The sequence below is a fragment of the Quercus lobata genome, chromosome 10 (assembly GCF_001633185.2).
Source record: "Quercus lobata isolate SW786 chromosome 10, ValleyOak3.0 Primary Assembly, whole genome shotgun sequence".
NCBI lineage: Eukaryota > Viridiplantae > Streptophyta > Magnoliopsida > Fagales > Fagaceae > Quercus > Quercus lobata.
The window spans coordinates 7,969,557-8,113,735 of record NC_044913.1 but is presented as its reverse complement, the minus strand read 5'-3'; the positions used below and the strand labels follow the sequence as shown (position 1 = coordinate 8,113,735).

The 144,179-nt window shown below is 35.0% G+C and overlaps 5 protein-coding genes and 1 long non-coding RNA gene across 9 annotated transcripts; all 6 read right to left on the bottom strand.

Annotated features, from left to right (window-relative positions):
* Positions 1-54,594: 54,594 nt before the first annotated feature.
* LOC115965718 (AP-1 complex subunit mu-2-like) lies at positions 54,595-59,995 on the bottom strand. Its single transcript, XM_031085016.1, has 11 exons — positions 59,716-59,995; positions 59,499-59,645; positions 59,307-59,369; positions 58,405-58,581; positions 58,215-58,318; positions 57,867-57,974; positions 57,637-57,733; positions 57,345-57,442; positions 56,146-56,287; positions 55,902-56,024; positions 54,595-54,974 (listed from the first exon to the last, which is right to left on the bottom strand). The coding sequence occupies exons 1-11, from the start codon at positions 59,842-59,844 to the stop codon at positions 54,876-54,878; spliced, it is 1,287 nt and encodes a 428-aa protein (XP_030940876.1). The 5' UTR covers positions 59,845-59,995; the 3' UTR covers positions 54,595-54,875.
* A 2,799-nt stretch (positions 59,996-62,794) lies between these two features.
* On the bottom strand, positions 62,795-63,669 carry LOC115965984 (oleosin 16.4 kDa-like). The gene has a single exon (XM_031085320.1). The coding sequence runs from the start codon at positions 63,608-63,610 to the stop codon at positions 63,089-63,091; it is 522 nt and encodes a 173-aa protein (XP_030941180.1). The 5' UTR covers positions 63,611-63,669; the 3' UTR covers positions 62,795-63,088.
* A 12,555-nt stretch (positions 63,670-76,224) lies between these two features.
* LOC115965554 (protein LATERAL ORGAN BOUNDARIES) lies at positions 76,225-78,430 on the bottom strand. 2 transcript variants are annotated; one of them, XM_031084800.1, is made up of 2 exons: positions 78,093-78,430; positions 76,225-77,156 (listed from the first exon to the last, which is right to left on the bottom strand). In XM_031084800.1, the coding sequence occupies exon 2, from the start codon at positions 77,148-77,150 to the stop codon at positions 76,575-76,577; it is 576 nt and encodes a 191-aa protein (XP_030940660.1). In that variant the 5' UTR covers positions 77,151-77,156; positions 78,093-78,430; the 3' UTR covers positions 76,225-76,574. The 2 variants fall into 2 exon arrangements, with proteins under 2 accessions (XP_030940660.1, XP_030940659.1); XM_031084799.1 differs by having other exon boundaries at positions 78,144-78,389.
* A 10,700-nt stretch (positions 78,431-89,130) lies between these two features.
* LOC115963982 (putative pentatricopeptide repeat-containing protein At1g64310) lies at positions 89,131-99,890 on the bottom strand. 3 transcript variants are annotated; one of them, XR_004085972.1, is made up of 6 exons: positions 99,667-99,869; positions 96,229-98,847; positions 95,611-95,683; positions 91,446-91,625; positions 91,043-91,067; positions 89,304-89,568 (listed from the first exon to the last, which is right to left on the bottom strand). XR_004085972.1 is itself a non-coding variant. In XM_031083261.1 (2 exons), the coding sequence occupies exon 2, from the start codon at positions 98,420-98,422 to the stop codon at positions 96,734-96,736; it is 1,689 nt and encodes a 562-aa protein (XP_030939121.1). In that variant the 5' UTR covers positions 98,423-98,847; positions 99,667-99,869; the 3' UTR covers positions 96,136-96,733. The 3 variants fall into 3 exon arrangements, 1 of the variants encoding a protein (XP_030939121.1); XR_004085973.1 differs by lacking the exon at positions 96,229-98,847 and having other exon boundaries at positions 89,131-89,568; positions 90,015-91,067; positions 99,667-99,890; XM_031083261.1 differs by lacking the exons at positions 89,304-89,568; positions 91,043-91,067; positions 91,446-91,625; positions 95,611-95,683 and having other exon boundaries at positions 96,136-98,847.
* A 3,665-nt stretch (positions 99,891-103,555) lies between these two features.
* LOC115962649 lies at positions 103,556-107,311 on the bottom strand. The gene is made up of 3 exons (XR_004085507.1): positions 106,928-107,311; positions 105,839-105,925; positions 103,556-104,028 (listed from the first exon to the last, which is right to left on the bottom strand). It is a non-coding gene; the product is annotated as an uncharacterized LOC115962649 (long non-coding RNA).
* Positions 107,312-114,215: 6,904 nt separating this feature from the next.
* Positions 114,216-116,594, bottom strand: LOC115963117. Its single transcript, XM_031082011.1, has 2 exons — positions 116,459-116,594; positions 114,216-114,751 (listed from the first exon to the last, which is right to left on the bottom strand). Exons 1-2 carry the CDS (start codon positions 116,550-116,552, stop codon positions 114,414-114,416), a joined length of 432 nt encoding a protein of 143 aa, XP_030937871.1. The 5' UTR covers positions 116,553-116,594; the 3' UTR covers positions 114,216-114,413.
* Between the last annotated feature and the right edge of the window lie 27,585 nt (positions 116,595-144,179).

The following is a 144,179-nucleotide window of genomic DNA, read 5'->3' as shown; positions in this document are numbered from 1 at the left end:
AGTTATTCTCGTTTGAATATGTCCTACCGAGTTACCCGAAATACAGATTCCAATTATGTGCCGATGGAGGGGCATAAAAAAGGAAGTCTAACGAGTCGCTCACGAATTTGGCTTGGAAATATTTTTCTTAGATCGCGAGATCAATGATCTTGAAATCAAATTTTGGGTAAAAATGACGTTGATAGCTGGTTATTCATAAGCTGTAATCAGTTTGAAAATGTGTTTAATAGTGACCTGTAGTCACCGTTCTGACAATAACTTTTGAACGGTAAGGAATTTTTGGACACGGCCTGAATGTTTTGGAAAGTACACATTCGGAGCTTGAATTTGAAAAAAAAATTTCTATATTTTTCACGGAAATCAAGAGAGTTATTAACGTTTGAATGTGTCCAACCTTGTTACCCGAAATACGGATTCCAATTATTTGCTGATGGTCGGCCATAAAAATGGAAGTCTAACGATTCGCTCACAAGTTTAGCTTGGAAATATTTTTCCTATATCACGAGATCAATAATCTCGAAATCAAATTTTGGGTAGATAATACGTTAGTGGGTAGTTATTCAAGTGTCGTAATCGCTTAGAAAATATGTTCAAAAGTGACCTCTGGTCACTGTTTTGCCAATAACTTTTGAATGGTAAGGAATTTTTGGACGTGTCTTAAGTGTTTTAGAAAGTACACATACGAAGCTTGAATCTGAACACAAATTTTTTCTTTTTTCGACGAAAATCAAGAGAGTTATACTCGTTTGAATATGGCCTACCTTGTTACCCGAAATACGGATTCCAATTATTTGCCGATGGAGGGGCATAAAAAAGGAAGTCTAACAATTCGCACACAAATTTGGCTTGGGAATATTTTTCCTATATCGCGAGATCAATAAACTCGAAATCAAATTTTGGGTAGAAAATACGTTAGTGGCTAGTTATTCAAGAGCCGTAATCGCTTAGAAAATGTGTTCAAAAGTGACCACTGGTCACCGTTTTGACAATAACTTTTGAATGGTAAGGAATTTTTGGACGCGGCCTAAGTGTTTTAGAAAGTACACATTCGGAGCTTGAATTTTAACACAAATTTTCTATTTTTTTCAAGGAAATCAAGAGAGTTATTCTCGTTTGAATATGGCCTACCTAGTTACCTGAAATGCGGATTCCAATTATTTGCCGATGGAGGGGCATAAAAAAGGAAGTCTAACGATTCGCTCACCAATTTGGCTTGGAAATATTTTTCCTATATCGCGTGATCAATAATCTCGAAATCAAATTTTGTGTAGAAAATACGTTAGTGGCTAGTTATTCACGAGCTGTAATCGCTTAGAAATTTTGTTCAGAAGTGACCTTAGGTCTCCGTTTTGACAATAACTTTTGAATGGTAAGGAATTTGTGGACGTGGCCTATGTGCTTTAGAAAGTACGCATTCGGAGATTGAATTTGAACACAAATTTTCTATTTTTTTGAAGGAAATCAAGAGAGTTATTATCGTTTGAATATGTCCTGCCTTGTTACCCGAAATACGGATTCAAATTATTTTCCAATGGAGGGGCATAAAAGAGGATGTCTAAAGATTCGCTCACAAATTTGGCTTGGAAATATTTTTCCTATATCGCGAGATCAATAATATCAAAATCAAATTTTGGGCAGAATATACGTTAGTGGCTAGTTATTCACAAGCTGTAATCGCTTTGAAAATGTGCTCAAAAGTGACATTTAGACACCGTTTTGAAAATAACTTTTGAACGGTAAGGAATTTTTGGACCCGGCCTGAATGTTTTGGAAAGTACACATTCAGAGAACACAAATTTTGAATTTTTTTCGACGAAAATCCAGAGACTTATTCCCGTTTGAATATGTCCTACCGAGTTACCCGAAATACGAATTCCGATTATGTGCCGATGGAGGGGCATAAAAAAGGAAGTCAAATGATTTGCTCACGAATTTGGCTTGGAAATATTTTTCCTACATCGCGAGATCAATGATCTCGAAATCAGATTTTGGGTACATATGACGTCTATAGCCAATTATTCAGGAGCCGTAATCGCTTAGAAAATGTGCTCCTTGGTCACCGTTTTCACAACGACTTTTGAATGGTAAGGAATTTTTGGACGCGGCCTAAGTGTTTTAGAAAGTACACATTCGGAGCTTGAATTTCAACACAAATTTTCTATTTTTTTGTTGGAAATCAAGAGAGTTATTATCGTTTGAATATATCCTACCTTGTTACCCGAAATACGGATTCCAATTATTTGCCGATGGTGGGCCATAAAAAAGGAAGTCTAACGATTCGCTCACAAATTTAGATTGGAAATATTTTTCCTATCTCACGAGATCAATAATATTGAAACCAAATTCTGGGTAGAATATACGTTAGTGGCTAGTTATTCACAAGCTGTAATCGGTTTGAAAATGTGTTTAAAAGTGACCTGTAGTCACCGTTTTGACAATAACTTTTGAACGGTAAGGAATTTTTGGACACGGCCTGAATGTTTTGGAAAGTACACATTCGGAGCTTGAATTTGAACACAAATTTTCTATTTTTTTCACGAAAATCAAGAGAGTTATTATCGTTTGAATATGTCCAACCTTGTTACCCGAAATACGGATTCCAATTATTTGCCGATGGTGGGCCATAAAAAAGGAAGTCTAACGATTCGCTCACAAGTTTAGCTTGGAAATATTTTTCCTACATCACAAGATCAATAATCTCGAAATCAAATTTTGGGTAGAAAATACGTTAGTGGGAAGTTATTCAAGTGCCGTAATCGCTTAGAAAATGTGTTCAAAAGTGACCTCTGGTCACCGTTTTGACAATAACTTTTGAATGGTAAGGAATTTGTGGACATGGCCTATGTGCTTTAGAAAGTACGCATTCGGAGCTTGAATTTGAACACAAATTTTCTATTTTTTTGAAGGAAATCAAGAGAGTTATTATCGTTTGAATATGTCCTGCCTTGTTACCCGAAATACGGATTCAAATTATTTTCCAATGGAGGCGCAGAAAAGAGGATGTCTAAAGATTCGCTCACAAATTTGGCTTGGAAATATTTTTCCTATATCGCGAGATCAATAATATCAAAATCAAATTTTGGGTAGAATATACGTTAGTGGCTAGTTATTCACAAGCTGTAATCGCTTTGAAAATGTGTTTAAAAGTGACCTGTAGTCACCGTTTTGACAATAACTTTTGAACGGTAAGGAATTTTTGGACACGGCCTGAATGTTTTGGACAGTACACATTCGGAGCTTGAATTTGAACAGAAATTTTATATTTTTTCAAAGGAAATCGAGAGAGTTATTTTCGTTTGAATATGGCCTACCTTGTTACCCGAAATACGGATTCCAATTATGTGCCGATAATGGGCCATAAAAAAGGAAGTCTAACGATTCGCTCACGAATTTGGCTTGGAAATATTTTTCCTATATCGCGAGATCAATGATCTCGAAATCCGATTTTGGGTAAAAATGACGTTGGTAGCCAGTTATTCAGGAGCTGTAATCGCTTAGAAAATGTGTTGAAAAGTGAACTTAGGTCACCGTTTTGACAACAACTTTTGAATGGTAAGGAATTTTTGGACGTGGCCTAAGTGTTTAAGAAAGTACACATTCGGAGCTTGAATTTTAACACAAATTTTCTGTTTTTTTGAAGGAAATCAAGAGAGTTATTATCACTTGAATATGTCCTACCTTGTTACATGAAATACAGATTCCAATTATTTTCTGATGGAGGGGTAAAAAAAAGGAAGTCTAACGATTTGCTCACAAATTTGGCTTGGAAATATTTTTCCTATATCGTAAGATCAATAATATCGAAATCAAATTTTGGGTAGAATATACTTTCGTGGCCTGTTATTCACAAGCTATAATCGCTATGAGAATGTGTTCAAAAGTGACCTTTAGTCACCGTTTTGACAATAACTTTTGAACTGTAAGGAATTTTTGGACACGGCCTGAATTTTTTGGAAAGTACACATTTGCAGATTGAATTTGAACAACAATTTTATATTCTTTCGAAGGAAATCGAAAGAGTTATCTTCGTTTGAATATGTCCTTCCTCATTACCCGAAATACGGATTCCAATTATTTGCCGATGGAGGGGCATAAAAAAGGAAGTCCAACGATTCGCTCACAAATTTGGCTTGGAGCTATTTTTCCTATATCGCGAGATCAATAAACTCAAAATCAAATTTTGGGTAGAAAATACGTTAGTCGCTAGTTATTCACGACCGTAATTGCTTAGAAAATGTGTTCAAAAGTGACCTTAGGTCACCGTTTTGACAATAAATTTTGAATGGTAAGGAATTTTTGTATGCAGCCTAAGCGGTTTTGAAACTACACATTCAGAGCTTGAATTTGAACAAAAATTTTGTATTTTTTCGACGGAAATCAAGAGAGTTATTCTAGTTTGAATATGTCCTACCGAGTTACCTGAAATACAGATTCCAATTATGTGTCGATGGAGGGGCATAAAAAAGGAAGTCTAACGATTCGCTCACGAATTTGGCTTGGAAATATTTTTCTTATATCGCGAGATCAATGATCTTGAAATCAGATTTTGGGTAAAAATGACGTCGATAGCCAGTTATTCATAAGCTGTAATCGGTTTGAAAATGTGTTTAAAAGTGACCTGTAGTCACCGTTTTGACAATAACTTTTGAACGGTAAGGAATTTTTGGACACGGCCTGACTGTTTTGGAAAGTACACACTCGGAGCTTGAATTTGAACACAAATTTTCTATTTTTTCACGGAAATCAAGAGAGTTATTATCGTTTGAATATGTCCAACCTTGTTACCCGAAATACGGATTCCAATTATTTGCCGATGGTGGGCCATAAAAAAGGAAGTCTAACGATTCGCTCACAAGTTTAGCTTGGATATATTTTTCCTATATCACGAGATCAATAATCTCGAAATAAAATTTTGGGTAGAAAATACGTTAGTGGGTAGTTATTCAAGTGCCGTAACCGCTTAGAAAATGTGTTCAAAAGTGACCTCTGGTCACTGTTTTGACAATAACTTTTGAATGGTAAGGAATTTTTGGACGTGTCTTAAGTGTTTTAGAAATTACACATACGAAGCTTGAATTTGAACAAAAATTTTGTATTTTTTCGATGGAAATCAACAGAGTTATTGTCGTTTCAATATGGCCTACCTTGTTACCCGAAATACGGATTACAATTATTTGCCGTTGGAGGGGCATAAAAAAGGAAGTCTAACAATTCGCACACAAATATGGCTTCGAAATATTTTTCCTATGTCACGAGATCAATAAACTCGAAATCAAATTTTGGGTAGAAAATACGTTAGTGGCTAGTTATTCAAGAGCCGTAATCGCTTAGAAAATGTGTTCAAAAGCGACCTCTGGTCACCGTTTTGACAATAACTTTTGAATGGTAAGGAATTTTTGGACGCGGCCTAAGTGTTTTAGAAAGTACACATTCGGAGCTTGAATTTTACAACAAATTTTCTATATTTTTCAAGGAAATCAAGAGAGTTATTCTCGTTTGAATATGGCCTACCTCGTTACCTGAAATGCGGATTCCAATTATTTGCCGATGGAGGGACATAAAAAAGGAAGTCTAATGATTCGCTCACCAATTTGGCTTGGAAATATTTTTCCTATATCGCGTGATCAATAATCTCGAAATCAAATTTTGGGTAGAAAATACGTTAGTGGCTAGTTATTCACGAGCTGTAATCGCTTAGAAAATTTGTTCAGAAGTGACCTTAGGTCACCGTTTTGACAATAACTTTTGAATGGTAAGGAATTTGTGGACGTGGCCTGTGTGCTTTAGAAAGTACGCATTCGGAGCTTGAATTTGAACACAAATTTTCTATTTTTTTGAAGGAAATCAAGAGAGTTATTTTCATTTGAATATGTCCTGCCTTGTTACCCGAAATACGGATTCCAATTATTTTCCAATGGAGGGGCATATAAGAGGATTTCTAAAGATTCGCTCACAAATTTGGCTTGGAAATATTTTTCCTATATCGCGCGATCAATAATATCAAAATCAAATTTTGGGTAGAATATACGTTAGTGGCTAGTTATTCACAAGCTGTAATCGCTTTGAAAATGTGCTCAAAAGTGACCTTTAGACACCGTTTTGACAATAAATTTTGAACGGTAAGAAATTTTTGGACCCGGCCTGAATGTTTTGGAAAGTACACATTCGGAGAACACAAATTTTGTATTTTTTTCGACGGAAATCCAGAGAGTTATTCTCGTTTGAATATGTCCTACCGAGTTACCCGAAATACGAATTCCGATTATGTGCCGATGGAGGGGCATAAAAAAGGATGTCTAATGATTCGCTCACAAATTTGGCTTGGAAATGTTTTTCCTACATCGCGAGATCAATGATCTCCAAATCAGATTTTTGGTACATATGACGTCTGTAGCCAATTATTCAGGAGCTGTAATCGCTTAGAAAATGTGCTGAAAAGTGACCTTGGTCACCGTTTTCACAACGACTTTTGAATGGTAAGGAATTTTTGGACGCGGCCTAAGTGTTTTAGAAAGTACACATTCGGAGCTTGAATTTCAACACAAATTTTCTATTTTTTTGTTGGAAATCAAGAGAGTTATTATCGTTTGAATATGTCCTACCTTGTTACCCGAAATACGGATTCCAATTATTTGCCAATGGTGGGCCATAAAAAAGGAAGTCTAACGATTCGCTCACAAATTTGGATTGGAAATATTTTTCCTACCTCACGAGATCAATAATATTGAAAGCAAATTCTGGGTAGAATATACGTTAGTGGCTAGTTATTCACAAGCTGTAATCGGTTTGAAAATGTGTTTAAAAGTGACCTGTAGTCACCGTTTTGACAATAACTTTTGAACGGTAAGGAATTTTTGGACACGGCCTGAATGTTTTGGAAAGTACACATTCGGAGCCTGAATTTGAACACAAATTTTCTATTTATTTCACGGAAATCAAGAGAGTTATTATCGTTTGAATATGTCCAACCTTGTTACCCGAAATACGGATTCCAATTATTTGCCGATGGTGGGCCATAAAAAAGGAAGTCTAACGATTCGCTCACAAGTTTAGCTTGGAAATATTTTTCCTATATCATGAGATCAATAATCTTGAAATCAAATTTTGGGTAGAAAATACGTTAGTGGGTAGTTATTCAAGTGCCGTAATCGCTTAGAAAATGTGTTCAAAAGTGACCTCTGGTCACTGTTTTGACAATAACTTTTGAATGGTAAGGAATTTTTGGACACGGCCTGAATGTTTTGGAAAGTACACATTCGGAGCTTGAATTTGAACCAGAAATTTTATATTTTTTCAAAGGAAATCGAGAGAGTTATTTTCGTTTGAATATGGCCTACCTTGTTACCCGAAATACGGATTCCAATTATGTGCCGATAGTGGGGCATAAAAAAGGAAGTCTAACGATTCGCTCACGAATTTGGCTTGGAAATATTTTTCCTATATCGCGAGATCAATGATCTCGAAATCGGATTTTGGGTAAAAATGACGTTGGTAGCCAGTTATTCAGGAGCTGTAATCGCTTAGAAAATGTGTTGAAAAGTGACCTTAGGTCACCGTTTTGACAACAACTTTTGAATGGTAAGGAATTTTTGGACGTGACCTAAGTGTTTAAGAAAGTACACATTCGGAGCTTGAATTTTAACACAAATTTTCTATTTTTTTGAAGGAAATCAAGAGAGTTATTATCATTTGAATATGTCATACCTTGTTACACGAAATACAGATTCCAATTATTTTCTGATGGAGTGGCAAAAAAAAGGAAGTCTAACGATTTGCTCACAAATTTGGCTTGGAAATATTTTTCCTATATCTTGATATCAATAATATCGAAATCAAATTTTGGGTAGAATATACGTTAGTGGCCTGTTATTCACAAGCTATAATCGCTATGAGAATTTGTTCGAAAGTGACCTTTAGTCACCGTTTTGACAATAACTTTTGAACTGTTAGGAATTTTTGGACATGGCCTGAATGTTTTGGGAAGTACACATTTGGAGCTTGAATTTTAAAACAAATTTTATATTCTTTCGAAGGAAATCGAGAGAGTTATCTTCGTTTGAATATGTCCTTCCTCATTACCCGAAATACGGATTCCAATTATTTGCCGATGGAGGGGCATAAAAAAGGAAGTCCAACGATTCGCTCACAAATTTGGCTTGGAGCTATTTTTCCTATATCGCGAGATCAATAAACTCGAAATCAAATTTTGGGTAGAAAATACGTTAGTCGCTAGTTATTCACGACCGTGATCGCTTAGAAAATGTGTTCAAAAGTGACCTTAGGTCACCGTTTTGACAATAACTTTTGAATGGTAAGGAATTTTTGGATGCGGCCTAAGTGTTTTTGAAACTACACATTCAGAGCTTGAATTTGAACACAAATTTTGTATTTTTTCGAAGGAAATCAAGAGAGTTATTCTCGTTTGAATATGTCCTACCGAGTTACCCGAAATACAGATTCCAATTTTGTGCCGATGGAGGGGCATAAAAAAGGAAGTCTAACGAGTCGCTCACGAATTTGGCTTGGAAATATTTTTCTTAGATCGCGAGATCAATGATCTTGAAATCAGATTTTGGGTAAAAATGACGTTGATAGCCGGTTATTCATAAGTTGTAATCAGTTTGAAAATGTGTTTAATAGTGACCTGTAGTCACCGTTTTGACAATAACTTTTGAACGGTAAGGAATTTTTGGACACGGCCTGAATGTTTTGGAATGTACACATTCGGAGCTTGAATTTGAAAACAAATTTTCTATATTTTTCACGGAAATCAAGAGAGTTATTAACGTTTGAATATGTCCAACCTTGTTACCCGAAATACGGATTCCAATTATTTGCCGATGGTCGGCCATAAAAATGGAAGTTTAACGATTCGCTCACAAGTTTAGCTTGGAAATATTTTTCCTATATCACGAGATCAATAATCTCGAAATCAAATTTTGGGTAGAAAATACGTTAGTGGGTAGTTATTCAAGTGCCGTAATCGCTTAGAAAATGTGTTCAAAAGTGACCTCTGGTCACTGTTTTGACAATAACTTTTGAATGGTAAGGAATTTTTGGACGTGTCTTAAGTGTTTTAGAAAGTACACATACGAAGCTTGAATCTGAACACAAATTTTTTATTTTTTCGACGGAAATCAAGAGAGTTATACTCGTTTGAATATGGCCTACCTTGTTACCCGAAATACAGATTCCAATTATTTGCCGATGGAGGGGCTTAAAAAAGGAAGTCTAACAATTCGCACACAAATTTGGCTTGGGAATATTTTTCCTATATCGCGAGATCAATAAACTCGAAATCAAATTTTGGGTAGAAAATACGTTAGTGGCTAGTTATTCAAGAGCCGTAATCGCTTAGAAAATGTGTTCAAAAGTGACCTCTGGTCAACGTTTTGACAATAACTTTTGAATGGTAAGGAATTTTTGGACGCGGCCTAAGTGTTTTAGAAAGTACACATTCGGAGCTTGAATTTTAACACAAATTTTCTATTTTTTTTACGGAAATCAAGAGAGTTATTCTCATTTGAATATGGCCTACCTTGTTACCTGAAATGCTGATTCCAATTATTTGCCGATGGAGGGGCATAAAAAAGGAAGTCTAACGATTCGCTCACCAATTTGGCTTGGAAATATTTTTCCTATATCGCGTGATCAATAATCTCGAAATCAAATTTTGGGTAGAAAATACCTTTGTGGCTAGTTATTCACGAGCTGTAATCGCTTAGAAAATTTGTTCAGAAGTGACCTTAGGTCACCGTTTTGACAATAGCTTTTGAATGGTAAGGAATTTGTGGACGTGGCCTATGTGCTTTAGAAAGTACGCATTCGGAGCTTGAATTTGAACACAAATTTTCTATTTTTTTGAAGTAAATCAAGAGAGTTATTATCGTTTGAATATGTCCTGCCTTGTTAACCGAAATACGGATTCCAATTATTTTCCAATGGAGGGGCATAAAAGAGGATGTCTAAAGATTCGCTCACAAATTTGGCTTGGAAATATTTTTCCTATATCGCGAGATCAATAATATCAAAATCAAATTTTGGGTAGAATATACGTTAGTGGCTAGTTATTCACAAGCTGTAATCGCTTTGAAAATGTGCTCAAAAGTGACCTTTAGACATCGTTTTGACAATAACTTTTGAACTGTTAGGAATTTTTGGACACGGCCTGAATGTTTTGGAAAGTACACATTTGGAGCTTGAATTTGAACACAAATTTTATATTCTTTCGAAGGAAATCGAGAGAGTTATTTTCGTTTGAATATGGCCTTCCTCGTTACCCGAAATACGGATTCCAATTATTTTCCGATGGAGGGGCATAAAAATGGAAGTCCAACGATTCGCTCACAAATTTGGCTTGGAAATATTTTTCCTATATCGCAAGATCAATAATCTCGAAATCGAATTTTGGGTAGAAAATACGTTAGTGGCTTGTTATTCAAGAGCCGTAATCGCTTAGAAAATGTGTTCAAAAGTGACCTTAGGTCACCGTTTTGACAATAACTTTTGAATGGTAAGGAATTTTTGGACGTGGCCTATGTGTTTTAGAAAGTACACATTGAGAGCTTGAATTTCAACACAAATTTTGTATTTTTTCGAAACGAATCAAGAGAGTTATTCTCGTTTGAATATGCCCTACCGAGTTACTAGGGCTGTCCACGGGTCGGTCCGGGTCGGGTTTGTTCCCAACCTGGAAACGACCCGCCGGAATCGGGTGGGGGAAAAATCCACCCGCCGCCGACCCGCTGAGTAATCGGGTCGGGCGGTTCAGATTATGAACGGATGGCGGGCGGGTCGGTCGGAGTCGTAGATCTGAGAAGACGGCGAGAAAACGGTGAAAAAAACACAGATCCGGCGAAGAAACCCAGATTCCGGCGATATATCTCTTAGATCCGGCGAAAATCTAACTAAATTTGATGAGATTTCGCAAGATCCGGTCGAAATCTCACTGGATCTAAGGGAAATGTCGCCGGAATCTGGGTTTTTTCGCCGGATTCTGGAAAATTCTCACCGGAAACTGGAAATTCTTGCCGGGATCTGGAAATTTTGGCCGGAATCTGGAAATCTTTCGGTCGGTTCAGGTTTTTCGGGTTTTAGGGAAGGAAAACCGAAATCGATCCGCCGGAATCGGTTTCTGCTGGTGAAGATCCGCCGCCGACCCGCCGGAGCAGTCGGGTCGGCCGGATTCGGGTCGGTTCCGGTCGGTTTTTCGGGTGGATCGGGTTACCGGATGAATCTGGACAGCCCTACGAGTTACCCAAAATTCGGATTCCAATTATGTGCCGATGGAGGGGCATAAAAAAGGAAGTCTAACGATTCGCTCACGAATTTGGCTTGGAAATATTTTTCCTATATCGCGAGATGAATGATCTCGAAATCAGATTTTGGATAAAAATGACGTTGGTAGCCAGTTATTCGTGAGCTATAATCGCTTAGAAAATGTGTTGAAAAGTGACCTTAGGTCACCGTTTTGACAACAACTTTAGAATAGTAAGGAATTTTTCGACGCGGCCTAAGTGTTTTAGAATGTACACATTCGGAGCTTGAATTTGAACACAAATTTTCTATTTTTTTAAGGAAATCAAGGGAGTTATTGTCTTTTGAATATGTTCTACCTTGTTACCCAAATTACAGATTCCAATTATTTGCCGATGGAGGGGCATAAAAAAGGAAGTCTAACGATTCGCTCACAAATTTGGCTTGGAAATATTTTTCCTATATCGCGAGATCAATAATCTTGAAAGCAAATTTTGGGTAGAAAATACGTTAGTGGCTAGTTATTCACGAGCTGTAATCGCTTAGAAAATGTGTTGAAAGGTGACCTTTGGTCACTATTTTGATAATAACTTCTAAACGGTAAGGAATTTTTGGACGCGACCTAATTGTTTTAGAAAGTACACATTTGGAGCTTGAATTTGAACACAAATTTTGTATTTTTTCAATAGAAATCAAGAGATTTATTGTCCTTTTAATATGTCCTACACAGTTACCTGAAATACGGGTTCCAGTTCTGTGCAGTTGGAGGGGCTTAAAAATGGAAGTCTAACGTTGTGCTCTTGAATTTGGCATGGAAATATTTTTCCAATATCACAAGATCAATCATCTTGAAATCAAATTTTGGCTATAAAAGTCGTTTGTGCCAAGTTATTCATGAGCCGTTATCACTTAGAAAATATGTTGAAAAGTTACCTACAGTCAACATTTCGACAATAACTTTTGAACGGCACGGAATTTTTATACGCAGCCTGAACATTTTAGAAATTACACATTTGGAGTTTGAATTTGAAAAAAAAAATTTGTATTTTTTCCGTGGAATTCAAGAGAGTTATATTCGTTTGAATATGTCCCACCGAGTTACCCGAAATACGGATTCAAATTATGTGCCAATGGAGGGGCGTAAAAATGGAAGTCTAACGATTCACACACGAATTTGGCTTGGAAATATTTTTCCTATATTGCGAGATCAATAATCTCAAAATCAAATTTTGGGTAAAAAATAAGTTAGTGGCTAGTTATTCACGAGCCATAATCTCTTTGAAAATGTGTTCAAAAGTGACCTTCGTTCACCTTTTTGACAATAACTTTTGGACGATTAGGAATTTTTGGGCAGGGCCTGAATGTTTTAGAAAATACACTTTCGGTGTTTGAATTTGAACTCAAATTTTGTATTTTTTTGTAGGAAATCGAGAGAGTTATTGTCATTTGAATATGTCCTTCCGAGTTACCCAAAATACGGATTCCAATTATGTGCCGATAGAGGGGCATAAAAAAGGAAGTCTAACTGTTAGGACATATGTGTTTCACATGTTAAAATCATATTTCATGATTTTATGTAATTGGCTTATCCTTTGACAAAACGCACTTTACTTGTATTTGGGTAGATTTAGGATGTTTTAAATACTTCAAGAAACCTTGTTTCAAGATCAAGTATTGATGCTTTCAAGTCTGTTCAAGAAAACATGTTCAGAGTGCAAAATCGTTAAAGCTCAATAGCTAGCTCACAACTGTATCTATCAAGCTTAAGGAAGCTGTTCTTCATTCGATGTGCTCGACACCTACTCGTCAGCTGCTCGACACCTGCTATCTGTCAAGATTTAAGATTGTCAAAATTCCAAACTGATTTTCTTGGGATCCGTGAATATGTCTTTGGGCTTTCTTTTCTCTTAACCCTAGACATATAAAATGATCAATTTAAGAGCCGTCAAAGTGTTCACAAGTTGCACAAGCTTTGAGCAAACTCTGTTCAAGCAAATTGTGACTGGAGACGAAGTTCTTGCCCTAGTTCATCTCTTTCTCTTGAAGAAGTTGCTGTGTATGTGCACCGTAGGGTTTTTTGACCAAGCATCTTCTTGATCTTCATCGTATGGATGAACTGAAGAACTTTGCAACCAACAACCTTCTTAGTTGGTGATTGAAGTCACGTACTGGGATCCGCGCAATTGGTTAGTCACGTACTGGGAGTCGTGCATCTAAAAAGGGAACTGTCACTACAGAACAAGTCCAATTGGGTGTTGGGGTAAGGGTTCAACTATAGGTTGGTAAGGTACTTGGATTCCTATACTTATAACCACTTGTTATGATAATAGTGGAGTTTCGGAAGTGGTGACCTGAAAATCACCCAGTGGGGTTTTTGCCATTAGGTTTTCCCCATTCGTGAACAAATTACCATGTTATTTATTTTTCCGCTGCATATTTAGTTTATTGGTGATTTGTTTGTGCTGCCACACGTTTGTATGATAAATTGATTAATTAATAACTTGGTTAATTAATTAATTAATTTCTATCACAAAGGGTCATTCAATTTGCGGCCTATCAAGTGGTATCAGAGCAGGTACACTCTGATTAGGGTTTAATCTTTGCTGTGTTGATCCATTGACCCCTGTTTGTCATGGATAGAGGACAATCATTAATCATACTTCCTTTATTTGATGGCACTAACTATGCATATTGGAAAGTACGCACGAGAGCTTTCTTGCAGTCTTTAGATGAGAAAGTGTGGCAAGCTGTGGAGATAGGTTGGACTAAGCCTATAGAAGCGCCAGCTAACTGGGATGATGCCAAGACTAAGGCGGTAAACTTCCACAGCAGAGCATTGAATGCATTATTCAATGCTGTCATCAATGAGGAGTTCAAGAAGATATCCTCAACTGAAACTGCCAAAGAGGCTTGGACCATTCCCCAGACAACCTATGAGGGTACTAAGGCTGTCAAGGACTCAAAGCTTCAGAGGCTCACTACAAGCTTTAAAGAGATGAAGATGGAGGAGGATGAGTCTTTCGATGAGTTCTATGTCAAGCTAAAGGACATAGTGAACTCAGCCTTCAATCTTGGGGAAACCATTCCTGAACCCAAGATTGTGAGGAAAGTGCTCAGATCTCCGCCTAAGAGATTTCATGCCAAGATTACGGCAATAAAGGAATCAAATGATATTGACAAGATTCCTCTGACTAAGCTGGTTGGAAACTTGCAGTCCTACAAGCTAGGGTTGACAAGAATAGGCAAGTCGGGTAAAAGCAAGAGTATGGCACTGAAGGCCAAGAGCAGTGAAACAGATGAATCTTCTGATGATGAAGATTCCAAGATGAAGTCCTACATTACCAGGCAGTTCAAGAAGTTTATGAAGAATGCCAATGGAAAGGGTTTCGACAAGGACCGCAGGCAATCCAGTTCTGCTCAGTTTAAAGGCCAAGACAAAGGGAAGAAGGATGTGAAGGAAGGTGGTCAGTACATTGTTCCCTCAAGACCTAAGTGTTTTGGGTGTCAAGGCTTCGGTCACATGAAGCACGAGTGTCCTACATACCTCAAGAGCATTGGGAAGAGCAAGGCACTTGCTGTTACCTTGAGCGACACTGAGCCTGAGGATGATTCTAACAATGAGGATCACGGAATCTTAAATGCCTTCACGGCCACGGTCAATCCTACTGATGGGATTGTTGAAGATGTGGTTGAAGAAGAAGAACTGGTGGAATCCAAATTTGAGAAAATGGATGATCATGATGACATCCATACAGCCTATGAGAAACTGTACAAGCTTGCAAAGAAGCATGAGAAACTGTATAGGCTAACCACCAAGAAGCTCAGCGATGTTGAACTTGACTGTGAGGAGCTTTCCACAAAGTTTGATGAGGCTAATCAAACTATTGGGGCGCTGAGGTTTGAGAAAAATTTCTTGGCTGAGAAGACCAAGAAGCTTGAAGTAGAGCTATGTCAAGTCAGAGCTCAACTGGAAAAGACTTCAAGCGCAAAGCTGGATGAGATGCTAAGCATTCAGAAATCTGCTTCAGATCGAACAGGCTTAGGGTATGGTCTTTCTTCCTCTAATACTGCTTCTTCTAGTACTACTGTTTTATTCCTCCTGCTAATAATGTTAAAACTGAGAACAATGAGATTAAAACTGAATTAGCTAGTGAAAACTTAGACAAGGGTAAATCTATCTTAGGAGCACCCCCTAAGTATGAGAAAAAAGATGTTAAAAACCCTAGGGCTAAGAAGGCTAACTCTCAAAAGCCTAAACAAAAGAAGCAACATCTCTGTCATCATTGTGGAGCTGCCGGTCATACTCGACCAAATTGCTACAAGTGGCTTGCCACTCAACAGAGCAACTGCATGATAGCATCTGAGGACCAGAATCAGCTTCAATCCTCTCTTGCTCCCTTTGGTGATCTTCTCAAAGCTCTCATGTTCCTTTCGAACCTGAACGGTTTTAATTCTTCCCCTTCACCACCGGTTCAAGGGTTTGCTTGACGGAAAGGTTCTTCCAAGGTGTGGAAGGAAAAGGGCTCCAAGTGATTCTGTCACTTTTCTCTCTCTCTCTTCTTGTTTTTGTGTGTGTATTACTTATGTGTTTTGCTTTCATGTTTTAAGTTAGTCTAGTTTCTATACTTTGTTTGTTTAACATGTTTTTGTTTTGTTATTTTTAAGTTTTTGCTTTTTTTTTTGTTTTTCTTTATAAAAATTAAAAAAAAATTGAAAAATCAAAAAAATACAAAAACAGTGTGTGTTTTGTGTACTTTAGTACTTGTGTACCTTGGATGGCCATTGAAACAAAATCTTCTAAACTTTGTATCATTTGTAGCTTAGATGAGCATCTCTATGCACAACTAAGCAAATGAGCTTTGTGGCTCGTGTTTGTGATGAGTACGATTAAGTTGTCTCTTAAACTTAACACTCATATCACTCTTTTTGATGGGAAGGATTAAAAAATCCTGAGAGAAAGGCATAAATAACCATCTCACCACTGTTGCCCGCCAATCATAATATGACACATGTATGCTTCGGCATAGCAAAAGTGCAGTGTCAATGACATTTATGTGCTTAGGCATAGCAAAATTGGAATGTCAAATATCTTTGGGTATTTCTTTTCTCTCTTTTATAAGCCCATGCATGATATGCTTAAAATAAAAATATGCAAAGAAAAATCAAAAGCAAAAAGATCAAAAATGCTTTAAAAAAGATTGCAAGCGTGTATTCTAGGAGATGTGGGAGTTATAGGATGTACCTCAAAAGTGATAGTCTCCATCAAGAAATTATGATTGTGTGTGAGTTAAAGTGATTTTCTCATATCTCAAATCGTTATAACATGCATATACTTATGTAATCTTGCGATGTTTTTCACACACAACATGCAATATTCTTTGCTATTCTTGATACATGTGCAGGTACAATGTGATTGGTCATCACAAGGTTTTACATGTATTAATGTATGCTCACTAAACTGTCTAGACTTGTTTTTGAAATATAAAATTGGTTAGACTTGTTTAGTGCGTGTGTGTGTTTTTGAAGATCTATGTGCTTAAATTTTCATTTAAGAGATGATTTTAAGAGCTTAATATGTTGATTGGATCGTTGGTTGAGTTGCAGGTTGAATTGCATTCATGTCTGTGTTTTTCACATCTCGAAAAACTGTTTCTAAAAGTTGGCTCGACACCTCCTCGATACCACCTCGATAGCTGGCTATCTGTCAAGCTTCCTAAAACTTTTTCTTATCGCAATCTTGCCTGCATCTCGATACCTGGTGGATCGATCGAGATTGGGTATGTATGCTCGATAACTTCTCGACACCTGGTGGATCGATCAAGCTTCAATTCTTGATTCTGATGAGTTGATCCTCGATACCTTCTCGACACCTCAGCTGTCGACAAGCATTTCCTCGACACCTCCTCGACAAATCACTCGATACCTCTCGATACCTGCATCTGTCGAGATTTACTAGTTTTCCTATATAAAGCCTCTGCGCGATCCGGTTCTCATTTCTATTGATCTCTCTCTCGATACTTCTCTGTTTCTCTCCCAAAAACACTCCAATCTTGGTTCTCAAGTATTTTTCAAGGTTTTCAAGTTTTTCTTCACTTGGTAAGCTTCTAATCCTTTCTCATTCATGCATTTCATGTTTTGAAACCTAGGATTTCGAGTTTTTGAAAATTTTTGGGGTTTTTCAAAATTGATGAGTTTTCATTGAAATTTTGGGTTGGGATTTCACTTAAATGTGTTTAAAACCTCATACATTGCATCACATTAGCATTATAATGGTATTGTCATGCATTTAGATGTGTGCTATATGTTTGTGTGCTGATAGGTTTGGATTGGGCTGAGCCCATGATGCAATTTCCTTTGCATGTCACATGTTCATGCATTTCTCATGCATACGTACTTCTTTTCAATATATTTGATATATTTGAAACTGTTTGGGACTTTTCTGATTGTCATTCCTTTTCTCCCTCTCTATTAGTTTACGTTAGTCGTGTCTATGGCACCTAAGCGTAAATCCACTCCAGCCCGGAACCCTCTTCATTCCGGTGCTTCTTCGTCATCTAATCCTACTCTATCTCATATCCGGTTCTATGATGATGATGCCTTTAAGGCATTTTCGGAGAACTTTTCTAGACAAGGCATTCATTCGGAACGCCAAGTCATCTTAACGGATTTTGCAGACACCGACCTTCCCTTTGTCATTCATAGTAAGGGATGGGAGTCACTGTGTGACGTCCCAGTCACCTATCCTCTCGTGCTTATTCAGGAGTTCTACTCCAACATGCACGGGATTGATCGGTCAGTACCTTTTTTCTTCACTCGCGTTCGAGGTACAAGCATTCCTATCACACCGCAGTTGGTTGCGGATGTGCTTCGGGACCCTAGGATAGAGTTTCCTGACTATCCTAGTTGTGAGCGTCTGAGGACTGTGTCCAGGGATGAGCTTATGTCTGCTTTTTATGAGCGCCCTTCTTCTTGGGGTGAGCGTCTATTTACACCATGTCGACCTTTTGCTAAAGGTCCTAGATTCATGAACATGGTGATGACTTTTGTTTTGCATCCCCTCTCTCACTATAACTCCATCACAGAGCCTCGTGCTCAATTTTTGTTGTCTCTTCTTAAGCATCTTAACATAGAATTCCCTTCTCATTTCATTTTGTCTATTATAGATGTTCATCTAGATTCGGCGTCCCGTGATAAGCTCATCTTTCCTTCCGCTATCACAAGGATTCTACGCCATTTTTCCGTTCCTTTTCCCTTTTCCGACCATTTTACCGTCATGTGTGCCATAGATTACTCTACCGTTAAACATAGCGAGACCCAGCTTTAGTCGCGGCAGTCGGATTCAGCAACTCCTTCCTCCCCATTCTGCTCCATCCCGTTCAGCTCCATCCATATCGACTCCTCCTTCTTCTTCAGGTGATATGTCTTTAGGAGATATTATAGCCCAGCTACGGTGCATGGATGCTCGCCTCGATACACTCTCTATGGAGTTGTATCAGGTGAACGTTCGTGTCGGTCGTATTGCACGACGACAGGCGTCCACGAGTGATTTTGCTCTTGAGGCTACTCCTTCACCACCTTCTCCGATGGCTTCTGCTTCTGAGGATGAGGATGATGATGATGGTGATGACGATGATGCTTCAGATGATGCTGATGGAGATGCTAGCTCTACCAATGAGATGTCTACTTGACACTCTTACACATTGTCATTCGTGACAAAAAGGGGGAGTAGTTTTGGTATGAGAGTAGTCCATCTTAGGGGGAGAGTTAGTATAAGACCATTTTGTTAGGGGGAGTGTTGATACTTTTTGAGGGATGTAGTGAGGATAGTATGTATCTTTTCTTTTCTTTCTTTTTAGATACATTACTTTTATACATGAGGTCTTGTGACCATTTATAGACAAACATTGTACTTATCTCTTTCTTTATATTGATGTATGTTTTTTCTTTCACCTACCCCTTCATGTGTTGTTTCTTTTCTCCCTTTATACATATGTTTCTTATATTTGTATGCAATCTATTAATTCTGTTTCACACAAAGATACCTTGATGAGTTTTGTTTAAAGTGTTTCAGAAATACAGGTTGTCAAAGTCTACTTGCCATAAACTCTCTTCTTGCAAAGTTTTTCAAGAGTTTGTGTTAGGATAGATTTTATTGTATTCAAAAAGTGAATATGAGTTGAGTGATTTATGACTTCTCTCATATCTTCATTTGTTTGTTGTGATTTCGTCACAGATTGCCAAAGGGGGAGATTGTTAGGACATATGCGTTTCACATGTTAAGAACATATGTCATGATTTTATGTAATTGGCTTATCCTTTGACAAAACGCATTTTATTTGTATTTGGGTAGATTTAAGGTATTTTAAATACTTCAAGAAACCATGTTTCAAGATCAAGTATTGAAACTTTCAAGTCTGCTCAAGAAAACAAGTTCAGAGTGCAAAATCATTAAAGCTCGACAGCTGCATCTATCGAGCTTAAGGAAGCTATTCTTCATTCAGTCTGCTCGACACCTGCTCGACAACTGCTCGACACCTGCTATCTGTTGAGATTTAAGATTGTTAGAATTCTAATCTGATTTTCTTGGGATCCGTGAATGTGTCTTTGGGCTTTCTTTTCTCCTAACCCTAGACACATAAAAGGATCAGTTTAAGGGCAGTTAAAGTGTTCACAAGTTGCACAAGTTTTGAGCAAACTCTGTTCAAGCAAATTGTGACTGGAGACGAAGTTCTTGCCCTAGTTCATCTCTTTCTCTTGAAGAAGTTGCTGTGTATGTGCACCATAAGGTTTTGTGACCAAACATCTTCTTGATCTTCATCGTGTGGATAAACTGAAGAACTTTGCAACCAACAACCTTCTTAGTTGGTGATTGAAATTGCGTACTGGGATCCGCGCAAATGGTTAGTCACGTAATGGGAGTCGTGCATCTCAAAGGGGAACTGTCACTACAGAATAAGTCCAATTAGGTATTGGGGTAAGGGTTCAACTGTAGGTTGGTAAGGTACTTGGATTCTTTACTTGTAACCGCTTGTTGTGAAAATAGTGAAGTTTCGGGAGTGCTGACCTGAAAATCACCCGGTGGGGTTCTTGCCGTTAGGTTTTCCCCATTCATAAACAAATCACCGTGTTATTTATTTTTTCGCTACATATTTAGTTTATTAGTAATTTGTTTGTGCTACCACACGTTTGCATGATAAATTGATTAATTAATAACTTGGCAAATTAATTAATTAATTTCTATCACAAGGGGTCATTCAGTTTGTGGCCTATCACTAACGATTCGCTCACAAATTTGGCTTGGAAATATTTTTCCTATATCGCGAGATCAATAATCCCGAAATCAAATTTTGGGTAAAAATGACGTTGGTGGCCAGTTATTCATGAGCTGTAATCGCTTAAAAAATGTGTTGAAAAGTGACCATCGGTCACCGTTTTGACAATAACTTCTGAATGGCAAGGTATTTTTGGACGTGGCCTAAATGTTTTAGAAAGTACACATTCGGAGATTGAATTTGAACGCAAATTTTGTATATTTTCAAAGGAAATCAAGAGAGTTATTATCGTTTGATTATGTCCTACCGTGTTACCCGAAATACGGATTCCAATTATGTGCCAATGGAGGGGCATAAAAAAGGAAGTCCAACGATTCGTTCACGAATTTGGCTTGGAAATATTTTTCCTATATCGTGAGATCAATAATCCCGAAATCAAATTTTGGGTAGGAAACACATTCGTAGCTAGTTATTCACAAGCCGTAATCGCTTAGAAAATGTGTTGAAAAGTGACCTTTGATCACTGTTTTGACAATAACTTCTGAACGGTAAGGAATTTTTTGACGTGACCAAAATGTTTTAGAAAGTACACATTTGGAGCTTGAATTTGAACAAAAAATTTTTATTTTCTCAATAGAAATCAAGAGAGTTATTGTCCTTTGAATATGTCCCACAGAGTTACCCGAAATACGGATTCCAGTTATGTGTCGATGGAGGGGCTTAAAAATGGAAGTCTAACATTTTGCTCATGAATTTGGCATGGAAATATTTTTCCAATATCACGAGATCAATCATCTTGAAATCAAATTTCGGGTAAAAAAGACGTTTGTGGCAAGTTATTCATGAGCAGTAATCGCTTAGAAAATGTGTTGAAAAGTTACCTACAGTCACCGTTTCGACAATAACTTTTGAACGGTATGGAATTTTTAGACTTGGCCTGAACATTTTAAAAATTACACATTTGGAGCTTGAATATGAAAAAAAAAAATTGTATTTTTTCCAAGGAAATCAAGAGAGTTATTGTTCTTTGAGTATGTCCCACCGAGTTACCCGAAATAGGGATTCAAATTATGCGCCGATGGAGGGGCGTAAAAATGGAAGTTTAACGATTCGCACACGAATTTGGCTTGGAACTATTTTTCCTATATCGCGAGATCAATAATCTCGAAATCAAATTTTGGGTAAAAAATAAGTTTGTGGCTAGTTATTCACTAGCCGCAATCTCTTAGAAAATGTGTTGAAAAGTGACCTACGGTCACCACTTCGACAATAACTTTTGAACGGTATGGAATTTTTAGACGCGGCCTGAACATTTTGGAAAGTACACATTTGGAGCATGAATTTGAACAAAAATTTTGTTTTTTTTCAAAGGAAATCAAGAGAGTAATTTTCATTTGAATATGTCCTACCGAGTTACCCGAAATACAAATTCCAATTATGTGCCGATGGAGGGGCATAAAAATGGAAGTCTAACGATTCACTCACAAATTTTGCTTGGAAATATTTTTCCTATATCGCTAGATCAATAATCTCGAAATAAAATTTTAGGTAGAAAATACATTAGTGGCTAGTTATTCACGAGCCGTAATCACTTTCAAAAATGTGTTCAAAAGTGACCTTCGGTCACCATTTTGACAATAACTTTTGAAAGGTAAGGAATTTTTTGACACGGCCTAAATGTTTTGGAAATTACACATTCGGAGCTTGAATTTGAACACAAATTTTGTATTTTTTTGAAGGAAATCAAGAGAATTATTGTCATTTGAATATGTCCCACTGAGTTACCCAAAATACGGATTCCAATTATGTGCCGATGGAGGGGCGTAAAAATGGAAGTCTAACGATTCGTAAACGAATTTGGCTTGAAAATATTTTTCCTATATCGCTAGATCAATAATCTCGAAATCGAATTTTGCGTAAAAAATACGTTAATGGCTAGTTATTCATGAGCCCTAATCTCTTAGAAAATGTGTTGAAAAGCGACCTACAGTCACCGTTTTGACTATAACTTTTGAACGGTATGGAATTTTTAGACATGGCCTTAACATTTTAGAAAGTACACATTCGAAGCCTGAAGTTGAACAAAATTTTTATATCTTTTTTTGAAGGAAATCGGGAGAGTTATTGTCAATTGAATTTGTCCCACCGAGTTACCCGAAATATGGATTCCAATTATGTGCCGATGGAGGGGCGCTAAAATGGAAGTCTAACGATTTGCACATGAATTTGGCTTGGAAATATTTTTCCTATATCGCGAGATCAATAATCATGAAATAAAATTTGGTGTAAAAAATACGTTAGTGGCTAGTTATACATGAGCCGTAATTGCTTAGAAAATGTGTTGAGAAGTGACCTTCGGTCACCGTTTTCACAATAACTTCTGAACGGTAAGGAATTTTTGGACGCGGCCTGAATGTTTTAGAAAGTACACATTCGGAGCTTGAATTTGAACACAAATTTTGTATTTTTTTGGCAGAAATTTTGAGAGTTATTTTCCTTTGAATATGTCCCACCGAGTTACCCGAAATACGGAATCCAATTATGTGCCAATGGAGGGGCGTAAAAATGGAAGTCTATCGTTTTGCACATGAATTTGGCCTGGAAATATTTTTCCAATATCGCGAGATCAATCATCTCAAAATCAAATTTTGGGTAAAAAAGACGTTGGTGGCTAGCTATTCTTGATCCGTAATCGCTTGGAAAATGTGTTGAAAAGTGACCTTCAGTCACTGTTTCGACAATAACTTTTGAACGGTGTGGAATTTTTTGTGAATTTTAACACAAAATTTGTATTTTTTCGATGGAAATCAAGAGAGTTATTGTTGTTTAAGTATGTCCTGATAAGTGTAATTTTTACATGATTTTTATTATCCTCTTATTTATTAAAATTGTTAGTTTTCCTTTATTTATTTTGATTTGATTTGATTTTTATTTATATTTGTCTATTCATTTGTGCTTTGATGGAATGAGAAGATTTCAGATTAATCTACAAGGGCTTTACATGCAAAGTGGGGCTAGGCCAATTGAATCAAGTCAACTTACATCCAGCCAAGCATGAATTCAAAGGAAGACCAATCCAATTAAATTTAAGTCCAACTGGAGCAAGAAATCAAAGGAAATTTGCACCAAATCCAAGTCCAATTTGGATTAGGATTCAAGCCTGCACATCAGTTAGTATTTTCAGCATAACTTTGGGCTCAGATGTCCAATTGAGATTATTAAAGTTGGGCTAGAAAGATAATTTAAACGGCTACAACTTTGTAGTTTACCAAAAGCCCGAATTCTGATGTTAAATGGGCCAAAATAGTCAGTTAAGTGAAGCCTAAAAATCTGGGATTTTCTCCAAATGGGAATTCAACTTGTAATAGGATTCCTTTACCTATTTAAAGGCTCTTTAGGGCAAAATTCAGTGTGCCGCATTGAAGTGTTTTTTTTTTTGGGAGTCTTTCTAAAGAGGAGGATCTGAGGACAAAGGCGAGAGCTTCATGTTGATCAACCAATTCAGATGAAAGACATAAGTTTTATTTGTTTTCTTTTCAATTTTATTATGAACTAAATTTTATTTTCTAGAGCGTTGATGTAGTCTAGCAATGAACACACAATTTATATTCTGAGTTATTTTATTTTTAATATTTCCATGATTGAGTGTTTAATTCTTATTCTTAATGCTTAATATTTCTTTTTACGAATTATTAATTGATCAAATGAATTACAATGAGACCAAGAGGTGATTTGTTATTTTAGTTCTAGAATTAAACACCATTAGTTGAGCTAAAGTAGAGATGCTTTACCATGATTAGTGTGATTTTTCAGAAAATTCAAAGTACATAATGAGTCTCCAATTAATTAAATTCGCATAGAGATATGGAATTGTTAATTGAAGATATTTTTGATATTATTCAAGAGAAGATATTGAATAGTTGAGGAAAGAGATTATTAGAATTTAATAATTAGGAAGAATAAATTGTGCGGGATTTGTTAGGTGAAATCAACCACTCTAGATCCATTCTTATCATTTTTTTTTTTACACTTATAGATTTTTACGCCCTGTTAATTTTTTTTTTATTCGTAGATTTATTTTTATTAAATAGTTTAATTTAATTCAGAGAGTAGAACATTGCATTTATTTTCAATTTTCCAAATAGTAATTAATTTAGTGAATTTTGGTATTCAATAACATAGTTAATCCCAGTGGGTTCGACATTTGTTTTCTAAAAGCACTTTACTACTTGTTACGATTACGTGCACTTGTAGATTATTTTTTGCGAACATGTCCCACCGAGTTACCCGAAATACATATTCCAATTATGTGCCAATGGAGGGGCATAAAAATGGAAGTCTAACGATTCGCACACGAATTTGGCCTGGAAATATTTGTCCTATATCGCGAGATCAATCATCACGAAATCAAATTTTGGGTAAAAAAAACCTTGGTGGCCAATTATTCATGAGCCATAATCGCTTAGAAAATGTGTTGAAAAGTGACCTTCGATCACCGTTTTGACAATAACTTTTGAACAGTAAGGAATTTTTAGAGGCGGCCTTAACATTTTAGAAAGTACACATTCGGAGCATGAATTTGAACAAAAATTTTGTTCTTTTTTGAAGGAAATCAAGAGAGTAATTTTCGTTTGAATATGTCGTACCGAGTTACCCAAAATACGGATTCCAATTATGTGCCGATGGATGGGCATAAAAATTGAAGTCTAACGATTCGCACACGAATTTGGCTTGGAAATATTTTTCCTATATCGCGAGATCAATAATCTCGAAATCAAATTTTGGGTAAAAAATAAGTTAGTGGCTAGTTATTCATGAGCTATAATCTCTTAGAAAATGTGTTGAAAAGTGACCTACAATCACCATTTCGACAATAACTTTTGAACGGTATGGAATTTTTAGACCCGACCTTAACATTTTACAAAGTACACATTCGTAGCATGAATTTGAAGAAAAATTTTGCTTTTTTTCGAAGGAAATCGAGGGAGTAATTGTCGTTTGAATATGTCCTACCGAGTTACTCAAAATACGAATTCCAATTATGTGCCAATAGAAGGGCATAAAAATGGAAGTCTAACGATTCGCTCACGAATTTGGCTTGGAAATATTTTTCCAATATCACAAGATCAATCATCTTTAAATCAAATTTTGGGTAAAAATGACGTTGGTGGCCAGTTATTCATGAGCTGTAATCGCTTAGAAAATGTGTTGAGAAGTGACCTACGGTCACTGTTTTGACAATAACTTTTGAACGGTTAGGAATTTTTGGACACGGCCTGAATGTTTTAGAAAGTACACATTCGGAGCTTGAATTTGAACACAAATTTTGTATTTCTTCAAAGGAAATCAAGAGATTTATTGTCGCTTGAATACGTCCCACTGAGTTACCCAAAATAAGGATTCCAATTATGTGTCGATGGAGGGGCGTAAAAATGGAAGTCCAACGATTCGCACACGAATTTGGCTTGGTAATATTTTTCCTATATCGCGAGATCAATAATCTCAAAATCAAATTTTGGGTAAAAAATACATTAGTTGCTAGTTATTCACAAGCCGTAATCTCTTAGAAAATGTGTTGAAAAGTGACCTACGGTCACCGTTTCAACAATAACTTTTGAACGGTATGGAATTTTTAAACGCGGCCTGAACATTTTAGAAATACTCATTCAGAGCATGAATTTGAACAAGAGTTTTGTATTTTTTCAAAGGAAATCGAGTGAGTTATTGTCGATTGAATATGTCCCACTGAGTTACCCGAAATACGGATTCCAATTATGTGCCGATGGAGGGGCGTTAAAATGGAAGTCTAACGATTCACACACGAATTTGGCTTGGAAATATTTTTCCTATATTCCGATATCAATAATCACAAAATCAAATTTGGAGTAAAAAATATGTTAGTGGCTAGTTATTCACAAGCCGTAATCGTTTAGAAAATGTGATGAAAAGTCACCTTCGGTCACCGTTTTGACAATAACTTTTGAACGGTAAGGAATTTTTGGATGTGGCTAGAATGTTTTGTAAAGTACACATTCTGAGCTTGAATTTGAACATGAATTTTGTATTTTTTCGATAGAAATATTGAGAGTTATTGTCCTTTGAATATGTCTCATCGAGTTACCCGAAATACGGACTCCAATTATGTGCCAATGAAGGGCCGTAAAAATGGAAGTCTAACGTTTTGCTCATGAATTTGGCATGGAAATATTTTTCCAATATCGCGAGATCAATTATCTCAGAATCAAATTTTGGGTAAAAAAGACGTTGGTGGCCAGTTATTCTTGAGCCGTAATCGCTTAGAAAATGTGTTGAAAAGTGACCTTCAGTCACCGTTTTGACAATAACTATTGAATGGTAAGGAATTTTTTGACACGGCTTGAATGTTTTAGAAAGTACACATTCGGAACTTGAATTTGAACACAAATTTTGTATTTTTTCCAAGGAAATCAAGAGAGTTATTGTCATTTGAATATGTCCTACCGAGTTACCTGAAATATGGATTCCAATTATCTGCCGATGGAGTGGCATAAAAATGGATGTCTAACGATTCGATCACGAATTTGGTATTTAAATATTTTTCCTATATCACGAGATCAATAATCTCGAAATCAAATTTTGGGTAAAGAATATGTTAGTGGCTAGTTATTCACAAGCCGTAATCACTTAGAAAATGTGATGAAACGTCACCTTCGGTCACCATTTTCACAATAACTTCAGAACGGTAAGGAATTTTTGGACATGGCCTGAATGCTTTAGAAAGTACACATTCGGAGCTTGAATTTAAACACAAATTTTTTATTTTTTCGGTAGAAATCAAGAGAGTTATTGTCCTTTGAATATGGCCCACCGAGTTACCCGAAATACGGATTCCGATTATGTGCCAATGGGGGGGTGTAAAAATGGAAGTCTAACGTTTTGCTCATGAATTTGGCATGGAAAGTTTTTCCCAATATCATCAGATCAATCATCCCGAAATCAAATTCTAGGTAAAAAAGACGTTGGTGGCTAGTTATTCATGAGCCGCAATCTCTTAGAAAATGTGTTGAAAATGTTACCTTCAGTAACCCTTTCGACAATAACTTTTGATTGGTATGGAAATTCAAACGCGGCCTGAACATTTTAGAAAGTACACATTTGGAGCTTGAACTTCAAAAAAAAAAAAAAAACATTTATTTTTTCCATTGACATCAAGAGAGTTATTGTCGTTTGAATATGTCCCACCGAATTAACTGAAATATGGATTCAAATTATGTGCCGATTGAGGGGCGTAAAAATGGAAGTCTAACGATTCGCACACAAATTTGGCTTGGAAATATTCTTCCTATATCGCGAGATCAATAATCTCGAAATCAAATTTTGTGTAAAAAATAAGTTAGTGGCTAGTTATTCACGAGCCGTAATCTCTTAGAAAATGTGTTGAAAACTGACATACGGTCACGGTTTCGACAATAACTTTTGAACGGTATGGAATTTTTTTTCATGGCCTGAATATTTTAGAAAGTACACATTCGGAGCATGAATTTGAACAAAAATTTTGAATTTTTTCGTAGGAAATCAAGAGAGTAATTGTCGTTTGAATATGTCCTACCGAGTTACCTAAAATACGGATTCCAATTATGTGCCGATCGAGGGGCATAAAAATGGAAGTCTAACGATTCGCTCACGATTTTGGCTTGGAAATATTTTTCCTATATCACAAGATCAATAATCTCGAAATCAAATTTTGGGTAAAAAATACGTTAGTGGCTAGTTATTCACGAGTCGTAATCACTTAGAAAATGAGTTGAAACTTGACCTTCGGTCACCATTCTCACAATAACTTCTAAACGGTAAGGAATTTTTGTAGGTGGCCAAAATGCTTTAGAAAGTACACATTCAGAGCTTGAATTTAAACACAAATTTTGTATTTTTTCGGTAGAAGTCAAAAGATTTATTGTCCTTTGAATCTGGCCCACCGAGTTACCCGAAATACGGATTCCAATTATGTGCCAATGGAGGGGCGTAAAAATGGAAGTCTAACGTTTTGCTCATGAATTTGGCATTGGAATATTTTCCCAATATCGTGAGATCAATCATCACGAAATCAAATTCTGGGTAAAAAAGACGTTGGTGGCCAGTTATTCATGAGCCGTAACCGCTTAGAAAATGTGTTGAAAAGTTTACCTTCTGTAACCCTTTCGACAATAACTTTTGAACGCTATGAAATTTTCAAACGTGGCCTGAACATTTTAAAATTACACATTTGGAACTTGAATTTGAAAAAAAAAATTTCTTTTTTCCATGGACATCAAGTGAGTTATTGTCGTTTGAATATGTCCCACCGAGTTACCCGAAATATGGATTCTAATTATGTGTCCATGGAGGGGCGTAAAAATGGAAGCCTAATGTTTTGCTCATGAATTTGGCATGGAAATATTTTCCCAATATTGTGAGATCAATCATATCGAAATCAAATTCTGGGTAAAAAAGACGTTGGTGGCTAGTTATTCATGAGCCGTAATCACTTAGAAAATGTGTTGAAAAGGTTACCTTCGGTAACCCTTTCGACAATAACTTTTGAACAGTATGGAATTTTCAAACGTGGCCTGAACATTTTAGAAAGTACACATTTGGAGCTTGAATTTAGAAAAAAAGAAAAAAGAAAATTATTTTTTCCATGGACATCAAGAGAGTTATTGTCGTTTGCATATGTCCCACCGAGTTACCTGAAATACGAATTCAAGTTATGTGCCGATGGAAGGGTGTAAAAATGGAAGTCTACAATTCACACACAAATATGGCTTGGAAATATTCTTCCAATATCACGAGATCAATAATCTCGAAATCAAATTTTGTGTAAAAAATAAGTTAGTGGCCAAATTATTCACGAACCGTAATCTCTTAGAAAATGTGTTGCAAAGTGAACTACGGTCACCGTTTCGACAATAACTTTTGAACGATATGGAACTTTTAGAAGCGGCCTAAATATTTTAGAAAGTACACATTCGGAGCATTAATTTGAACAAAAATTTTGTATTTTTTTGTAGGAAATCAAGAGAGTAATTGTCGTTTGAATATGTCCTGCCGAGTTACCAGAAATACAGATTCCAATTATGTGCCGATGGAAGGGCATAAAAATGGAAGTCTAACGATTCGCTCAAGAATTTGGCTTGGAAATATTTTTCCTAGATTGCGAGATCAATAATCTCGAAATTAAATTTTGGGTAAAAAATGCGTTAGTGGCTAGTTATACACAAGCAGTAATCACTTAGAAAAAGTGTTGAAACGTGACCTTTGGTCACTATTTTCACAATAACTTTTGAACGGTAAGAAATTTTCGAACGTGGCCTGAATGCTTTAGAAAGTACACATTCGGAGCTTGAATTTAAACACAAATTTTTTATTTTCTCGGTAGAAGTCAAGAGATTTATTGTCCTTTGAATCTGGCCCACCGAGTTACGCGAAATATGGAATCCAATTATGCGCCGATGGAGGGGCGTAAAAATGGAAGTCTAACGTTTTGCTCATGAATTTGGCATAGGAATATTTTCCCAATATCGTCAGATCAATCATCTCGAAATCAAATTCTAGGTAAAAAAGACGTTGGTGGCCAGTTATTCCTGAGCCGTAATCGCTTAGAAAATGTGCTGAAATGGTTACCTTCGGAAACCCTTTCACAATAACTTTTGAACGGTATGGAATTTTCAGACGCGGCCTGAACATTTTAAAAATACACATTTGGAACTTGAATTTGAAAAAAAACATTTATTTCTTCCATGGACATCAAGTGAGTTATTGTCGTTTCAATATGTCCCTCCGAGTTACCCGAAATACGGATTCCAATTATGTGCCGATAGAGGGGCGTAAAAATGTAAGCCTAACGTTTTTCTCATGAATTTGGCAAGGAAATATTTTCCCAATATCGTGAGATCAATCATATCGAAATCAAATTCTAGGTAAAAAAGACGCTGGTGGCTAGTTATTCTTGAGCCGTAATCGCTTCGGAAATGTGTTGAAAAGGTTACCAAAGGTAACCCTTTCGACAATAACTTTTGAATGGTATGGAATTTTCAAACGCGGCCTGAACATTTTAGAAAGTACACATTTGGAGCTCGAATTTGAAAAAAAAAATTTATTTTTTCCATGGACATCAAGAGAGTTATTGTCGTTTGAATATGTCCCACTGAGTTACCTGAAACACAGATTCAAATTATGTGCCAATGGAGGGGCGTAAAAATTGAAGTCTAACAATTCACACACAAATATGGCTTGGAAATATTCTTCCTATATCGCGAGATCAATAATCTCGAAATCAAATTTTGTGTAAAAAATAAGTTAGTGGCCAGTTATTCATGAGCCGTAATCTCTTAGAAAATGTGTTGAAAAGTGAACTATGGTCACCGTTTCGATAATAACTTTTGAACGATATGGAACTTTTAGAAGCGGCCTGAATATTTTAGAAAGTACACATTCGGAGCATTAATTTAAACAAAAATTTTGTATTTTTTCATAGGAAATCAAGAGAGTTATTGTCATTTGAATATGTCCCACCGAGTTACCCGAAATGCGGATTCCAAATATGTGCCGATGGAGGGGCGTTGAAATGGTAGTTTAACGATTCGCACACGAATTTGGATTGGAAATATTTTTCGTATATCACGAGATTGATAATCTCGAAATCAAATTTTGGGTAAAAAATAATTTAGCGGCTAGTAATTCACGAGCTGTAATCTCTTATTGACAGTGTTGAAAAGTGAACTACAGTCACCGTTTCAACAATAACTTTTGAACGGTATTGAACTTTTAGACGCCACCTGAATATTTTAGAAAGTACACATTCGGAGCACTAATTTGAACAAAAATTTTGTATTTTTTCGTAGGAAATCAAGAGAGTTATTGTCGTTTGAATATGTCCCACCGAGTTACCCGAAATGCGGATTCCAATTATGTGCCGATGGAGGGCCGTTGAAATGGTAGTTTAACGATTCGTACACGAATTAGGCTTGGAAATATTTTTCCTATATCGCGAGATCAATAATCTCGAAATCAAATTTTTGGCAAAAAATACGTTAGTGGCTAGTTATTCACGAGCCGTTATCGCTTAGAAAATGTGTTCAAAAGTGACATTCGGTCACCATTTTTATAATAACTTTTGAACGGTAAGGAATTTTTGGACCCAGCCAGAATGTTTTAGAAAGTACATATTCGGAGCTTCAATTTGAACACAAATTTTGTATTTTTTTGATAGAAATCAATAGAGTTATTGTCCTTTGAATATGTCCCACCGAGTTACCCAAAATTCGGATTCCAATTATGTGCCGAAGGAGGGGCGTAAAAATGGATGTCTAATGTTTTTCTCACGAATTTGGCATGGAAATATTTTTCCAATATTGCAAGATCAATCATCTTGAATTAAAATTTTGGGTAAAAAAGACGATGGAGGCTAGTTATTCATGAGCCGTAATTGCATAGAAAATGTGTTGAAAAGTGACCTACGGTCACCGTTTCGACAATAACTTTTGAATGGTATTGAATTTTTAGACGCTTGCTGAACATTTTAGAAGGTACACATTTGGAGCTTGAATTCAAAAAAAAAAATTTGTATTTTTTCTAAGGAAATCAAGAGAGTTATTGTCGTTTGAATATGTCCCACCGAGTTGGATTCCAATTATGTGCCGATGGAAGGGCATGAAAATGGAAGTCTAATGATACGCACACAAATTTGGTTTCGAAATATTTTTCCTATATCGCGAGATCAATAATCTTCAAATCAAATTTTTGGTAAAAAATACGTTTGTGCCTAGTTATTCACAAGCCGTAATCTCTTAGAGAATGTGTTGAACAGTGAACTACGGTCACCGTTTCGACAATAACTTTTGAACGGTATGGAACTTTTAGAAGCGGCCTAAATATTTTAGAAAATACACATTCGGAGCATTAATTTGAACAAAAATTTTGTATTTTTTCGTAGGAAATCAAGAGAGTAATTGTCGTTTGAATACAACCTACCGAGTTACCAGAAATACGGATTCAATTATGTGCCGATGGAGGAGCGTAAAAATGGAAGTCTAACAATTCGCACACGAATTTGGATTGGAAATATTTTTCGTATATCGCGAGATCGATAATCTCGAAATCAAATTTTGGGTAAAAAATAAGTTAGCGGCTAGTAATTCACGAGCTGTAATCTCTTATTGACAGTGTTGAAAAGTGAACTACAGTCACCGTTTCGACAATAACTTTTGAACGGTATTGAACTTTTAGACGCCACCTGAATATTTTAGAAAGTACACATTCGGAGCACTAATTTGAACAAAAATTTTTTATTTTTTCGTAGGAAATCAAGAGAGTTATTGTCGTTTGAATATGTCCCACCGAGTTACCCGAAATGCGGATTCCAATTATGTGCCGATGGAGGGCCGTTGAAATGGTAGTTTAACGATTCGTACACGAATTAGGCTTGGAAATATTTTTCCTATATCGCGAGATCAATAATCTCGAAATCAAATTTTTGGTAAAAAATACGTTAGTGGCTAGTTATTCACAAGCCGTTATCGCTTAGAAAATGTGTTCAAAAGTGACATTCGGTCACCATTTTTATAATAACTTTTGAACGGTAAGGAATTTTTGGACCCGGCCAGAATGTTTTAGAAAGTACATATTCGGAGCTTCAATTTGAACACAGATTTTGTATTTTTTTGATAGAAATCAATAGAGTTATTGTCCTTTGAATATGTCCCACCGAGTTACCCAAAATTCGGATTCCAATTATGTGCCGATGGAGGGGCGTAAAAATGGATGTCTAATGTTTTTCTCACGAATTTGGCATGGAAATATTTTTTCAATATTGCAAGATCAATCATCTTGAATTCAAATTTTGGGTAAAAAAGACGATGGAGGCTAGTTATTCATGAGCCGTAATTGCTTAGAAAATGTGTTGAAAAGTGACCTATGGTCACCGTTTCGACAATAACTTTTGAACGGTATTGAATTTTTAGACGCTTGCTGAACATTTTAGAAGGTACACATTTGGAGGTTGAATTCAAAAAAAAAAAATTTGTATTTTTTCTAAGGAAATCAAGAGAGTTATTGTCGTTTGAATATGTCCCACCAAGTTGGATTCCAATTATGTGCCGATGGAAGGGCATAAAAATGGAAGTCTAATGATACGCACACAAATTTGGTTTCGAAATATTTTTCCTATATCGCGAGATCAATAATCTTGAAATCAAATTTTTGGTAAAAAATACGTTTGTGCCTAGTTATTCACAAGCCGTAATCTCTTAGAGAATGTGTTGAAAAGTGAACTACGGTCACCGTTTCGACAATAACTTTTGAACAGTATGGAACTTTTAGAAGCGGCCTGAATATTTTAGAAAGTACACATTCGGAGCATTAATTTGAACAAAAATTTTGTATTTTTTCGTAGGAAATCAAGAGAGTAATTGTCGTTTGAATACGACCTACCAAGTTACCAGAAATACGGATTCCAATTATGTGCCGATGGAGGAGCGTAAAAATGGAAGTCTAACAATTCGCACACGAATTTGGATTGGAAATATTTTTCGTATATCGCGAGATCGATAATCTCGAAATCAAATTTTGGGTAAAAAATAAGTTAGCGGCTAGTAATTCACGAGCTGTAATCTCTTATTGACAGTGTTGAAAAGTGAACTACGATCACCGTTTCGGCAATAACTTTTGAACGGTATTGAACTTTTAGATGCCACCTGAATATTTTAGAAAGAACACATTCGGAGCACTAATTTGAACAAAAAATTTATATTTTTTCATAGGAAATCAAGAGAGTTATTGTCGTTTGAATATGTCCCACCGAGTTACCCGAAATGCGGATTCCAATTATGTGCCGATGGAGGGGCGTTGAAATGGTAGTTTTACGATTCGCACACAAATTAGGCTTGGAAATATTTTTCCTATATCGCGAGATCAATAATCTCGAAATCAAATTTATGGTAAAAAATACGTTAGTGGCTAGTTATTCACGAGCCGTTATCGCTTAGAAAATGTGTTCAAAAGTGACATTCGGTCACCATTTTTATAATAACTTTTGAACGGTAAGGAATTTTTGGACCCAGCCAGAATGGTTTAGAAAGTACATATTCGGAGCTTCAATTTGAACACAAATTTTGTATTTTTTTTATAGAAATCAATAGAGTTATTGTCCTTTGAATATGTCCCACCGAGTTACCCAAAATTCGGATTCCAATTATGTGCCGAAGGAGGGGCGTAAAAATGGATGTCTAATGTTTTTCTCACGAATTTAGCATGGAAATATTTTTCCAATATCGTGAGATCATTCGTCTCAAAATCAAAGTTTGGGTAAAAAAGACGTTGGTGGCCAGTTATTCATAAGCCATAATCGCTTAGAAAATGTGTTGAAAAGTAACATTTGGTCACCGTTTCGACAACAACTTTTGAACGCTATGGAATTTTTAGATGCGGCCTGAACGTTTTAGAAAGTGCACATTCGGAGCTTGAATTTGAAATCAAATTTGGTATTTTTTCGATGGAAATCAAGAGATTTATTTTCGTTTGAATATGTCCCACCGAGTTTCCCGAAATACGGATTCCAATTATGTGCCAATGGAGGAGCATAAAAATGGAAGTGTAATGATTCGCACACCAATTTAGCCATGAAATATTTTTCCTATATCCCAAGATCAATAATCTCGTAATCAAATTTTGCGTGGAAAAAACGTTAGAGGCTAGTTATTCACGAGCCGTAATCGCTTTGAAAATGTGTTGAAAAGTGACCCTCGGTCACCGTTTTGACAATAACTTTTGAATGGTAAGGAATTTTAGGATGTAGCCTGAATGTTTTAGAAAGTACACATTCGGAGCTTGAATTTGAACACAAATTTTGTATTTTTTTGTTGGAAATCAAGAGAGTTATTGTCCTTTGAATATGTCCCACCGAGTTACCCGAAATATGGATTCCAATTATGTGCCATTGGAGAGGCGTAAAAATGGATGTCTAATGTTTTTCTCACAAATTTGGCATGGAAATATTTTTCCAATATTGCAAGATCAATCATCTTGAATTCAAATTTTAGGTAAAAAAGACGATGGAGGCTAGTTATTCATGAGCCGTAATTGCTTAGAAAATGTGTTGAAAAGTGACCTATGGTCACCGTTTCGACAATAACTTTTGAACGGTATTGAATTTTTAGATGCTTGCTGAACATTTTAGAAGGTACACATTTGGAGCTTGAATTCAAAAAAAAAAATTGTATTTTTTTGAAGGAAATCAAGAGATTTATTGTCGTTTGAATATGTCTCACCGAGTTACCCGAAATATGGATTCCAATTATGTGCCGATGGAAGGGCATAAAAATGGAAGTCTAATGATACGCACACAAATTTGGTTTCGAAATATTTTTCCTATATCGCGAGATCAATAGTCTTAAAATCAAACATTTGGTAAAAAATACGTTTGTGGCTAGTTATTCACAAGCCGTAATCTCTTAGAAAATGTGTTGAAAAGTGACCTTTGGTCACTGTTTCGACAATAACTTTTGAACGGTATGGAATTTTTAGACATGGCTTGAACATTTTAAAAAGTACACATTCGGAGCATTAATTTGAACAAAAAAATTGTATTTGTCGGAGGAAATCAAGCGAGTTATTGTCGTGTGAATATGTCCCACAAAGTTACCTGAAATACAGATTCCAATTATGTGCTAATGGAGGGGCTTTAAAATGGATGTCTAACGATTCGCACACGAATTTGGCTTGGAAATATTTTTCCTGTATCACAAGATCAATAATCTTGAATCAATTTTTGGGTAGAAAACATGTTAGTGGCTAGTTATTCATGAGCCGTAATCACTTTGAAAATGTGTTCAAAAGTGACCTTCGGTCACCGTTTTGACAATAACTTTTGAACTATAAGGAATTTTTGGACATGGCCTGAACGTTTTAGAAATTACACATTAAGAGCTTGAATTTGAGCACAAATATTGTATTTTTTTGAAGGAAATCAAGAGAGTTATTGTTGTTTGTATATCTCCAACCGAGTTACCCGAAATATGAATTCCAATTATGTGCCGATGGAGGGGCATAAAACAAGAAGTCTAACGATTCGCTCACGAATTTGACTAGGAAATATTTTTCCTATATCGCGAGACCAATAATCTCAAAATCAAATATTGGGTAGAAAATACGTTAGTGGCTAGTTATTCACGAGCCATAATCGCTTAGAAAATGTGTTGAAAACGGACCTTCAGTCACCGTTTTGATAATAACTTCTGAACGGTAAGGAATTTTTTTAAGCGGCCTGAATGTCTTAGAAAGTACACACTTAGAGCTTGAATTTCAAATCAAATTTTGTATTTTTTCAATAGAAATCAAAAGATTTATTGTCGGTTGAATATGTCCCACCGAGTTACCCGAAATACGGATTCCAATTATGTGCCGATGGAGGGACGGAAAAATGGAAGTCTAACGTTTTGCTCAGGAATTTGTCACGAAAATATTTTTCCAATATCGCGAGATCAATCAGCTCGAAATCAAATTTTGGGTAAAAAAGACATTTGTGGCCAGTTATTCAAGAGTTGTAATCGCTTAGAAAATGTGTTCAAAAGTTACCTACAGTCACCGTTTCGACAATAACTTTTGACGGTATGGAATTTTTACACACGGCCTGAACATCTTAGAATGTACACATTTGGAGCTTGAATTTGAAAAAAAAAAAAATCTTTAATTTTTCCAAGGAAATCAAGGGAGTTTTTGTCATTTGAATATGTCCCACCGAGTTACCCGAAATACGAATTCAAATAATGTGCCGATGGAGGAGTGTAAAAATGAAAGTCTAACGATTCGCACACGAATTTGGCTTGGAAATATATTTCCTATATCACGAGATCAATAATCTCGAAATCAAATTTCGTGTAAAAAATAAGTTAGTGGCTAGTTATTCACGAGCCATAATCGCTTAGAAAATGTGTTGAAAACTTACCTTCAGTCACCGTTTTAACAATAACTTCTGAACGGTAAGGAATTTTTTTAAGCGGCCTAAATGTTTTAGAAAGTACACACTTAGAGCTTGAATTTGAACTCAAATTTGTATTTTTTCGATAGAAATCAAGAGATTTATTGTCGTTTGAATATGTCCCACTGAGTTACCCAAAATACGGATTCCAATTATGTGCCGATGAAGGGGCGGAAAAAAGGAGGTCTAACGTTTTGCTCATGAATTAGTCATGGAAATATTTTTCCAATATCACGAGATCAATCAGCTCGAAATCAAATTTTCGGTAAAAATGACGTTTGTGGCCAGTTATTCGAGAGTCGTAATCGTTTAGAAAATGTGTTGAAAAGTTACCTACAGTCACTGTTTCGACAATAACTTTTGAAAGGTACGGAATTTTTAGACGCGGCTTGAACATTTTAGAATGTCCACATTTGGAACTTGAATTTGAAAAAAAAAATTATTTTTTCGAAGGAAATCAAGAGAGTTATTGTCGTTTGAATATGTCCTACCGAGTTACCCGAATTACGGATTCAAATTATGTGCTGATCGAGGAGCGTAAAAATGGAAGTCTAACGATTCGCACACGAATTTGGCGTGGAAATATATTTCCTATATCACGAGATCAATAATCTTGAAATCAAATTTTGTGTAAAAAATAAGTTAGTGGCTAGTTATTCACGAGCCGTAATCTCTTAGAAAATGTGTTGAAAAGTGACCTAAGCTCACCGTTTCGACAATAAGTTTTGAACGGTATGGAATTTTTAGATGTGGTTTGAACATTTTAGAAAGTACACATTCGAAGCATTAATTTAAAAAATAATTTTGTATTTTTTCATAGGAAATCAAGAGAGTAATTGTCGTTTGAATATGTCCTACTAAGTTACCCGAAATACAGATTCCAATTAAGTGTCAATGGAGGGGCATAAAAATGGAAGTCTAACGATTCGCACACAAATTTGGCTTGGAAATATTTTTACTATATCTTGAGATCAATAATCTCGAAATCAAATTTTGGGTAAGAAATAAGTTAGTGGTAGTTATTCACGAGCCGTAATCTCTTCGAAAATGTGTTGAAAAGTGACGTACGGTCACCGTTTCGACAATAAGTTCTGAATGGTATGGAATTTTTAGATGCGGTTTCAAAATTTTAGGAAGTACACATTCAAAGCGTAAATTTGAACAAAAATTTTGTATTTTTTCAAAGGAAATTAAGAGAGTTATTGTCGTTTGAATATGATCCACTGAGTTACCCAAAATGCGGATTCCAATTATGTGCCGATGGAAGTGCATTAAAATGGAAGTTTAATGATTCGCACAAGAATTTGGCTTGGAAATATTTTTCCTATATCGCGAGATCAATAATCTCGAAATCAAACTTTTGGTAAAAAATACGTAAGTGGCTAGTTATTCACGTGCCATAATCGCTTAGAAAATGTGTTCAAAAGTAACCTTCGGTCACCGTTTTGATAATAACTTTTGAAAGGTAAGCAATTTTTGGATGCGGCCTGAATGTTTAAGAAAGACACATTCGGAGCTTCAATTTGAACACAATATTTTTAAGTTTTTGATAGAAATCAAGAGAGTTATTGCCCTTTGAATATGTCCCACCGAGTTACCCGAAATACGGATTCCAATTATATGCCGATGGAGGGGTGTAAAAATGGATGTCTAATGTTTTTCTCATGAATTTGGCATGGAAAAATTTTTCCAATATCCCGAGACCAATCATCTCGAAATCAAATTTTGGGTAAAAAAGACTTTGGTGGCCAGTTATTCATGAGCCATAATCGCTTAGAAAATGTGTTGAAAAGTGACCTTCGATCACCGTTTCGACAATAACTTTTGAACGGTACGGAATTTTTAGATGCGGCCTAAACGTTTTAGAAAGTGCACATTCGGAGTTTGAATTTGAAAACAAATTTTGTATTTTTTCGATGGGAAGCATGAGATTTATTTTCATTTGAATATGTCCCACCGAGTTTCCTAAAATATGGATTCCAATCATGTGCCAACGGAGGGGCATAAAATTGTAAGTGTAATGATTCGCACACCAATTTAGCTAGGAAATATTTTTCCAATATCCCGAGATCAATAATCTCGTAATCAAATTTTGCGTAGAAAAAATGCTAGAGGCTAGTTATTCAAGAGCCGTAATCGCTTTGAAAATGTGTTGAAAAGTGACCCTCGGTCACCATTTTGACAAAACCTTTTGAACAGTAGGGAATTTTTGGACGTGGCCTGAATGTTTTAGAAAGTACACATTCGGAGCATGAATTTAAACAAAAATTTTGTATTTTTTCAATGGAAATCAAGAGAGTTATTGTCCTTTGAATATGTCCCACCGAGTTACCCGAAATACGGATTCCAATTATGTGCCGATGGAGGGAAGTAAAAATGGATGTCTAATGTTTTTCTCATGAATTTGGCAAGTAAATATTTTTCCAATATTGCAAGATCAATCATCTCGAATTCAAATTTTGGGTAAAAAAGACGTTGGGGGCTAGTTATTCATGAGCCGTAATTGCTTAGAAAATGTGTTGAAAAGTGACCTACATTCACCGTTTCGACAATAACTTTTGAACGGTATTGAATTTTTAGACGCTTGCTAAACATTTTAGAAAGTACACATTCGTAGCTTGAATTTGAAAAAAAAAATTGTATTTTTTCAAAGTAAATCAAGAGAGTTATTGTCATTTGAATATGTCCCACCGAGTTACCCGATATACGGATTCCAATTATGTGCCGATGGAAGGGCATAAAAATAGAAGTCTAACTATACGCACACAAATTTGGCTTGGAAATATTTTTCCTATATCGCAAGATCAATAATCTTGAAATCAAATTTTTGGTAAAAAAATACGTTTGTGGCTAGTTATTCACGAGCCGTAATCTCTTAGAAAATGTGTTGAAAAGTGACCTTCGTTCACCGTTTCGACAATAACTTTTCAACGGTATGGAATTTTTAAACGCGGCTTGAAGATTTTAGAAAGTACACATTAGGAGCATGAATTTGAACAAAAATTTTGTATTTTTCGAAGGAAATCAAGCGAGTTATTATCGTTTGAATATATCCCACCAAGTTACCCAAAATACGGATTCCAATTATGTGCCGATGGAGGGACGTAAAATGGATGTCTAACGATTCGCACATGAATTTGGCCTGGAAATATTTTTCCTATATCGTGGGAGCAATAATCTCAAAATCAAATTTTGGGAAAAAAATACATTAGTGGCTAGTTATTCACGAGCCGTAGTCGCTTGGAAAATGTGTTGAAAAGTGACCTTCGGTCAATGTTTTAACAATAACTTTTGAACGGTATGGAACTTTTGGACGCAGCCTGAATGTTTTAGAATGTACACATTTGGAGCTTGAATTTGAACATTAATTTTGTATTTCTTTGATAGAAATCACGAGAGTTATTGTCCTTCGAATATGTCCCACCGAGATACCCGAAATATGAATTCCAATTATGTGCCGATAGAGGGGGGTAAAAATGGAAGTCTAACGCTTTGCTCTTGAATTTGGCATGCAAATATTTTTCCAATATCACAAGATCAATCATCTTGAAATAAAATTTTGGATAAAAAAGATGTTGGTGGCTAGTTATTCATGAGCCGTAATCGCTTAGAAAATGTGTTGAAAAGTTTCCTTCGGTCACCGTTTCGACAATAACTTTTGAACGGTATGGAATTTTTAAACGCGGCCTGAACATTTTAGAAAGTATACATTCGGACCATTAATTTGAACAAAAATTTTGTATTTTTCGAAGGAAATAAAGTGAGTTATTGTTGTTTCAATATATCCCACCAAGTTACCCAAAATACGGATTCCAATTATGTGCCGATGGAGGGGCGTTAAAATGGATGTCTAACGATTCGCACATGAATTTGGCTTGGAAATATTTTTCCTATATCGCGAGATCAATAATCTTGAAATAAAATTTTTGGTAAAAAATACGTTAGTGGCTAGTTATTCACAAGCCATAATTTCTTAGAAAATCTGTTGAAAAGTGACCTTCGTTCACCGTTTCGACAATAACTTTTGAACGGTATGGAATTTTTAAATGCAGCCTGAACATTTTAGAAAGTACACATTCGGACCATGAATTTGAACAAAAAATTTGTATTTTTCCAAGGAAATCAAGCGAGTTATTGTCGTTTGAATATATCCCACCAAATTACCCGAAATATGGATTCCAATTTTGTGCCAATGGAGGGGCGTTAAAATGGATGTCTAACTATTCACCCATGAATTTGGCTTGGAAATATTTTTCCTATATCGTGAGAGCAATAATCTCGAAATCGAATTTTGGGTAAAAAATACGTTAGTGGCTAGTTATTCACGAGCCGTAGACGCTTGGAAAATGTGTGGAAAAGTGACCTTCGGTCAATGTTTTGACAATAACTTTTGAACGGTATGGAACTTTTGGACACAACCTGAATGTTTTAGAAAGTTCACATTCGGAGCTTGAATTTGAACATTAATTTTGTATTTTTTTGATAGAAATCAAGAGAGTTATTGTCCTTTGAATATGTCCCACTGAGTTACCCAAAATACGGATTCCAATTATGTGCCGATGGAGAGGTGTAAAAATAGATGTCTAATGTTTTTCTCATGACTTTGGCATGGAAATTTTCCAATATTGTAAGATCAATCATCTCGAATTCAAATTTTGGGTAAAAAAGATGTTGGTGGCTAGTTATTCATGAGCCATAATTGCTTAGAAAATGTGTTGAAAAGAGACCTACGGTCACCATTTCGACAATAACTTTTGAACGGTATTGAATTTTTAGACGCTTCCTGAACATTTTAGAAAGTACACAATCAGAGCTTGAATTTAAAAAAAAAAAAATTGTATTTTTTCAAAGGAAATCAACAGAGTTATTGTCGTTTGAATATGTTCCACCGAGTTACCCGAAATACGGATTCCAATTATGTGCCGATGGAGAGGTGTAAAAATAGATGTCTAATGTTTTTCTCATGACTTTGGCATGGAAATTTTCCAATATTGTAAGATCAATCATCTCGAATTCAAATTTTGGGTAAAAAAGACGTTGGTGGCTAGTTATTCATGAGCCATAATTGCTTAGAAAATGTGTTGAAAAGAGACCTACGGTCACCATTTCGACAATAACTTTTGAACAGTATTGAATTTTTAGACGCTTCCTGAACATTTTAGAAAGTACACAATCAGAGCTTGAATTTAAAAAAAAAATTGTATTTTTTCAAAGGAAATCAACAGAGTTATTGTCGTTTGAATATGTTCCACCGAGTTACCCGAAATACGGATTCCAATTATGTGCTGATGGAAGGGCATAAAAATGGAAGTCTAACGATTCACTCACGAATTTGGCTTGGAAATATTTTTCCTATATCGTGAGATCAATAATCTTGAAATCAAATTTTTGGTAAAAAAATACGTTAGGGGCTAGTTATTCGCGAGCCGTAATCTCTTAGAAAATGTATTGAAAAGTGACCTTCGTTCACCATTTAGACAATAACTTTTGAACGGTGTGGAATTTTTAAATGCGGCCTGAACATTTTAGAAAGTACACATTCGGAGCATGAATTTGAACAAAAATTCTGTATTTTTCGAAGGAAATCAAGCGAGTTATTGTCGTTTGAATATGTCCCACCAAGTTACCCGAAATACGGATTCCAATTATGTGCCGATGAAGGGCCGTTAAAATGGATGTCTAACGATTCGCACATGAATTTGGCTTGGAAATATTTTTCCTATATTGCGAGATCAATAACCCCGAAATCAAATTTTGGGTAAAAAATACGTTAGTGGCTAGTTATTCACAAGCTATAGTAGCTTGGAAAATGTGTTGAAAAGTGACCTTTGGTCAATGTTTTGACAATAACTTTTGAACGGTATGGAACTTTTGGACGCAGCATGAATGTTTTAGAAAGTACACATTCGGAGCTTGAATTTGAAAATAATTTTGTATTTTTTCGATAGAAATCAAGAGAGTTGTTGTCCTTTGAATATGTTCCACCGAGTTACCCAAAATACGGATTCCAATTATGTGCCGATGGAAGGGGGTAAAAATGGAAGTCTAACGTTTTGCTCTTGAATTTGGCATGCAAATATTTTTCCAATATCATGAGATAAATCATCTCGAAATAAAATTTGGGTAAAAAAGATGTTGGTGGCCAGTTATTCATGAGCCGTAATCGCATAGAAAATGTGTTCAAAAGTGACATTCGGTCACCGTTTCAACTATAACTTTTGAATGGTATGGAATTTTTAGACGCGGCCTGAACATTTTAGAAATTACATATTCAAAGCTTGAATTTGAACACAAATTTTCTATTTTTTTGATGGAAATCAAGAGAGTTAATGTTGTTTAAATTTGTCCCACCGAGTTACCCGAAATACGGATTCCAATTTTTTGCCGATTGAAGGGCATAAAAATGGAAGTCTAACGATTCGCACACGAATTTGGCTTGAAAATATTTTTCCTATATCAGGAGATCAATAATCTTGAAATCAAATTTTGGGTAGAAAATACGTTAGTGGCTAGTTATTCACGAGCCACAATCGCTTTGAAATTGTGTTGAAAAGTGACCTTCGGTCACCGTTTTGACAATAACTTTTGAACGGTAAGGAATTTTTGGATGCGTCTTGAATATTTTAGAAAGTACATATTCGAAGTTGAACACAAATTTTGTATTTTTTTTATAGAAATCAATAGAGTTATTGTCCTTTGAATATGTCCCACCGAGTTACCCGAAATACGAATTCCAATTATGTGCCGATGGAAGGGCGTAAAAATAGATGTCTAATGTTTTTCTCATGAATTTGGCATGGAAATAGTTTTCCAATATTGCAAGATCAATCATCTCTAATTCAAATTTTGGGTAAAAAAGACATTGGTGGCTAGTTATTCATGAGCCGTAATTGCTTAGAAAATGTGTTGAAAAGTGACCTACGGTAACCGTTTCGACAATAACTTTTGAACGGTGTTGAATTTTTAGACGCTTGCTGAACATTTTAGAAAGTACACATTCGGAGCTTGAATTTTTAAAAAAAAAATTGTATTTTTTCAATGGAAATCAAGAGAGTTATCGTCGTTTGAATATGTTCCACTGAGTTACCCAAAATACAGATTCCAATTATGTGCCAATGGAAGGGCATAAAAATGGAAGGCTAATGATTCGCACACGAATTTGGCTTGGAAATATTTTTCCTATATCGCGAGATCAATAATCTTGAAATAAAATTTTTGGTAAAAAATACGTTAGTGGCTAGTTATTCACGAGCCATAATTTCTTAGAAAATCTGTTGAAAAGTGACCTTCGTTCACCGTTTCGACAATAACTTTTGAACGGTATGGAATTTTTAAACACAGCCTGAACATTTTAGAACGTAAACATTCGAAGCTTGAATTTGAACAAAAATTTTGTATTTTTCGAAGGAAATCAAGTTAGTTATTGTCGTTTGAATATGTCCCACCAAGTTACCCGAAACACGGATTCCAATTATGTGCCGATGGAGGGGCGTTAAAATGGATGTCTAACGATTCACACATAAATTTGGCTTGGAAATATTTTTCCTATATCGTGAGATCAATAATCTCGAAATCAAATTTTGGGTAAAAAATACGTTAGTGGCTAGTTATTCACGAGCCGTAGTCGCTTGGAAAATGTGTTGAAAAGTGACCTTCGGTCAATGTTTTGACAATAACTTTTGAACGGTACGGAACTTTTGGATGCAGCCTGAATGTTTTAGAAAGTACACATTCGGAGCTTGAATTTGAATATTAATTTTGTATTTTTTCGATAGAAATGAAGAGAGTTATTGTCCTTTGAATATGTCCCACCGAGTTACCCGAAATACGGATTCTAATTATGTGCCGATGGAGGGGGGTAAAAATGGATGTCTAACGTTTTGCTCTTGAATTTGGCATGCAAATATTTTTCCAATATCACGAGATCAATCATCTCAAAATAAAATTTTGAGTAAAAAAGACGTTAGTGGCCAGTTATTCATGAGCCGTAATCGCTTAGAAATTGTGATGATAAGTGACCTTCGGTCACCGTTTCGACAATAACTTTTGAACGGTATTGAATTTTTAGACGCGGCCTGAACATTTTAGAAATTAAACATTCGGAGCTTGAATTTGAACACAAATTTTGTATTTTTTCGATGGAAATCAAGAGAGTTATTGTTGTTTGAATTTGTCCCACCGAGTTACCCGAAATTTGGATTCCAATTTTGTGCCGATTGAGGGGCATAAAAATGGAAGTCTAGCGATTCGCACATGAATTTGGCTTGGAAATATTTTTCCTGTATCGTGAGATCAATAATCTTGAAATCAAATTTTGGGTAGAAAATACGTTAGTGGCTAGTTATTCACAAGCCGTAATCGCTTTGAAATTGTGTTGAAAAGTGACCTTCAGTCACCGTTTTGACAATAACTTTTGAACGGTAACGAATTTTTAGACGCGGCTTGAATGTTTTAGAAAGTACACATTCGGAGCTTGAATTTGAACACAAATTTTGTATTTTTTCGATAGAAATCAATAGAGTTATTGTCCTTTGAATATGTCCCACCAAGTTACCTGAAATACGGATTCCAATTATGTGCCGACGGAGGAGCGTAAAAATGGGTGTCTAACGTTTTGCTCACTAATTTGGCATGGAAATATTTTTCCAATATCATGAGATCGATCATCTCGAAATCAAATTTTGGGTAAAAAAGACGTTGGTGGCTAGTTATTCATGAGTCGTAATCGCTTAGAAATTTTTTTGAAAAGTGACCTTTGAGAAATTTGATTCTTATTGGCCTAATGTTAGTGTTGTTATGGCTGTTGCTGCTATCTTAGATCCAAGATATAAGATGAAGTTATTGGAGTTTTATTATCCTAACATTTATGGTGATAATTCTGATTTGGTGATTGAAAAATTTTAGAATCTTTGTTATGATTTGCTTGATGAGTATGGAGATTTAGATGAGTCTCCTGTATATAATGAAGGAAGTTCTCATATGCCTGCAAGTACTTGAAATCAAGTGGCACAAATGAAATTTAGGTTGAGTAGGGCAATGTCATGTTTTGATTTGTTTGTGAACAATAGTTCAAGTAGTTCAAAGAAACATGGGAGTGCTAGAATGGAATTTGATCATTTCATTGATAAGGGAGTGTTGAAGAGGAGTGAAGACTTTTGATATTTTGGCATGGTGAAAAAGTAATGGTCTCAAGTATCCTACTTTACAAAGAATTGCAAAAGATATTTTAGACATTCCTATTACAACTATTGCTTCAGAATCTACCTTTAACAATAGTGGGAGACTTTTAAGTCCACACCGTAGTAGGCTACATCCCAAGACTATAGAGGCAATGATGTGTGCTCAAAATTGGTTATGGAGTGAAATCGCCGGTTAGCAATTGTCTAATTTCTATTTATAAAATCAAAATTGTGTTTTTATATTTGCTAGTTACAGTTTGATGAAGTTTATTCCATTTTTTAATTCATTGTTGTTGTAGGTTCTTCAACTATATCTAGAGATTGTACATTTCTATCAATTCTTGATGATGGGGGGCCAAATGAAGATGATGAGAGTTGTGTCACAATTGATGGGAGTTGTGTCACAATTGTGGAAGATTAAACATTTTGTATTAATTTAGTAGTTTTTTTAATTTCTTAGCCTTGTTGGATTAATTTGTTGGTTTGTAATTATTCTAAACTTGTGGGATTTATTTTGTAGCTTTTTAATTTCTTGGACTTGTTGGATTTATTTTAGTTTTATGTTTAGCTGGTGATTTTAGTTATGATTTTGTTGATTAATGATTAAATGTTTATCTTAGCTAGGTGATTTATTGATTTAAAATCTTAGTTATGATTTATTGAATTATGATTATGATATTAGTTATGGTTTATTGATTTATAGATTTATAAGTAACAAGTGATTTATTGATTTATGATTAGTAGCTTATGATTTGGACTGATTTGGCATTTGGGCCACGTTATCTAGGCTTGAATTAGAATATGCAGGCTTGAATGTAGGCAAAAATAAATTTGGGCTTCAATTCTTTTTTTTTGGGCTTGGCATTTGGGCCACATTATCTAGGCTTGAATTAGAATATGTAGGCTTGAATGTAGGCAAAAATAAATTTGGGTTTCAATTCTTTTTTTTTTTTTTTTTTGGTTGGGCCCCGAATTGGGCCCAATCCCTTAATGGGGCCCGCGTAGGAATGGCAACGGGTCGGGTTCGGGCCGGGTTTTTCCATACCTGGACCCGACCCGCGGGCCAAGACCCACGACCCGAACCCGGTCCGTTTACTAAACGGGTTTTTTTCCCGGGGCCCGGACCCGCCCCATCGGGCTCCACGGGCCCCACGGGCCCCGTCTAGCTAGGCCAAATTTGGGCCTAATTCTCGGACCAAATCATGGCCCAATCACAATCAATTTTTTTTTTAACGCCCAGATGCCAAAAATAGGCCCAACCAGCTTAAAATGTGAATGGAAAAAAAAAATCTCACACCAAATTAGCTTGTGTAAAGATCTTGAGTATAAGCATATGCATTATGCCATAGTGTAAGATTTTTTTTCCTTTTTTTTTTTTTTGTAAAAAAAAGAGGAAACAAATCAGTTCTTTTTTTTTTCTTTTTTTTTTTTTTTCTCTTCTTTGTTAATGCAAATTTTTCACCATTAAAAAAAAAAAAAAATACAAATCACATCCCAAACATGAACAGAAACACAAATCAGCTTGATTTTTTGCTCTTCTCTGTTAATACATAATTTTTACTAAAAGAAAAAAAACACAAATCACAAATAGAAAAAAAATAAATAAATCCCTATTTTGATTCTTTCGTATCTGATACCGTCGTCGTCTCGTCGATGTCGCCGAGCGACACACGCGCCACGGCGGCGTGCGCAGCTGAGGCTAGGTTGTATAGATCGTCGGAGGAAGACATCACTGTTTTGATTGACACAGATGACTAGATGAGTCTTAAAATCAGCCAACAAGGAAAAACATCCGCTGGGCTTTGAAGGATCTGGTGCGATCGGCTGTGCCTGGAGAGTGAGAGTGAGGCCGTGAGGGTGGGTGAGAGTGAGTCCGTGAGGGGGGCGACGACCATGCGTGAGACGGAGCGTGAGACGGAGCGTGAGGTGTAAGGCCGTGAGACGGAGCGTGGCTACATGAGGTGTGAGGCCGTGTGCTGTGTAAGGCAGTGAGGGACGAGGGTGAGGACTGAAACGGTTTGAGCAGAAATGAGGGAGTGAGGGTGAGGAGGCTGGAGGCGTGAGTTGAGAAATGAGGGAGTAAGGATTTTGTTTAGCTATATATATATATATATAGGGGGGTTTTTTAGTAATTTTATGGTAACCGGGTCTTAACCGGGTCTTAACCGGGTCGGGTTTCGGGTCGGGTTTCGGATTTTTTAATAAAACCCGGACCCGACCCGGATCCGCTTCGGGTTTTTTTTTTAAAAACCCATACCCGACCCTATTCTTTATCGGGCTGGGTAAAATCCGGCCCATTAGGATCGGGCCGGACCGGGTATCCACGGATCGGATCTAAATTGCCATCCGTAGGCCCGCGAGGCCTGACAGGGGTGGGTTCGGGCCTCGAGAAAAAAACCCGCTTAGTAAACGGGCCGGGTCCGGGCCACAGGTCTTGGCCCGCGGGTCGAATCCGGGTATAGAAAAACCCGACCCGTTGCCATTCCTAAGAAGTACTAGTACCGGTATAATAGCGGTACCATATATTTCCCTGGTACAACTAGTATCGGTACTATATTTGACTTCTTTGTTTTTAATCCCCCTGGCTCTACTGTGTCTTTACCTTAAAACTTTTGCTCTTTGGAGCTGAAGATAGAAATGACTGGTTTTGCTTCATTCTGATTCTTGATTTCACAGACAATGGAATATTTATGACCCATCTCAATACTAGAAATTGAGGATTATATCTGACTGATATTCCTGGCTTATCTTATGGTGTACCCTCCCTCTTTCTGTACAAGTATATCTTTTGCCCACAAATGTTGCGTTCTTATATATACACAGTTAATCCAGCTAGCTACTCTTTCTTTACGTCGAATAGTTTGCTCTTTGGAGCTGCAGAGAGAAGTGAGTAATTTTGCTTCATTCTAATTCATGGTTCACAGACAATGGAATATTTCCCACTCCAAGAGAGAGAGAGTTTATGACGTTGATGCAACCTCACAAATTTTTATATACGTCAGAAATTGCACAAGAATACAGAAATTGCATATTATTTGAAAGTGCTTAGTACATTGAGTAAAATTCATTCAAGTATGTCAATCATCCACACCTTATAATTTGTACTTTGTCCTCAAGTAGACAAATACTTTGCCGCCCAATAAATACAATTGGTCCCAACACACTAGCACTACAACAATTGATAGAACTTCGATTGGTACATTCGTATATGTTATTTGCATTTGGCTTTCAATCACCAATGAGTTGCCACATCAAATTTCTTTTACATGTTATAAGCATGTTACTCATTAGGGATTTCATCAAGGACCGAAACATAAGGCCATGAAAGAGCTTCCATAATGAGGGCCTTGCATCAAACTTATCAATTTCAACTCAAAAGGAGTACTGAGAGGCATTCATGAAGACATTATTTTATTGGAGTTTTGGTTGCCTCAGAATACTCCAATATCTTCCCCGCAGACCATGAACTAATGTTGTTCACCATCTCCTACAGCACAGACCGTGCAGGGATGCGCATTGGCTAAGCAAATCATACCAACACAAGATAATCATATTAGTAGTTGAATTTGGTTTCTGTTGATTCTATCATCTACAATGTTGCCAGTCATATGTAAAATTTTGTGTGGTAACAAACTATTCCTAACTGTGTTGAAAACATTTTCTAATAAAATTGGCAATGGAACAAACATGAACTTTCCAGTCCTAATGTTTAGGCTTCTTCATCTATGGGCTATTCTTAATGACAGTACAATAAGGTATTAATCTAATATAAATATAATTTAATATATAATAGTTGGATCAAGATATGCCCAACAGCAAGATTCTAAAGGCTTTAAAGAGGATCAAAACCCAAGTGAAAATTGGGAAATCACCTCCTCTTGGGACCAATGAGAGTCTTGTTCTGGCCTGTGATGATAAGGTTGCGTTTGATGCTCAGGATGGATAAGTGAGCTGAATCTAATTATACAAACTTATTTATTAACATATTAATAACTATCTAAAATAAGGAAATCATTTATGACTTAAGAAATGGGATAATAGTGTGTTAACCTCGTGAGCCAACCGGGGTACGTTTCCTTGGATGCTTCAAGTTATGAGAGCACCCATCCAAACTCTAGCTTTTCCCATGCCATCAATTTCTATAAATGAAAAAACTTTCTTAGGAAATCTTAACTTGTTTTCACCGTCTTGATCGTTATCCATCAAGGATGGAAAAACTTTAAACAAGTTTTAGATCTTGCAATTTAGAAGATGACTAGGGAGGTATATATAGAAACTTCGGCTCATGAAACCAATGATAAAAATGAGAGATTAGTGAAATCCGAAAGAATCTTTTTTATGTAATTCTATCTTACTAACGTAACGTTTGTTTCAATTTTAGATAATGTGGAGAAATCGGTTACACAAATTTGACTCGTAATGAGATTCAACGAGTAATAGCATCTATTTAAATGATTCTCTCATGCTCATGTAACATTTATTCAACTTTGGGCGATGAAACCGATGATAGAAATAAAAGATTAGTGAAATCTAAAAGAATCTCTTTTAAGTAATTCTATCAAACTCACATAATGCTTGTTTCAATTTTAGAAATAAATTACCAAGTGGAGAAATTGGTTACACTAAGGTTGCGTTTGGATTGGGATGAAAACTTCTGCGTTTGCGTTTTGTTTGGTTTTTTTTTTTTTTTTTTTCACGCGTTTTTGAGCTTTTTGAGTGTTGCGGCTACTGTTCATGCACTGTTCAATGAACAGTAGCCACAAACTTTGACTTTTCAAAATTTTTTGGACCAATCAGTGCACATCGTGTACTGTTTATGGACCCATAAATTTCACTTTTCAGCAACTTTTTTATTACAAATGGGTCCCACGGTACTATTTACACATTTAAAAATTATTTCGCTACAGTTTTTTTCAGTTTTCAGTTTCAGTTTTCAGTTTTCAGTTGTATCCAAACGGACCCTAACTCACATGTTATGAGATTTGAAGTGGAATAAGAAAAGGAAAAATTAAAGTCTATTAAAATTTAGAAGCATCTATACATATGATTTCATTAGAATCATGTAATGCCTATTATGTAGAGAAATCGGTTACACTGACTCACTTCTTATGAGACTCAATGTGACATAAGTAACAGCAAAATTAAAGTATATTAAAATTCAAAAGCATCTGTTCACGTGATTTCATCCAACTCATGTAACGCCTATTCAACTGAGTAGAGAAATCAATTACGCAGACTCACTTGTTATGAGATTAAACGTGGCATATTTAATAGCAAATGAAAGCATATTAAAATTCAAAAGCATTTATTCACATGATTTTATCAGACTCATGTAATGCCTATTCAACTAAGTAGAGAAATCGGTTACACTAACTCGCTTGTTACGAGATTCAATGTGGCATAAGTAATAGCAAAATTAAAGCCTATTAAAATTCAGAAGAATCTATTCACATGATTTTATCATACTCATGTAACGCATATCCAACTAAGTAGAGAAATCAGTGTCTTGAACTACAGTTCCGGTTTTCTCTTAAAAAAAATCCAATTATCACAAAATTTAGGGGCATGTTTTATGAGTGTATTTTCGATAAAGATACTAAAAAATTGTGAGTTGATTAAATCAAAAAGGGTGTGTTCCATGTGTAACCCGAAGGAGCTTCTCAAGTCAAAAAGCATATTATACTTAACATATCATTGATATAAATTGTAAAGGAGGCATTAGGCATGCTAAAACAACCTATATAACTCCAATTTTAGAAAACATTTTTTTTTTTTGGTTAAGAAAAACCAATTTTAGAAAACATAGTAATAAAAAATTGTGAGATTTTCAGAATGTCTCTTTCGGAGCTTAATCAACCAAGAGAGTCAATTTCGTACCGTACCGGCCAGTACCGCTGGAATATACCGTAACGGCAAGCAAACCGGTACATATAACCTACCTGTTTCATATTGGAAAAAATACCGACCGTACCGACCAATTTCGGGCAATACTGGCCGGTACCGGGCGTACCAACCGGTACAAGAAAAATTTTTTTTTTTTTTTTAAAGTTTTGTAATTTTTGAATTTTTGTTAAGGCAGAATGGTAACTTATTTGCATTGACTTATTAGTATTATTTGTTTTCTTAGTATGCAATGGTAACTTTTAAGCTTTCTATTTTTTAAATTGTGTTTTTTTTTTTTTTTTCTTCTTTTAATTGATACTAAAGCCTAAAACCATGAATAATTAGTTCTGAATTGAGGAAATGTTGTATGGTAAACTTTTATATTTAGAGTCTGTTTGGATTGAGCTTATTTTTGCTGAAACTGAAAACACTGTAATAAAATAATTTTTAAATGTGTAAGTAGTGCCGTGAGACCCATTTTTAATGAAAAAGTTGCTGAAAAGTGAAATTTGTGGGTCCGTGAACAGTGCATCTGTGCACTATTCACCATGGAAAAGTCAACCTTTGCTGCTATTGTTCATGAACAATGCATGAACAATAGCCGCATTACTCCCTGAAACATGTGAAAAGAAAAAAAAAAGCCAGAAAACGCAAACTTGTAAATGCAGACGCCCAATCCAAATGAATACTTATTATAATATATACACACACACATACATACATACATATATATATATATATATATTTATAAATATAAAAAATAGCGGTAAACCCGAAACGGTACACCGGTATTGACCGTTATCCAAAATATATCGTACCGCTGGCCAAACCGATACAACCTCCGATACGGTATTGGCTCCCTTGTAATCAACAAAAACCAAGGTTGTCTTACGCTACCCAAAACACCTCCCCTTTTGTTCCAATTGTCCAAAGCACCACGAGCTTTAGCTTCTCATTTTGCTTCCCTCCACAAACTGAAAAATACAAATGAGACCACCGGTGATGGTCCACGCCACTAGAGTTGACGCACACAATGTCCAAGGTTTAAATCCTCTCACACACACTCACAAAAAATGCTAGAGAGAGAGAGAGAGAGAGAGAGAGAGAGAGAGAGAGAGGGTAAATTAGTGAAAAGGTTGTTGAATGCTCAAATTTTGTTTGTGTGAAGAAAAATTCTCAATGGGGGTTTTGTAGCCACACCCCATTGAAGGGCTAGCTAAAAATCAACCTAGGAGTTATGCCCAAGCATTGCTCCATATGGCTATTACCAGCCACCTGTGTGATGCTCATGCTCATGCTTTACACCGAATAAGTCTCGCTTGAGCAAGATCTTTCATCCTAGTTTCAACTGTCATTCAAAACCCTACTTACAGAATCTATATAAGGTACATTAAACACGGTTTTTCCAAAGCTTGAGAGGAAGTGAAAGTGCAAAACCCAGGGTTACTGAGAGAATAATTGTCTCCTCTTGGGTTTGAATGAGAAAACCTCGCTAGTTTGTTATTTATACCTGTGATCCAAATTTGAAACCACAAAGTTCATTACTCCAATGAGTTCATAGACATTTTCAATGAGATGCCATGTTAGAGAATCTAGTTCGTGAAATAGATATGTCGTTCCTGAACTGATCCTATTGAAGAAGACCTTAATTTCTTAAGGTATTATGACATAACAAAAAATAGAGAGTACAGTAAAAGATCGTAAAATTCAAGGGACATCTTTGTAAAGGAAAATACTAAATTTAATACAATTTTTACAACATAAAACTTACAAACTGGTATAATAGTGAATGTGATTTGTGGTTTCAACTACCTAGTAAATAAATGATTGAATAAATTTTTTTTTTGTGATTGATGACATATCAATTTGTAAGCTCTATGTAGTAAAGTTTATAGTATACCTGCATCACTCCTTTGTAAAAGCCAAGTACTTCGATACTAATTATTATGATTCAGGTTTTGGTTTTTGGTGACAGGATGTCTTTGAGCAAAGGGCCAAACCATACACGAATGTCAAAATGATCCCGCCATTCTCTTCCACAACAAAAATTATCAATCCTCACAAAATTTGATTGAGTAAACATTTTGGTAATCACTACAACCTTGATAACACAGTTTTTACATTTGAACTATGACAAAAGCAGATACAAGAAAAAACAAAAAATACAGAAGAGCAACCCTATTACACCAAAATTATAGGAAGAAGTTTCTTCCCAAGAGGAACTGCATATTAGCATGCAGTTTCCAAGCCATACACTATTTACGGGATTGGAAGCAGCAAAGCATGAAATGGCCTTTACATTAGTCTTAGTTCATATTCACCAGCCATCGTTATGTATCTCACCCATGGAAGAGACTGGTATCCACTTTTTTCAATAATTTTAAGATACCGAACCTGACAAAAAGCCAAAAACTCAATTTATATGAGCACATTAATTATGATCAATCGTATTTTCAACATTGCATTTATTATTACCAAACCAGACAGCGAAGACAGAATGATTCATGTATAATCTCATTTGCCCCAATTTGTACTATCTCTAACATCCACAAATGAAGATTAATGTAATATTATCCTACACTTTTGTTTTTTAAAATGTCCATCCTATGAACTATGATCATTTTTCCCTTTTTGATAGATATGACAGGTTTTGAATTTATAACATCTCTATGATGATAGTTCCTTACCATCACACCAAAACCCCAATAAGTTTATTTTTTATGTAAGCGAGATTCGATCCTAATTCAACAACTAGGGACTTACCACATGAGACTAACTGAAATCCATATGATCATATTATTTCTTAATCGTAAACAAATCTACACCACAAAACATGGCTAATCCAGTAGTTTCTCATATTGTTTTCCTTCAACTTGGCATACATGCAACCATTGCATGACACTCAAAGTTCTCCACACCGTTCACCCCACCCAAAATTTGTGGGATATCCTCTCTCTCAACAAAAGTCCAACATAGAACAAACCATTACAATACTGTGATCCTCTTTTACAAATCCTTGCTATTTACTATATATTGAAAAGCAGCAATAGAGAGTGCAACTCATGTACATATGGAGAATACAGAAGAGGTAACCCAAAGAATACGATTCAATCTTTGCTAGTTCCTCAGTTATATCCTCAGTATTAAATATACATTACACAATCTTGACCTTGTGAGTTTAGCCTACTATAGTTTCATCATATTAGACATTACTACTCTTCTTTCGGCGTTGATTTAAATTAATAAGAAAGCACCAAGTTGAGGCAAATAACAAGAATCATGACTCTTGTCAAGCAAGTAGAGACATGCAGAAACACATACCTGAATCCCTGAGACAGTAAAATATGGTATTTCAAACTTCACCCTGATGGGAGCTTTTCTTTCTGGAGAAGCTTCTTCAGCTGTTACACTGGGGAAGCTGAACTCTGCCCTCAACATATACTCCTAAAAAGCTCAAGGTTATGAACAAGGTTAACAATAGAAAAGCATATTATATTATTACACCATTAGCCCACTGCTAAAGGCAAGCATATAATATGAATTTGAGCTGTAGACCAGTTCCTACCTTATTACCAGGAAAAGACTTGATTTTCCAAATCAAGGCATCATTCTCAGGAGCATATGTAGCAGATCCCATTGATGTTCGGATATTAGGATTTGTAGCATCAGATGGCACAGGCAACTCAATTTCAACATTTGTTGCGGTACTGTATTAGAAAGTAACCAGGGATTAATATCAGAAACTTTGGAAATGGTTATGAAGAATTCCTAGAGAACAATAAAATCAAATGGATATTAAGGCAACACTTTCATTGTCCCATAGGCATTAAGCTACGTTGTTTTTGCATAGCATTTAAAGACCCAACTCCACTATGCGTTCCTTTTAATAGACTCAACACAAACAAAACAGAGGATACCACCCTAACACAGAAGAAAGGATTCAGCATCAATATAATGATAATAATGTGGCTGTTACAATCTCCTAAAGTCCTTAAAAGTAATTTTCTACAGAATAGACAGCATAAATCATTCCAAATGCTGTAATAGACACAAAACTCAAAATGGTGAAATGCACCAATTAAAAAAGTTGTACCCAGTTGAGGCAAAATGTACCAATTGCAACCTATTATATGAATTTATCAATACGTGAAGCTTGTATCGATTGACTATGAATAAATAACAATATGACATATACAACATAAGTACTATTATTTGAATTTACTTCCATCAAGCTTCCAAAATCAATATGCCTCAAAGGTTCTAAATTTTAAGCACCTACTTGCAATCTTCTGTTAGCCAATAACAGGAAATACAAAATTTTCAAGCCAAAAAAAGCATTTGGCAGGGAATATTAAAAGCTACATTCAGAAATGGGAGAGGATTTGCAGCAATTGCTGCATATAGGGTAAGGTGGCAGCCAAAGAGAAGTGACACGACCAACTTACCCATGATTTTTTGTCACTTCTCTTTGGCTACCACCTTACCCTTTATGCAGCAATTGCTACATACAAGGTTGCAGCAAATCACCTCCCTTCAGAAATTGCCTAGAGAAAGAGCAATTTTTATATTTCAGGAAACATCGAAAACTTGTTTTCTGCCTTTTCAAATATGCAGGCCCATTAACCATTGAAAACGGCCAAAAATGAGTTCAAAATATTGAAATTTAGGATCGTTCCAAAATATTTTCTGAAATTGAATTCCATTTTCATTTCTACAAACAAGAACAGGACCCATAGAATTATTGGATAAAAAAGTGAAAATTACCTGCGCTCCTTAAACTGGCTCCGAGCTTTCACCATGAATTCAATACGACTTCTAGAATGCCTTTCAACTTGTGCTTCCACCCAAACGAGAGGTTTCACCTGAAACCATAAAAAATTTGAGCTTAGAGACTCAAATTCTGCAAAAGCGAAATCAAGACTGGAGCTCAATCACAAGACAGAATGCAATGTGATCAAACAGATTCAAGTCAATCTTAATGGCCAATGGCAGGAACAGATTGAGGAACACAGATTATCATTAAACTTTAATTTGGAGCAAGCAATATCAACTTAACCTGAGTACTAAGCCTATATGTCATCAGGTCAAAAGATCCATCTGGGGGTATGAAGGATATTGTTCGGTCATTTTCAAATCGAGCCAATCGCACACACCTAGCAGAAATAAGATTAATATGCTTGAAACAGGAATAAGAATAACACCATCTTAACTTGGAAAGCATTCAACTAAGACCATAATTTTCATAAACCACCAGAGAAATAGAACTAACAAGATAAGCATACATACTGGTGAAACTTAATATCATCCAGATCAATGGCTTTTCCTTTTGCTGTTCGACCTTGAGCCTCCAGCAGTAACCTATCATTTAGGCCAAGCTTGCACTCAGGCATACCACTACAACAAATGAAGTATGGTTAGTTGGATCTTTAATAGGAGATAGAACATATGCTCATGGACTAACATATATGCCCTGTAAGTTTCATACAGTGTTCTTCTTTGATTAAGAGATTTTATAAAACATTATTATTTTGTTAAACAATTTTGCTCAGACTACAACATGTCCCTCTTTACATTCATCTACAATTCAGTAATTTGGGGTCTCAAAAATTACTAACAAAATGATAAATTATGCACCTTAAAAATGCTCTCATTTTTAGTGCCCCAACAACATCTGAACGTATTATTTGCCCATTGCTGTTGACAAGTATATTGACACTCTCCACCACATCCAAGAAAACCTGATTTATAATGAACCGAGCTTCCATCACATGTCACATTGCAGCTCAATTAAATAATAATAACATGCACAAAGAAATCAGCCTACTTCATTCTTCTTGTACCGTATCCCTTCACTACGCCAAGAAACTGCATTCGTCACAGCCATGGGAGGACGCTGTGTCACTTCCATTCTATAAGCATCAGTCTTGATAAACTCACTAAGAATTGTCGCTTCAGTGAATTGCGGGAACCCAAAGTCCATCATTTCATCAAGCAATTCATACTGCAAAACCACAAGGCTTGATCACTATAAACTCATACAATAGTTCGACTTAGAATGTGCTCTCATTCCTGTTACCTTATCCTTAAGGCCTATTTCGTTTAGCTTATTACTGTTATACCATTACACGATAAACAAAATAAGTTCGTCCAAATGCACACTAATTCTCGTAATCAATTCTATCACTGAGAACACAAGCAAAACAATAAAAATGCAAATAAACTAACAAGTTCTCTTACAACAACCACTTGCAAGGCTTTATAATCTCATACAATAGTTCGACTCAGAATGTGTTCTCATTCATATTACCTTATCGTTAAGGGCCTGTTTGGTTGAGCTTATTTTCATCACAAAAGGGTATGTGTACAGTGTTTTAAAGCATCATATTTTTCAAGGTACAGCAACGCCTTTACACAATAAACAAAATAAGCGGATGGAAATAAGCTCATCCAAATGTAGACTTATACAAAAGGTTCACAACTACAACATCACTTATACAACCCGAATGTGTTCTCATTTCATTTTACCTTATCCTTAAGGACCTGTTTGGCTAAGCTTATTTCATCCTAAAAGGAGAATGTAAAACATTTTAAAAGCATCGCCTTTTACGCAATAAACAAAATAAGCTAATGAAATCCAAATGCACACACTAATTCTTGAAATCAATTCTATCAGGAATACGAGAAAAACGCTAATAACGCGAAAAACGAACTAACAAATGCTCTTACCACAACTACAAAATTGTCTCTGAGAGATTCCTCTTCTAACTCTTCAAAATAATGCTTAAACACCTGCAAAAACGAATACAAGTCACAACAACAAAAAAACCCCCCCTAAAATTCACACAATTTTCTTGCTGCGAAAGGAATAACAACACGTTTCGAATCGAATAAAAAACGCAACGCGGCTGGCTTACTCACATCAACAATACGATGCAGAAAGAGCAAGTGGCTCGCGGCATTGCAATTCTGCCTCGAGGCAGACATCAAGTAAACGTTACAGTGCTGTATAAACATGTAGGTCACTCCATTCTCGTACATCACCGGATCTTGCGATTGCGGATCGTCCTGCAAAGTAACCAAATATCAATAGATAACAAATTGCATATCGTATTGAAAAAGAAAAGGTAATATTTACCTCTCTGTCGATGAGTTTGGTGAAGAAGCGTTCGGCCTGAGCTGCGGTGACGTCGCCGCGATAATCGCGCCATATCAAGACGCGGCCTTTTATGTCTAACAGAAAAAGTGCCGAGGCGGCACCAGACATTTTTTTTGGTTTTTTTTTTGAGATGATTTAATTCCAAAAAAATTTTGTGTGATATTTTTTTTGTTGTTGTTGTGAAGGGGAAATGTTTGTGCATTTAATTCTTTGTTCTTTCTTTTATTACCGAAAAAGGATCTTTCGTCCTATCAAAAAAAAAAAAAAAAAAAAGGATCTTTCGGTCTTCTTTCTCTCTTTGTGTCAGAGACGTTTACGAGGGAGAGTCTTTGTTGTTGTGTATGGGTTGGTCCAGTGTGAATTGGATTGTGAGAAGTCAGAAAGTGTTTACTTGCTCCGTTGCGCACGTGCGAGTCGAAAGGAGTCAGTCTAATTTACTTTTGAGGTGGAAAGGTTGGGATTCTATATGGGCCAGTTTAAGCCCACAAATCATAATACAATTAAAAGAAAAAAAAAAAAAGTTTATAGCTTATTTCAAACCAGGTTTTTATGTTAGGTTTGGTAAGAGTTTTTATTTTCTATTTTCAAATTTTTGTTTTGGAGAATATAAAAAATAAAAATAATTTTCTTGTATTTTTTAAATCAATAACATGTTTAATAAGTTGAAATTTTAAAAAGAAATTGAAGAAAAAAAAATACTAAAATATATTGTTACTAAGATTTGAACTCTAATAGTAACTCATTAAATGAGACAAATTTATTAAATTAAATGCATGTTTTCATTGATTTTTGAAAATTAGAAACTGAAAACAATATTTTGCATGTTTTCAGTTTCTTTTACAAACTGAGTTTTGAGAACATTTTTTGTTTTTTATTCATTTTGGATTGCCTAAAAACTTTTTTTAGTCTCAAAAATAAAAATTTTTTTGGAAACAGAAAATAAAGGGAAAAAACAGTTACCAAACATTAATTTTTAGTTTTGTTAATTTCAGTCCAAAAATTGCTTCAATTTCCATCATCCAATTATCAATATTATTTTATAGACTAGAGATAACAGAACAACAAAACTAAAAATGAGAAATTGTTGTTAAAACTTAACTAATTATGTATTTTCGATATATAAGTTTAATCTTCACTTTTACTCTTTTTTTTTTTTTTTTTTTAAATCTCTCTTTAAACCAAGCTTTCTCCTCGAGTTAATTATAAAGAGGTTAGAGGTGAGACCCAAGAGTTTTATTAACTATTTCATACCCTTGTTTCGACGTTTCTCTATCAAAATATTGAAAATGATTAATAAAGAGTGAAAATAAATAATAAAAATAAACATAAGTTTCAATTTATTTCATAAATTTGAGAATTTAAATAACAAAAATTAAGAATATATGACTTAATATGAAACTTGTGAAGTCTATCTTCATTTATCCAAACTTTTTTCTCCCTGACTCTTTGCAATCTTGAAAAGTAAAAAAAAAAAACCAACTTGCATTTTCTCACATAAGATTCAAACCTCTCAGATTTATGGATCATATTGTAGTAGGATTTTTTTTTTTTTTTTTAATTTATGTTTGGCTCTTGTCACAATCCACCCATTCTTATCTCATAATTTTTTTCATACGTTATTTTCCTTTCCTTTCCTTATTACCCTTTTTTTTTAATCCAACATGGATGCTTCAATGGAAGAGTTATGGAAAAAGTTTCACCTCTCTGAAGAAGAAAAAAGGGGTTTGGCTGTTAGCTCTTAGGAAATGGCTCTCTCTAAACAACAAGCTCAATTTAGTCTTCTATCAAGCTACAAACCAATAAAGATTTTAACAAGGAGGCTTTGAAATCTACTCTTTGATAAAAGACATATTTTATTGAAACATTTCAATGGTGATCTTAGCATAGTAATATTACTTCTCAACGTTCTCCTTTTTGGATTCAGGTTTTTAACATTCCAATTAAAAATATAAATAGAGTTGTTGGCACTCGTATAGCTAACAAGATCGATACTCCTCTTAAGGTGGATGCCCTTAAGAATGGTCTAGCTTAGGGACCCTTTCTTCGTATCCAGGTTTATATTGATATCCTTTGATGAGAGGAAAATTTGTTTATATTAAAGATGTAGAAGAATGGTGGATCTTTTTCAAATATGAGAGGCTACCTATCTTTTATACTAACCTGAAACTTAAACAATTTCATTCCTAGATTCCAAAAACTTAGAGTATGAGGAGGTGTCAAGTGATAGCCATGCTATGCCATTATATTCCAAATGCGATAATACAACAATAATGCTATCCTTTGATTTTTTGTTTTGTTTTTTTTATAGGATTAATGCTATCCTTTGTGCTCCACCTCCATATCATATTTCAAACATCCTCCCCTCCCATGGTCTACGTATTTAAAAAATATATAATTAAATAATTCCAATTTCCAAAATCCAAATACACCGTACAATATATAGAGGCTTCTATATTTGTAAGTCTACCGCCTAAATCCAGTCGGCCCTACAAGCAACAATATGGGCTTAATATATGGCTTACGTTGGGTTATATTAACAAGTACACAAATCTGTGCTCATTTGCTTATATACTCCTTTCAGCCCAAGTTATAGAAGGGCCTCTTCAAAAAAAAAAAAAAAAGGTTATAGAAGGGCAAGAAGATACAGACCAGCCCAATATTTTTAAAATGTTAAATTTAAAATAAAATAAAAATAAAAATCTGTCCATTTGCTTATAGTCCCAAGAACCAGAAAAATTCATTGCCTAACAATAGGAAAAAAAAAAAAAAAAAAAAAAAAAAAAAACCCAGCAATTAATAAGAAAACGCCAGCCAGCCAGTAATCAATAGCAAGCAAAGTAAAATAAGAAAAATCATATGGGCTAAGTGTCTCAGGTGGCTAGGCTTGGTTGCCCAATTATGTGCCCATGAAATGGAACCTCAATGATAATTGTGCCATCCCTATAAACAAAAACTGCTGGATTGGAACAACAAGCAGATATATGCATGCAAAATTTCCTTCTAGTGCTTCAAAGCTTGAAACCAACTAAACACCAAAAATAGTAGTAATAGAAAGAAATACACAAGGAATAACAATTAATTTATTTCAAAAGATACAACAGTACCCATGTACCCCAACAGAGAACCTTATAAACAAACAGTAATATAGCTTTACGTGCCCTTTCATCACTTGCACCATTTTTATTCCACCAAAAAACTCTTACCCTGAAAGACAGACTCGTAGAACACCTACAAAGGCAAACAAAGCAAAACATAAACGATAAAGAAACTCATTTCAGATCACTAGCCCACAAAGGCCTAGTACGTACTCTCTTTTTAAGGCCTCAAACTTCATGTCTTCACTTCAGTACCTCTACGCTCCACTGCCTTCTTGGGCTCTTGCTGTAACCTCTCTTCCAGTTTCCTGTGCTTTTTCCTTCACGTTCTGGCCCATCTCCTTGGCTCTCTGACCATAATAACCAGCCTTGTCCTGCACGTGCCGCTTTGCATAATCCATGTGCTCCGGCGCCCTTGTTTGACGCAGATAGTTCGCTATCCAAGACAGTGAAGAAAGCCCTGTGATTCCAAAAGCTCCTGAGGTTAAAATCCCAGCCACGGCTAAGCCAATGACTATTGCTGCTGGGATAAGAACTGGGCAGAAAATCACAAACAGTGGGGTTGAAACAGCTAGGCCTATGAGTGTCCCAACAAATGTGAAACCAGCAAGGATGAGAAGAAAGCCACCAATGGGTAAGAGCGTCACAACTGCTAGTACTTTTGAAGTTGAAGGACCCTCTTGATTTTCTTCAGAGAACATGCCTTTCATGGCATCACCGGGGCGTAGGTGGTGTTGCTGTTGTGGTTGATAGTGATGCGGCTGGTGGATCTCAGCCATTGTTTCGAGGTTGTTTTTTTTTGGTTTGTGGGATTTGCAGTGTTTTGAAAAATTGTGTATTGAAGAGGTGAGTGAATGAAATGGAGCTAGGGGTTTGAGAGTTTTAAGGTGAGGGTGGGTTAAACACGTGGAGGTCAGTGAGTACACTTGTTCGATGAATGGGGTATTGAATGGGAAACATGTCGTTGAAGATAGATTTTGTTGTTGGTTTCTGATGGGTTTGGTGATAAAATTGATGATGCTTATGCAATTTTGGAGCTTTGTGGTTGTGCTCACCGGCTCACCGCCTAGTACATTGAACCGTATGGTATGGATCAAAAGAATCCAGAAGAGGAGGGTTTTTTTTTTCTTTTTCTTTTTTTTTGAGAATCCAGAAAAAGGGGGTGATAAAAGAGAACTTGGATGTGTTATCTAAAATGTGATGTTGGTGCGTGACAGACCTAGCTAGCTCTTAGCTGCATCAATAAATTGAAGGGGTGCAATATTATCAACAATGTACCAGTCCTCCAACAAGAAAAATTCACACATCCAACTTAATATTTGAGATAAGATAGCAATTAAATTTTTTTGATACAAGATAAAGTTTTTAGTAAAGTCTAATCTAAGGATATATATTCGTGAAACTCTCTCTTGAAAACTTGAATTTCAATCCTTACTACCATTAGTGTCATATACTACAAGTACACATACTCATAAAATGACCATCATCTATGTTAAGGATGCGTGGTAGTAAATAATAGTACTCAATCTTGATACTGAATCTTTCACCAATTTTTTCACATATTAAATAACTGAGTGAGATATGAGAAATTCAGTTAATTTTTTTTGTTCTATAACATGATCGTAAAAACAGAGACATTGGTAAAATATCGAAGAAACCTTTAATGTCAAGAGATTTTTTCATAGAGTAATGCTACTCATTAAAAACATACATTTCAAATTTCAAAGTGACTGTCTTAGGTTTGACTGAGAGCTCCTTAGTTCAAGTTCAGGTATCAACACTTTGAAAAAACTCTCTGGGTGAGTCCACCCGTCGCGAACAGTGATTAGTTTTTAGTTGAAAGTTTTGAGAAAACGCGATTGAAAAAAAAAAAATACATTTGAAAATTTCACCTCCTCTCATAAGCTGTCACGTCACCTAGGCCCCACCACAATGCACTTATGAATGGGAGTGAAAATTTCGGTATATTTTTTCACATCATCAACAACTGAAAAGCAAATTTGATTGCTCTACAAAGCCATTAAAGTATGATTTGAAGATATTTTACATAAAATTAAAGTGTTTGATGGTAAAACTTTATTTAAAGTAAAATGAAATTTTTTTATAAAAAAATGAAAAAATAATTAACATTTCTAACAATTTTTTCAATTTTTTATAAAAAATTTATTAAAATAAATGATTAATGTGTACCATGAAAGTAAACATTACATTAGAGCATTCTCATTAGCTCTCTCTTAAAAAATGTCATTTTGACACACTAAAAACCTACTTTATCATTTTAGCACATCATTTTACAATATCTCATTTATCAGATGTTTTATTCTTCCCTTCTATACATTAAAATAATATTTACACCATATTAAAATAATATATTAAACTCCTCCACCACTGCTGCAACAACGGCCACCAACAACCACTGCCGCAACAACGGCCACCAACAACCACTGTTGCAACAACACTGACATCCACCACCGGCACAAACCCACATCCACCAACGGTACCTTAAAAAAAAAATTAAAAAAAAACCAACCTAAAAAAAAATAAAATAAAAAAATCCACAATAACCCAAAAAAAACCACTACAACTACCCAATAACCATCACCACAACCACCAAATTTCCGCCACAACCACAGTACCACTGCCACAACTAACCCACAACCCACCACATTCACAAACCTCAAAACCCATCCCAAATCAAACAAACCCATAGCTCAAGCAGCGAGATCGGCTTCAGGCGGGAGACGTCAGTGGTGAGATCGGCTTCAAGCAGCTTCAGGCGAGATCAGTTTCAACGGCTTGAGGTGGCTTTAGGCGAGATTGACTTTAGGCGGCTTGAGAATGAGAGATGAAGAGAATGAGAGTGAAGAGGGAGCTGTGGAGGACGACTATGGCTCCAGTGAGATCGGCGGCTTCGGCGAGATCAGCGGCGAGATTGGCGACGAGATCGGCAACGAGATCGGATTGGCAAGAGAGAAGAACTCAGATGCAAAGAGAAAAGAACAAACTCAAATGCAGAGAGAAAAGATGAGATAAAAGAGAGAGAGAGAAAGTTAGAGTGAATAAACAAATAATAAAAAATTTTGGCATTGCTGTCCATACCGTCTCATACTTTAGATGGTACTGTAACATGTTTCAAATTTTTGAAATATTTAGAATACCTGATGAGGCTTGAATAGTAGTATTTGGTGTGTCAAATGTCAAATATTTGGTATTTGATACATCTGATGAGAATACTGTTAACCTTTTAAAAAAGCTAAAGTGATTTGTTGGCATTTGAGCTCGTAGGCCAGGCCTAGTAGACGCAGCCCACAGGGGCAGCCCATTGCCATAAGAGTTTTCGATGTGCACACTATGTAAGTGCACTATTCCCTTTATTTTAAACACACACTATTCCCTAATAATCGAATCGTTTCAATTAAATTCTTCTGGGCTTGAGATAACTTGCTTGAACCATCACTAGAGCCCACCATATTATGTTTGCTTATTTTACTACGTCCTAGGTATTCCGTGTGGGCTGCTTTTGTATTTGTTTTGGCCCAATGTTAATCAAATATTTGAGGAATTCGATACTTGCTAAAAAATTTAAAAAGTTTTGAAGTGTCACGTGGTGAAGTATTAGCTACCTAATGAATTTGATGTAACCTGACTGACACACGTCTAGTGATAATAACATGATGTAACTCTCATTGTTAATGTTGTCTCTTTGTCCAAAAAAGAGAATTTTCTGTGTCTTCTCTGTAAAAAGCTAGCTGAATTTGAGTTGAACAGAAAAAAGAATATTGCTTAGAATTCCGATGTGAAAGGCCGTATTCCCAGAACTGAAGAAGGGAGGAAAGTATTCAGCCAAAAAAGAAGAGAGGAAAGTGATTTATTTATTTATTTTTATAAATAAATTTCCAATAAATCATGTCCGCTCTTCCATTATGGCAATGTGTTTAATCCCACAGCTTCGACCTAACATTTTTGTTAGTGTCCACTTCAAAACAACACGGGTTTAATTCTAAATTGTTACTTTCATAAGTAATTATTCTGGTTCCTATGTGCAAATCCTCAAATTTTAGCTAGTTAATTTGTAGTGATTTGGCTAAGGACGGTAGCACAATTTGCGTACCACATTTAGCTTTTAAGCCTCTCAATCTCAACCTTATCATGAAATATGCAATGAAAATGTATAGTTGAGAGAAACATCGTCCATAAAAAAGATGAATAAATATGTGGTGGTAGATAATTTATTGTTATTGACCTATTTAAATATTTATTATATAAAAACACGGCCTAAAAAATGAGGTTTAAAAAAGTTATATCTCTAGATTATTTTCATGTTTAAGTGTTTTGGTAAACGAATACTAATTTGTCAAAAAGTACGGCCTACTTAATAATTAAGAATTAAGGCATTGCTCAAAGAGAAAAAGCATATGCATTTCTTTTTAAGCAGTAGTATTAGTGATGGTCATTTTCATCGAGTAAGAATAACCTTAGGTCTATAAACACTTTGTGCATACATGATTAGATCCCTCCCTCTCAAGTTCAGGGGTCCAAAACTAATCAGAATATGATACTTATTATTGGAACAAAATCATAATCTTATATCTTCCCAACAAGATTCTTGTGTAATATCCTCTTATATAAGAAGGATTTTGCTAATGTGTGCTATTAGGGCACACATTAAGCTATTCATTTTTGGAACCATTTTTTTCGAGAATTAAAAAAATATTGACAGTTTTTTCAATTTCCAAGAAAATATTTTTAAAAATGAATGGCTTAATGTGTACGCACACATTAACCGGACCCATATAAGAAATATGTATTTGACTTCACGAATGACTCCTCAAAGGCAGAGAATATGTCTTTAAAAAAATGGATCATTTCTTTAACCCATAATCTTGTGTTTCTTTATAATCGCATTGATGGCAACGATCATGGCAATAATCATTGGCAATCTGACGAAAACTACTTTATGTATAAAATATTAAGGCATTTCTATCATAAAAGAATATATAAAGCAAAAAATATGAGAGAATCACTGGTTTTTGGCCACATAAAACTTGTTTTTAGAACTTGTGCATGTGTCCTGGTTCAAAGACCTACCTTTAGGTGCCAGTTTATTAAAGTATGGGATGATCAATTGATAACGATTAGAGGACAATCTATGTTCATGAGTCCTCTAGTTGAGTATGTATATGTATACATCTAGAAGTTGTGAAGTTTGAAAAACAAATTAAACATGAAAAAAAAGCATATCCATTGCTAGATTTGAGTCATGATGCACTCGCGGCGCACAAATTGTTTGATGCATGTATATCATTACAATCAATATTGGCATGATTAATTGTACATTTTGTTCATTGGATCTGACTTTTTCTTTGATTTAGAACCTAACTCATTTTCTGCTTTCTAGATATGTTTGCATTATCATATGCATAAATGTTTGTTTGACTTAGTTTTCTCAAGGGAGCAATGCACTTTTCAAATATCTTCCCCCCTTTCAATTCATAATCGAATTTAGAAATGGATTCAAAATGTCCTTGATGATAGAAAGAGAAAAATTAGGTAAGGCAAAAACGAGTTGTTTTCATGTGGGAATACAATGACTTGGGCCCATTAGCTTGTCAAAAAGAAATAGGAGGACTAGATAGCTAGTAAGGGGCTTGCTTGGAGAGGAAACCAGCAAGTCTTCCTCTTTGGTTCTCTCTGCACTCCCACCGGGTTTTGTGTTCCAATTGCACTTTTTTTTTTTTTTACTTTAACTCCAACCCTTAGTCCCACATTCCCCAAGCACTTAACTTGTAAAGTGACCATCGCATTAAAGGTGTGCATTGATTATCCCAATTTCACCTTAAAGGTGAAGTAAATAATTATGTTAGTAAGGGTTACTAAAAATATTTACAATACATTAATTTTGTTTCTTAAAAAAAAAAAAAATACATTAATTTTATAAATTGATGTACATCAATTATTAAAAGTAATTTAAATATTTAATACATATTATGTTGTTGAATTAACATAAATCACATTCATTGCTATGTCAATTTGTAAGTGTTATGCAATAAAATTGATGATAGTTTTAGCATCTTCCGATGCAACTAAAACAGGTTTTTTTTTTAAAAAAAAATTATTTTATATATATTTTTTTCACCTTTTTGAGATAGGTAGAAGGTGGAGGAGAAGATCTGCTGCATATAAGACACTATAAAATATGTGATTACCACTTAGCTAAGGTTATTACTTAAATCCAGAGTATTGTACAGTTACTCTTAACAAAATTTTATATTTTTCTTTTTCTTTTTATTTTCCTGACAAATTTAGTCACACACAATTTGATTGGCCTCTTAAGTTCTAATCTTGGCGCGTTCCCATATTTATGAAAGAAGGACCATTTGACCCAAAGGTTAATTATTGGCAATATTTTAAATGTTTCCAATAAACAAATTTGATTCCAAAATCCAAATGCTATACCAATAACGAGTCACTTTAAATTCAAATATGGCATTGCATCATTTTGAATATGTTCTACCGTACGTCACAGTGGGTGTAAATGATGAGTTATATGCACCTATTATTAGGTTTGAAAAGTCTATATAAGAATTTCCTGAAAGATAATTTATTTAATTGAACCATTGGAGAAATCCTATGTAGTACCTGCATTGGTTCAACTTTTTTTATGCTTTGAAGCATCTCTCTTTTGTATGCATCTTCTATCACTGTAAGGATTGAATTTGAAAAGCCAATTTCCAAAGTAATAGCAAGAAAATCTCTCTTGAAAGAGAACAAATATAGTATAAGGATAGTAATAAATTTTTTCTCACTGTTGTTCAATAGGTACCTTGTCCCCCACCTCCCCTTTCCTAGAAAAAAAAATAAAAAGATAATCTTCTCTATAGTATTGTCACTATATTCCAATACCATTTAGACTTGTTAAAAAAAAAAAAAAGAGTAGTGTGGTTAAGGGGTTGTTTGGCCACCATTTTTTGGTCACTCAATTTCCGTCACTCATCACTCTAAATACCAAGGTTGTTTGGCACCATCACTCACTTCCCATCACTCAATATTTTTCACACTATTTGTGGGTCTCATACCTATCACTGGTGTAGATTTTTTTTTCTTTAGTACCTAGACTCACCGAACCTAGTGAAAAAAAAAAAAAAAAAAAAAAAAAAAAAAAAAAAAAGAAAGAAAGAAAGAAGAAACCCAGACCGAACAGCCAACCCAAGAAGAAAAAAAGAAAAAGAAAAAAGAACCGAATAGCCAACCCAGAGAAGAAAGGAAAAAAAAAAGAGTCAAAGGTCAAAAGTTGCGACTGAGTATTGTTTGTGGGTCCTCTATGTGTGTTTAATTACAATATTACCATTGAATTATGAGTTATGGAAACTAAAAAACAGCTAAAATGTGTTTTTAGTTTCCATAACTCATAACTCAAAAATCAGAAAATTGAGTGATGGAAATAGAGTTATCGTTTGCCAAACAACTTTTTTGCTATGGATCCCACCATTTTTGAGTTATGAGTTATAGAAACAGAGAATTGAGTTATGGAAATAGGCTATCCAAACAGCCTCTAAATCATCCCACTTGATATATAGCCACAAAGAAATTGAAACAAAATATAACCCCCACTGAGAGCTTCATGTGTACTAGACTACTAGTAAACCAGTAGCACGTAGAAGTACTCTTAATTGGTGATAAGAACAACAGTGACCTTGGGTCCAATAGCATGCAAAGACAATAGTTGACAATCATGGATTTAGTTTTATTTCACAATTACAAGATAAAGGGAAAAAAAAAAAGCAAAAATTTTTTGTTCATCCTTTAAATATAGTCTATATTTTGTTTTCTAATTTAAAATTTATAGCTCTCCATATTTGAAAATATTTCCTTATTTTTTCATTCTGTCCACTTTTATTAAGCTTTTTTGTTAGAGTATTTAAAGGAATATATATATATATATATATATATAATATCATCAAGATTCTATTTATATTTTTCCTTCCATCATACACATGGACAAAATTGAATGGAAGAAAATAGAAAATAGAAACAATAAATATTAAATATTGTAAATTTTCAAAGAGAAATAGAATTGTTTTGTAAAAAAAAAAAAAAAAAAAGGCAAATAGAATTTTTTTTAATATTTAAAGACAGATATTGACATTTGTATGGACCGAAGTTGAGTCCTTAGCCCAAAAGATAGATGGAATTAGATCCAAAAAGCTCAAAACAATGAATATGTAGAGAGTGGGTTGGAAAGCTAGACTAAAATGAGCTAGATAACAAATAAAGTAGGCTTAAATGATAAGAACATGAAGATATATTGATTCAAAGTAAAGAAAACCGTCCTCGGCACAATCCGAGAAGATCAGTTCTTATATATTTCTCACAAGTTTGATTACAAAATTGATTCCTGATTGCTACGGTGTTTCTCTCTTGATTTCTTCTCCCTCTCCTCTATGGAGGGTCTCTTACATTATATAATTCCCCTTGAACGATCTTGGCCCTACACTTGTTGATCATCTAAGCCACTATTTTAGTGTTTGTCCCATTAGGCACCCTCTCAGGCTCTCTGTGAGTTGGGGTAGTCAATGCAGCACTATTCAGGGGTCTTCTCCACATTAATGTAGTCAGAAAGTTAGCTGCATAGCATTTAATGCGGTGGCAGCAGCCTTTCCTTAAATATTTCTGAACTTTCATCCCTCCTGTATGTTCATAATGCACATTCCTGTAGGTGGAATTTCCTAGGGGTCTTCTCCACATTAATGTAGTCAGATATACATTTGGTCTGTGCTTCATTTATTTGAGGAGATACTCCTCCTCGGACCACCTCTCCCAACCTTTCTGATGAGGAAGTGAAAAATTAGTCCAACTCCAGTTCGTCCAAAGGTATCATCCAGAGCCAATAGAGCAAGTTGGACCAAGAATCACCCCAGAAGAAGAAAAAATGTTCATGGACGATAATATTACTCTTGATCAATGAAGTCTCCCATGGACGATAAACTTGTCCATGAAGGTCATCCATGGACGATCATCAGATGTCCAGGGACGACCAAATCGTCATACACTAGACGGACAAATACGCAACACTTAGAAAACTTTCAACTCTTTGTAGCGGTTACTAAACCCGTAGCTATCGCCATGAATCCCTCAAATGAGTTAACTTCCATTAGTAGTTACAACTTTAGTAGCCGTTGAGGAAGTTAATTCTGGACTCATTGGCTTCCACAAATCTTGGGGAAGTTATTGGACAAATAACCATCCCCAGGATCTCTATACAAAGGACTGATCTGAACCCAAGAGAGGTAAGAACATTCTGAGACTTGACTCCCAAAAAGTTGGAATTTCATTCCTGTGAGACTAACTTTGCCATCGGAGGGGGTTTGGCCGGTCTCCTCTGGTCCCTTTTTTGACAGCGTATTTGCTTTTTGTAGGCCTTCCACCGTTCAGTAGCCCACCGAAGCTAGAGCATCCACCTTACTGATTCTAAACGGTATCACTTTCCATTTGCAACATACTCATGAGACTCTAAACTTGACACCCTTACTACTGTTTATTCGTCCTCAGACCAACTAATGTCCTCGGCTAAGGCCCAAGACCCGATATATAATTTTGGGCCCTTATCCCTACAACATTGTTTATATTTCATGAATGAAAAAGAAAATTAGTAGTAAAATATTCAAGAGACTTATTAGGATTGCTCAACCATACTTAATTCGGCCAAAACCATCCAACCTAAATCAACTCGATTTTGCATAATGACTTTTGAATGGAGTTCTTGTATGCCTTTGTGTTAGAATTCATTTCCCTCTCTCTTGTATGTGTGTGTGTGTGTTTGTTTCTCAAAACAATTTGAGTGATACTTCAAACAGGAATGAATTTTAATAAATAAAATCAACTGGATTTGGGTCAAAACGTCGGGTTTTGATACAAATTCATGGGTAGAACTTACCCTAGAAAATTAGCTTGTGAGGAGAGGGTGCCCAATAGCTTAAATACACATGGTTAAACTTGTATTTAAACCATATGGGATACTCAAACTGTAGCATATATACCATCATGCTCCATAGTCAATGGCATTGACTTGAAGGTAGTCATTTCTCTTTTTTTGGTGGCTTCACTTACCTATTAGTTATTCAATAACTTAGAAAAACATTTTAATCTAGACTCTAGGTTGCCCTCTCTAAGATTCGACTATAAAACCACAACACATTTGATTTGGGTCGATTTGGGTCAAATATCGGGTTTTTTATGCAAACCTATGGGTAGAACTTATCCTAGAAAACCAACTTGCAAGGGGAGGGTGTTCAAAAACTTATATACACATGGTTAAGTTTGGATTTAAACAATGTGAGATACTTGAATTGTAACATATATACCACCACGCCCTACAATTGACATCCACGATAGCTTACTCAAAACATTTTAATCTAGTCTTTCTGTCGCCCTCTTAAAGATTCGACCACAAAACCGCAACTCATTTAGATTGCGTTTGGGATAGCTTATATTGGGCAGCTTCTCTTACTATTTAACTTATTTTGACTACTATTCATAGATTTCATTGCACTTTTTGGTACTAATCATGGATTCCATTGTACTATTTCAATTAATTTTTAACTTTATTTACAATATTTTCAATAAATATTTTTAGTTTTAGTTAAATAAACTGTACCCAAATAGACCTTAAGAATATAACAAAAATTTACAACAATTTCACACCCCCAATTTACCACTTCACACATATGGACCATTGAAAAAAAAAAAATTTTAATTTCAGATTTTTTTTTTTTTTTTGGATAGGAAAATTTCAGATTGAATGAACCTAAGTGTAAGATGGTAGAAAAATCAAAACTATTATAAAATTATTGTGAATTTTTATTTTATATATTCCTAACTTTATTGTATAAGAGTATGACACATATAAAGTCATCATGAATATTTTTTTGGGTAATGTAAATTGTTTTTATTACTACCAACTACCACATCAACTGTACTCTATTTGTTGAAGGATATAAAAAGCTCCAATTATATACACGCCGTGCCATGAGTTGTGTCAGTGTAACTGTTGTATACTGCTTACTTTAAATATTGGGAGGGCGAGTAGAGTCCCTGAACATCAAAAACATCCAACCTAAAAGAAACAAATCCAAGGTCCCTTCTCCATGGATTTATTTAAACCACACGAGGGTCTTAAAAGCATTTCATGTGGGGGCATCAAATAGGACCATCGATTCTGTGTTGACCTGTTGTGTTTGTCCTTTGTAATAACACTTCTGCCTGCCTTGTTTACCTGCTCTTTGCTTCTTCTCCACGTTTGTACAGAGAAGAAGGTTGATGGGTTTGATAGATTCTGAATTATAGGCAGTAATTATGGCAACACTCAGAGAAAATCGCCCCACAATATATTCAGAAAGGCATGCTTCTTTGCTCTGAAACCCAACAGTAAAGTGAATATCGCTCCTTATATTTTTAGGTAAAAGTATGTGGACATGACTTTGTGAAAGTTTATGAGTTACATACTTTCATGTTATTAAATTGTGGCGAATAGTATGGTAAAGTGTGTGGTTGTAAAAAAAAAAAAAAGTATTTTTATATAGCTAAATATATATATTTTTTGGAGAAGTTTTATATAGCTTTTTTTTTTTTTTTTTTTTGGTCAAAAAAGTTTTATATAGCTAAAATTAAGGAAGTTGCAATATTTGTTTTTGGAAGATATGGTTGGGAAAAGGAGATCAGATGATTAGATTTGATGCACCAAAATTTCCAAGAAAGAATAGGGGGAGGCTTTTGGTGATCTCGAGGAAGAAGGGTGAGAGAGAGAGAGAGAGAGAGGTGATGAATTGGACAGTAGTGGATGTGACTGGGAATTTCTGGCGGACCCAGATCCAGAGAGCCATCCTTGTGAGAGAGAGAGAGAGAGAACAAAAAAAAGAGAACAGTTTTAGCTTTACTTGATTTTATTTTGTGTGTGTAACAGTGTTTGTGCATTTGTGTGTGTCTAAGAGAAAGAGAGAGAGACTGACAAATTAAAGTGAAGGAAGAAACAGAAGCTAGACTTTAGCCAGTGTTTTATGATGATGATGATAGCTTTGTACTGCAACAGATTGTAAGTTTGTAAGGATCAAATGAATCTAAGAGAGAGATAGAGAGAGAGGATGAAATGAAAAGAATTAGACAGTCGAAGAATTTAAGGATAAAACACACACACCCCCTCTCTCTCTCTCTCTCTCAAAAACTCAGTCTAATCATATACTTCTCTCTAGCTTAAAGCTTTTAATGATAGAATGACGGCTTTGAAGGTTTGGATGCAACCCTTTTTTCTGGGAGTAAAGAGAGAATATGCTACTGACCTTGACAGACTATTTTTTTAGTTTTAATATTAAACCCTAACCCTATTAATTATCAGGAAAAAGAAACCCTAACACTGGTTTTACCCTTTTTATTTGTTGAGTGGTTGGTGTTTCTAATTAGTTCTAATTCATATTTTAGAAAGGTATGCAGTTAAAAAGCTTAGGAAAAGGTAATACACGCTTTTATTGAGCTCCACAATATCTTAAGTAACACATGCATGCATTAGAGTACTCAATATTACAGGTAAAGTATATAGACACATAAGAGTGTGTGTCACAGAGAGAGAGAGTTTTATAGTAGAGTAACTTTTTGTCTAAGGAAATGTTTTGTCTGGAGAGTGTTGGAGGATGATAATAGTGAAGGAGGTGAAGAAGGAAAAGCTGAAAACCCAAATGGCAGAATCAACTTTATTGATCGGAACCAATGAGGGCAGGAACGTAACTGTGTGACTCACTGTTTTGGATATTTGCGTCTATGAAAACAAGAGGTGGAGCTGAGTTTCACAAAAAGAACTATGTAACTTTCAGGAAAAACAGATTCAATCTCTATTAGTGCTACAAGATAAAAATAATAACAACAATTCAAAGAATTTTGAATTCAAGCAAAGTTCAAAGATACACTGCAAAATCATACCATCTTTTTTAATTTTTAATGACCAGTAACAGTAGATGTTTTTATTGAAAAATAGATATATAAATTTTTTTTAAAAAGAAAACTTTATAGAGGACCAATGGTAGGTTTTCTACTCTGAAAATATAAGTGATTTGCCATCATAATCATTCTTTTAAGAAGAAAATTACAGAGATAAATGAGAATCAATATAAATTATATGGTCAAGTAAATGCAACTTGGAGTTGAATTGAAAACATAACAGTGGTCCTCAAGAACAAAGTAGAAACAAAGGTGAGAATATATAGGGTAAAAGAGGACTATGCCATAGACTTAGGCTAGAGAATCCTCTTTTAAGATCAACTAATATATATGTTATATGTCATTTTATTATTAAACATAAACAGTTATGACAAAATAACATGTTTACTTTGCATGCGCATGCCTTGAGTTGAACTTATAATGACACAATAAGAGATCTAATTCATAGCCACACTGTCTCTATGTTGTACAGTCTTATTTAGGTTCCAAATCCCACACTGGAACACCCATAAAGCTAGGGTGCTTAATACTTAAGTTCTTGGTTTTATAGCCCACCAAATAAATAACTAGGAAAATATATATAAGAAACACTTAAGTGATCTAGCTAGGAGAGTACTTACTCCATGTGCCACTAGCTAGAAAACCAAACTAAAAATATATAACACCATACCTAGAGGGTACTTCTTCAGGTCATGATGCCCCTAAAGAGAGAAAACCCTAAATGGGAATTCCCCATTTGTGAGAGTCTTAACTCTTAGTTCACATATGTCCTTCTCCTCCTCCTTCATTCATATCCCCAGAAGGGTTATCATTCCATGGAAGAGGATAAGAAAGAGGGAAAGAAGGTGTTTGATAAAATGTCCCTCCTGCTTCATTACCAATTCTTCTACTAAACTCAACTGGCCTTGCTGCTCGAGGAGGCATTGGTTGAACTGGGTTATTGACAATCCCATGGGGTGGTGGTGGAGGCAAGGATGTTGGAATGTCATTGCAAGCAAAGCGTATTATATCAGCATTAGCTGAATCAAGTTCCTTTTGGAGCCGTTGGACTTGTCTCTGAAGAAATGAGATAGCACCAACGCAGCCATAAACTGGGTCCCTTATTCTTGCCTCAGCCTCATAGGCAAGAGAGTTCACTGCATCCTCTCTTTGGTGAGGGAGAAGCTCATTGAGGAGCTTAGTCACATTGCTTGCACCAAAGATCTTGTGGACATTGGAAAATTTTTGGGGCTCCTCTGGTGGGAAATAAGGTGCAAAGATGCAACCTGGCATGCATTTTCTCCTCAAGAACTTGCAGGCAGCACAGGGAGAATTGTAGGAGCTGGATGAAGCCATTTTCAACTGCACCAAGATAATTAAACTAAACTCATTAAGAATTTTTTTTGTGAGTTTTCTTTTTGTCACTTTAGATTAATAGATTCCTTTATTTATTTATTTATTTTTAAATTAAAAAATAATATTAATCTTTCCCTGTGAGTGATTGCTTTTTTATTAGATTTCAAGTAGAATTCAATGGCAACTCTTGTTTTTTTCCCCTTCTATTCTTTCTGTTACATTAATAATTTTACTTATTGGAGTCAAACAACTTCTGTTCTAGGGTTATCCAGGATAATTTTAATTAGTGAGGAAAATTTAGCAAAACAACTTGGAATTTTTACATGCTTTCTATAGTTGGACCACAACAGCCAAGTCTTAGTCCCAAAAACCTATAAATTTAACAATAATTTGAAGAAATTACTAAGAAACCACCACTCTCTCTCTCTCTCTCTCTCTCACACACACACACACACACACACACACACACGGATATTAAGAGACATGCACACCTGCTTGGATCAGTAAATTATATCTCACTTCCTGATCACTCTGATAAAATCTTTCTTCCTTTTTCTCTTTCAATTTTAAAGAATTTTAACTATAATTAACACTCTACACACAACCATATTTCCCGGGCCTTCTACTTGGTTCCTTAATTTTTGGTTTCCAATTGTCTTTTCTTTTAAGTCTCACTCTAAATTTGGAAGAACTCAGTAGCATGTGCAACTATATTTAGAAAGTAACGATATCCTTTCTTGAATATACATAGGATCTGAGTGGTGCAACTTAGTAGAATTTTGCTCACACAACTTAGCTTTAATAAGGTATATGAAGTATGAACATAGCAAAGCCCTAAACAGAGGGATCTAGTATCTCTTTAGACTTTAGCTTACCCAAAAAATAAAAACAGGAATAGAATTAGTAGCACAGAAAAGGAATAAAGAAGCTACATATGTTTACCTGTTTGTGATCTAAGTGATCCTTTGATCAAATGAATAAAAAGGGAAGTACCTTTTTTCTTGCAAGAGCTATTTCAAGAGCTGTTCGTCCTTCCAAGATAAAAGTAACCTTAACAAACCAAAGATGTGAGCATTACAGATTTGTTAAGTTTAGCCCTCAATGGGAAAACCCTAATTGGACGGAGGCAGAGAGAGAGAGAGAGAGAGAGAGAGCTGCAAATTCAGTGACAAAAAGTAATGGAGGATGAGGAGCAAGGCAAAGAGTATTTAGTGGATGGAGAAGGGAATGGAGGCAAAAGACAAAGGTAATAAATGGAAGGTACACTAAAAAAGAATAATGACTATGACCTTGCATCTATTAATAATATCAGAGAGTGGGGATGTCTCCCATTCTCATTCCTTCCCATTCTCATGCATTGACACAGCAGGTAGTTTTTAACTTTAAGAAATATAAAACTGATTAACCATAAACTAATAGCTTTAATCAAAATAGGACTTTTTGTTGCAATATGCACTTGTATTACAAAATGAAGAAAGAAATAGTATAATACCTTACGTATATGATTAAATACAAGTAGAAAGGACTAATCAACAACTGTGTGACTTAATATTTTAGTTGCATGACTTTGAGAAAGCAAGATCTTTTGTCCACTATTTTACTTTCACTATATGTAATTCATGTACATATTTTAAGTCAATTTTAGATAATGTGACATCTTTAAATTTGTAATTTTTTTAATCTAACCCAAAAAATAAATTTATTTTAAATTGAGATGATCCTTTTCTGGTTCAAATTCCTATCGAAAATAGGACCGATAGAAACATAAAGAAAGGAGAGGCTAATGGGTATAGAAATAGCACAATCATGTTAACTACATCATAGAAATTTACATAATCATTCATGAAAGTCAAATTAGGATCGTTTGATCGTTTCATTAATACATGGAAATAATGCACAGCCCAAATTTATGTATTGTTGCTCAAAATCAAAGTAGCATATCATAGGCAAATAATCTCAAGACCCATTCTCAAAACGTTTTTATGTAAAGCATTAGTGAGATCTTTGCAAGCCATATAAGTTAATACTACCCCTTCAATCTTAACAGTTAGAGATTAATCACTATCATCAGTGTCATGAATTGCTCATAATTCTAAATTAAGGAACCATCTATTACACTTACTGGTTCATGCATGAAGGAAAAAAAAATTCAACTAAGATGATTTAAAACCAACCTCATTAAGGAACTTTTATTAGAAAATCATTCAAAAGTTCTTAAAACCATACTCATTTTCATGTAAACAAATTATTATAGAAATTAAGGTGGATTAATACATAAATTGTTAAGAAAAGTCACTTAAAGGTGACATGAAAAAGATCCTGGGGGTTCAAATTTTGATAAGCCAAAAAAAGTCTAGACTAGAATGAAAAAGATGATACCACTTACACCACAGGAATCTAGCGGGCATACAATTTTTTCAACCATATGGAAATCATTTTAACATAAGTTGAAACCCTAACATTCTGCAAGTATATATCTTTTTCCTTTAAAAAAGCTAAAAGCAAGCCTTGACTACCAACAAAACCAAAAGCACATAAAAGAAATAATGGTAGACCAATGCACCCTAAAGGAGATAGAGCGGGAAGAGAGACAGACATGAATGAAATCTCAAAAAGATGGACATGTTGCTTTTTCTGAAGTTGTTTCTTGTGAGACATGAACATGAACATGTGGCAGATTTTTACTAGCTAGAATGACAAGAAATTTTCATAAATAAGAGACACTTAGTGCTAATGGCGGGGTTTTTCTTGTACTTCCTTCAATGATGGTTGAGAAATGAAGGATAACAAGCATTGATTGAGCAAAGCAACTCCAACTTTTAGACCAAAAAAAAAAAAAAAAGGGTTTTGAAATCAAGTAGGAACCATCAATTCCAAAAACTTGAAAAAAAGTGAGTGAACAACACCCTAATTAACAAGTACAAAATCGATTAACAATTTTGACTAATCTTATAATTAATTAATCACGTGTTCAATATTAATGCATGTGTGTGTGTGTTTTTGTTTATTTATTTATTTATATTAATAGCTTTTGTTACATATACTTTAATTACCCTATTCTTATTATTAATTTTTTTTTTTTTTACTAGTTTGAAAATCTGTTATGAAGCAGAATGATTCAATTGTTTAGCCTGGCACTTCATAGATCTCATTCTCAATTTGATTGTGGGGTTTCTTTTACACCTACTCCTATCAAAATCAAGTTAAAAAGTTAAAACCTTAATAGTAAGAGTGTTTGATTTGAAATAAGAGGACATAAAGTTTTTATAGGTGATTACTACTAGCTAGACTCAAAATATGTCCTTTTCAAACAAGGGTGATTTGTTTAGTATTCTTTTTTCCCCTTCCAATATTCTTATTATTTGTTTGTGTGTGTGTGGGGCTATAGAGCTTACTTACTCGTATGCTGAAACTGGACAAAAATACAATTTTATCTCTAGTGTAAAATTTGATGAACATAAAAACAAGCATTCTTTCTACTGTATTTTTTTTCCTTAATTAATTTGACAAATAAACAGGATCATTATAAGTGTTCTATACTGACACGTACTGCCTCCCACAAACAAAAGATTGATAATTAAGATTCGCATAATAGGGTATATTACAGGAGCAAAACACACCATATTTGACCTAAATAATCCACTAATGAAAATTGATAATAATGACGAGAGACATTTCCTTACGTGTTGTTCTCTACAACACCACCCATTCATGAAATATCACAAACCCTCCTAACAGTTGCAACTTTTACCATAGGCTGTAATTAAGTATCCGTTCACCAAGGGTCACAAAATTTTACATTGTTATGGTTTGAAACTAGTGGAAGCAAATTCACACAAACAATAGTATAAAACAATTATACAAGACAATATTTATTAATGTGATTTGACCAATTCTAAGCCTACGTTCATAGGCAACACCACCCAAAATCCACAGTCAATATAAATTAGATCCACTTTCAATCAAATCACACAAACTAAATTCACAAACTCACACAAGCATAAACAAAAACTCCCACATACACAAACTAACTCACAAACCTCACACACACAAACTCACAATCCCAAAATCCCAATACATCCAATAACTCTCTCAAACAACAATAGATCCACTCAAAATACTCTTCGAAAAAACTTACTTTATGTTTTTAATTGTAAGCATCTTCTCCTCTCCCCATGTGTGAGAAGAACCTTGGGCAAAAATAGAACATTTTGCAATAATACTTATTTATAAGGTTACAATTTTATTTCTTGATGGACTAAGAATGCCCAATTACTTCTTTAAGAATTAGGTTTAGTCATTAGGTTTAGTCTAGCTCAATAGTTTTAAGAGTAACTAAAATAAGTAAGACATTAAAAATCTGTTCATAGTTAAATGAGATATTTAGGCCTTGTTTGGTTTAAAAAAATGGTCACTCATCACTTAAAACATCCCATCCTGTTTGGCACCATCACTCACTTGTCATCACTCAATATTTTTCAACTATTTGTGGGTCCCATACCTATACCTTGTGCAGCTTTTACTTTTTTTTTTTTTTCCCCTTCAACCCCTAGTACCCAAACTCACTGGGAAAAAAAAAAAAAAAAAACTAGTGAAAGAAGAAGGAAAAAAAAAAAAAGAAAAGAAGAAGAAGAAGGAAGAATTGAAGACCGAATCAGTGAAAAAAAAAAAAACTAAAGACCGAACCAGTGAAAAAAAAAAAAAAAAAAAAAAAAAAAAAAAAAAAAAAAAAAAAAAAAAGGAAGAAGAAGAAAACCGAACCCAGGAGAAGAAATGAATTAAAAAAAAAGAGTCAAAGGTCAAAAGGTGCGACTATGGGTCCCTCCATGTGTGTTTAATTACAAAATGTTATTGAGTTATGAGTTATAGAAACTGAAAACAGCTAAAATGTGTTTTCAGTTTCCATAACTCATAACTCAAAAATCAGATAATTGAGTGATGGAAATTGAATCACAGATCATGAGTCATGGAGTCCAAACAAGTGCTCTTCCGTGAGCCCTACCAGCTTTGGATCATGAGTTATGAAAACAGGATGATATCACTCAAAACTTTTTTCATCCAAACATCACCTTACTAATACATGGTTTGTAGGGTTCTATCAATGGTGGATCCAACTTTGTCGTGATGGAGGTGACATCATGATTGTGACATGTACATGGCAATGTAATTTATAGGCTAACAAAGGTTAACGTAGTTACCTTCTTCAGTAAAAAAAAAAGGTTAAGGTAGTGTCATTGATCACTGAATTGGTCAAGGTTATGATGGCAGTTAGTAGCGGTAAATAATTTGGTAAAAAGTTAAATCTCACCGCTTTATGAAAAGAATTCCAAAGAACATATATATTGGTGAATCTTCATAATTAGTGAATCTTAAGCCCTACTAAAAGAAGAAAATCTTATTGCTTGCTGACTTATTGTTGGTAAAATGAACTCTGTTGTAAAAGTGGGTAGTTTTATATTCATATATACTAAAAAAAAACTGTACAGAAAAGATTCTTTAAGGCAGGTTTGGCAAAGAATTCATTAGTGAAACAAGAAACCAGTGGGTTTTTGCTTTCATTTAAAGCAATGGCTATCAATTACGGGATGGCTTAGGAAGGATTTGCAATTAATACACAATTGTGCCCACAAGAAAATATATTACTTTAATATTGCTGCCTTCTAATTAAAAATATAATCAAAAGCGACCATCTAGGGACCCAATAGGGCTCACAATCTGACATGGGGTAGCTCAAGTACGGTTGGAATATATATAACTATAGTTGCCCTGAATTATACCGAATAAAAACACTCGCAACAGTGCTGCATAATAAAAAAATGTATCTCATTTTAACTAATTAAACTCAAAATTCATTTATATCAGTTTATGTAAAATTGTGTAAAAATTCATGGTTGCTATATATAATAAAAGTGTAAATTTACACTTACATATTTTTTTTTAATATTTTAAATAAGAAAGATCTATATAAATTTACACACAGACACTATCTATTCTGCATTTAGGTTTTTATTCTTTTTTTTTACGTATTTCGAAGATGAAAGAAGAGAATAGATACTGATTGTTATAGGTAAAGAGAGAAAAACAATTAAAAAAATATGATATTTTAATGAAATGTTGTGTAAAATAGATAATCTGATGTGGAGTGTTTTGAAAAGTAAGTATATAAAAAAAATTAATAATAAAAAGTAGCTCTTAGGGTTTGTTTGGGATCTGTTTATTTTGCTGAAACTGAAACTCTTTGCTGAAAGTACTGTAGATAAAGGTAAATGTTAGTTGAAATAGTACAGTATGACTCATAAATAATACCAAAAAGTGCAGTGAGAGCATAAATAGTAGAAAAAATAAGTTGAATAGTAAAATAAGTTGGAAAAAAATAAGCTAGCCAAATAGAAACTTAGCCTCTGTTTGGATTGCGTTTTGAAGTCTGCGTTTGTGCGTTTGTTGAAAAAATTGGGTCCCACACGGCACTATTCATGGACCCACAAAAATCATCCAAACACAAATTTCAATATAAATTTAGGTCCCACAGCACTATTCACACATTTAAAAATGATTTTGTTACAGTATTTTCAGTTTTTAGCAAATAAGCGGTATCTAAACACAACCTTAGTGTGCGTTTGGCATGGCTTAAAAAGCCAGTTTTTTTTACTATTCAGCTTATTTTTGTTACTATTTATAGGTCTCATTACACTTTTTAATACTATTCATGAGTCTCATTGTATTATTTTAGTTATTTTTTAGCTTTATCTATAGTACCACCACACACCCTTGGTGCGATGGTCATTCTACAAGTATAAATGCTTGTGGGGTGTGAGGGTAAGGGCTGGAGTTCAAGTCTCCAGGAGGGAGCTTCACATACATATACACTTAGATTAGGTTAGAGTAGAATTCTATCTTGTAAAAAAAAAAAAACTTTTATTTACAATACTTTCAATAATAAATTTTCAGTTTTAGCTAAATAAACTGTTCCCAAACAAACGCTTAATTTTTATACTAAAATATATATAAATTTTTGTGCAAGTTGAAATGAATTCCTTATATACATGTATCAATTAGGAATTATGAAATTAACGAAAAATTTAAAATAAAATAAAATAAGAAAGAAAGAAGAAGAAGAAGGGGTCTCCTTCTGATACATTACAATGCATATTTAGTGGTGGAGTAGAGTAGACTACTCTAGGCTCTAGCTAGCTAGAATGGTCAGTGGGACCTTCACAATAGGGGAGAGGTTGCCCTGCCCTACCATTGTTGTTGTTAGTCCTTATTACTCCGACCATTCTTTGTTGCTCCTGTCCTCTACTCTTAGACTATTCCCCCCTTCACCCCGAGGATAAGGGTTTCTGTGGCCAGTGGAAGAAAGAGAGATGAGACTGAAAATATGTCTCAGCTTATTAAATTTTTTTATGTCTTTACATATTTTTCGTTTTGAATTTCAATAATTGATTCTTTTTACGTGGGAAAACAGCATTAACTTTGTTCACATATGGTCATAGACAACTTCAATATTAATTTAGAGTTTAGCAAGTTGCACTTTTAACACCTAAAGAGCATGTTTAAGTGCACATTAGTGTTTTGAGCCTTTAGTTAATTACAATAGTACTTTTTTATGGGAAAGAAGTCTATAAATTCGAAACTTTAAAGTACTATTGTAATTGGTGAGTTAGCTGACACTAGCTTTTTTTTGGTGTTTTGGGGGGGTGGGGGGGCGCTGCTGGCTCTAAAATCTCCGCAAGGCTCTGCTTAACTCAAAGCCAAAAATGAGGTTTTTATCTTAAAAATTCTACATCTAAAACTATATTTTCTATAGCAATACCAAACGAACACAAATTTGATACCATTAACATTTGTATGACACAAATGCATAGTTATCTTTATTTATTTATGACAATTTGACAATTAAAATGAGGAAGGGGAGATCCGAATCCTAGATGTCTTCAATCGAATATCAGATAAACAACAAAACTTTTGACTCTTTAAAATTGTTAATGATATAATATAGTAGTGTAATGATATGGTATAGTTGTGTACTTAAAAGACAAACTATAATAAATGTTAATGGAATGAACCTAAAGTTTTTATATTAAAAAAAAAAAAAAAAGTGACTTATGAGTTATGACTATATGTTGCCAAACCAAATTCAACCATGATAAAGATGAGTACTATTATTACTGCCAGTTTTATTATATAAATCTTAAAAACTCATTTTCAACTTTTTAAGCACAAAATTTTAAAATTTAATTAAATAATAAAAAAAACATTAAAATGTGCCTCATTATTGATCTCTCCTATAAGGAAAACCTGGAGCTCTATAATGATTTTTTTTTTTTTTTTAATCATTAGGGCATGATATATACTAATTGGTTTTTGGTGTAATAGAGTTTGAACCACAAATCTCTTATTCGATAATAAGAAATTTTACTAGTTAAGCTAATTATAATTCACATTAAAAAAAAAAACCCTAGTAAAATTGATCATCGTTTTAACATTTTTCTATCATAAATAGATAATTTATCATCTACAAAAATAGTTATATATGAGTCGTGTGGAATTATATTTTGAAATCAAATACTTTCAATCTTGCTTGTAATATGTCTACAGGATTGATCAATCCACAACTTCCACCTAATTAATTTCATCAAGATAACTAGCAATCATGATTGTCCAATTTTATGGAGGTCAAATGACATCTTTTGGCCTTTCTTATAAAGGCATCAAGAGTTTGAACTTCGAATCCCCCCTCCCCAACTTAACATATATATCAAAAAAATAACTCACTACCATGTTTGACATTTTTCATAATGACATATAAGAGTGTGAGCATCTTTAAAAAGAAAAACTTGTTAGAGTATAGAATAATATAAACAAATACTTTACACAAACTATTTTTATATATGACATCTATAATTGGGTACATAAGCAAAGAATATATTCATGCAAAAACTCTATTCAAAATTAAGAGTAGATTATGCAATCATATTAGCATTATCTCAGTCTGCTAATCATGGCATTACTGTTTAATTCTATTTTAGGGTTATGAACAAGAAAAGCAAACATACCCAGACTCACCGACTGGACGGCCTCTGATCACGGTCAACAACATAGGATACAGCCGCAGAAGTTTTTTAATAGCTACTTTGTTTTTTCCTTTTCTTTTCTATTCAATTTGGTACTTTCTTTTTCTTCAACTTCTTTTGTTTAGGAAAAAGTAATACTGAAGAGACTGCCATTTTGGCACGCCTGAACGGTTTTCCAAACACATCCATGTGGTTCATGGGGTCACTTAAAAGGGTATTATAGATAAGACTAATTAAAAGATTACAAGATAAACTAAATTAATTTAGAATAAAATTAATTGGCCCAAATGATTGGAATGCTGATGCACAGTAGGATTTGTTATCATTAGATGGGTTATATTAAATTATATTGAAATGTTACGTATGATATATATCTTTGTATCTTCTAGATGTGTGGTACATATATTACATATCATATGGAACTTATATATATAAGTATAAAAAAGAAATAAAAAAGTGAGACAAGGACATTGACACACACTCAAATACACTACATCAACATCCAACAACTTTTCATGATCATATGATTTTGACATTTCTGTTTCTTATTATTATTATTTTTTGTTTTTTCATTTTGAGTTTGAGTTCCTGTCAGACTTGTCTGACAGGAACTTGGATCCAAAGAATGTTGTGATTAATGCAAGCTAAGATAGGATAAACTGATTGAGCTGGGGTTGAGGATCTATTCTTGTACTGAAGTTGAGTTTTCATCCTAAAGGGTTAAGGCAAGGTGTTTTAGACTATAAACATTTTTTTTTTTTTTTTGAGAAATGACTAAACATTGCTTTAGTAGATCTCCTAAGGTTTAAAAAAGTAACAATTTTTTTTTTTTTGGATGGCCGAAATGGGTGAGCTGGGACGACCATTGTGGCTGATCCTATGAGCGTGACTACTGGGGCATTTACCTGCCAAGGAATGTTAGATTGATTCATAGTTATTACTGTCCGGGGTAACAACAGACCTCACCCTAGCCCCACGAGAAGGCTAGTACCTTTGGGCTAGCTGCAGGAGGGAATTCCCACGTTCCACCCATTGGGGTTCGAACATGGGATCTCAAGTAGCACTGCACTCTTGCATTCGAGCCAAGACCACCAGACCACTATTCTCGGTGGTTAAAAACAAGTAACAAATTAAACTTCATGGTTTCAAGAATAACAATTTAAACACTCAGTTTATATTAAATCCCAAACATAATTCAATTCCACTTAAATGGGTCAAGGTTTAATTTATTACTTTTTGAAAAGCTCGAATTTAATTTGTTATTTTTAGAATTCCAAATTTATCACTTTTTAAATCATATGATTTGTCAAAAATTTTGTAACTCAACTAGCATTTTCTTGTGTTTTCGTTAAAATCATATGATTTGTTAAGAATCTTATAACTCAACTAGCACTTTTTTATGTTTCCGACAAAAATGTCCAAAATTTAAATTTGTCATCTCTTATTATAACTATCGAATTCATAAATAAATAAATAAAAAATCATATAATTTAAATTTTGTTACATCTTTAAACTACTGGGTTTAGAATTTACTTTTTTCTAACTATTTTTCCCATAGAGGGAGGGGTTCGGATTTGAGAACACATATGGTTTTGCAGAAGTTGCAATTTTGGGCCATTAAGATTAATTTTACTTGGACGCTTAAAATGGTTTACTTAATTTGGCAAAGATTCGAGTCCAAAAATAAAATTTCATTGGCAACGATTAGAGAACCCCTAGATTAGTAAAACTGGCAAAGCCAAACAGCCAAAGGTCGCTTTCTAGGCTGACGAGGTGAAAACCATGAAATTCTTTTCCCTACTCAACGAGATTCTGATTCTCATTCAAAGAGGGACCTCATACATCAGCCTATATTCGCCACAACCTAGGCCTTTTCATTATACCATTTAAGAAGGGGGAAAAAAAGTAATACGCAATTGGTCACACTTTTCTCTCTTTATTTTATTACAAAAGCCACAGTACATCTGTACTTGTACTTGTTTTTTCTATTTGGAAAAAAGAAAAAGAAAAAAAAAAAGGAACATCAACTCCCAAAATTTTTTTACAAAAATGATCAACCTCCATATGGGGCTTCAACAATATGTGTTAATTTGGGCTCAAACCCAAAAAAACCTTGTTAGCTAAGCCCATGGATTTCCCATTTTCAAACTTCCAATTTTGGACAATGAGACTTGGTGGCATTTTTTTTTCTCTTTTTGTACCAACTTTGTAAAACATTGCTGAGACAATCAGGTACAAAGTAAAGCTTAGAAATCACCATCATGGCATTGTGCCTTGAGCCATTCAAGTACTGGTAAACACATAATAATAATACATAGTCACAAAGACATGCAAAATGCAATTTCATGAATTGAAAGTCAACTTGAATATACAAGCATACTATAGCCAATGTACATTTTTTTTTCCCAAAGGTATGAGTTAAACTTGTACAAAATGAAATGTATTTATCAGCAAGATAGCACCATTAAAGCTGTCAGCATGGGGTCCAAGTGAGAGTAACTAAAGTACAAATGATTAAAAGAATAACAACAGCTTCAAAGGGTACCTAGCTGATTTATTAAAAAAAAATCATACAAAAGTTGAACCTGCCTGTGGGTATTTACATGAAAAACTACCTTTAGGCCAGGAGTTAAAAGAATTTGGTACTTTAGCTGCAAGTTATAGCGCTTTGCCAATCTCTATTTTACTCAATATATATCAAGTGGGTTGCTTATTTCCAATAACTTGTTTGTATAGTATTTATCAATATATATATATATATATATATATTTTGGTAACTTTTATGTTAAATGTGTGACAAAAAACTAAATTTATATTATTTGAAAAAAAAAAAAAAAAAAACTGAGACAAAAAGCTTTAATCTTTTAAGCAAAATCACAACACACTCCTGGTAGAACAGGAAAAGATCAACAAAATATTCAACATCTTTAATAATAAAAAGATGCCTTAAGTCAATTAAACCATGTATCATCCTTTTTGAGTCTTCTGGAATAGCCCTTTCTGTCTATATCCAGAGACATATATTATCTGCCTCATTATGCACTTTCAAATATGGAGTCTATCACAAAAATACATAAGATAGGAAGAACAGACTCCTTAAAATAGGATGGAAAGCATGGGTACCAAGTTAAAGGTAGATAGGAAAGAGAAGTTCATGAGGTATTGAATCATAATCTTTGTTCCTACAGGGCTGATTACTAGATCTAGGCCTCAAAATACAAGCCATGAACCACTGAGCATGTAAGGAACAAAGCAAAAAGGACAACCAGAAGTGTTAGTCCTTAAAGAGAAATGACAATTGAATGAATTTACTCACTGTAAAAAGAAGAATCTGTCATCTGTCTCTGCAAGAAAACAAACAAAAAGACAAAAGATAAATGAAAAAAAAAAAAGGCAAGCTTTGCTTAAAAATAAAATCAATTTATAAGACTAAGGTCTACTAAGTGTAGAAGATCAGAAATGCAATGTTACTACTGTGCTTCAATTGCCCTAGATTGGAAATACAGCTTAAATGCAGTTTTCAAATAAAGGTAGTGAATGGCAGTGTGATATTGAGTGAATCAATCAGTAATCAACCATTTAGAAGGAAAAATGTAATATGCAATTGGTCACTCCAATAGCATGACTGCATGAGTGAAATTATAAAATTTTCTCTATTTATTTCATTTAAAACCCAGATTACATCTGTACAGGTACCTTTTTATTTTTATGAGAACATCAACTCCCAATTTTATAAAAAAGAAAAAGAAAAAAGAACATCAACTCCCAAGGTTTTACAAAAATGACCAACCTCTGGATAGGGCTTCAACAATACGTGTTTATTCGGGCTCAAACCCAAAGCCTCGTTAGCTAGGCCCAAGGATTACCCATTTTTAAACTTCTAATTTTGGACCATGAGGCCTGGTAGCATTTTTTTTTTTTTCTCTTTTTGTACCAACTTGGTAAAACATTGCTTAGACTATCAGGTACAACTGTACAAGTAAAGCACAAAAATCACAATCAGATTGCCTCGTGGCTTGAGCCATTCAAGTACTGGTAAACACACAATAATACAAGAGAGTACAGACAAAAAGGCATTCAAAATGCAATTTCATGAATTGATAGTCAACTTAATATCCAAGCATACTATTGCCATGTGCATTTTTTTTTTCTAAAGGTATGAGTTAAACTTGTACAAAAAGAAATGTATTATCAGCAAGATAGTAGTGCCAATGCTGTCAGCATGTGGTCCAAGCGATAGTAACTCAAATACAAATGATTGAAAGAACAACAACAGCTTCAAAGGGTACCTGCCTATTTTATCAAAAAATCATACGAACCTGGCTGTGGGTATATACATGAAAAGCTACCTGTAGGCCAGGGGTCAAAAGAATTTGGAACTTTAGCTACTAGTTATAGCACTCTCTATTTTACTCAACATATCTGATAGAATAAGAACAGGTAAACACAATATTCAACATCTTTAACCATAAAACAATGTCTTATGTCAATTAAACCATGTATCAACCTTTTTGTCTTCTTGAATAACCCTTTTATGTCTATATCCAGAGACATATTATCTGCCTCATTATGCACTTTCAAATATGGAGTCTATCATGAACATACATAAGATAGCAAGAACAGACTCCTAAAAATAGGATGGAAAGCATTAATACCAAGTTTAAGGTATTGAATCGTAATCGTTCCCACGGGCTGATTACTAGACCTAGGCCTCAAAATACAAGCCATGAACCACTGAGTATGTAAGGAATAAACCAAAAAGGATAACCAGAAATGTTAGTGCCAAAAGAAAAATGACAACTGAATGAACTAACTCACCTTGAAAAGAATCTGTCATGTGTCTCTGCAAGAAAACCAAACAGGAGACAAAAGATAAATGGAAAAAAAAAAAAACTTTGCTTAAAAGGAAAATCAATTTATAACACCAAGGTCCACTAAGTGTAGAGGGTCAGATAATGCAGTGTTACTACTGTGCTCCTATTGCCCTTGATAGGAAGTGTACAGCTTATATAGAGTTTTCAAATAAAGGTAGCAAATGACAGTGTGATATTAAGGGAATCAATCAGTAATGCCAAAGTTCATAAAGTATCACCATTTAGGACTTGAGAATTGAGATCAACTTCCACAGCTATCTTTGGTAATTATGAAGCATTTATAAGGCAAAATAGGAGTATAAATGGTGAACCAAACATGAACTACACATGCATAGTAGTAGGGGTACCTTGTGCAGTTTAGACGCAACAGTCAGAAAGGAGTGCAATCAAGCTGGGAGGCAAATTTGAACCAGTAGTTTCTGAGTCACTAGCATGTGTTACCTCAGAACGTGCATCACATCCCTCATAGTGCAAGGGATTCTGCATTTGTGGAACATAATTCCTGATAGCTCAATTCTTCACAATTCCTGTATCAATCATACTTAGAATCAATTATTCTTGTAGTGGTCTCCATGATGTGGGATTCTCCATCAAATATATGTAAGCCAATGAAGATTACAAAGAAATAATTCCTTTGTGACCAATAATGACTTCCATCATAAGAGATAAACTTAGATGTAGATGAAATTTCTGATCCTAAATCTTGATATGGAACCCAAAATTTCTCATGTCCTTCAAGCTCTCAAACTGATGAACACATAATTTCAAAAGCAAAATCACTGTATCACATCCTTCAAGCTCTCCTGGGGTAGAAACTAGAAACATGAAAATATATTACGAAGTTTCAGAAATCGATCGCAGATATTTCCTCAGTCTAGCCATATAAGCCCATTAGTTAACAATGCTCTTCAAAATTGTGATATCAATATGGTACAATCTGTTACATGGACTTTGGTCGCATGTAGAGATTATATTGTTTAGGTATAAAAAATTTCTAATCCAAATGTCTTAGGACAGGGTGATTTGGCTGAATCATCAAAGCTTCAAATTTTAATGTCTTCCATAAAGGTCTTATCACTTATGTAACTTATCTTGCTTTCTATGGTTACTCCAGTTACCTTGAACTAATCCCAAAAAATTTGTCCAGGAGAACTACTGGTCTAGTTTGAATGCATTTTTTCTTCCTTTATTGGACTCCTCAAAATGTCTCAGAACAGGAATCACCACAACTGATGTTGATTCATGTCCAGCATCATTAAATCACTCATATTGAAACTGTCCATGTGACATAGGGTATAGATTTTAGTAAAATTAGTCACATCTTTTGAAAATTTATGAATGATTGTGGATCTCAAGAAGCTGAGAACCAATTGATAAACTTTTGGACCTGCAGAATCATAATAAATACTAAATACTGCAGTTATATTGGATAAGCATTTTGATGTAGGTACAAAATAGAAGCCAGTATCAGTGAACCTAGCTAGACTTAAATACTTAAGCATATAGACAACAGCTTAAGCCTCTATAACCACGGCATTGATTCAATAAGAATATATGAATTAATGTTTGCTGACAGCAGTGCTGGTTTGTGTATGCAAAGATAGCCTACTGCAGCCAGTAATGTTTGTCCCAAACATTAGTAATGCACAAAACAGGATGCTTTCAGCCAGCTAATCTACATTAAAGTGTATCCGTTGTTATCTAGATTATCTAAAGAGCGGTAGGCAGAGACTAGGATGATTCTCTTTTTTTAATTTGACATTCCAACTCCAGAGATAATTTACAAGGATTCTTCTTGTCACACTAAAATAGCCATATAAGTAGTGTTTTATATGATAATGTCTGGGCTTCAACTGCAATCCGTCAATCTACACTGTAAGAAATGATAGAACAGAAAATAGTAAGAAACCCTCACAAATGAAGAGCAACAAAAGCCATGGAACATAAAACCATTTTGGAACATCTAACAGGGAACAAAATTATGCATCATGACTGAAAAAATGCAAGTTCAAAGCAATTTAAGGATAAAATATATATATTTAAGTTGTAACATGATTAAAAGCTTCCTTAGGCCAAACAAAAAACACTTTTCAACTTCAATTGAAATTATGGCAAGCTCAAACGTGCTTGATATCTTTTTCCTCAGGAAAAAAAGGAGAGTAGCAGTTTCAATAAACAACATGTGCACCAAGCTACACCAGAAGAATTGCAACCTCAAGTTCAAACAGTCTATGAAATCCTGCTTAGCTCATCAGGAGTGAATGGCCCCAAAATTTCTATTAAAAATGTGCAAAGGTGCGCTGAAGTAGGGATTAGAATCCCAGCCCCTGCCTCTTTAAGAGGCTTAGTTTCACACACCAACAACTAGGCTAGCTGGCTTAAATGTGTCATTGGTTTCAATATTTTGATATTTATTTCACTTTTATATATGATTAATAGTTTTCATTTTATTGTATCACCTCTCTCAATATATTATTAGTTATTACCAATAAATTTGTATAATTTGCTAAATTTATTTGTGCTTGAAGAAATATTCTTTTACATGTGAATGTCCTATTTATAATTTTATTTTGAAAATGGTATTATTTTAAATTAAAATGCATTCAATTTGAAGAATTACTAAACAATTTTTTCATGCTTGTTTATTCATTTTTATTTTCTATTAACCTTATAAAAATTGTGAAAATTCATTTGAAATTTGTATAAATTTTTTTACATAAATAATTTTTTAATAATTTTGATACTTTTTTATAAACTTAATACATTTATTTGCATTTTAAATAGTTATGACATCATCAAGGTTCGTTTTCTAATCAAACCCCAGTCCAACCTCAAAAACCTTATATCTCTTCATTTTCTGGTTTTGAACAATTTGATTTTAAAACATTGGTCTTGGATTACCCCACAACTAACATGTGGGGTTAGTTGCTCGTAGATTTTAATGGTAAGAGGCAAGTCCACAAGACTCTTCTTTAGGAAGGTTAGAGCATCCACATCAGTTCTTCTAAATTTTCTGTCTATTTTACACGAAAAAACCTACTTTTTCTATTTTACACTATCACTTTTATAAAACACCCACATCAGTTTATCTACTTTACAAGATATTTCAATAAAATATTTATTCTTCTCAATTTTTTTATTATTTCTCTCAACTACCCTTTACCTACATACGCGCACTCTCTTTGTCTCTTTACTCATTTTTCCTAAACAGATCACCTCTCTCTCTCTCTCTCTCAAAAACTACCAACCCAGATCACTTCTTCACCGCCCGATCCAGATCCTTTCTTCATCGGTCGATCCACGAACCAAGCTCCACGACCCAGATCCTTTCTTCACCTGCCGATCCACGAACCAAGCTCCAGCGACCCAGATCCTTTCTTCACCAGCCAATCCACGAACCAAGCTCCACGACCCAGATCACTTCTTCACTGGCCGATCCACGAACCAAACTCCCCAAGCACCGATCTATCTTTCTGTTGGTTTGTCTATGTGGGTTTGTTTCTGTGTGGGTGTGTTTCTGTGTTGATTTGTCTGTGTGGATGTGTTTGTGTGCATTTGAGAAAAAGAAGATGAGGAACTGAGGTCGTTGTGCACGGAAAAGAGAGAGAAAAATTGGTGCGAACGACAATTAATAAAATAATAAATACACATGCTACAGTAACCGTGTAAATATACACGGTTACTGTAGCTCATGAAAATATATACACATTTTTACACATCTTTACACCCACTGATGTGGGTGATTTTTTGCTCAAAATGTGTAAAACTTGTACATTTTTTCTATTTTAGAAGATTTTATCTAAGCTGATGGGGATGCTCTTACATACATTTCTATATATAACTATATATAAAAACTATAAAATCTAAAAGATGACAAGGGATATTGCCAAGGTCAATCTTCCAATCATACAGACAGCTCAACAAAGATTTTTTGATGACATGAATACGATGTTCAACACCATCAAACTTTGCTAAATTACCCCTATAGCACACATGGAACGCCTTCAATATCTTATTGCTTCTATGATTATTGTATTTCCCTCACCAATTAAATATTACTAAACATAATTAGAAAAAAAAAAAAGAAGAGGTAGAATATAGTATTCTCTCTGTTGCACCTTGACAATAAATTTGAAAGCAGAATATATCATAAATATTTAAAAAATAAACCATGTAAAGCAATGAAAAAATAAAAAAGAAAATTGGTCAATATATGTGTACTAGGACACTTGGAAACTTTGTTGCCCAAAGCAAGATTTTGCTTTTATTTTGTTCCTTTCATTTATTTTTATTTCATTTTTTTTTAATTCGATAGTTACAATGGGTAGGAGAATTTGAACCCTGAATGTCTCTATTGGAAACACCAGGAAGTGCCAGTTGAGCGACAACGCCTTTGGCTGTTTGTCATTTAAATAGTTAATTATGAACCAAATAATATTTAGAATCCTGGTTACAGTTAGAACCTTGCCTGGCCTATAGAATCTCTGTAACTTGCAAATACAACTGTTCTACCTCTAATGGGCTCTCAGCTAGACATGACACCTGGGGCCAAGAGAAAACTCAACTTGGAAATGTAGCGTTCTTCCTGCAAAACCACCCGAAAAAAGGTAAAAGAAAGAAAATCCACCCAAAAAAAAAAAAAAGAAGCATTGTAATCTTGAAAAGCCAGCTTTTCAACTATTATATCAGAACACTGCCTTGTAATTATTGAAATTCTAGACAATTTGAGGTGATGGACAGATCCCCCTGTTGCCTGTTGGCAATTCATGAGGGATACTTCCAAAATGCCCGCTTAGTGTGCATGTACAACAGGATTTTGGGCACTCAAAAAATTAAATAAAATTTACTACCTAGAAAAAGTTAAGAAGAATGCATATCTTATGCATTTTATTTTCATACAGAATTTATTAGGCCTAACTTCCTTGGTTTAAAATAGTGGGTGCTCAAGGATGCATGGTATACTGTTTACAATACCACATGTATATTTTCACTTAATCAATAAATTCAAATCTCATTTCTTCTGCATAAACATATGAAGACACAATCTCACAAGTACATGTATATTCTCTTGTAGTATACAAACAAAAACAGGAGATCCCTTCGCAATCATTACATAGTGAAGCAACTAACCAATTGGAATGTGCTATTGAAGATAAAAACTTGTTACATGCATGGTCAATGTAGAACAAATGCTGTTTTCACAACAGAGGTTTGCCAGAAGACGATTCCAAGGGAATTAAGCACACTAACACGGAGCTGCCATCAGGAATAGGAGACTGAGAGCATCCTGATCCTTTTGGATTACATGCCTATGGTGGCATTCCAGGAGAAATAGGTAAGCTCTTTGGAGTGATGTATGTGGCTGAAGAGAATCTCAGTGAGAGATTTCTCTCTAATGTGAAGATGCAGGCCCTTGGAGCTTGTATTAGAAGCAAAACATATCTTCAACCAGGTAATTTGTGTGTTTTTCCTTTTTTGGAGTCATTTTCACCTTAGAAAACTCAAAAAAGAAAAGTCCTTAGAAAAAGACTCGGAGCTAGCTTGACTCAGAAGGGCTCACTGTGTTTAAGAGCTTTTTCCAACACAGTGTGTTTATCCACAGATGTTTCCACAAGATGATTTATAGAAGATTTGATCAAGAATTTATACATCTTTCCAACAGTTGATTGCTACTGGCTTCAATCCAGCTAACACCAGGCATTTTCCTCAGATCTCTTGTCATATCACTCCTCACCTTCTGCACATCATCCCACCTCCCATTGCCAGCATATATTTTAGAAAGCATGATTCTATAAGCACTTTTCCCAGGAGTATCATCAAAAAGCTGCTGAGAAACAATTTCTGCCAGCTCTGAATTTCCACAAGCATCACAGCATGATAAAAGGGCTCCCCATATGCCACAATCTACTGGTTCTGGCAAAGATAGGATAAGATTGTAAGCCTTTTCTAACTCACCATCCATCCCAAGGAGTTTTACCATGTAAACATAATGCTCAGTTCTAGCTTGAATGCAAAATTCATCTTTCATTCGTCTGAAAATTTCCTGGCCATCTTTGACGAGGCCGCCATGGCAGCAAGCACAAAGGAGTGCAGAGAAAGTAGATTCATCAGGTAATAATCCTTTCTCTAGTATCTCTTCAAACATTTCAAAGGCCTGGGAGGCAAGTCCATTCAAACCAAGGCCTGAAATTACAGAATTATAAGAAACTATATTCCTCTCTGGCATAATCTCAAATACACGAATACCCAAGCCCACAAAACCACACTTCAAATACATATCTATTAGAGAAGAGGAGACCATTACATCCGATTCAAATCCATGTCTAAGTACATAACTGTGTATCTCGCAACCAGGCCCTACATTTGCAAATTGAGCTACAGCTGCTAGCACACTGGCAATTAGAATGGGATCTGCCATCTTGCCCTGCATATTGTGTTTCTTGAAGAAAAACAATGCCTTCTCATAATCTCCAGATTGAGAATATCCAGTTATCAAAGCAGACCATGTAACTAAATCTAGCTGGGATAAATTACTGAAAACTCTATATGCGGAATTCATGCACTTACACCTAGAGTACATGCTCACAAGTACACTACCTACGTGAGCATTAAAATCAAAACCACTTTTCAAGCAAAAACCATGTATTCCTTGGCCAATACTCAGCAAGCTGGAATATGCTAAACCTGAAAGCAACCCAACTATCGTATATCCATCTGGCTGCGTCCCCTCATTTCTCATTCTACTAAACAGCTGTAGCCCTTTATCCCAAAATCCATGGCAGCCATAACCAGAAATCATAGAATTCCACATAACCAAATCCGGCTCAGGTATCCCATGAAACACTACACTGGCTTCATCAACAAGGCCCAACTTAGAATAAGCAGTCACAAATGCACTACCACAAATGGAATCCAACCCTAACCCTGAAACTATTACTCCTCCATGAACAAGTCTTAATGCACCTAAATTAAAGTTCTCAGAGCACGCACGTATAATACAAGCATAAGTAAAACAATCAGGTCTAGTTTCAGTTCTGAGCATCATCTTAAAGAGAGATTGTGCTTCACAAAAGTTTTGGGCTTGTGCATATGCTCGAATAATTGAATTCCAAAGAAACACACTTTGTTGGGGAGTTTTGTTGAACAGGTTATGAGCAGAATGAATATCATTATTGATAGCATAAAACCTCACTATTCTAGTTGCATAAAATGGATCACAGGAGAGGTGGGTCCTTATGATTAAAGCATGCAGTTGTTTGGTTCTTGACAAGGATTGGAAAATCTTTGAGAGCTCTGAGTGAAGAAAATGGTGCTGAAAGAACATGTCAATTGGATCATTATCTTGCTATATTGTCTGTGATAATTTTACTGGGAAGTGGAATTGAAGGAGAAGAATTGATACATAAATATGCAAAAAGAAAGAGCAGACACTCTCTGGTTGGATTGGGTGATTGAGCCATAACCAGACCTCAACCCCACAAAGTCCCACAAGGTCTCATGGTTTTAGGCTGTGAGAGTCTATAGTTCTTGCGTTGAACTAGTATTATGCCGTCATATACTAACCCTAACCCATACCATCACTTTAACCACTATTGACATCCATTGGTGGTTTACAGCCGTTGTTGGGTGGTTTATAGCTGTTGTTGATAGTAGACAATGATATGAGCTATCATAAAATTGTTTTCAAGAACATATCGAGGACTGAATTCTCCAAAGAAGATTGCATGACAAAAGCCCTCGAATTCTTCACTGTGGCAAAAACAACAACAAACCAATCAGCCCAATGAAAGGAAGGGGGCATTGCCAAAGAAATCAATCTGTCCTTTTTTGTTTTCAAAAACCAATCAACTAGCCCATAGTAGTATGTGCACTGAGCTTTTTCCTTTCCTTTCTATTTCACGTAGTATTATAGAAACCTAAACCTCTTGAAGGTTTACCACATGAAGTTGCAAGAAAAACAAAATTGCTGCTTTAAAAGGCCAATCACGCATATATGGGGATTGATAAATTCAGACCCACAATGAGATTTTGAGTAAAAGACACACACTAATTCCAAACAACACTACACCTAAGGTTTCTAATTCTTGAACTTAGAACAGGGACATTCAAATCTTATTCTTGTTATAGTGCCCTGTATTACCACACGGCCAGCCTGGTTTCAATTCAATTCTTAACTCGCAAACGACAATTTGTTTGGTTGGTTTAAACTTTGTGGAACAGAAAACAAAAACAAAGGTCTGTATGCTAATTGTGAGACTCAACGCATAAAATCTGTATTAATACATTAATCTTCTCTTACTAATTCTCCAACTTCCATATCTTATTCTTATACAAGTTCTACATTTTCACTTCTATGGTTCAATTACAAAAAGAAAGTATTTTTACAATTGCAAAAGCTGGCTAAAAGTAAAAGGATTATGACCCAGTAGAGGAAAGCAATTCAATTATGTATATAGTGCATAAGAACTAAGAAAGATGTGATTTTTGGGAAAGAAAAAGCAACCCCAGATTGATAAGAAGTAATCATAATGTAGAGAAGAGAAGAGAAGGGATTTTGGAGAATCATACCTTGAAATAAGTAGCGGACTATGCAGTGGTGACGAGATATAATGAATGAAGGGGGGGATGTGGTTAGCAGTTCCTTCTGATTTTCTCAAGTCTGGGTATCTATGTTTCAACTGAAGATTCACTGATTACTGTTTACTGATTACAGCCTACACTCTACAGGGACCAATTCTCTCTTCTATTCTATGACTGAAAAACGTTCCGATCCGTGAAGATAAACGTTGCGTGAACTGGGTTGACCCGAACCCGACCCGCATCGTCATTGTTTGGGTCAGCTCGCGGGTCACACAGATTGACATTAAAAAAAAAAAAAAAAAAAAACTGTTTGGGCTTTCTTTTTCTTTTGATCTGAGATAGAAATTTGAAATTGGTCTTTTTTTTTTTTTTTTTTGATAAGAGGACTGAAATTTTATTATGAATGTGTCGATATAATTATATCATGAATAAGAGTTTGTTCAATAAAGTAAGGATTTTCTTCAATCCAAGCAATGAAATTAATCTAATTTAAGTGTGTTCTTGCAGAATGATTACCACGCGTTAGTGATATTGTTTTGGCTTTTTAACTTTGTATAATTACTCATTGTCATTTATTATTATTATTAAATTTTTTTTTTTGCGTGGTAATAGTGATATATATTAAGAACTAAGAATCAATTACAGATGGGCTGTTGCAGTCGAGATTCTATTACAAATAGACCAGTGACTCAATAAAATAATGAAGCAAAAGATGAGACATCTTTATAGGTGAAGAGTCTAAGATACAAAAATCTTGCTAGAGAGATTTACTGATTAGAGCATTACTAAAACTTTTATTTCTTACTTTTATTTTTAAATATGGGACATCTTCATAGGATTCTTTCTTAATGAGTTCGAGACTAGAGCATTACTAAAACTTTCATTTCTTACTCTTATTTTTAAATATGGGACATCTTCATAGGATTCTTTCTTAATAAGTTCGAGACTTGAAGTACGACTTTAAATAAGCTTATTTTATTTTTGCCATAATTTGGGATAGCTTAAATAGGACAATTTATTTTAAAATTAGAACATGTTTGACATATTAGGTTTTAAATAAGTTGCATTGAAAAACACAATAGGTCACTAAAAGACTTCTAATTCAATTAATTCTTTTTGGTGTTTTCAATGGAAATGTCTATATTCAAATCTCTCATTGATGGAACATTATAATTATCAAATTATCAAAAAGAAAGTAAAAACACTATATACCAGAACAATCAAGCATTAAAGCCACATAGAAAGTCATGTGAAAAACAAAGAGGAAAATGAAATCTCTTTATCTAAAGAGCTTTACATTAATGTGAAACAAAAAAACTAAAACCTAGCTTATTTTAAAAAAACTGAAACTTATATTATTTGAAATAAAGCTAAGATAAAAACTAAAGTGAGACTCGCAAATAGTAGATAATTTAATTAAAAAACTAGCTTATAATCAGTTGTTAAATGCACAAATCTTTATCATGTACATCATATGAAATTGGCTTGTTAATGATGCCCCTTTGAACATGCACTTCCTTTTGGAAATGAAATCCACATGACAAAAGTCAGAGAGATGGATCCATATAATCTGTGGAGGAGGAGAGGGAGAGGGCATATGAAATGACCGTGGTTGGGCTTTGAGAGGTGAGGGTGGAGGCGACAAAAATCCTCTTAGGCTCCTGAAGGAAACTATTTTCTTGCTACTACTTATGTTTAGACCTTCAGAGCTGCTTTCTCTTAGAACTGTCTTAATTGGGTCATCTCTACTGTCTGATACATGCCATAAACTCTTCCTGCCACCTTTTCATGCCAAAGATAGATCATAGCAGGTTAGAAATTATCCAAGTCTAAAGGACCTTCATATATATAATTAGAAAAACTGTAAAACCTCATGAATCTAGCTTAATATCTACCATTGCATAAATCTAGAGGGTCATTGGAGGAGTTTTACCTTATAGTCCTTTCATACTTGTCAATGTGACAGTAATGAAATTGAAAAAAAAAGTGGGTTCTAGTTAGTTCAATCGATAAAATCTTTGATGGTCGTATAAGAGATATGAGGTTCAATCTCCGCCTACACAAAAAATTTATTGGTGTCTTAGTCTAAAAATAAAGAGTTATATCATCAAGAGCAAACGTCATAAATTGAAATTTTCTATAAAAAAAAATTGATTAAAAAAAAAAAAAAAAAACACTAAACTATTATTACCATAAGAAGGTAATGCAGAAGTTGCCGGAAAATCACCCACAAGAAGCAACACTGCCACTACTGCTGAAATCAACTTTGAGGGAAAACTCCTCATGATGAAAAGCTGAAAACAAGAACTTGTAAATAGCCAGTAACTCAGTAAGGCTGAGAGATTGAGATAGCCAAGAGCTAGATTTAAAGGGTTAATGTAATAAGACGGAGAGACGTGTTATGCTATGCTGCTAATTTTTAAGCATATTATATTATTTTTAACATTAGGTAGAAGAAAAATTAGAGATGGTTGGGTTTAAATTTCCACAAGATTGACTTTGAAGCACACGTTTCTTTCTTTTGTAGAAGGAATTGTTACCACTTGGACTAATAGAAGAATATGCAACAAACATACAGTAACAGTAAAGGATGAGTGAAGACTAGTCTTGGAGCTGTGCTATCCTAACTCTATCATAAAAAAGAATTTTGGATTTAAATCCCCCCTCCAAGTTAATAGAAGACTGAAAAATAAGAACACTCAATAAGGAGTCACCCACGTATGACTAAAAATTCGTTTGGGACTTGGGAGCGTAGCCTAGGAGGGAACCGAAGCATTGAGGAAACAATCCCTCTCATATGCGCTTAGGGATGGTAACAGAGTAGAGTGGGGTCAAATCAGAGGGGCTCAGCCGCTCAAGTGCCTCATCCTTGCCCGGGGCGGAGCTACATGTTAGGGTGGGGGGCCAAAAATTTTGAAATTTTTTTTTTACTATATAGAAATATTTAACATTTTAATAATTAGCCCTCAAAAACGGGACTTGGCCCCCCCAACTATTTGAGTTGGTCCAATAATGTTCTTAAAAAATTGTTCAATTTGTCTAGTAGTTATAGAAAACATATTATTTCTCAAATTCATTTTTTATGGTAAAATGTGTTCTTGTATTTTTTAAAGTTTTGGATCATTTATGTCTTTGAACACTTTATTAATTCAATTGAAATTTTTTTACTCACAACGGTAGACAATTTGGTAACATATATTGAAAATGAAAATTGTAAAGATTTCACTATAGAAGATGGTGAAAGATTAATTTAATTCTATGAAATATTTAATTTTAAGGATTCATTATGAAAAATACTAATTTTTTGTGTGTGTATAGAGACATGTGTTTGTGTATGTGTATAAAAGTTTGTATAGACTAATAAATTAGCAACACAAATCGGTCCCCCCAAACAAAAATTTCTGGCTCCGCCCCTGCTTGCCCCCCATCTTCTTTGTAGGTTGAAGGTATTTTCTCATTCTAATAAGGTGGTTTCAACATTAATAAGGTAAAAAAAAAATTTCGCTTACCTTTTTCTCAAAAAAAAGGTAAAAAAAAAAAAAAAAAAAAAGAGATAGAAGGTACAATAATAGAATATGTATAAAAATAAATTATATAAAAAAGATATATAAAAAATATTAATTACATGTATAAAATATAAATAATTGAAATATATACTAAATAAAATACATACATGCACATATATATATATATATATACACACAATCAAATATAAATGCTAAATAATACATAAAATCTTAAAATTAGCAAACCAATGTGCAAAGATGTGGAATCAAAATTCTTCTTTCTTGATTCTCAAAAAAAAAAAAAAAAACTTCTTTCATGCAAAAAGGGAAATTCCTCTTTCTTTCTTTATGTATGAACACAAATTTGGGACGGTCCAAGCCCACCAAAAAGGGTGAGGTTGGAGTACCTCAATTCAGCCCAAAACAATAGAAATTAGTGTAGAGAGTGGGATGAATAAGTGTGGGCTTCGCCCAAGGACATAAGTAGGTAAAGAAAGACTAAAAACCTTAAGTTTCAATAGATGAAGGGTTCTTTACCCTTTTGCCCGAGGACAATATTCTTGGTGGTTACAAGTACTGTTCACTCTTTCTTTTAGTTATGGTTCTCTCTGCTATCTTTTTTATTTTATTTATTTTTTGTATATATATTCTCTGGCCTCTTACATCACAACCCTCCATCTGTAATTTTTCCCCATCTCCTTTAAGACACTTGCCCCTCCTTGTGAAGGTGGTGGAAGTGGTTGAAACATTTATAAAAATGATGTCTTGGCTTCCAAACTTTACAAAAAATTATTTGAGTTCAAGTAGTCCCACAAAAGCTATCTTTTTGCCACCAATCCCATATCTGCACAAGTATAAAGGAAAATACATCAATAACAAACTAGACTACAAACCTATATCCTTGATAAGATGTACTACAACAAAAAAAGATTATTATTAGTAAGACAATGCAGAAACAGTTCATAGAATACCCAATAACAAACTAGACAAAATATTCAAAATGCAACATCATATGAAGCCAAACTATCAAAGAAAGAAGACCCACAACATTCTCATCAAATAAAAACTAAACCCACATTACAAACCATGGAGAAATCAAAAAGAATGCAGAAAAAATCCCAATTTAAAACAAAACATATAAAATGAAATCCAAAACAAAAACCCAGCCGCTATCATAAACACAAACCCAACTACCACAACGAATAAAAAATCTAGCCAACACTATTAAAAAAAAAAAACTAGCCACCACCATTAAACAAAAACCACATCCACCACCATAAACAAAAAATCCACCACCACCATTAAACAAAAAACAAAGCCACCACCATTAACACAAAAACTTAGTCACTACAATAAACAAAAAACTCAGCCACCACAATAAACAAAAAACCCACCACCACTATTAAACAAAAAAACACAGCCACCACCATTAACACAAAAACCCAGCCACTACCATAAATAAAAAAACCCAACCACCACCATTAAACAAAAAGCATAGCCACCACCATTAACACAAAAACCACCACCACCATTAAACAAAAAGCACAGCCACCATCATTAATACAAAAACCCAGCCACTACCATAAACAAAAAACCCACCACCACCACCACCATTAAACAAAAAACACAGCCACCACCATTAACACAAAAACTCAGCCACTGCCATAAATAAAAAACCCAACCATCACAATAAACAAAAAAACCCACCACTAACATTCAACAAAAAACCTCAGACACCACCATAAATAAAAAACCCAGTCACCACCATTAACACAGAAACACAGTCACTACCATAAACAAAAAACCCAGCCATCATAATAAACAAATAACCCAACACCAACATTCAACAAAAAACTCAATCACCACCATAAACACAAAAAACCAACCACACAATAAACAAAAAATCCAGCCACCATCATTAACACAAAACCCACCACCACCACAAACAAAAAACCCACCACCACCATTAAACAATATAGCAACATATACCATATACAAGCCCCAATACTAATGCTTTTAGGCAAGAAAATAAAACACTAACCAAGGTGTGTTCTATGGGACAAATTAACAAGAGAGACAGTTGCTTCAATGATTACACTAAGGAAAATCAAACAAGCAAGTCTAGAAAGATGAAACCTACGCATGTGAATCTACAAGAAACCAACAAAAGCTTCACTATTTTTAGGGTAAAAAAAAAAAAAAAAAAAAAAGGTAAATCAACTTACTAAATTATAGTATTAAATGTGCAAATAACAAAAAAAAAAAGGTAAATCAACTTACTAAATTATAGTATTAAGTGCGCAAATAACAAAAAAAAAGGTAAATCAACTTACTAAATTATAGTATTAAATGCGCTAATCAAATTCAGATAAGTGCATCTTACTGCCAAATAAAAACAAAATTATATGTGAACGCACAAAATAGATTCTCACAAAACCAAACACAAAAGGGCATGTTAAGGACACAATTGACAGTGAATAACCCATGATCTTCGTATGTTTATAAACATCGTGCTATTCTAAATTAAGTAAAAGGTAATGAGAAAAACTAAGTACAATAAGGCCATGTAAACATCTCGCTATTCTAAATTAAGTACAAGGCAATGAGAAAAATTAAGTACAATAAGGCCAAACGTAATAGGGATATCAACTTACATTTGATTGTTTCAAACTCACAGGCCTAAAGGGTTTGCTAAGAATCACCCTTCAATTCATCTGAATCTAAACCACTGGCATTATAACCTACCATATACCAACATATGAACTTTTAATTAGAAGAACAACAACCAAAAAAAAGATGTAAATTTAGAAGACGTGTATGCAGCATTGGCACAAAGCTCATCTGAAAAGCAGGCAACATTCAAAAGACGAGTAAATTACCAATCAAAAAAACAAATGAATTAAAATGAAACAGCCACAAGACTTGTCCACAACAAGCAGTGCAAACAAAATAATAAGAAAGGTGAATAATACAAGGCCTAAGGAAAAAAAGCTGTGCATACCACAAACTTATTAATTTAGTACTTTCAGGAAAGAGGCCTAGAATAATGCATGGATTATAATATCATATGTTATATACCAAAATTTGTCTTAGAAGGCCCGGTTTTAACTTGAAAATACCCTCCCCTTATGCTCTCACTACACTTTAAACAGATTAAATTTATTAAGTTAATTTAAATTTACATAAAGCTCTATTGCCAAAGTTCCAATACGATTAAATTACTATTTTACATGAAAATTGTATTATTAAAAGTTTGGAAAATCTGAAAATAAATTAAACCTATTTATTTAAATAGGTTTGCTCATCTCCCACAATTTATAGTTTTAATAAAATGAATTGATATTATTTTAGATATGAATTTTAATTAATCTGTGCACGGCTAGTGAAATTATATATCCAAACACCTTATAAATAAATAAGAACAAACTATTATATAGATTTTTATTTTAAAAAAAGTGTACAATACAATCTCCAAATACCAAGGTTTTTGCTAATTCATGATAACTCAATATATTAAACACATACACGTACACAATATTATGGATCCATAAAGCAAATAATTACTATTCATGTACAGAAATTGTTGGGCAATCAATCAAAAGGCATTTATTGCTATTACTATGCAAAGACTTCAAAAATAATCCCAAAATCCATACTTTAAAACGGCACACACAAAAAATCAGATCTGATATTTAACTTTATAAACTTTTGCAGAGAGAGGATCGATGAGAGAGAGAGCTTACCAGTCTTTTTGGGAGAGGCTGAGAGGCGTGAGTCTGTCTATGGGAGGAGAAAGAGAGAGTAATAGTGTTTTGTTCACACAAACAAAGAAGGGTAAAACTTAATTATAATACTTAGATGTTATTCCTCATATCCCTCACTTAAGATTTTATTACGTGGCTTTTTTTCTCTTGAATAAAAGTATATTTTTAAAATTAAGTAGTCATATGGAAAAATTTTAAGAGAGAAACATAAGCAATAGTACTATACATGAATTTTATCCAATAAAAAATAATGAAAAAAAAAAAAAAAACCTAAAAAATTTAGAGCCCACCTGAAAATTGGTCACCGCGCAAAAAGAAATCAAAAAATTTCACTACGTGCTATTCACTACTCAAAAGAAAAAACTAAACTTCTACTTTCAGTTTACAAAGTGTGTGCTTCATTGCTTCACTAGTCTATTAGTCCTATTTGTGTACACAACAAATGAATGAGAGCCACACCCTTGTTTTTGAGTTTTTAATATAGAATGAATGAGAACCACGTAATTTTGATATTTTTTAAGCCTTCACTTTTAGTTTTTGTCTTATTTGCAACATTGTACATTACACTTTTTTTGTTTTTGGTTAAGTGTATGTTGTACTATTACTACTCAAAAACATTATAATATTATATATATATATATATATATAATTATGATTTAGCTTTGTTATTCATGGAATTTAGTTTTTTATTTTTTATCTTATGATAATTATGATTAAAAAAAAATAGTAGTCTTAACTAATTAAGTGAATAAATTTAAAAAGTACTTAATTTTTCTTTAACATTAATTCATTAATATATATATACACATATAAATAAATAATAAACATTTTATTTTTAAGATTACAATTCAACATATGCGATGGTCCATTTTGAAGAAAAATAATTAAATCTAAATGAAAAGTATCACTAAATGTTACGTTTTTACATTTTGCTATTTTTATTTTCTAAATATAATATGTGAAAACTCACATAAATCTTTTACAAATTTTTACCTACATATTATTAGTAATAAACTTATTATATTTTTATTTTATAATTATAAAATAAATATTTATGACATCACCAGTCGAACCAAAAAATTGGTAACCAGGAAATTTTTTGGTTCTTTGTTCGTATTAGTTTTTAAAACCACGGTAGGCACTATCATGGTTTTAATAACTGGACCAGACTTGCCGATTCAACTAGGAATCGATTACTGATTCGGTCCGGTTATAACTAAAAACTGAAAAATAGTAAAAACCCAAGATTGACTAGGAATCGACTGATCAACCGTGAAAACTGAAAACCAAGACGGCTCAACCGGTTTTTGAACGTTTCTGTTAAGATGCCAAAATGATCCCGAAATCATAGTTGTAAGAGCAATCAAAATTCACATCAAATTAAGAAATATAGGGCTGGATTCAAGTTACACCTGATGTAACTCTAAAAAATGATTCACCACCTAATAACTTAATATTGAATTCATATTTTGAAAATCCAACCATTGGATTACATGTTCTATATGTTCTTAACATGCATGAAAATTTTCATGCCAATTAGGTGTAATTTACCATTTGATCTTTAAATTCATCTTTTATGCATTATTTTAAACTATAAAAACTTGAATTTAAACAATTGATTGATGACATGACTATTAATTTTTGATCACCTTAAAATTTTGTAAGCTTGAAAAATATATGAAGATAATTTAATCTAACGGAAAATTTGTCAAAATTCACATTGAATTAAGAAATATAGGGTTGGGTTCAAGTTAGACCTGATATAACTCTAAAAAATATTACACCACCCGATAACTTATTATTGAATGCATATTTTGAAAATCCAACCATTGGATTACATGATCTATATGTTCTTAACATGCATGCCAATTTTCATGCTAATCTGGTGTAATTTACCATTTGATCTTTAAACTCATTTTTTATGCGTTATTTTAAACTACAAAAACTTAAATTTAGATAATTGATTAATGACATGCCTATTAATTTTTGATCACCTTGAAATTTTGTAAGTATGAAAAATATATGAAGATAATATAATCTAATGGTAGATTTGTCAAAATTCATATCGAATTAAGAAATATAGGCCTGGGTTCAAGTTACACTTGATGTAACTCTAAAAAATGTTACACCATCCAATAACTTATTATTGAATTCATATTTTCAAAATCTAACCGTTGGATTACATTTTCTTTATGTTCTTAACATGTATGCCAATTTTCATACCAATCGGATGTAGTTTACCATTTGATCACTAAACTCATCTTTTATGCGTTATTTTAAACTACAAAAACTTTAATTTAGACAATTGATTGATGACATGCCTGTTAATCTTTAATCACCTTGAAATTTTGAATGTATGAAAGTATATATGAAAATAATGTAATCTAACAGTAAATTTGTCAAAATTCACATCGAATTACGAAATATAGAGCTGGATTTAAGTTACACCTGATGTAACTCTAAAAAATGTTACACTATCCAATAGCTTATTATTGAATGTAAATTTTGAAAATCCAACCATTAAATTACATGTTCTATATGTTCTTAACATGTATGCCAATTTTCATGCCAATCGGGTGTAATTTACCATTTGATCATTAAATTCATCTTTTATGCGTTATTTTAAACTACAAAAACTGGAATTTAAACAATTGATTGATGACATGACTATTAATCTTTGATCACCTTGAAATTTTGTAAGCTTGAAAAATATATGAAGATAATTTAATCTAACGGTAAATTTGTCAAAATTCACATTGAATTAAGAAATATAGGGCTGGGTTCAAGTTACACCTGATGTAACTCTAGAAAATGTTACACCATTCGATAACTTATTATTAAAGGCATATTTTGAAAATCCAACCGTTGGATTATATGATCTATATGTTCTTAACATGCATGCCAATTTTCATGCCAATCGGATGTAGTTTACCGTTTGATCCTTAAACTCATTTTTTATGCGTTATTTAAACTACAAAAACTTGAATTTAGACAATTGATTGATGACATGCCTATTAATTTTTGATCACCTTGAAATTTTGTAAGCATGAAAAATCTATGAAGATAATGGAATATAATGGTAGATTTGTCAAAATTCACATCGAATTAAGAAATACAGGTTTGGGTTCAAGTTACACCTGATGTAACTCTAAAAAATGTTACACCACCCAATAACTTATTATTAAATTCATATTTTGAAAATCTAACCATTGGATTACATTTTCTTTACGTTCTTAACATACATGCCAATTTTCATGCCAATCGGATGTAGTTTACCATTTGATCTTTGAACTCATCTTTTATGCATTATTTTAAACTACAAACACTTGAATTTAGACAATTGATTGATGACATGCCTATTAATCTTTGATCACCTTGAAATTTTGTAAGCATAAAAAATATATGAAAATAATGTAATCTAACGATAGATTTGTCAAAATTCACATTGAATTACGAAATATAAGGCTATGTTCAAGTTACAGCTGATATAACTATAAAAAATGTTACACCACCCAATAGCTTATTATTGAATTCATATTTTCAAAATCCAATCATTGAATTACATGTTCTATATGTTCTTAACATGCATGTCAATTTTCATGCCAATCGGATGTAGTTTACCATTTGATCTTTAAACTCATCTTTTATGCGTTATTTTCAACTACAAAAACTTTAATTTAAATAATTGATTGATGACATGACTATTAATTTTTTATCACCTTGAAATTTTGAATGTATGAAAATATATATGAAGATAATGTAATTTAACGGTAAATTTGTCAAAATTCACATTGAATTAAGAAATATAGTGCTGGGTTCAAGTTACGCATGATGTAACTCTAAAAAATGTTACACCATCCAATAGATTATTATTTAATTCATATTTTGAAAATCCAACCGTTGGATTACATGATCTATATGTTCTTAACATGCATGCCAATTTTCATGCCAATTGGGTGTAATTTACCATTTGATTTTTAAACTCATATTTTATACGTTATTTTAAACTACAAAAACTTGAATTTAGACAATTGATTGATGACATGCCTATTAATCTTTGATCACATTGAAATTTTGTAAGCATGAAAAATATATGATAATAATGTAATCTAACGGTAGATTTATCAAAATTCACATCGAATTAAGAATTATAGGGTTGGGTTCAAGTTACACCTAATGTAACTCTAAAAAATATTACACCACGCAATAACTTATTATTGATTTCATATTTTGAAAATCCAACCGTTGGATTACTTGTTTTATATGGTTTTAACATGCATACCAATTTTCATGCCAATTGGATGTAATTTACCCATTATTATCCATTTAACTAATTAAATCTAACCCAAACCTAACTCAACCAAATTATTATGGGTAAGCCCCAACCCATCCAATTACCCAATAATCAAAATTACCAAATTACCCCTAAAACTTGCAAATAACCAAAGTACTCCTAAAATCCTCTAAAATTGCCGAAATGCACCCTAAACCTTAAAAATGATCAAAATCCCTCTAAAATCATAAAATTACCAAAATACTCCTAAAACTTAAAACATTTACCAAAATATCCCAATAAACTAAAAAAAATACCAAAATACCCCCTGTACCTAAAAAAAAACCGTAATACCCCCGGAACCTTCAAAATGACCAAAATACCCCCCGAAACTAAAAATGACAAAAATACGTCCTAAACCTAAGAATTGACCGAAATACCCCCCAAAACCTAAAAATACCCATGAAACCTAAAATGACCAAAATACCCTTGCAATATGAAAATTGCCAAAATACCCCCCTAAACCTATAAAATAACCGAAAATACCCTCAAAACCTTAAAAATGACCAAAATACCCCTAAAACTTATAAAAAATCCAAAACACCCCCTAAACCTAAAAAATGAACAAAATAGCCAAAAATGAACAAAATAGCCAGAAATTATAAAAATGAGTATTTTGGTCATTTAGGGGTATTTTGGTCATTTTTAGGTTTGAGGCTATTTCGATCATTTTTTAGGTTTAGGGTGTATTTTTATCATCATATAGGTTTTAGGGCCATTTTTGTCATTTATAGGTTTCAAGGGTATTTTTGTCATTTTTTTGGGTTTTGAGGGGTATTTTGGTCAGTTTTTACGATTAGGGGTATTTTGGTAATTTTCAAGCATCAAGGCTATTTCTATTAGTTTTTAGGTTTCAGGGGTATTTTAGTCATTTTTTGGGTTTTGAGGGGTATTTTGGTCATTTTTTTATAATTAGGGGTATTTTGGTAATTTTCAAGCATCCAGGCTATTTCGGTCAGTTTTTAAGTTTCAGATGTATTTTGGTTAGTCTTTGGTTAAACAATAGGTGACGAAAATTTATTTCGTCACCAAAAACACCTACATCCTAATATTGGGTGACAAATTTATAATTTCGTCACCTCTGGTAAGTCTTTGGTGACGCGAATATTTCGTCACCCTAGGTTTGCCTTTTTTTCATGACCTATAGTGATGAAATAAATATTTCGTCACCAATTTGTACAACTTTGGTGACGAAATATTGATTTCGTCACCAATTTTAAAATTTTTATAATATTTGGTGACGAATTCTTCTTTTCCTCACTAAATGTTATCATTTGGTGACGAAATTGTTTATCCTCACTAGATTTCGTCACCATAGCCCACTTTCTTAACATGCATGTCAATACTTGTGCAGATATGGGATTGGTGGCAGAAAGATAGCTTTTATGGGACTACTTGAACTCAAATAATTTTCTATAAAGTTTGGAAGTTAAGACATCTTTTGTATATAAATGGTTGTAACTTTGTGAACATCTTTATTGCATTTTTAGATTGTATGGATGTATATTTTATGGATTTGGTTAGAAATGAATGGATTTTTATTTTTATTTTTATTTTTTTACGTATTTGGTTAGAAATGAATAGGTTAATGTAATGACAAGTAAATGTAAAGAATATTAATAAAAAAAAATTGGTGATGATAATTGTCATCGCCATATCTGACTATACGCAGAAATTGGTGACGAAATAATTTGTCACCTGATCTATTGAAATAAAAAATAAATAAAAAATCAGTGACGCAAAACTTCGTCACCTAATCTATTGAAATTGGAAAAAAAAAATACATTTGGTGACAAAATATTCCATCACTGAAAATAAGGTTCAGTGACGAAAATATTAGGTGACGAAAAACTTTCGTCACCTACCATTATTTTATTGGTGATGAAACATTTTCGTCACCAATACATTTTGTGATGGAGCTTAGGTGACGAATGCTGTTTCATCACCATTTCGTCACCATATGTATTTGGTGACGAAATAAGGACATAATGTGACGAAAGGTTTCATCACCATAGTCCACTTTTGTTGTAGTGCATTACAATTTGATCTAATGCCGATTCTATCCCATTAAAGGTTCTACATTGATCTAAATCATTTTTACTATAAAAGATCATAGGATCTTAGGATTCTAAGGTCGATAATCTGGATTTTGAAAACCATGATCATAATTAAGCCCCATGCATGCACCATTCTCCTATGATTAATCACGGTTAGAGATAGTAGACCACAATATATGAGCTATCAGCCTTTGAAAGTTGAAACAAAACCAGCTAGAATGACTACCATGAGAGCGAGATTAAAAAGATTCTCCTAATGAAGTATGTGTCTTTTGACTCACAGTTTCGTGATTCACCCATTCTAGCAATCAATGGAATTGGATATCCAAAGAGAAGTGGTATATCAGTACAACTCTTTGTCAGTTTCACAATAATTTCACAACAAAGTTCGATGACAAATTATTATTGGTTCTCATATGAGCCTAACACTGACATCACATTTTTACCTATCATTAACATTCTGTCATTTATACTTTATTGTAAAAATGTTACACTTGTAGCTTTATTGTTGTCCAAAACCTTGTCTCATATGGTGCCTTTAGCGTTTCTTTTTTTCATGTAACTTTGTTAATAGAAATATATTGCTGTATTTTTTTTCCATTGATTTGTAAAAGATATAATTCTATAAATAAGATATTTTATAAATACAAAATTTTTAAAAATAAATTTAAGCATTTTATAAATAAAAAAGGTTATTGATCTCTAATTATCATGAAAATTTACAAATATAAATAATTAAGAAAAATTTAATTCAATAATAGAATTATTAAAATATGCACCCTTGAAAATTTTATTAAATATTGTAACATTACTTATAAAAGTTACACTTTATTTCTCAAGTACAATAATTTAGTAATTGTTCGTCTCACATTAATGGTGTATCTCACCATAAATTTACTTAGAAAAAACTACAGTTACTTTAAAATAGGTCCACGATCTTGGCTTAAAGTCAGAACCGATAGATCATGGTGAGAAATGATTTAAGACTAAATTAAGACACCTTGATATGCAATTAGGAAAACTATAAAACTTTTTTTTTTCCTTCTAATTTTTCAAGAGTCTTTTGTTACAGATGCTAGTTGAAGAGAGGCGTACGCGAATGTGATCTTCGTTCATTCATGTGAGGTGAGTCGGGAAGATAGACCATATTTCGAAGTCTTTGGCCTCTTTGGACTGAAGCTATTATCTTACCATTAATTTTCAGACCTGCTTGAGAGTTGTCTTCTTCAATTGGAACTGAAGCTATTGTCTTACCATTAATGTTCAGACATTGAGAGTTGCCTTCTTCAATTAGAGCTGAAGCTATTGTTATCTTACCATTAATGTTCACACCTTGAGAGTTGTCTTCTTCAATAAAAACCGTCTTCATTGAGCCATCTTTACTGTCTGATACATGCCAACTCTTCCCACCACCTTTCAGGCCAAAACAAGATAACTATAAAATCTCATTAATTAATTCAAGAAAAGAGTGTTTAACAGTCTAATTAGGTGAAATTATTTAATGCATTCAATATGTTATGCACTCCTCTCACATAAGATTTATTTATTTATTTATTTATTTTTTTTTTGAGATTGTCATCTCACATAAGAATTCAAAAAACATCACAATAGTGTAACTGTATGTGGCTAGAGTCCACATTCACTAGAGAGTTTTGAGAGTGAGATATGGATTTTACGGAATAATATATATATTAATAGGTAAAACTAAGAGAAAATTTAATTAGATTTCAAATTATAATTCAATTAGAGTCTAATTTTGTGTCATGTGTCTCATCTAATTTAAGTTTTTAAATTTTTGTGCCAAGTGAGTTAATTTAGTGTAAAAATTGAATTTCAATTAGAGTTCAATTTTGCATTATGTGTTCCATTTAATATAAATTTTTTTAATTTTTGTGCCAAGTGAGTTAATTCAATATAGAAACAAGGAGTCCAATATAAATAAACCTAAGATAATATATATATATATATATATATATATATTTATAAAACCAAATCTTAGATAAAATTTTATTAGAATAAAAATTATATTTTGCCTTTGTTAGCTTTTCATACAAATTAAATTATTCAGATTTTTTTTGTTGCAGTTGTATTTTTTTATTTTTTATTTAATGAACTAATGAGAATATTTTTTATACTGTTTCTATTTAGATATTTTGTATGTAAAGATCTTGAACATAACAACCTGTAATTGAGCTAAATGATCCTATGCACCTATCGCCAATCAATTTAGGGAGATACTATTGAACCAATTTATTCGTTTATTTTGTGTTGTATTTAATAGAATTTCATGGACAGTGATAGTGAATTAATATTGTATATGTAGTGTCCAATATTGATTTTCAAAATTATGGCATAATCGATATCATTAAAATTGTAAGGAAAGATCATTTTAGTACCTCTAAATATTCTGGTCAAACTAATTTTTTATATATATAATAACTCAAACTAATATCAATAGCACCATTACAATTCATCGTTTCTATGTGTAAGTACGAGTTACATAGTAGTTCCTAAAAATCTAATGGTCATATATATATAATATGACTTTTCAAATTGAGATCTGGTGCAATAACACCATTCAATACTATGCATTTTTTATGGTTGAGGTTAAAAGATTAACCAAAAAAAAAAAAAAAAAAAACCTTTTAACTTTTTAAATCTTCATCTCACACGTAAAATGTAGTATTGCATGGTGCAACAGCTAGTGCTTTATAATCTAGGAAAAAATGGTTAAATGCCATTTATTTTTAAAGTATGAAGCAAAATATCATTCTTTTCAAAATATCTAGCAAAATGCCTATATTTTAAAATTCGATTTTAATAAAATCGAGTTTTGCACAATGCTTGATTTTTTCAAAATCAAGTTATATCCACTTAAATTTTCAAAAAAAAAAAAAATTAAGTAGCAAAATATGCATAAAACTTGACATTACTAATGTCAAGTTCCACCTAGAACTCGATTTTGTTAAAACTGAGTTTAAAAAATAGGGGCATTTTGCTAGATACTTTGAAAAGAGAGGTGTTTTGCTACATACTTTAAAAATATAGGGCATTTAACCATTTTCCCCAAACCCTTCTCATATTAAACCTGATAGCAGAGAAAAGCTATTATTAATTTACCATGTGGAACTGACGCAGGAATTGCTGGAAAATCACCCAGGAGAAGGAATAATGCCACTGCTGCTGCCATCAACTTTGCTTGAAAGCCACTCATCTCGATCGGAAAGCTGAAAATGAATACTAGGAAGTAGGAGAATAGAACAATGAGAGAGCTAAAAATGAACATGATTTAAAGGACAGGTTGAGTGGAGTCTCACTCGAATACACGATATCCTTTTTCCACACGGCCGGAGAAATGACTTTACGCTATCCTGGTCTTTGTATGCATCCATTTGAATAAAAATTATTATTATCATTTTTTTTTTCGTTCATATTCCACTGAAAGTAGTGCTTGGTTTGGTTTGGTAGCACTTCTATGATATAGGGACACGCTTTGAGTCATTGATTAAGACTCTTTAGTCCATATATATATAGAGTAAAGAACGGTTCTGACTTGCTTGTTTTGAATGAATAATGTTACTGACACAATAATTTTATAACAAACTTCACACCTACAAAGTTGGTAGGTTATTATTGATTTTCATAATCATGTAAATCCATATCACTGACTACTCTTTTTTATTATTCACTATTATTAACTTATTATCTCAAACGAATATGAATTTGTTGTCAATTTTGCTGTACCTCTAGACTTATTAGACTAGGATGGCACGGGAGCATTAGCATTATACAAAAGAGTAAGAAATGCAATAATTTTTAACATATTTTATATTATAGCTTCTTCTTCTTTCTATTTGTTTGACTTATAATTTCACCCATTTTAGCGGTAAATGGAATAAGTGGCTGTCCAAAACCTTGACACATAAAGCTGCCTTTGGCATTTCTTTTCCATGTAGCTTCGTTAATAGAATTATTAATTATATTGAATTTTTTTTTCAAGTTCCATTATTCTTAATTTCCATTATATTTTTTTCTTACACAAAAAATTCCGGTGAAAATAAAAAGCTCATTATTTAGTCTAAGGGTTATTTAGATTTTACACCTAGAAATTTCATAATTTGAAGATGTAAAATCCAAACGCCCCAAACTTTAGGAGGGTAAAATCCAAATTTTAAAACGTCGGGTATAAAATCTACACTCCTAAATTTCAGGGAGTAAAATCCAAATTCTGAAATTTTATGGTGTAAAATTCAAACACTCTAACTTTAGGAGTGCAATTTACAATTTACTCTTATTTACCCCCAAACACTCTGCATTCCTTTTTAAATCCCTTCATTTCTATTAAAAAAAAAATTTGAGTAAAACTAAAAAATAATAATAATAATAATTACTCTATATATATAATTACATCAAAGAAAAGGAATACACGTAAAATATATCTTAATGTAAGAGGAGGGTGTAGTCCCATACTCAATAATATCACAATAAATATCTCAACAAGGAGTGGAAAAAAAATTAAAAAAAAAAAAAAAAAAAAAAAAAAAAAAAAAAAAAAACCGAAATTGGCTTGTTAATGAGTTGCCAAGTTTGAACATCAACTTTTCTTTAGGAAAAGGGGGTTTGAACATGAACTTCTTTTTGGGAATGACCTCCACAAAACAAAGATAATAATTAGGAAAAGTATTTCCTAATAATCATAGAATTGGCGGGGGAGGTTCAGGTACATTCATTGATTTCTTTCCATTCTTGATGGGTGAGGGTGGTGGCGATGAAAATTCTCGTAGGCTTCAGAAGAAAACTATTTCTTACCCTTGATGTTTAGACATTCAAAGCTGCCTTCTTCTCTTGGCACCATCTTCATTAAGCCATCTCTATTCTCAGTCTTAGATACTGTACGGGGATGCCTCGGGGTTATTGGGCCTCAAACTCTAGCCTCGAAACACTGTACAAGACAGGGACCTAGGCCCTTTGGGCCTTGGGCCCTAACCTTGGGATGTAACACCTGGCCCTCTCACCATCATACTCATGGCCTTGATCCAAGCACTTCTTAAGACCTAATATGAGCCCAATAAACATAACGGGATCATGTCACTCGTAGCATCGAAAGCGAATCACACACCTAATCAATCTTAGCTTGGTTGGGTGTGTGATTACTTGGCAAAACAACGTCTTGGCTTCCCAGTGTTGCCACAAGTGATATATCTGCCGAGTAGGCTCTTGAAGGTGGGAATCAGTCCCAATGCCACTACCTCCTCGCCCACCTAAACACCCACTTAAACACGATGGAATTGGACCATCATTTCCACTTATAAACAGAGATAATCATGGCATTCCCACTAATCTCACACTATAAATAAGAAACAAGGATGAGAAGAAGGGGTTGGCAATTCTAGAGAGAATACTAAGAGAAGAGAAAAAACATATAGAGATAAGAAAGTAGTGATTCTATAAGGAAGAGGGAAGGACTTGGGGAGATTAGAGGGCACTTGGGTCTGCCAAGCATTGAACCACCCATAGTAGGAAACTCAAAAGCCCACAAAATAAATAGATTATGAGCCCAAGTAGAGGTTAGGCCCAACTGCCATATATTTTGGGTACCCACAATTGGCACCGTCAGTGGGGATCTCCTACAAAGCCGTGGTTTGACTGAGACTCACACTCGGGAAATGTCTGAAAGACATTTGGAAGGTCAAGCTGAAAGTGGTTCGGTAGGGTCTTTCTGAGGTTCTACGTGACGAGAACAGAGGTACAAAAGGCAGGAAGATAGGGAGCGCAAGCAAAAGGAAGAACGGTCTGGCCTCGGAGATGGGTCGCACCAAACACACCGAACAATGTCAAGTGCTTTTGGGCACGGACAATTTGAAGAGAAAGACGAGGAGCTTGGGTGGTTGCACAAATTGGTGAGAGATTTGGAGTTGGAAGTTAGAGGTAGGCGCCAGAGAAGAGACTGAGACAACCGAAAAGAGGGATCTGCTAGTGGGGGGAATTGCTAAGGGACTGGGTCCAATCAGTTGGGTTCCCGTCGACATCGAGATCGTTCATATTCTCGGGAGTCACATCGACACCAGGACCATTCACATTCGCGGGAGTCACGCCGACATCGGGGCTGTTCACGTTCACGGGAATATGCAGACTGGGGTTTAAATTCCCTAGAAGAGCGATGGCCCCATAATGCCGCCATGGATGCTATTAGCGGTGCCTTATGCAGAGCTGCTCGGTTGCCGTTCTCAAATGATATTGAATGAGCCCCAATGCCGAGCAGATTCACGCGCTCACCACTCAATTCCTATGATGGGAAAACGAACCCAGTAGAGCATATCAGCCATTATATCCAGATAATGTCTCTGCATACTCACAATGACGCGCTAATGTGCAAAGTATTTACCTCATGCTTCGGGCCTACTACTTTGAGATGATTTAATGGGTTACAGAAGGGATCCATTTATAGCTTTGCCGAGTTGATCCAAGAATTTGGTGTCCGGTTTGTAACCTATAGCTAGGTACCGCAACTAGTCGACGCATTGCTATCCATGAAAATGAGGGTTGGAGAAACCCTTTGGAGCTATGCCAGCTAGTATTGGGAGCTTTATAATAAGATCAGTGGGGGCAACGAGAAGATTGCGGTGTGCACCTTTAGAATGGGGCTGCCCGAGGACTCCAAATTGCGAAAGTCATTAACGAGGAGGCCTCCCGAGGATATGAGGTAGCTCATAAGACATATTGAGGAATACAAATGCCTAGAGGATGATCGGCTGCAGAGTAAAGGTAAAGCCCCGTTAGTAAGTCGTCCTCGACAGAGTGGTTTTCAGTCGAGGCCCTGAAGAGATTTAAGGATACAAGAACCAAAGTTGCAACTAGGGGAGATGAACATGACGTTTAAGGAGTCGGTGCACAGGATCGTAGATCGGATCAAGAATGAGCTGTACTTAAGGTGGCTGAACAAGATGGGGGAGACCCGTCCTAGAGGAATCAGAACTTGTATTGCATCTATCACAAGGATAAGAAGCATACCACCAAGTAGTACCGGGTGTTAAAGGATCATCTAGGGCAATTATTGAAGGTGGGATATTTGAAGGAGTTTGTGGTGGATTTAGGGATAAGGGTGCCGGGCAAGGTACTCAGCAAAAGGGGAACCCTCTCCTGCCCCCATTGGGAGTGATTGAAGTCACCCACACTACCCCGAGGGTTACTGCTGTGGCCAACAAGAGAGAAGTGTTGACAGTAGCTCCCGTGGAAAATTGCTCGAGTGAGCACCCCCCTAAAAAGAAGATGAAGGTTGCTCGGGATCCTATCGCTTTTAACGACGATGATCTGGAAGGGACAATTCAACCTCATGATGATGCGTTGCTAGTGATGGCCTGGATAAATGGTTTCATTGTAAAGAGGGTAATGGTAGACTAGAGGAGTGGAGCCAATGTGATGTATCCAGATCTGTTCAAGGGGCTCAAATTGAAGAAAGAAGACCTCTCAAGGTACGATACACCCCTAATCGGGTTTGATGGCCAGATGGTGATTCCCGAGGGACAAATATCCCTACCCATGAACATGGAAAGAAAGGAAGTAATAGTGGCTTTTATAGTGGTCGCTTCGTTTTCCTCTAATATGGCTATTCTAGGAAGGCTGTGGATCCATGCGATGGGGGCAGTCCCCTTTACCCTGCATGTGAAGGTTAAGTTCTGCACCAAACAAGGCATTGCTGTAGTGAGGGGAAGCCAGCAAGCAGCCAGACAATGTTTAGTGGCTGCGGTTGATTGGAAGTACAAGCAGGCTAAACAGAAGGAGACCGTCGAAGAGGTCCCTTTATAGCAATTATAGGAGCCCCAAGAGGGAAAGGGAGCTAGCTGTGTCGAGGAATTAATAACGGTAAAAATACTACTGGATGTTGACAGGTATTTTCAGATAGGGGCGAGTATGAGGGATGAGGACAAGGTAGAAACATTGCTATTTCTTATGCAAAACGTGGACATATTCGCTTGGAGTCAGTATGACGTGCCCGGGGTTGATCCTGAATTCATTTTCCACAAGCTTAACGTAGACTAGTCTTTTCCCTCAAAGAAGCATAAGTCGAGAAGGTCGGTTAAGGAACACGTTGAGGCCGTGAGAAAGGAGGCCGGGAGGTTAAAAGAGGTCGGGGCGATAAAGGAAATCTTCTTCCCGAAATGGTTGGCGAATACCGTGGTGGTTAGGAAGAAGAATAGCAAATTGAGAGTTTGTGTAGATTTCACGGATTTGAACCGAGCATGCCCAAAGGACCCATTCCCTATGCCAAAGATAGATCAATTGGTCGATGCTACCTATGGTCACCCGAGGATGAGTTTCTTGAACGCTTTTCAGGGTTATCATTAGATCGCCCTAGCAGCTGAGGATTAGGAGAAGACGGTATTCATCTCCCCTGATGCAAACTACCATTACAACATGATGCCCTTCGGGTTAAAGAATGCCGGGGCAACATATCAACGAATGATGACTAGAATGTTTCGGGACAAGATTGGACGTACGATTGAGGTGTACATTGACAACATGGTGGTAAAAAGTAAACAAGAGATGCGGCATATAAAGGATCTCTAAGGGGTATTTGAGGTGCTTTGGCAACTCAAGTTACGCCTAAACGCAGACAAGTGTGCTTTTGAGGTGGGGGGCTAGTAAGTTCCTAGAATATTTGATCACTAACTGAGGAATAGAAGTCAATCCCGACCAGATTGAAGCGGTGAAATGCCTCAAATCGTCGAGCAATCCTAAGGAAGCCCAAGTGCTGACCGGCATGCTAACCGCTCTTAATCGATTTATTTCAAAGTTCGTTGACCGATGCCAACCATTTTACCAGCTTTTGAAAAAGTGGAAGGGGTTCTAGTGGAGTGAGGAGTGTGAAAAAGCTTTTCAGGAGTTGAAGGAATATTTGATGTGCGCACCAATGTTGACAGCACCAGAACTCGGGAAAGATTTGTTCATGTATCTCTCGGTATCAAAGCATGCCCTGAGTGCCGTGCTTCTGAGTTACCAAGGATTGCAACAGCTAGTGTATTATATCAGCAAAACTTTAGTTGATGCTGAGACGAGGTACTTGCCCTTGGAGAAGTTGGTGTTAGCACTGGTGCATGCCACGCAAAAGCTACCCCATTACTTTCAAGCACACACCATCTATGTATTAACCGAGTATCTGCTGCAGTCACTTTTGAAGAGGTCGGATTTCACGAGAAGGATAGCTAAATGGGGGACTCGACTGGGTTCTTTTGATATTAGGTACAGGCCAAGAAGCTCGATGAAGGGTCAGATCCTTGCCGATTTTGTTGCAAAGTTCTCCCCGAAAGGGGGAAAGGAGATGGTTTGCCCTATAGAAGTAATCCCGTGGAAGGTATTTATGGATGGCGCTTCCAACGCATTAGGAGTCGGGGGTGGGATTGTAGTCATCACTCCTGAGGGAATAAAATTAGAACATTCCTTTAGATTAGGCTTTAGGGCCTCCAACAATGAAGCTGAGTATGAGGCTTTGTTAACTGGGTTAAGAGTCATGTTAGATCTAGGTGCAAATGAGGTAGAAGTCTATTAAGATTCTCGGTTGGTGGTTAATCAAGTATTAGGAAGCTTTGAGGCTAAGGATCCCCAGATGATGGAATACTTACGAGTGGTAAAGCAAACAATGGGCCATTTTCCGAGCGTCAAGGTGGTTTAGGTGGCAAGGGGGTAGAACCAGCACGTTGACTCCTTGGCCACTTTGGCGTCATCATCAACTGAGGGAATTCCTCGATTAATAAAAGTGGAGCTAGTAGCAAAGCCGAGTATCAGTGTGGGAGTTAGAGTCTCAACAATGGCAACGGTTAAGCCGTGTTGGATGGATCCAATCATCAATTTCTTAGCCGAGGATCGTGTGCCAGCTGATGAGAAGGAAGCGAAAAAGGTACGCCAGACAGCTGCTCGGTATTGGTTGTCTGCCGATCGCAAACTGTATCGAAGATCTTTTGACGGGCCTTACTTGCAGTGCTTACCCCCTAGCAAGACCGAGGAACTCCTTACCGAGCTACATGATGGTCTATGCGGCAGTCATGTGGGGGGACGTTCGTTAGCTCACCGATCAATTACTCAAGGGTTTTGGTGGCCGCAAATGCGAAAGGATGCTACTGAGTATGCGCGGAAATGCGAGCAATGTTAGAGGCACGCCCCTATGATCCACCAACCGGCAGGAAACTTGAATTCCATTAATAGCTCCTGGCCCTTTGCACAGTAGGGGCTAGATATCATTGGTCCATTCCCCCGAGCGATGGGAAACCAGAGGTTCGTCCTAGTAGCTGTGGATTACTTCACCAAATGGGCAGAAGTAGAGGTGTTGGCGAACATCTGGGATGTGACGTCAAGAAGTTTGTGTGGAGAAATATAGTGACGAGATTCGGGGTACTAGAGTCCCTAATGTCAGATAATGGGTTGTAGTTTGACAACAAAACTTTCTGCGAATTTTGTGGTAGCCTCGGCATCACAAATAGGTATTCCACCCCAGCATACCCGCAAAGCAACGGCCAAGCCGAGGCCACCAACAAGGCCATTATGAATGGATTGAAGAAGAGGTTAGAAGGTACAAAGGATAAGTGGGCCGAGGAGTTGCCCAGCGTGCTGTGGGCATACCGAACTACATCGAGAAGGTCCACTGGTGAAACCCCTTTCTCCCTAACATACGGGGCCGAAGCAGTCATATCGATGGAGGTGAACTTGTGTAGCGCTTGAGTTTCGAGATTTAGCCCCATCGAGAATTCGGAGTTAATGCTGGCATAGTTGAACTTGTTGGAAGAACACAGGGACGTAAGAAAAAGGGAGTTTGGAGCGAGAGACATGGTACTTTGGAAGGTGACGGGGAATACACGAGACGTCAACGCCGGGAAGTTAGCACCAACTTGGGAGGGACCATATAGAGTTACTGCCATTGTAGGTGCGAGAGCATATTACTAAGAGGACTTGGACGGAAAGCCTCTGCCCTGGCCATGGAATGCCCACAACATCAAAAAATTCTACCACTGATTATCACTGAATGTTTATCCATGAATGTAATGTTATGTATGAGTACTATTAATTAACACGAAATTGATGTTACTTATGCAGGTGTATTTGTACTTATAATTCCATCGTTGTTAACTCGCTCAGCCCAGTCAATATACTCAAAACGGGCTAAGGCAAACTATTCTAAGGATAGAAATCTGTCCTCGGGTCATTTCTTAAGATCGGGCAGATGGAAACCTTGCACTCAACTATTCTAAAAACAAAAGCCTGTTCCTGGTTCGATTTTCATCATCGGACAAGTGGAAACCTATTCTCGAAAATTATCTAAGGATAGAAACCTATCCTCAGGTCATTTCTTAACACCGGGCAGGTGGAAACCTTGCACTCAACTATTCTAAGAACAAAAGCCTGTTCTCGGTTCGATTTTCGTCACCGAACAGGTGGAAACCTATTCTCGAAAATTATCTAAGGACAGAAACCTGTCCTCAGGTCGTTTCTTACACCGAGTAGGTGGAAACCTTGCACTCAACTATTCTAAGGACAGAAGCCTATTCCCAGTTCGATTTTCGTCACTAGATAGGTAGAAACCTATTCTCGAAAATTATCTAAGGACAAAAACTCGTTTCTCGGTTCGAATTCAATCACCGAACAAGTAAGAACCTAATTTCAAATTCTACCCGGCAATTGCCTAGCCTTTTGTATGTAAATAATGTGGTTTCAATCACCGTCCTATAGCAAACCAGGATTAAACCACTCGGTCATTTGGAATACATGTGTATATATATATATATATATATAAAATAGAAAAACAATCAAAGAGCATGATAGAAAGGGTAACCTAACAGCAAACATTTATAATTAAAGCAGATGAAAGTTAAACCAATGTTTTGTCACCACAACTCGATGACTATAAGCAAATGAAACTTAGTAAATCAAGGATTAAAACATTGTTTCGTCACCACAACCCGGTGACCCTAGGCAAATCAAAAAGTAAAAGAAAAGCAAATACAGGTAAAAAAGCTAGTTAAAAACATAAGTATTAAATGGCTGGATCAACGGGCGGGAGTTGGGCTGCTTTATCAGCTTGTTGGTTGGGGATGCCCTCGGTCAGTGGTTGTTGGCCTTGCGCATCATCGGCAACATTAAGGTTGTTGGTGACCTCGAGATCGGTGGTATCCACGTGGGTGTTGATCACTCAGACTAGCTCCCTCATGCTGGTAGTCTCCTCCTCGTCAGCATCTGCCTGACTCTGGGCAGGGGGTGGAGGAGCCGGATAAGGTATTTGATCTGGGTTTCTCAAGGGGGAGTCCTCGGGCACTCCCATTGCCTGGAAGGCCACTAGTCATCCCTCCCCGAACACATGAAACCGCGCCTGATGGACAATAGGCTCCGTGGATTTCTCAGCGTTTGTGAAGCCTTCGTCATACCATTTGTTTTCGCAGGCTTCAAGGGCCACTTTCAGATCAGTTACTTGATCGGCCTAAGCCAAGTTCAAGCTGGCTGCCTTTGCCAATTTGAGCTTAATACCCCCCAGCTGGTCCTCCGCCTCGGCCAATTTCTCCTCCTCCAATAGCTGGGTTTTCTTCGAGGATTGAGCCTTTTCTCGACAGCCTCGGCAGTCGTGCCCTTTTCCTTAGCTGTGGCATTGGCGACGTCCTTCAGCGCCTTCTCCTGATCAGTATCCTCGGTGAGCTCCTTTAGTCTCTCGCCAAGTACATGTGTTAGCTGCGGGGACTGGTAACACAAAAACAATGAGTATAAGGGTTGGGGGATCACTCACGCATCAAAGCAAACAGAAAAAGGAAGGAGAGGAAAATTACTGCCACGGTGTGCCATTGTAATCGTCGCACTAGTGAGTCCTCGTCCCCTTCCGTGAAGAACTGCACATCCTCGGGCAGCAAGAGGCCGTGCACTAAACTTTGGGCCACCCTCCCCCCATGGCCCTTATCCCAAGTTCTTATGCTGGCAATAGCTGGCAAAGGCCCATCACCGAACCTGAAGTTGGCTGCCAGATATTCTTGGGCCGAGATGAGGAAGCCACGTTCATACCAACTGTGGCTAGTGGCCGAGATTCACCCACCGGTTCTCGGATCACTATCCCACCTCGAGGAAGAGTTTTTGTGGGGGCGTCACTAGGGACCTGAGGGGGTTGGTCACAAACATGCTGTTTTTTCTTCGAGCAGCCAGTGCTAGGAGCAAGGGGAGCACGATCCCCACCTTGGGGTTGGGCTGGGGGCTAAGTACGGGGTATGAACCAATCAATGGTCATCTTCCTTTTGGTCACCATAGCTGCGTCTTGATTGGTCTCGGCTACTTGGACGAGGGCGTTTGGCGCTTCAATAGGCATGTGGACTCTACGGCTCAAAGATACACGCTCCGCTGATTCATCTCGTACGGGTGCACGGTCCTCTGCGGTGGTATACCTGGGGCTAGTTAAAGAAGGCTGGAGGAAGTTTGTGTGCCGAACGTCTATGTACGATGGGAGCGGGCTATCTACAAGCAATGCCTAGCTGAATGCTTGCCAGGTCGAATATATAGGGTCGGCGCTGAGAATTAGATGGGATGCTCGGAGCTGTCCGTTCATATGAACAAAAATTTCGGATCTAAGGACGAAGTTAAGATCTCACACATGCACAACTCGGAGATCTTGTTGAAATCTTCTTCCTTCTGCAATAAGTCAACAAAAGGACCGGTTAGTTTGTACGTAAATGATTAAGTAAAAAGTGCATACCCAAAACAAATGAAGGTTCTCGGTACCAACCAACGTCGCGCGATGAAAAAGGGCAAGGGAGCTCATCGGTGATTCAATTGCCGCTCACCCTAACAAATTCCCCCGTGGAATTTTTGTTGGAATCGGGGAGGCATGATATCAGTCGTACCTGCATATCCCTTGTTTTTAAGTAATAGTTAGTTCTGATGTTTCCGCAAAGGCTATACATAAAATTAATTTCATGATGGTTTAGCTCTGAACCAAATCTTTGGTTTAACCTACTAACGCAACTCACCACTCGGTAAAAATTAGGGGGGAGTTGGTCGGGACACAGGCCGTAAAACCTAAGGGTGCTTATGATGAGTGGGTCCACTGGGAACCTAACCCCACCCTTGAGGATAGCCATGAGAGGAAAAAAGACTGTGTTTGAGTCGGTATGCCTGTGGATGTCAATATTTCCCACATGACAATAAGCGATATCTACATCCCTAGGGACATTATAGGTAGTCCTAAAACTAGCCAAAGAAGCTTCTGAAGATAGAAGGTAAGAATAGCCCATTTCTAAACTAAATTCCTAAACTCTAAGATCAAGGGGATACTAAAAGAAAATGAAAGAATAAAGAGGAAAGATAAAGAAGACTTACTTTGGGCTCTAGAGAGTGATGATCTGAGGAAGAGTGTTCACGCACAGGAGGAGGATGCTCGGCAGAGAAGAAATTAGAAGAGAAAGGATGTAAAAAGTGGTATGGACAATCAGAGAGAACTGGCGAGTAAAAGCATTCAGTAAAAAGGAAGGCGAGAAAACCCTTCAAATCCCTCCTGGTAACTCCCACGCGCATAAGCACGGTTCACGAATCGTCAAGCCTTTCATGAATCGTCAGGTTATAATTACTGACAGATATGACAGCCTAGCACGACGCCTCTTTTAAGGCAGCATTGATGGCTATTCTATCTGTATAACATTCAACAATTGAGCTTCTCAGGAAGACACTAACACTCAGGTAGTTATTGATTCGCTCTCAGTAGCCGGTCACGAATCAAGGGGGGGCTATTGTACGGGGATGCCCTAGGGTCATTGGGCCTCGGACTCTAGCCTCAAAACACTGTACGGGACAGGGACCAGGCCCTTTGGGCCTCGAGCCCTGACCTTGGGATGTAACACCTGGCCCTCTCACCATCAGACTCATGACCTTGATCCAAGCACTTCTTAAAACCTGGTATGAGCCCAATAAACATAACGGGATCATGTCACTCGCAACATCAAAAGTGAATCACACACCTAATCAATCTTAGCTTGGTTGGGTGTGTGATTACTTGACAAAACAATGTCTCGGCTTCCCGGTGTTGCCATTAGTGATATCTTTGCCAAGTAGGCTCTTGAAGGTGGGAATCAGTCCCAATGCCACTACCTCCTCGCCTACCTAAACACCCACTTAAACACGATGGAATTGGACAATCATTTCCACTTATAAATAGAGATAATCATGGCATTCCCACTAATCTCACACTATAAATAAGAAACAAGGATGAGAAGAAGGGGGTTGGCAATTCTGGACAGAATACTAAGAGAAGAGAAAAAACATACAGAGATAAGAAAGGAGTGATTCTGTAAGGAAGAGGGAAGGACTTGGGGAGATTAGAGGGCACTTGGGTCTGCCGAGCATTGAACCACCCACAGTAGGAAACTCAAAAGCCTACAAAACAAATAGATTGTGAGCCCAAGTAGAGGTTAGGCCAACTGCCATACATTTTGGGTACCTACTAATACATGCCATAAACTCTTCCTGTAGCCTTTTAGACTAAAGATATAGATCATAATGTGTGAGAAATGATCCAAACCTCTAGAATTTAACATAACATCTACCATTGCATGATATGAAATGTGCAAATATAGAGGGTCATAGGACTTCTAGCATACATATGAGCCTTTCCATACTGTGCATGAATTACAAAGAAATGATTATTACATCAAACCATTTAAGTGATACTTAAAGTCCAAATAATACCAATCAATTATAAATTAATAATGATTATCTCTTCTTATCAACATTTAATTTTTTTGATTAAAACATTAACTCTAAGTAACCACATGAAACTCTGTTTTGTTCTCATTTAATTAATCAATTTTATAATTTTATTTATTTACTTAATCATTTTAATATTAAAATGCATCCAACAATACTAATTATGACAATGAAAGACTCTTATTATTACCTGCAGAAGTTGCTGGATCTCCCACAAGAAGCAATATCACCACTACTGTCATCAACTTTGAAGAAAAACTGGTCATCATGTAACTCTGAATACAAGAACTCGTAGAAGCCAGTTAGCTCACACTTTATTGTTATAAACAATGGGACAATGAGAGAGACAAGAGCCAAATTTAAAGGCGTATAGGGTAAGAATAAAGAGTTATGCCTCACACGAGAATTACGTGTTATGCAATCCTGTTTTTATGCATATTATTTTATAAGTAAATGTTGTTGCGCACTTGCACACAAGAGACTTCAAGTCACGATTTCTGTTGTTTGGGGCAAGTGTGCAAATCTGTGTGAATTAGAGTGTGTATAATAAAAATATTGCTCTTATTTTATTATTTATTTATGGCATGATAGTGGAAGAGTTTTGTTTCATAGTTGATGTTCAACATTTTGTACACACAACTTCCATAATTTTATGCATATATTGTTCAAGGAAGCTCAGATTTAAAATTCAAACACAAGTCTGAGAAAGAGGAAGAGAAGTGTAACAGCTAGTTTACAATGGTAACTTCCTTAAACGATGACATATTCATTTAGTGCAATGGTGCCATTTTTAATCTAGACTTGCTCTGTTCTTGTGAAGAGGTCTCCAGGTAGTTACAGAGGTAGTTACAAAGTTCCTCTATAGTATTAGCTGTCATCCCTTGAATTCAAGGATTCTGTTATAGTAGTTACGGTTCAATTATTAGAGGATCTTTAGAATGTTCTAGGTGTAATCTATTCTGTAATGATGTATATATATAGTGATGTACAGTGTTAGGAAATTTAGACCTCAATTGATAGATTAACAAATTTTAAACCCAAGTTGTTAATTAAATTTATTATGAATAAAACTTGTTAAAACAAACAAACATCAATATCATGTCAAAATCATGCAGCGGAAAAAAATAAATAAGACAAGATGTGATGACCCAGGAAAACTAATAAAACAAACTAGTTTCACAGTAAAAAAAACATGGGGGGAAACCTTCCTGAAAAGCAATCCACTATAGTAAAGAGAAGTTTCAGATCTAGTACAAAACTTTTGTCCCTAGACTCTACAATCCCCGTAGATGAACTTATAACAGAAACCTTCTACCGCTTTAGAACCTCTGAACTCTTCAATATATGAACGCCACCCTTTTGATGCACGAATCCCAGTACGTGACTGACTCACCAACTTGAGGAAGAAGAATGTTGGTTGCAAATTTCTTCACTTCATCAACAATGAAGATTAAGAAGCACTTGGTTACAAAACCCTAAGGCGTAAAGACGTAGTAGCTTCTTTCAAAGAGAATAAGGCACCGATCACCTTTTGCATATGTTCTTCTTGTATTTTTTTATGTGACGGTCTCTAAAATAAGCCTTATATATGTATGTCTAGGGTTGTGAGAAAAGAAACCTTACACATACATGTCAGCATGGGTCGAAAATCAAATCTGGAAATCTATATTTTGTAATTCTCGATCAATTGAGAAGGTGTCAAGCAAGTGTCAAGGGGACAGAAATTTGCTCGATCGATCGACCTAGCTATCGAGTGCTGTTGAGATTGTGATAAGAAGCAACTGAAGAGCTCGACAGATAAGCCAGGTGTCGAGCAGCTATCGAGCTTTAAAATTCAGCACTTTCTCACTTGATTCTTGGACAGACTTGCTTGGCTTTAACACTTGAACTTGAAACAAGGTTTCTTGAAGTATTAAATACATCCTAGATCTACCCAAATACAAGTAACGTGCATTTTGTCTAAAGATTAGCCAATTACATAAAATAATGACATATGTTCCTAACAAGTGAATCATATATGTCCTAACATACTGTATATGATTTTAGTGTGCTCAATAATACGTTTTTCTTCATTGAGATCATCTCTCTCTCTCTCTCTCTCTCTCTCTCTCTCATTTTCTTTTTAGTTTTCCACCATTGTTATCCACCTGTAAGCTCCAAACTTTTTCATGGTATTAGAGCTTCATTGATCCATGGCTTCAACTTCACAAATTGACACATCTCAATCCACACACATCACTACTCTAGTCCAAACAACTCCCACACATACCATTCCCACTTAATCTCCATTGTTGTTGCTCTTAAACATGTCAAACCTCATGTCAATCAAGTTAGATTACGCTAAGTACATTCCTTGGAAGCACCAGTTGATTACTATACTGGAAGCTTATTCATTGATTGAGCACATTTATGGCACAGCTTCAATGCCATCTTCTTTCATTCTTAATGCAGAAGGAAATCCTACTTTTGTTGCGGACGCTGAGTTTTAGTCTTGGAAAATCAAGGATAAAGCTTTGCTTTCCTTGATCAAGTCAACTCTCACACCACAAGTTTTCTCACTTGTTGTTGGCATTACAAGCTCAAGAGAGGTCTGGAATACTCTAGAACAGTGATTCACCTCAACTTTAAGAGCTAACATCTTGAATCTTAAGCTTGAGCTTCAAAGTCTCAAGAAAGGAAGTGACTTAGTGAACAGCTTTCTTCAAAGAATCAAGATTGCTAGAGATAAATTCCTTGTTGTAAGAGTCATTGTGGATAATGAAGAACTAGTATGCATAGTGCTCAGAGGACTTCCTAAAGATTTTGCACATTTTTGTTCTGTAATTCGGACTAGGAGTGATTCTATTTCTTATGAGCAACTTGCAATTATGCTATAAAGTGAAGAGCAGGCAATGATTGATAATTCAGATTCAATTACACATTCTTTTGCTATGTTTTCCTCTAGTAGTAATCCTGGCAGCAACTCTCAGGATGAAGCTCAAAATCATGGTTCAAGCAAAGGAAGGGGTAGAAAAAGCTCCAATAGAGGAAAAGGAGGAGGAAGGTACAATCACAATAGTGGCCAGCATTTCTCTCCTCAACACTTCTCTCCTCAAGCTTCACAAAGTTTTTCTCTTCAGCCTTTTCAACATCAGAATGTCTCTCAGAATTACAACATCAAAATTCTTCTCAAAATTTTAAGGTTGATCGTCCATCATGTCAGATCTGTGGCGAATCAAGACATCAGGCCTTGGATTTCTATCTTCGCGTGGATTTTGCATATCAAGGCAAAAATCCCCTTGCCAAGCTTGTTGCTATGGCTAGTGCTTCTAATCCAGCCATCACCAACAATCAGGACCCTTGGCTTGTAGACTCAGGCACTTCTGATCATCTAACTACCAATTTGAACAACCTTACAATCTTGTCTTAATACAAAGGACCTGACCAAGTAACTGTGGGAAATGGTCAGACACTTCCTATTAATCATACAGGTAACACTACTCTTCATACCAAATATCACAATTTCATGCTTAGGAATGTCTTACATGTGCCTAGAATTGCAATGAACTTACTTTCTGTCCACAAATTCTGCTTAGATAACAATTGCTCATCTTTTTAATGCTAATGAGCTTAAAATCCAAGACATTCCTACGGGGAGACTCCTCTACAGGGGCTTGAGTGAGAATGGGGTTTATCCTATCTACTCCAAGCATTTCTTCAAGACTCCACCTTCATCTTCATCTTAGATAGTACAAACTCTTCAATTCCCTTTTGTTTTTCATGTAAATAATTATAATAATTGGCTGCTGTGGCATCATAAGTTAGGACATCCCAATAATAAAGTGCTTAGTGCTGCACTTGCTTCAAATGATGTATCTTGTACTTTGCCAATTAATGATTCTCTCACTCACTGTAAACATTGTCTCAAAGGAAAGATGCATCAACTTCCTGTCAATAAATCTGATTTTCATGCTTCTAAACCTCTTGAACTCGTTCATTATGATGTATGGGGTCTAGCACCTGTTACATTAGTGAATGATTTTCAATATTATGTGATTTTTGTTGATGAATTCTCCAAATTTACTTGGCTTTTTCTTCTAAAGTACAAATTTGACGTTTTTGAAGTTTTTAAGTTTTAAGGCAACAGTTAAGAATCAATTAGATTCCAAGATAAAGATTTTGAGGTCTGATAGAGGTGGAGAATTCACTTTTAATGCTTTTAAACAATTTTGCTCTTCCCATAGTATTGTACACCAATTGTCTTGTGCACACACTCCACAGCAGAATGGAGTAGTTGAGAGGAAACATAGGCACCTAGTTGAATGTGCCCTTACCTTGTTATCTCACTCTTAACTACCTATTGCTTACTGGTCCTATGCTATTTCCACAGTAGTGCATATTATTAATAGACTACCTACACCTAAACTCAATAATAAAGCACCTTGGGACTTGTTATTTATGTCCAAACCTAATATTTCACACCTAAGAACCTTTGGTTGTATCTGTTTCCCTTTACTTTGGCCTTACAACACACACAAGCCTCAACCTCATACCACATCTTGTATTTTTCTTGGTTATCCTACCTACACTAAAGGGTATATTTGTTTAGACCCTATTACATCTAGGATTTATATCTCCAGACATGTTTTGTTCAATGAGACTGAGTTTCTTGCATCTCCCTCTTTATCCACTGGTTCAAGCCCTTCCTCTTTTGTGTCTTCACCACCGAATCATAGTCCTTTGTTTTATGTTAGCCCATCTACTCCTATACCCTCTCAACCCGCTTCCACATCTTCATCTGATATGACTACACCTGTTCCTGTCTAGCCTGAATCACCACCATCTAATCCTAGCCCTATGCCTAAGCTATCACAGTCTCTCCTTAACCCCAGTCTTGGCACTTCTCAATCTAATCCTAGTCAACCTTTGTCTAGTCAATCTCCATTTGCACCACCTCCAACTGACCCTAGTCCTCCTTTGTCTAGTCTGTCTCCATCTGCACCACCACCACATGTGTCCACTGTGTTTTCCTACTTCCACCAACACTCACCCCATGGTTACAAGGTCCAAGGATGGCATCTTTAAGCCTAAGGCACTTGCTGCCTAGGTTGTATCAGCTCAGTCTAAGTCTGCAGTCAAGCTTGATAAGAAAGGTAAGTCAGCTCCTAAACCTGATTATTCTCTCACTAAACCTGCTTCCTTTAAGATTGTTGCTCAATTTCCTCAATGGAGCTCTGCTATGGATAATGAATTTGCTGTCCTTCAGAGGCAAAGTACTTGGTCTTTGGTACCTTCCTCTACATCTTAGAATGTGGTAGGTTGTAAATGGGTTTTTAAGCTCAAACGCAACAGTGATGGCAGCATTAATAGATACAAAGCAAGGCTAGTTGCTAAGGGCTTTCATCAACAATATGGAATTGACTTTGAAGAAACTTTCTATCTTGTTGTTAAGCCACCCCGTCAGAATTATACTCTCTCTTGTTGTTCAGTTTAATTCGCCATTAAGGCAATTGGAAGTAAGTAATGCCTTCCTTCATGGTTACTTAAGGGAAGAAGTTTATATGATGCAAACCCCAGGCTATGTCGATTCAATGTACCCCAATCATGTTTACAGACTTTGGAAATCTCTTTATGGTCTTAAACAAGCTCCAAGGGCTTGGTTTAAAAGATTTTCCACTCAATTGTTGCACGTGGGGTTTCAAGCTTCTTTGGCAGAATCCTCTTTGTTCATTCTTAGGCATTGCAGGATGGTTTTTTATCTTTTGGTATATGTTGATGATATTGCGATGACTGTTAATTGTCCTCAATTTCTTTCTACTTTGATTGCTCAGCTCAACTCTACTTTTGAACTCAAAGACTTAGGTCCTCTTAATTACTTTCTTGGGCTTTAAATTACTAGAACTTCTCATGGTTTGTTTCTTAACCAAACCAAGTATGCTCAGGACTTGCTTCTCAAGTTCAATATGCATACCTCTAAACCAGCTTGCATTCCTTGTGCTCCTAATGTGAGGTTGGTTCCCAATGAGGGTTCCCTTCTATCTAATCCTCAGGAATATAGGAGTTTAGTGGGTTCACTTCATTATCTAACTTTTACAAGGCCTGATCTCAGTTTTGCAGTCCAGCAGGTGTGCCAATTCATGTCTTTTCCCACTGACATTCACTTAATTGTAGCTAAATGAATCTTGAGGTATCTCAATGGCTCTTTACATTGTGGTGTTTTCCTACAACCTGGTCCTCTTGTTCTTTTTGCCTTCTCTGACTCCGATTGGGCAGGGGACCCTTATGATAGATGTTCCACCACTGGATATCTGGTTTATCTGGGGTATAATCCCATTACTTGGAGTGCTAAGAAGCAAGATTCTGTCTCTAGGTCCTCCACTGAATCTGAATATAGGGCCTTGGCAACCACTGCTGTTGAACTTTCTTGGCTTCGTCAAGTCTTGAAAGATCTTGGCATTTTTCTGTCTACTCCCCCTAAGCTTTGGTGTGATAATGTATATGCTTTGGCTATAGCATCAAATCCTGTGTTTCACGTTCCTACAAAACATGTGGAGGTTGATTACCACTTTGTTTGTGAACGTGTCTTGCGCAGGGATCTTCTTGTTAAATATGTTGCTACTGGGATCAGCTTGCAGACATATTTACAAAGAGTCTCTCTACTTCTTGTTTCATGTTTCTTCAGTCCAAAATCATGGTGTCTCACCCCTTGATTTTGAAGGGGGCTGTTCAAGGAAGCTCAGATTCAAAATTCAAACACAAGTCTGAGAAAGAGGAAGAGAAGTGTAATAGCTAGGTTACAACGGTAACTTCCTTAAACGGTGACGTATTCATTTAGTGCAACGGTGCCATTTTTAATCTAGACTTGCTCTGTTCTTGTGAAGAGGTCTCCAAATAGTTACAGAGGCAGCTACAGAGTTCCTCAATAGTATTAGCTGTCATCCCTTGAATTCAGGGATTCTGTTATAGTAGTTACGGTTCAGTTATTAGAGGATCTTTAGAAGGTTCTAGGTGTAATCTATTCTGTAATGATGTGTATATATATATATAGTGATGTACAGTGTATGATTTTAGTGTGCTCAATAATACGTTTTTCTTCACTGAGATCATCTCTCCCTCTCTCTCTCTCTATCTCTCATTTTCTTGTTAGTTTTCCACCATTGTTAACCACCTGTAAGCTCCAAACTCTTTCATATATACCATATATATGCATTAATCAGATATGCTTGGGTTTCAAGTTTCTACCATGGTTGACTACTTTATTTTGGAATCACACGTCTTTATCTTTTGTTAAAGGGACTGTTTCCACTTGGGGACCCGCTTTGACTACTAGAATTTGTAATTGTAATCACGCTCCGTCCATGGAGAGCTTTTTAAGAATTTATTTATATATATTGAAAACATTTGCTCAATCTTTTGTCAGTTTTGTGTCAGTTGTAAATTTGTGATATTCCAGAATCTTATAGTTCAACATAAATAATGGTACATCTAAGTGATTTTAATGAAAATGTAAGTGTTTAAATTCTTTATTTTTCTATATATTGAATTATTCAAAAAATTTGTGATTTTTTTATCTTAAAATTAAGTTAAAAATGTATTTTTAGTTCAAAATTCAAATTTTATCCTTTAATTTTGGGTGAATTATCATTTTCTTCCACAAAGATTAATTTTTATCATTTTTAGTCATAACTTTTAGTGATTTGATCATTCCACTTATTACGTTTATAAAATTGTAGGTTTTTTTTTTTTTGGGTAGTTAAGTCTCGTGTAACAAAGTCATTTTCACATTTGTAAATAAGAAAATTTGTAATTAAAACAAGAAAAAGTGCACGGGTAGGGATTAGCTAATAGATTAATTACTGTATTCATTCGAAATAAAAAATAAAATTTAGGTACAGCTGGTACACATTTTCGGTAGTCAAATATTCCTTGGCAACTTGAGAATTTTTTTCAATACAAAAATATGAAACCAAGAACCGGGTGCGGAATTTTTAAAGCAATCAATTTACCAACCAATGTGCAAAGACGAGGCAACATTCTTCTTTGTTTATTTATTCATTTTCATAGGTAAGTTTTTTTTTGGATCGGACTAGTGACATCTAATTTTTGAGACGTGATTGTTTTGGACTCAGTGTTTGGAACTCTAGTGCATAATTAACTGAGAAAAACTCATTGTAGTGAACCTAATTGCCCTTAAATGTCAAGTACACTTTCAGAATTAAGCTGCCCATTTTTTTTGATGAACTAAAAATGAGTAAAGGATGGCGACTTGAGTTGACGTCTTCCACCTGAGCGTAACCATAGTAACATTCTACCTACTGGGCCAAAGCTTGTGGGAACAAGGGATTCAGATGAATCATAATTGTGCACCCAGCCCTATCAAAAGCCGAGAGTATGGAGTTATTTTCCAGGTATTTCCCATTGCGAAATTCGAACATGAGACCTCTACCTCCTAAACCCTTAAGAGTGAGCCCATGATTACTAGACCAACCACCCTCGTTGGTAATTAAGCTTCCCATTTAAGCAACGATGAAAAAAATGGTAAATCTTTGAGAGTTCAAAGTAAAGAAAATGGTGCTAAAAGAATATCTCAATTGGATGGCTGTTCTCGCGGTCTAAAATACCATACCAGGCCATGAAAGATTATCTGTTATATAAGTTTCAGAAAAAGAAGATTGTAATACAGAAGTTGTACAAAAGACACAACTATCTTCGCAGAGACATATCCTAAGGAGAAAATACTCGACGAAGAAAATGATTTCATTGATCATGCATTCATACTTCGGAGTACATTCATGACTGCCACTTATTTATAAACATACATGTCAAACTATCAAGTGGGAGAAAAACTCCATAAGAAATAACTTGTAATTAACTGGAAAGAACTAATGGGTCTAAACTTATTAGTTCCTAACCATTAGTATCTGTTTTATTTTAAAACGAAGCGATTCACACTTTTTCATAAGTTTGGCTTTTTGTGTCTCTCTGTCTTTATTGTTCATAGTTCCCTGCTGTTTTTCTTTCCCATATAAACTCCAATTTTTCCTTCTAATCCAAACTCTCCAAGGTGTACACCTATGACAAATCTGACATTGAGGTAACTCACATTATTAAGTTAATTACTAAACTGATAAAAAAAAAAAATTAATTACTCAAAAAAAATCCATGATATTATAATATGACCTGTCTTTGATGTTTGCAGTGTGCGTGTATATATATATATGCAATTACTCAAATTTATTATTGTTTTCAAATAGAATTTGGATTATCTTTGAAAGTATTTTACATCATGCATGTGTGCTTACTAGAGAGAATTGAAAAGTGGAATGACATGTGGTAAATTATTATTGTGCCCTTCTTTATAAAAGTACATTATTGAAATTGGAATGATATAAAATAAATTACTCTTAAGCCATTCTTAGTATGATTATTATTAATGAACACAAATATTACAATAAATGATGTTCAGCTTATATACCAAAGAATTTAAACTTTTACAAGTAACTTCAAATTATAAAGTCATCAACTTGCATTTAATTAGTTGTTAAATACAATTAAGTCAACAATTTTTTCTAACATTAACATGCACTTAAATATAAACTTGTATCTTGAACATATGAAAGAAATTAGCTATTTTTAAGGCTAAAATACACAATTGGTCTAAAATACCCAAATCAGATATCGCATAACTTAAGACAGAGCATCCACAAAATTAATAAAAAAATTACTAAGCATGTACCCACAAATTTTTTTCAATACCCGGCAAGAGAACAAATAGATCTTTAGCAAGAACAAAGCATGCAAGATCTGAAAATTTTTTTTTGATAGGTAAAAAAAAAAAAATTCAGATCAGTGTTGGTACCTGGTGGTTTTTGGTAGTAGATCAGTGTTGCTTGGTGTTTTTTTGATCAAAAATCTACCTTCAAAATGTATTTCTCAGATTAGATTAGACAAATAAAATTAAAAAAAAAAAAAATTACAGAGGAAGGCCCGTTGAAGAAGACAAAGAAAGAAGAAGAAGAGGAAGAAGATTTTCAACAGGTGACAAAAGAAAAGAGAGACTTACGCGCAAGGAGAGGCTTGTAGTAGCACGGAGAGGGCAGAGTTGAGAGAAGAGATGAGAGGCGTGGAGCTGGCTTGCGCAGAGTAGAGAGATGAGATGAGAGGAATGAGTGTCTGTGTGTGTGAGACTCTGAAGACACCTTGCCTAAGGGCAATTACGTAATTGCCAACTCACTCCCAACGGATATATTAAACGCCCACCAACTTTTAACAAAATGGACCGATAGAGCTTCATAACTCAAACGCACGTTCTCCTCACAAATATAAAACACAACTTTTTGGAAAAAATTGTGTTTTATACTTACCAAACACTATTTTTGGGCTGACTTTTTTGAAAACGCAACTTTTGGGCTTCAAATGCTGAAACAAACGGGTACTTAGGAATGGTACTCAATATGCTGGCAAATGTGAAAGTCCAGATGGATTAAATCAAAATCTTAAAATCATAATGTTTAAATATAGTATATGCAACTGCCAACGCAGTCAATTCAAGGCTTAAGAGGGACAAAAAATAAATGAAAAGCTTTTTCAAGCTATACTTATGCACCAGGACAACACTAAACATTGAACCGAAAAAAGAGATGATGTTTGAGTACGTCGGAAAGTTGGGGCTTGTGAGTGGTTTTGGGGCCTAGCTCTACAACGTATTTGATCCCAACAAAGTAAGGACTACAATTACTGAAGAAATTATTGGGATACTTAATTTCCTTTCACCTAGATCCCTATAGCTAGCTTCATGCATGGTTTGAAATACATCCTGTCAAGAAATCAATAAAGACATAAAGTTATAAATAAATGGTGATTATAATTAATTGCTTTATCATTTTTCCATAAAATGTTTCTAAAAATAGTTTTTAAACCGATACTCTTAGAGCATTCGTTAACATTTCTCATTAATACATAAAACATAAATTATTTTATTATAAAGTTTATTAGATAGGCATGACCCATTTATTGTATACTACAAGCGCAAACTATTTTACAATATTTTTACAATATGTTGATTTGGCAAACTTTTATTGGTAATATCACATTTTTACTTATCAATTATTAGTTAACTTTTCTTTCTCAAAAAAAAAAAAAAAATTTATTAGTTAACTTTAGTATTCTCTTTATGCAAAATAGAAAGGTTGTCAAAACATAGAAAATACAACTATTTTACAACATTTTTTTACAACCTACTGAAATGGTGTGTGATTATTAGAAAGTAAAAAAGTTATGCTAATGGTAGAGTCACATGATAACATGTAAAAAATTGGTCACATCAATAGCTTGTAAAATAGTTTGTGTTTATAGCATTAATCTCAAAACATTAATTTCTTTTTTATAATAGGCTAAATCAATCACCACTAAATTATGGCATAACATTGGAATTACTAAATAGTATTGAAGAGAAATGCTATGTTTACAACATTTTCATGATAAATCTTAGATGGTAGGTTATTATAACCTGTTATGGATGGAAAAAAAAAAAAGTAATTTAAACTCCAGATTCAAACCAATAACCATTTATCAATTGAAAGTATTATGAAAATGTGATGGGAGAATTAAAATTTAAAAAGAATAGCAATATTAACATACCTTCTTAGTGAAGGTAACAAGGGCGAGCTAAATAAGGGCTGGAATACCAATTGTAAGGATCATTGTACTCCAAGTCATCTGAAAAAGAAAAAAAAAAACATTTTGTGAATTAAAAAGCATTAAAAATTTATTTATTTATCTTTACAATCTACTTATGTGATGATTATAAAACTCACCCAGTTTAAGTTTTGAGAGATGAACATCCCTGTCTGGTAGCTGATCCTTGAGCTTGCTAGGAGTGCTGTCCTTGTGGGCCAAGTTGAGTTTACCAGTAAAGGGCTTGAAAGGAGTAGGATGCTTGCACTACCTCTAATAAAGCTCCCGATTAACACGTAGATCTCTGTTTCTCCTCCGTTTGAGAAAGACATCAATGCAACTACTGCCACAATGTAGACATCGGCAATTACAAACTAAAGTTTTCTATGTATTTTTGTAAAAATACAAGAAGCATCCCATTACTGCTCCACAGGATTTGCTAAGTATGATTTTGCTAATCAACGGTTGATGCTTAGGTGTAAAGTTTGAGATAACTGGGGAGAAAGAAGATGAATTTCCTCTGAGAGAGAGAGAGAGAGAGAGAGAGAGTATTTTAATTAATATGCCAATGAAAATAAACAAGTCATATAAAAACCAGACGAGAAAGAAAAGCAACCCCAACCTGAATCAAAACCTAAAATAATTCCCGATAATATAAACATGATTGGGGATTTCATATTTAGGAGATTTGATTTAGGTAACCCATTGGGAATAAAGTCAAGCGTAGGAATTATAGGTTTCAGATTTGTCATTTGATTTTTTTTATATTTTTAATGAATAATTGCCACATCCCTGCTCTATTAGTCACATAAGCATTACAATAATGTCAGTTAACAAAATTAACAATGTTCGTTTTTAAAACATAAGGGATCAATAGTGCTCACTTGAAATTTATGGGACCAGTTGTACCCACTAAGTAAATTTGAGGGACCAATAGTGTATTTGGGACAAAAAATTATTTAATTTCTTTCACATGTTCAAAACACAAGTTTATGTTTAGTTACATGTTTATGTTAGAAAAAATTATTGACTTCATTGTATTTAGGCAAAAATACCATTTTAGTCTCTACATTTTGGGATTACAGTCAATTTAATTCCTATATTTTGGTAGAAATCAATTTGGTCATTATTTTCAACTTACAGTCAATTTCATCCCTACTGTTAACTCACTAACAGAAAATGTCTATGCGGCAGACAAAGTATATAGTTGGCACACTTGAATCTTACATGGCCAATAAAATAATTTTTTTAAATTTTGAACCTACCACTAAGATTACTTTTTTACCTTAACAATAACAACCAGTAACAACTCACCACTTATGATTTGTTGTGAAAATGTTTTGAAATGTCGTGGACATAGCATTTCTCTTTAAAAAAAAGTCCACATAAGCATTTGAATTAATGAATGTCCACGTCAGAAAGAAAAAAAAAAATCATATCAAACTCATAAAAAAGAATAAAATACTTCATACACAAAAATTAATTTAATCTTCAAGAACACAAAAATAAATAAATAGGAAGAACACAAATGGTAATCTTGAACGGTTGAACTCTTTAATCAAAATTTGTTATCTTAATACAAAATTTCTGTACAGATTATTTTAAAAAACAATCAACTACATAAATTCAACAAAATTTCTTTAAACATGTAATTCAACTAATGTAAATATTCAAACAATGTAAACCAAAACCCAAATTTGCAATAACCCACATCTAGAAATGACAACCCAGATTCCCTAAACATTATCTTGATTTTCATTTTTGAGCATATTTGGAAAAATCACAACATCAACATGCATCTAAATTTCAACGGCTTCATTCAATAAATTTCAACAGTCTTGGCTTGTTTGTTTTGAACAAGTAATACTACAAACACAACAATTTTATAACAAATTTCACACCTACAAAGTTGGCAGGTTATTATTGATTTTCATAGCACTACAACAAATCTGACTTTTTTCAAGGGTCAAAACCCTTAAAAAAGTATTAAAAAACCTTGAAAATTTTTATTTTAAGAGTTCAATTGACCCTTGATAACCATTGAAACATATACTGTCGAAAAGGAAATTTTGAAGGCCTTCGTGGCCCTCAAAACAAGTGCTCTAATCTTATTTTGAGGGTCAAGAGACCCTTAAATAACCTTTTACCAAGGTTTAAAAGATCTATATTTACAACCCTTGATAAATAAGGTTATTTAAGGGGTCTCTTGACCCTCAAAATAAGATTTTATTTTATTTAAAAAAAAAAAAAAACCCACAATCATGCACAATATATATTTATATATTGCTACAATTACACACAAAAATTCACAATTGTTGAGATGATATGCTATGATATTGATGTATAACAAAAGTGGTATATTGCTACAATTACACTTTCTTTGATCTCTAAACTCAAACCTACAAATTAACAGATTAAGGGCCACATATAAACTGCTGATATGTCAATTATTGTTTAAGAGAAAAGATATCAACAACCACAATTTGTACAAAGACCAAATCTGTCTAATAGTTAAAAGTTTTGATACATTTTATTCTTCATCATCATCTCCAAAGCAAGAAGTTATCAGCTAGTACAATTGAACATTTCTGCCATTATGGGTGCCCTCAAGTTTCTGAAAAAAGAGAGAATGATACCGAAAGTTTGTTAATTTCCCAACAAATATATCTACACACCTTTCCACAATATCAAATTCAAGATATCCATAATTTTAAAAAGAACAAAAAAGGCACAACAGATTTCATATATCTAAATAAAACATGCTGAGTAAAGAAACATCATTCATCAACAAAATCTTACGAAATTACTTTCTTTCATAAAAATCCATTTATCCATAAAAATAAAAAAATAAAAATAAATAAAATTAAGAACACTTGGAAAGAACATAGGTCCATAAATTACGTGGGTACATGTCTATTATTTCTTATTTTATTTTTAATATCACAAATAATCACACCAAGCAAACACAACAATTTAGTTTCCAAAGCAATCAAATTACAACACATCAATATAAAACCAAAAAAGAAAAAATTACCTGCTGCAATTGCCAAGCACTAGGTATATCCAACCTTGAAGCAGAAAAAATCTGCCATAACCAAAAAAAAAAAATGAAAGTCAATTCAACACATACATATAAAAATCCATGTACAGAACAGAGAGATGGGATATATAGTAAATCTTTTTGGAAGGATTGATGAAACAAATACCAACATTTCTCCTATAATTCTTTTTAATTTCAAAAAGAATTAAATAAATGTCTTGGTTCAAGGTTTTGGATTTATGGTTTCAGAGACACTCACCAATTTCTAAGGTAATGAACAGAGTCTGAAAATAACTTACAGCATCCAAATTATTCTCTACTGTACCCATTTGAATATATAGCTTGTTGTTTGAGCATGCTGTTGAGGTGCTTTACTTCTTTTTTCAACTAGAATAAAGTACACAAAATAGAATAAAGTACTTGATGATC

Coding starts and splice junctions, on each gene's coding strand:
- LOC115965718 (XM_031085016.1), bottom strand. CDS start 59,844: ATGTCTGGTGCCGCCTCGGCACTTTTTCTGTTAGACATAAAAGGCCGC. Junction 57,975..58,214: donor AAAATGAGAGCATTTTTAAG/GTGCATAATTTA, acceptor CATTTGTTGTAG/TGGTATGCCTGAGTGCAAGC. Junction 57,734..57,866: donor GATGATATTAAGTTTCACCA/GTATGTATGCTT, acceptor TATTTCTGCTAG/GTGTGTGCGATTGGCTCGAT.
- LOC115965554 (XM_031084800.1), bottom strand. CDS start 77,150: ATGGCTTCATCCAGCTCCTACAATTCTCCCTGTGCTGCCTGCAAGTTC.
- LOC115963982 (XM_031083261.1), bottom strand. CDS start 98,422: ATGTTCTTTCAGCACCATTTTCTTCACTCAGAGCTCTCAAAGATTTTC.
- LOC115965984 (XM_031085320.1), bottom strand. CDS start 63,610: ATGGCTGAGATCCACCAGCCGCATCACTATCAACCACAACAGCAACAC.
- LOC115963117 (XM_031082011.1), bottom strand. CDS start 116,552: ATGAGTGGCTTTCAAGCAAAGTTGATGGCAGCAGCAGTGGCATTATTC. Junction 114,752..116,458: donor TCCTGCGTCAGTTCCACATG/GTAAATTAATAA, acceptor TTGGCCTGAAAG/GTGGTGGGAAGAGTTGGCAT.